Source organism: Musca domestica, unplaced genomic scaffold, assembly GCF_030504385.1.
Source record: "Musca domestica strain aabys unplaced genomic scaffold, Musca_domestica.polishedcontigs.V.1.1 37, whole genome shotgun sequence".
Taxonomy (NCBI): domain Eukaryota; kingdom Metazoa; phylum Arthropoda; class Insecta; order Diptera; family Muscidae; genus Musca; species Musca domestica.
This window is the reverse complement of record NW_026712321.1, coordinates 5,123,925-5,268,103: the sequence shown is the minus strand read 5'-3', so window position 1 is coordinate 5,268,103 and position 144,179 is coordinate 5,123,925. Positions and strand designations below refer to the sequence as shown.

Sequence of the window (144,179 nt, the reverse complement as noted above, 5' to 3'; positions counted from 1 at the left end):
ATTGGCCAACTGATTCGGAACCTCCCCAATAAAGGGTCAACCGTTTGAATAATCATAAACCAAGGTTGGTGGTATATATCTGTCGAAAAAATCGATATAAAACCCATATAAAAATCCATGTTTTTGTGGACCCCCCAAAAATTCCCTTAAAAAACCACATTTAAAGTTTTGTAAGGATCCACCAAAAATTCCTTTAAAAATCCAGGACCACTAACTGTACGGATCCATTAAAGAATGCTGAAGAATGATCCACATGTGGATTAATTCAAAAATTCAGAGTTTGATCCCGGTTTGATCCATCCAAAAATTCCTATAAAAAAAAACCCCATTTAAGGCAACATAAGGGGTTTCATCAAAATCCAGACTTTTAAAATTTCAAGGATCTACGTTAGTGCTCCAGAGTAAATCCTTAAAAAATTCCATTGAAACTATTTTTATTTAGACTTTTCACTTTTCGGCAATATTTTTTTTATTGTGAAAATATACATTTCTCCCTTTGATGCAACGACAACAACAAAGAAATACCCTTTTCATGGCACTCCGTTTACTCTCTCTGGCTCTCTCTCTCTCGCTCTTGCTCTCTCTATCAGTATTCTTTAAAGTTGTTTATAGTCTATTCACTGAAAGCGTTCCACAATGTGGCCCAGAGAATAGTTCATGATATTTAACAAAATTTATACATTTATACATAAACATTTTTAATGTTTATTATAAATATGTAAATATGTGTATGTGCATCTGTATGTCTCCCCAGCTATTTGTTTATGTGAGTACATATTCTCTTCATACTCTATGTATTTTTTTAAAGATTCTACTTCTTGTTATTTTGTTTTTTATTATAGAAATGTATGTGTTTTTTTTTTTTTTTTGTACAACAATGGCATGGTTTTGTTCTGTTTTCTTGTTGTTAGTGTTGTTGTTGCTGCTGTAGTTGTTCTTTGTGGATGCATCACAGATGATAATAATTTTCTTTAAATGCAACACTTTGTGGACTTTTGATGTTTGATTCCTTTTTTTTTTTTGTCTTTAGTTGGAATATCCGTCTGCTGAGGCAAGGAAAGGGCTGGTCGGGGTCTAGCGCTGACAGTGGGCATCTTTGTGCTGGCAAATCAACAATGGGCATATGGCTGATGTTTAGAGTTTTCCTGGTCTTTATGAGTACCCACTGAAAGGAGCGAGAGAGACGGGAAGGGAGAGAGAGTGAGAGAATCGACTGTCAGACAACTTCATAGTGGTTCCCTTTTGTAAAGTGTGTTGATTACATTATTCCACAATAACATCTAAGATGATGATGATGAGTAACCATTGGGAGAGAGAGAGAGAGAGAGACGGGAAGGGAGAGAGAGTGAGAAAATCTACTGACAGACAACTTCATAGTGGTTCCCTTTTGTAATATGTGTTGATTACATTATTCCACAATAACATCTAAGAAGATGATGATGACGACGATGCATTTGAGAACTTAATTGCTCGGAACGTCATTAGCGTCACGGAAAATGTGCTTATTATAAATATTTTATTCTAATATGAAGATACATAAACACCAAGGATTGATTGAAATATGCATGTGTGAGTAGATTTCAGTTATGTTTGTAAACAATAAGATTTATTTATGTGAGAAAGAAAAAAAGAGAGGGAGAGATATGGTTATCTATACCTTTGTGCAACAAAACAAGTAAAATAGTATCAGTCGGTTTTTCCGACATATGTATACCGCCAGCTTTGACAAATGATATTTCAAACTGTTGACCCTTTATGGGGGAGGTTCCGAAGCAGTTGGCCAATATTGATCAATTCGCATCTGATCTAAGACCGATAAAAATATTACAACGTGCCAGATTTGGACTATATCGACTACTTCCTAAATTCTATATGAGATATGTGCAAATTTTTGGAAAATGTGGAAAAATGCTTGAGGTAACAAATATAGCGGACGGAAATATTCCATTTTCATACTTCATCTAATACAGATAAAAATATTGGTATGGGCAAGATTACAAAAAAATCGAACATTTATATCCGAATTTATGAGTTCGCATAAATTCCATATTCATCGCAGGTTTCTGGTTGAGAGAAATTTTTGGATAGAGCAAATTGTAAAGAATCGCCGAATTATTTCGCAAGTTATGACAGATAAAAGTATTGAAAATTGTGACACTTTGTGGGTGAGGTAACTGAAGGGGTTCGCAGATTTATATCATTTTCACAACAGATCTTGCGTTAGCAAAAATATTTGAATGTGTGAAATTTGAAGAGAGTTGGATGCTTATTTCGCTTTTGTTGAGCGTTTTGTTTTTCTAAATCTTGAACCCTATGTGGGGGAGGTACCAGAAGAAATGGTCCGATCTCTACCATCTTTATAACAGATTCTGTGTTGATGAATGTATTGAGATGTACCAAGTCTGAATGGAATCAGGTGTTAATTCAGCGTTTTATGAGCTTCATGGATATTCGAAATTTTGATCCTTTGTGGGGGAGGTACCAGAAGGAGTGGACCGATATATCCCAACTTCACACCAGACCTTGGGTTAGTAAAAATATTGTGAAGTGTGTAATTTGGAGAGAACCTGATGTTTATTTCGGATTTTATGATCGTTTTTGTTTTTCAAAATTTTTAACCATTTGTGGGGGTGGTACCAGAAGGAGTGGTCCGATCTCTACCATCTTTATAACAGATCTTGTGTTGATGAAAATATTGAGATATGCCGTGTCTGAATGGAATCGGATGTTAATATTGTGTTTTATGAGCTTCATGGATATTCGAAATTTTGATCCTTTATGGGGGAGGTACCAGAAATAGTGGACCGATATATCCCATATTCACACCAGACCTTGGGTTAGTAAAAATATTGTGAAGTGTGTAATTTGGAGAGAACCTGATGCTTATTTCGGATTTTATGATCGTTTTTGTTTTTCAAAATTTTAACCATTTGTGGGGGAGGTACCAGAAGGAGTGGTCCGATCTGTACCATCTTTATAACAGATCTTGTGTTGATAGAAATATTGAGATATGCCGTGTCTGAATGGAATCGGATGTTAATTTTGTGTTTTATGAGCTTCATGGTTATTCGAAATTTTGACCCTTTGTGGGGGAGGTACCAGAAGGAGTGGACCGATATATCTCATCTTCACAGAACATTTTGCGTTAGTAGAAAGAATCTGATGTGAGAAATTTGAAGGGAACCGGACGCTTATTTCGGATTTTATGGTCGTTTTTGTTATTCTAAATGTTGAACCTTTGTGGGGGAGGTACCAGAAGAAGTGGTCCGATCTCTACCATCTTTATAACAGATCTTGTGTTGATGAAAATATTGAAATGTGCCGTGTCTGAATGGAATCGGATGTTAATTTCGCGTTTTTTGAACTTCATGGAAATTCGAAATTTTGACCCTTTGTGTGGGAGGTACCAGAAGGAGTAGACCGATATAACCCATCTTTACAGAACATTTTGCGTTAGTAGAAAGAATCTGATGTGAGAAATTTGAAGGGAACCGGATGCTTATTTCGGATTTTATGGTCGTTTTTGTTATTCTAAATGTTGAACCTTTGTGGGGGAGGTACCAGAAGAAATGGTCCGATCTCTACCATCTTTATAACAGATTCTGTGTTGATGAAAGTATTGAGATGTACCAAGTCTGAATGGAATCAGGTGTTAATTCAGCGTTTTATGAGCTTCATGGTTATTCGAAATTTTGACCCTTTGTGGGGGAGGTACCAGAAGGAGTGGACCCTTATGTCCCATCTTCACAGAACATTTTGCGTTAGTAGAAATAATCTGATGTGAGAAATTTGAAGGGAATCTGGTGCTTATTTCGGATTTTATGATCGTTTTTGTTTTTCAAAATTTTAACCATTTGTGGGGGAGGTACCAGAAGGAGTGGTCCGATCTCTACCATCTTTATAACAGATCTTGTGTTGATAGAAATATTGAGATATGCCGTGTCTGAATGGAATCGGATGTTAATTTTGTGTTTTATCAGCTTCATGGTTATTCAAAATGTGGACCCTTTGTGGGGGAGGTACCACAAAGAGTGGACCGATATATCCCATCTTCACACCAGACCTTGGGTTAGTAAAAATATTGTGATTTGTGTATTTTGAAGACAATCGGAGACTTACATCACATTTTATAAATGTTAAAATTATTCAAAATTTTGACCCTTTGTGGGGAAGGTACTTGATAGAGTGGATCGATATTGCCCATTTTCGCACCTGACCTAGCACTGATGGTAATATTAGGATATGCAAATTTGGAGCAAAATCGTATTATCCTTTCCATTTCTGTGCAGTGAATTATTTTCTTTGAAAATTTTGACATTTTATGGGGGAGGTACCAGAAGGAATGGTCCGATCTCTATCATCTTTATAAGAGATCTTGTGATGATGGAAATATTGAGATGAGAATAATTTAAAGACAATCGGACACTTACATTACATTTTATGAGAGTTATAATTACTTAAAATATTTAGGAGGTACCAGAAGGAGTGGCCCGATATTGCCCATCACCGAACTCGATGTTAGTTTGACATTAATATTACGATGTACCAAGTTTGGATCAAATCGGAAAATCACTTCGAGAGTTATCGTGCGCACCAGCCAGACAGACGGAAGGACCGACATCGTTAATTCGACTCCAAATGTCCTGAAACGGAGTTGGTCCAAAGAGACCTAGGGTCTGAAACCGTTATTAATGAGGCTGTTTCGGCCGTATCAAATGTTATATACCCTCTCTGGTCATATTTCTGAGGGTAAAAAAAGAAAAATCCAGCACAAAATAAAGGGAAAAGTTTCGATAGGCATTTCTGGCCATTTCCGTGGTCCAGATAATTTATGGAAAAGTCTACTAAATTTTTCCCCGCATTCTAACTTTTCCCTTTCCCATCCATGGAAATTGAAAGGCATTTTGTCCCATATTTTCTCTTTCGATACTCGGATGTGATTGGATTTGATTTTTGTCTGTAAATCTACACTCAAAGAAAATTGCCCGTTCAATCGGAGCATCCATTCAATCACAGCTTTTTAAACTCTTATATTATTTACAGTTTAGCTGGCAATTAAACAAAATCATCAACAAACAATCATAATTGGCTCAATTAAATTAATTCATTTGCAGCTGAGTCCATCCATTGACCTCCATTCATCAATCCAACCATTCAAGCCATGTGATTTTCTTTGAGCGAATTGGAAAAAAAAACAATCTATGACGACTGCAGATGAAAAATGCCATTAAAGTAGAGCAGGGCAGCGGGCAGCAGCGGGTAAAATGCAATATCTTTTGTATCAAACATGCACAAACATGCATAGCAGGCAAACAAAAACAAAATTTAAATTAACCCAACCAATGACCTGGAAAGATACATAGCAGCCATAGCTTCAATGGGGGGTGGGGGTTTGGAGGAAAGAGAATGAGGGACTGGGGATTCACCTGCCACATGAGTCAGTGGCTTTCAATGGCCACCTTTGACCCCCTAACCTGCCAAAACGAGGCAAAGTCCGCCTGTTCTCTAGCAAAGCATCCTCCTCCTCATCATCAGACTTTCCAAAGCATTTTGTGGGCTAAAAGGCCGTACAAGGTTACATTACCTTTTGTTCAATGCGATTTTCTTTCTCCCTCTCTGCTTTGCTTTTCAATTTTAATTGGAAATGGTGTAGAATGAATGATTCCTCAAGCAGGCAGGTAGCCAGCCAGTCAGTCACTGGCAACATAATTGAGTAGCTGCTGACCGACCAGAAGCTTCACAGCCGAGTTACGGTTCACTGCATATCTCTCTCTCTACTCCTGTCCTCCTGTCCTCCTTCCACCTTTATCTTGCCACATTTTTATTCATGATTATGGCCATGTTTGCCATTTGATTAGCAGCAGCAGCAGCCAACCATTTAAATAAAGTTTTATTTTAACAGCTTTTTTTTAACTGAGCCGATTGTTTGTTTGTTAGCTTTTTAACAGCAACAACAACAACAACACCAACAACAAACTTCTGCCATTGATATTGTTTGACCAACAAAAACCCTATGTGGAGCAGCAGATATTTTTAGACTTTTGCAATTCTTTTCCATTTTTCTTTTTTTTTTTGAAACAAATGAAAAGCAAGAAAAACGAGAGCATAAAAAGGAAATGAAGGAAAAGCCTACTGTTGTTGTTGTTGTTGGTTTAATAAACTTTAATTATCATCCATTTCACTTCATATTTGTCCCAGAAGCTACCTGGCCACTTGGCTACCACTGGCCCACACCATTTGGCAAACAATGTTGCCAGAGATACACACACACGCACGCTAACGCACAGATACTGGTATCTGAAAAATGGCTAAATGACAATTTAATCAGGTGGGCTGTGAGGCTACTACAAAGAAGATATCAACACAGCAGGGAAAAATGGACGATGGAAGAGTAGTAGCTCTTCTATAGTCCATAGAAGAGCTAGAGCTCTTCTATAGTCGCTAGAAGAGCTAGAGCTCTTCTATAATCGCCAGAAGAGCTAGAGCTCTTCTATAGTCGCTAGAAGAGATAGAGCTCTTCTATAGTCGCTAGAAGAGCTAGAGCTCTTCTATAGTCGCTAGAAGAGCTAGAGCTCTTCTATAGTCGCTAGAAGAGCTAGAGCTCTTCTATAGTCGCTAGAAGAGCTAGAGCTCTTCCAAAGTCCATAGAAGAGCCATAGCTCTTCTAAAGTCCATAGAAGAGCTGGAGCTCTTCTATAGTCCATATAAGAGCTGGAGCTCTTCTATAGTCAATATAAAAGCTGGAGCTCTTTTATAGTCCATATAAGAACTGGAGCTCTTTTATAGTCCTTATATGGAGCTATAAGAGCTGGAGCTCTTCTGTAGTTCCTAGAAGAGCTAGAGCTCTTCTATAGTCCAAAGAAGAGCTGGAGCTCTTCTATAGTCCAAAGAAGAGCTGGAGCTCTTCTATAGTCCAAAGAAGAGCTGGAGCTCTTCCATAGTCCAAAGAAGAGCTGGAGCTCTTCTATAGTCCGCTGTATCCTTCAAAGAGATCGAACGCACTGTCGGTACGCACGTTAAATAAAGCAATTTTCTCTGCAAATCATTTAATCCAATTAATCAAAAAGCAAACAATTTCCAAGTCTTTTTTTACCTATTGGTTTTTTTAGTGAATTATTTAGTAAAGTAATAATAAAAATGTCGGTAACCGAGGAACAAATTAAAAATATTTGTGGACAATGTTTGTTGGAAATCAAAAGCAATTTTTTTGTTCGATGTTATTACTGTAATGGGCAATATCATTTTTCTCCTTGCTGTTCACTCTCTGAGAGCTCATATAAAAGCATGAGCCATACGAAAAGAGTAGGATGGAGATGTCAAAAGTGTACATCAAAATCTCCCAACATTGGATATTTGGTTTTACCAAGTGAAAATGAGCACCATCAACATAACTCTGGCAGTCAACAAAGCAAACAGCAAAGAACCGAGAGTGATGAAGCTAACTGTAGCAAGAGATTTAAAAACAATAATACACCAACATCCTCCTTAAATAAAAACTACGAAAGCTTATCACAAAACAGAGACATAGAAGAGTTTAAAATCGGTTTCGTTAAGCTAGAAAATTGCATAAAACAACTCACGGAGAGTATTACAACAATGAGTACGAAATTGGATGAAACGAGAGAAGATATGAACAAGAATGTATCAACACTAACAACACAAATACTCGACTTGTATGAGAGAGATAGAGAGAGAAGCGAACAAATTCAGAAATTAAATGAGAAAGATCAAGAAAGATGTGCACAAATTCAGATACTCAACCAGAGAATAGAAAAGTTAGAACAAAAAGCGATAAACAAAAACATTGAAATAAGCAACGTTAAAAACATGAATATCGAGGTCAGTGAACTGGTAGCCAAAATTGTTGAGAAAACGGGAGTGCAAATTTGCAACTCCGATATTGAGAGAACTGTGAAGATAGATAAAAAGAACAAAATAATTATAGAGTTCTCATCGATAAGTAAAAAACGAGAGGTAATGAAAAAAATAAACAGGCACCGACTGCAAGTATGCCAAGGAGTTGATGAAGGTGGAATTGAAAATACTATATTTCTAAATGATGAGTTAACTCCACACAACAGGCGCTTGCTTTGGATGACCAAAACTAGAGCAAAGGAGTGTAAATGGAAATTTGTTTGGGTTCGAAACGGATGTATTTATGCTCGAAAGAATGAAAATTCTCGATTTATTTTGATAATTATTTTGATTATTTTGATTTGGAAAGTATAAGCGAAACAATGTAAGTTTTTCACAGTTTACCCCACAAATTTTTGCACAACGAAAAGAAAGAGCCTATCAAAGAGAAAGCACCAAATTAAATGCTGATAAAACTAGAATATTAAAAGACTGAATTAATAAAAAACACAATAAATATACAAATTTAAATTTGTTTCTTTAATTTCGTAAAATATTTGGATTTTATATTAAAAAAAAAACAATGAATTTTATAAAAGATACAATCTGCAATTTCAATGAAATAAATGCTAAATATATAAATTTCTCTGTGTCTATGATACATATGAATATAAGATCTCTCAGAAAAAATTTCTTGACTTTTTTAGCCAACATTTCCAAAATAATAAACAAATTACATCTGATAGTTCTTTGTGAAACAAACATAACAGATGATGAGAATTCGTTCTATAATATAGATGGATTTAATTCCATATTTTTAAACAGAGCTGTTAAAGGAGGAGGAATTGCTGTGTATATTAAAGACACTATGCAATTTAAAAATTTGAACACAAACATGTCATCGTCTGAAATTGGAAGGATAAACATTACGGATAACAAAGATTCAAGTTTCACAGTATTGGCGATATATAGACCTCCAAACAAAAGCACAACTTTATTCTTGCTCGAACTTGAACAAATTCTAATAAATATTGGTAACAAAGAAAAACTAATATTAATAGGCGATATTAATATCGATATCCTTAAAAAAAATTCAATAACGTCAAAATATCTTGGCATTCTGTCAACAAATGGATTGAAATGTATGATATCTAACCCAACAAGAGAAGACGAAACGCGAACTACAAAAACATGCATAGATCACATCACAATCAGATGGAACAAAAATCTAAAGGAGGCTTACTCCGCAATTGTAACGACAGAAATATCAGATCACCATGCGTTATTTGCCAGTGTAGATGAAACAAATAAGAATGAAAAGCAAGACATTCAAAACAACAATAAATATAAAATCAATACCTACAATGTTAATAGGCAAATAAGAAATATTAATTGGGAAGAAATTATAATCATATCTAATAATGCAAATGATCTTTTTAATAATATATACAGAACGTTTAACAAGATATATGAAAATTCAACAATAGAACACTCAAAAAAGAAAAACCGCAATGGTCTCCCATGGATGAATGAATACATACTTAATTCTTGTGCTATTAGAGACAAGTTGTACAAAAAGTGGGCTAAAAATAAACTCAACAAAACCAACGAAATTGTTTATAAAAATTTTAATAACAAACTAAATAAACTTATAAGTAAAGCCAAAAACGATCATATATATCATCAGTTTATTAGAAATAAACACAATATGCGTGGAACATGGCAGGTTATAAATAATGTTATTGGAAAGAAAACAACAAATATAGATGATCATATCAAGCTTAGCTTTAACATGAAAAATATTAAAGAAATATCCGATAATTTTGCGTCAAACTTTAGCCAAAATGTATTAAATATAGTTCATCAGTGCAATATAATAACATTGAATATACGTACGGAAAGAGTCATACAAAACTCAATGTTCATGGAAAATGCTACACTGAGGGAAAAATCCCGTTGCGAAATCAAGCACGTATGTTGTCATTTTCGCAACGACCCGTTGTTATATTTTTCAACAACGGCTGTTGGTGAATTGTGCACGAACGTGCTCAAATTGACACCGAGACGTGGTCAACTTTCGGTACCAACAACAGCCGTGCTTAATTTGTCCATTTGTAATATTGGTAATTGCAGCCGATTACACACGAGTAAAAAATGACAACGGTGGTGCATGATTCACACACGGTCGTTGTCAATATGACACCGGTCGTGTATGAATTATGCACCACCACCTGCATAATGATGCACCACCGTTGTTACTTTGTACACCGACGTGCATGAATCGTACACGATCGTTGCCATTTTAGCAACTACCGTGTATGAATCATGCACCACCGTTGTCATTTTTTTTACTCGTGTGCAATCGGCTGCATATTTACCATTTTTTCCGTGTTATTGAAAGAGAAAGGACGCATTGTGCAAAAAATTTATTGAAAATGAATAATAATTCGCAAGATCCTCAAAATATCATTGGTGAGTTGTTAGAAATCGATGGCAATATTGTTGTGGTTCGCGATACAAACCATTGCAGCAGTCAAGATGCGGAAAACAATGAGGACGATTATATGTTAAGGGAGTTCTTAAAAGGAATAAATATGGAGTCGCTTTTTAAACAATTAAAAGGTAAGTAAATAAAAATGAATTTTTCAGTTAATCAGTGTAATTAACAAAGAATTTTCTTTTTTGTTCTTTTAGCATCACATGTAACATTTCGCAGTTTGCAGTACTTGAAAAAAGAAGATTTAAAGGAAGCAGTGCCACCATTGGGACTGCGAGTTGAATTCAGAGAAAAGCTCTTTGCTTGGAAAAAACGAAAGGTACGTATTATTTGTTTTACAGTGTTGAACTCAGTATTAATATTGTCATAACAATAGCTCGGGATTGATGACGAAACTATGTCAGTTCCATCTAAAATAGGTGAATGGTGGAAACGCAACGAGACACCTGCAAGTACTCCTGGTACTCCCGACACTACAGGTTCGAACTGCTCAAAAGCCAAAGGAATTTTGTCAGAGGTAAGGTAAGAGTAATATTTGTGTAAGCATAGTTAATGTAGTTTTTTTATTTAATATAGGATCTAACGGAATTGTTAACACATACCTCGAAGGGGAAACTAGCGCTTGAATGTAGTAGCGTTAATAAGAAATTAAGTGACGAGCAAAGAGATGATATAATTAATATAATTATTGAAGATATTTTAACCAACAATGTTACTCTTTACACTCAAGACTATATGCGCATATTGGATGAAATTTGTTCCGTTTTTCCTCTTGAAAACGAAATGAGGGTAAGATTAACAATATAAACAACGTATCTGATTATGTAGTTTCTTAACTTATAATATGTCTTTATTTTTAGGATTATTATTACATTTCAAGAAAAGGAAAGAACAACGCAAGCGGAAAACTTTATGCCAAGTATAGAAACAAGAAGTCCAAAAGAATAAAGCTTTTGATTTCCGAGCCTAGCACAAGCAAAGCAGCAACTCACACATCTCCTAATTTTTGTAACAAAGATGTTCCCGAAATTGATGAATCAGTTGAAAATTCATTGAAAGCTTCCTTACTAAGAGAATGTAATGATTGGGGATCGATCTGCGAAAAATGGAAAAGATCTTTTAACATACGGCAAAGAGATATAAAAAATTTAAGTAGCCATACATTTCTCCTTGAATGGACGAAGTTGTCCGATGCAAGAGCTTCAGAATTGGTAAGTAGCCATGAGCTATTTATTTGTATATGGATACTAATGTTTCGTTTTAGGTCAACATTGATTTCGATATTATGTATCCACAGAAAGGCAATCTTCTACTTTCTAAATGGGACCAATTTAAGAAAAAAATTTACAATTATTATGGGAAAAATATTCATAACGAACATTGCAAACAACTCTTCGCAAATGTTTTGACGGCAAGCAGCATAGGTAAATTTTAATTCCTGATTTATCATAAACATTAAAAGTAATATTTATTTTATATTTCGGTTGCAGATGCTCAAGATTATATATACGCAATACCAAAATTGCAAAGTGTCTGATGACATTTTTTTTAAGGGAACTAGGTATAAAAAAAACTATTATTTAGCAACAAATAATGCCGCAATTGAACTTTTCAAAATTAAACATTTAATAATTGAAAATGAAAATGTTTACATTTTATGTAACCAAGTAAAAGTTAAAAACTTTGATTACCATTTACAATCGTATGAAGTTGGTTCTCTGAATGAGGATACAATTTTTTTAATACCAATTTTAGATTTTATTACTTACCCATTTCACTTATATCCTATGAATAATGGAAAAGTTTATTTCAGATTTAAGTTAATTTAATTTGTTTCTATACATTGAATATATGTAATTCGAATTGTTTTGTTAAATCAAATATGTATTTATATTGAATTTATGTAATTGGTTTCGTTCAATAAAATACTTTTCAAAAAATGTCGTTTCTTCTACTAAGGGTATAAAATGGAAAAGGAACGGATATCAAAAAATGACCACCATTGATTTCAATCTGACAACGGGCGTTGACAATCCGACAACGGAGCGTTGACAATCTGACAACGAAGCGTTGACGATCTGACAACGAAGCGTTGACAATCTGACAACGGGGCGTGCTCGAAATGACCACGTATGTGCTCATTTCATGCACATCTGTTGTTGAAATCGTTGCCAAAATCTCGGTGTCAAAATGACAACAGCGTGCTCATTTTGACACCAAACGTGGTTGATACACTATCATACACGGATGTGGTCATTTCATACACGGATGTTGTCATTTTTTCTCTGGGTGTACGGAGTTTGAGATTAATGGAATATTAAAAACGCTAAATACGAATAAATCTGCGGGCATTGATAATATTAGACCCATTGACATTAAAAATAATGCTTCTCTTCTCACCCCCATAATAACAAATTTAATAAACCAAAGCATATCTGAAGCGTCGATACCCCAGATACTCAAACAATCACTTATCAGACCCATATACAAAGGAGGAAGTAAGGCAGATTACGCAAACTATAGACCGATATCAATCCTTCCTATATTAGAAAAAGTTCTGGAAGAGGTTATAGTGCGAAGACTGAACAGCTTCTTAACCAAATATAAAATAATAAATAGAAACCAATATGGCTTCCAAAAAAACAAGAATATCAATCAACTCCTAGGCCACTTTTCAAACCATATAAATAAAAACTTAAGTCAACAAAAACAATGCATCGCTCTTTTCATAGATTTCAGTAAAGCCTTCGACACTTTGTCGCATGAAAAAATAGTAAATGTGCTAGAAAAAACTGGAATAAGAGGCAGATGTTTGAAATGGTTTCAAGACTATCTCACATACAGGTCGTTTAGAGTCAGAATTGATAACACAAACAGCTATGAACTTCCAACACAATACGGTGTTCCACAGGGATCAAAATTGGGTCCAATATTATATTTAATATATTCCAATGAAATGACGCTCAATCTACACAACAGTTCTTCGTACACATACGCTGATGATACTGCAATAATTGTATCACATTCGGATATAAATGAGGCAACGTCAACAATGCAGCAGGAATTTAATATAATAACGAAATGGTGCCACGATTACGGCTTGATTATAAACCCAAATAAAACTAAGATTCTGCATATCAGACCTAAAAGTTCTCCCAAACACAATATTCGGATCATATTTCATGATAATGAATGCATACACGGAAACACATTAACGAGAAATCAAGAAAAATGTACCATGAATTTAGAAATCGTTGAAAATTATAAGTACTTGGGAATTTATTTGGATCAACACTTTAAATGGAAAGATCACATCGAAAAACTACAGAAAAAGTTAAGAAAATCAGCGTTTGCGCTTTATCATCTAGGCAACTATGCACCCTTCTTTATATTGAAGCAAGCATACTATTCCCTAGTAGAATCGCATTTACGACATGGCATTACAGCATGGGGAAATGCCAGATGCTGTAGAATGTTACAAGAAACACAGAACCGAATTGTTAAATATCTACATAAAAAATCATACCATTCGTACAATAACGGAAATGTAACAGTGTCAACCAACAACATAAGCCAGATATACAAAAACCTAGAAATCCTTAATATAAAACAAATATTTTCAATTGCAATTGTAGGTGAATTCGCTGACGACCGAAACCTAGCTGAGAAAATTAACCACGAACAAAGTACCCGGAGAAGACTTGAAGGACGTTACAAAATACCGAAATTTAAAAACGAATATGGAAAGCTCGCTCTAGATGTCGCTCTACCAAGCACCCTTAATGAACTTCCAAAGGAGATTCCAGAAATTAAAGATAAAATATGTAGAATAAAAAACATTAAAAAATATTATTTGCAAACGTAATGTAGTACTAAAAAATGAAGTCTATAGCAATGGATAATATTAAATCTGTATATATATATATTTATAAATACTATTTACAGACAAGCCGTTTACAGGCTTCGTAAAATAATGTAATTATGATATATTAATGAAAAAAATAAAGAAAGTACTATAAAAAAAAAAAAAAAAAAAAAAAAAGAAGAGCTTGAGCTCTTCTATAGACCCTAGAAGAGCTAGAGCTCTTCTATAGACCCTAGAAGAGCTAGAGCTCTTCTATAGACCCTAGAAGAGCTGGAGCTCTTCTATAGTCCATAGAAGAGCTGGAGCTCTTCTATAGTCCATAGAAGAGCTGGAGCTCTTCTATAGTCCATAGAAGAGCTAGAGCTCATCTATAGTCCCTAGAAGAGCTAGAGCTCATCTATAGTCGCTAGGACAGCCTGAGCTCATCTATAGTCCCTAGAAGAGCCAGAGATCTTCTATAGTCCCTAGAGGAGCTGGATCTCTTCTATAGTCCCTAAAAGAGCTAGAGCTCTTCTATAGTCCCTAAAAGAGCTAGAGCTCTTCTATAGTCCCTAGAGGAGCTAGAGCTCTTTTATAGCCCCTTAGAAGAGCTGGAGCTCTTCTATAGTCCCTTAGAAGAGCTGAAGCTCTTCTATAGTCCCTAGAGGAGCTGAAGCTCTTCTATAGTCCCTAGAAGAGCTGAAGCTCTTCTATAGTCCCTAGAAGAGCTGAAGCTCTTCTATAGTCCCTAGAAGAGCTGAAGCTCTTCTATAGTCCCTAGAAGAGCTGAAGCTCTTCTATAGTCCCTAGAAGAGCTGGAGCTCTTCTATAGTCCCTAGAAGAGTTGGAGCTCTTCTATAGTCCCTAGAAGAGTTGGAGCTCTTCTATAGTCCCTAGAAGAGCTGGAGCTCTTCTATAGTCCCAAGAAGAGTTGGAGCTCTTCTATAGTCCCTAGAAGAGCTGGAGCTCTTCTATAGTCCCTAGAAGAGCTGGAGCTCTTCTATAGTCCCTAGAAGAGCTGGAGCTCTTCTATAGTCCCTAGAAGAGCTAGAGCTCTTCTATAGTCCCTAGAAGAGCTAGAGCTCTTCTATAGTCCCTAGAAGAGCTAGAGCTCTTCTATAGTCCCTAGAAGAGCTGGAGCTCTTCTATGGTCCCTAGAAGAGCTAGAGCTCTTCTATAGTCCCTAGAAGAGCTAGAGCTCTTCTATAGTCCATTGATGAGCTGGAGCTCTTCTATAGTCCATTGATGAGCTGGAGCTCTTCTATAGTCCATTGATGAGCTGGAGCTCTTCTATAGTCCATTGATGAGCTGGAGCTCTTCTATAATCCATTGATGAGCTGGAGCTCTTCTATAGTCCATTGATGAGCTGGAGCTCTTCTATAGTCCCTAGAAGAGCTAGAGCTCTTCTATAGTCCCTAGAAGAGCTAGAGCTCTTCTATACGGCCTAGAAGAGCTAGAGCTCTTCTATACGGCCTAGAAGAGCTAGAGCTCTTCTATACGGCCTAGAAGAGCTAGAGCTCTTCTATACGGCCTAGAAGGGCTAGAGCTCTTCTATAGTCCCTAGAAGAGCTAGAGCTCTTCTATAGTCCCTAGAAGAGCTAGAGCTCTTCTATAGTCCCTAGAAGAGCTAGAGCTCTTCTATAGTCCATAAATGAGCTGGAGCTCTTCTCTAGTCCATTGATGAGCTGGAGCTCTTCTATAGTCCCTAGAAGAGCTCGAGCTCATCTATAGTCCCTAGAAGAGCTCGAGCTCATCTATAGTCCCTAGAAGAGCCAGAGATCTTCTATAGTCCCTAGAGGAGCTGGAGCTCTTCTATAGTCCCTAGAAGAGCTAGAGCTCTTCTATAGTCCCTAGAAGAGCTAGAGCTCTTCTATAGTCCCTAGAAGAGCTAGAGCTCTTCTATAGTCCCTAGAAGAGCTAGAGCTCTTCTATAGTCCCTAGAAGAGCTAGAGCTCTTCTATAGTCCCTAGAAGAGCTAGAGCTCTTCTATAGTCCCTAGAAGAGCTAGAGCTCTTCTATAGTCCCTAGAAGAGATAGAGCTCTTCTGTAGTCCCTAGAAGAGCTAGAGCTCTTCTATAGTCCCTAGAAGAGCTAGAGCTCTTCTATAGTCCCTAGAAGAGCTTGAGCTCTTCTATAGTCCCTAGAAGAGCTAGAGCTCTTCTATAGTCCCTAGAAGAGCTAGAGCTCTTCTATAGTCCCTAGAAGAGCTAGAGCTCTTCTATAGTCCCTAGAAGAGCTAGAGCTCTTCTATAGTCCCTAGAAGAGCTAGAGCTCTTCTATAGTCCCTAGAAGAGCTAGAGCTCTTCTATAGTCCATAGATGAGCTAGAGCTTTTCTATAGTCCCTAGAAGAGCTTTCCATTACGTTAAACGTTTTTGCATTAATCTGAGTGCGTTCCCTGTCGTCTAAATCCATTCATGCATTCATTTATCTATCCATCCACTCTCCCAGCTATTCATGCACTCACTCACACATCCATAACTGTTATTGTCCATAATATCCATTTAAAAAAAGAGTAGTCATTTAATAAAGTGCACTTTCCCTTTTTTGTTGCTATCTATCTCTACATCATCATCTATCCAGAGCACTTTCTCTCGGCAAAAGCTCCCCTTCCACCCGCCAAAACGTAAAACAAATAAAATGGGGCAAATGGGTGACTGGCCAGGACTTCAGTCTTTGAAAGTAGTCACCAACCAACCAACGATCCACTTCGACACTTCAAACTCTGCTCCCCTCCAATAATTTAATATTTATGAATTTGATGGTGTCACACAAAGGCAAGTCTTTTTTTGCGTGTATGTGTGTGTGTGTGGTGCTGTTTGTTGTTATTGTTGTGTTGGTTGTCTGCCTGAGAGGCTGGCTGACCAACTTTTTCTCCCCAAGTTTGTGAATTACACACAGTTTATTTTTCATAAATAGTAAAGTGCTGAACTACTTAGCCGGCAGTTAAGTGAAGAGGAAGGGATATTGACAGGATTAAAGGATTAAATTGGGGACATTAGGCTGATTTCAGAAAACAAAGAAAGTCAAAATGGATGTCATGAAACGGTTGAAAAGCGTTTGAGGAAATGAAACTTTCAAAGTAGCTTGGGGATGGATATCTAGGCCCCTTCGGTGGGTATAGATTCTTCTCCAAGTTTCTGGGAGGATTACTTTCTATGGAATACGTCCTAAAAATTTCAGAAGAAGAAAATCAAGTTCAAAAATAGAACATCCGACATTTGAATCTTTAGGCTCTGGGCATAACATTTCCAGCCTTTTATGGTAGAGTCCTTAACGCATAAGGAAGCAATCTTCTAACAAGGAAGCCAAAAAAAAAACTGAAAAAACAATCAGCAAACTTCGAGAATCGAATGCTCAATGTATGGGGGAGGATTCTCAAGGTATTGATTTCTCAGCTATTGTGAAGATACAAATAAATATATTAAAAAAAAAAAAAAAACATCGAACTTTTGGATCATTCGGATTTGGGAATAGCATTTCCAGACTTTTGGGTATATTCCTTAGGATAGGGAACTTGGTAGAAATTCTCAGTATTTGAAAATGGATTATCTGTGACCCTTTGTGGGAGACGTACCAGAAGGAATGGTCCTATATCTGCCACCTTTATAACAGATCTTGTGTTGAAGGAGATATTAGGATATATGATGTGAATTGAATCGGATGTTAATTTCGCGTTTTATGAGCTTCATGTGTATTCAAAATTTTGACCTCTTGTGCGGAAGGTACCAGAAGGAGTGGACCAATATTTCCCATTTTCACAGCAAATCTTTTGTTAGTGAAAATAATGGAATGACTGAAGTATGAAGAGAACCGGATGCTTATTTCGGATTTTATAATAGTTTTGGTTATTCAAAACTTTGACCCTTTGTGGGGGAGGTACCAGAAAAAAGTCCGATCCTTCCCATCTTTATAAGAGATCTTGTGCTGACGGAAATATTGAAATATACCAAGTCTGAATTGAATCGGATGTTAATTTCGCGTTTTATGATCTTCATGGGTGTTCAAAATTTTGACCCTTTGTGGGGGAGATACCAGAAGGAGTGGGCCGGTATATTCCATCTTCACACCAGACACTGGGTTAATGAAAATATTGTGATGTGTTTAATTTGAAGGCAATCGGACCCTTACATCACATTTTATAAGAGTTATATTTAGTAAAAATGTTGACCCTTTGTGGGGAAGATACTGGATGGAGTAGACCGATATTGTCCATTTTCGTACCTGACCTAGCACAGATGCAAATATTAGGATTTGCAAAGTTGGAGCAAAATAGGATTGTGCTTTCTCTTTCTGTGCAGTAAATTATTTTCTTTGAAAATTTGGACCTTTTGTGGGGGGAGGTACCAGAAGGAGTGGATTGATATTGCCCATCTCCGATCTCGATCTAAGTTTGACAATAATACTACGATGTACCAAGTGTGGATCAAATCGGATACTCCTTTCGAGAGTTATCGTGCGCACCAGTCAGACAGACGGACGGACATCGCTAGATCGACTCAAAATGTCCTGAAACGGATTTGGTCCAAAGAGACCCTAGGTCTAAAACCATTATTTCGATGGGCCACGTTTTGGTCCTATCAAATTATATTACCCTCTCTAGCCATATGACTGAGGGTATAAAAATTGATAGCACCTTGGAGAATTTGTTGATGTCTTTGGGAGAGGATTTTCAAGAATTGATTTATTTTCCCTTCCGGGAATAAATGTCCTTCATTTTGGGGAACAACCATTTGCAACTTAGGTAAGGGACATGGTGTTCTCATTCCTTGAAGATGGATGGATTTTTCAGACTTTGCAGATGGACTCTCAGGCAATAAATTCCTCATCAACTGAAATTGAAATTATAACCCAAAACCTGTGAAGATACAAAGATTTTTAAAAAATCTTAAGGTTGAATATTTAGTGTCTGAGAATACATTTCCATCAAGTTATAAATTTCAGATTTTAAAAAAAAGTATCCCAAGACTTTAATGTTAGTCAAAACTCTCCAAAATTGACATCCCTCATCTTAGGATACTCAATTGCCATGGATGCATAGAATTCCTCATCTCATCAGGATATATTCCTTGTTCAATGAGCTAAAAAAATTTCCATGCTCTAAAGAGAGATTCCTTATGAGAATAGAGTGCTCATCCAAATAGAATCGATTCCAAATCCATTCGAATATAATCTCCATCATCTGATGATGTAAGCCCCATTCGAAAAAAACTAATTTTGCAATTAGAATGGTTTCCTTATACCTAGTGGGAAAATTCTTCGCCCTACTAGTATAGGTACCGCATCCTCTAAGGATGAACTGTTAAAGATAATCGATTGATTTGGAAGCATCTTATCAGAATATATTACTCGTTCAAGATTTGAAACGCCATGCACTACAGGGAGAATCCTCATGAGAATAAAGTGCTCATCAAAATAGAACTGTTGCCAAATCCTTTTTGGATAAATTATTTGCCCAATATGGATATAATCTCCTTCCACTGACGACGTGATCCCAATTCGAATAAAGTAATCATCCAATAGTAGTCTTCATCTCATGAGGAGGGATTCTTCTCGTAACGAATAAAGTCTCCCCATCATCTAGGGTCAAAACTTCTCATCCTCTAAGAATAAATCCTATTAGGATAAAATCTCCATTCCCTGACGATAAAGCAATCATCAAATTGCTATAGGTCATCCTCCCATAAGCAGAAATTTTTCGCTTTACGAATATAGTCTCCCCATCCTTTATGGTCAGAACTTCTCATCCTTTAAGGATACATGTCCCATAAGGCTCTAATACTTTTTCTACAAAAGTTATTTGATTAAATATTTAACAATTAAATTATCAATTTCCAAACTCACCTTTGCTGCCTTTTAATATACTATTGAGATTATGTTGACTATTTGAGCTGGTATTCCCAAATCCATTAACCATCATTGGCTGGCTGGGATAGTTGTGGGAATGATGATGTTGGAGCGGCTGCTGCTGTTGCTGCTGATATTGATTATTGTTATTGTTGTTCATTGAAGATGAAGATTGACTATGGATGTTGGCGCCAGTACCACCTGCTCCTCCCCCTCCCACTCCTCCACCACCACCGTTATTGGTAACATCCTCCCGGGAAGCATGTAATTGCTGTTGCTGCTGCTGCTGTTTCTTGGCAAAAGCGGAAGTAAGACCAGAAGGACCACTTAGAAGACTATTCGCCGATGATGGTGAGGAGGAAGAGGTATGGCCACCATCCGTTTTGCCAACAGCAACCGGAGATGAGGAGGATGACGTAGTTGTTGGTGTTGTTGCCGTTGAGGCAAGATGTTGGTAGGGGCCTGCAGGAGGCTTATGGTTGGGATGGGGTAGTGCCGGTGGTGGAGGCTGATTTGAATTACCGTTGTTGTAATTTGAATTGTTGGTCAGGTGGTTGTTGTTGTTGTTCTGGCCACCAGCACCACCACCATTGGTCACTGTGGCATTTTCTAAATTTGAATTTCCGTTAAATGTGGCCAAACCCGTTGCAGCAGCCGTAGCATGGTATGGCTGCTGCTGCTGCTGCTGCTGAGAATTGCCCACGGCAGGAGGCGGTTGATAATAGTTATTATGTTGTAGTTGTTGTTGCTGCTGCTGCTGCTGATGGTGGTGCTGTGGATGTTTTTGTACGGTTGTATAGAAATCTTCTGGATTTTTGGGAAGAAGATTCGTCACTGCCGGGGAGCCAGACACAGATGATGCTGATGATGACGACAGAGGCGGCAGTGACGATGTCGTTGTTGCTGTCGGCGTGTTTGGATTCATGCTGTTGCCTGTGGAATAATTACATGTTCCAGATATTGCATTCATGTTGGCGTTGTTGCTGTTGTTGTTTTGTTGCAGTATAATTGTTGTTGTAATATGTTGGAATGTCTAGCTGCTGCTGTTGCTGACCCTTTAACAGACCGTGTTGCAATTTCGCAACTGACAATTATGATGATGATGATGATGACTTTCCGTTGTCAATGTTGTTGTCTTGCTGATATCACAGTTGTTGTTGTGCCTGCTGTTGCTGCTGCTGCTGCATTTACCGTTGCTGGACTGAATGGCAGAATTTCTTACAGCCAATCGTAAAGACATTTTCGCCAAGCTGCAATCCACCAGATGTCATTATGGCAATGACAATGTATTATTACAAGCCAACAGGGAAAAGAGGGAGGGAGAGAGAACGAGAGAGACCATACATATCTCCAGATATTTCTTGGAATTCTTGGAATGTTTTGTTTATTCTTTCCTCAGAACAAGGCAAACAAGTGGAACGGGGTTTATGGCAGTCACTTTTTCTGGCAAATTTGAAATTGTTGTTGTCTTATTTTTTTTTTTTTTTTTAGAAAATATTTCAAATATTTATTCTTTACATTTCCGTTGTAGCATCACAGGAGAATATAAAAATCTGGAAAAAAATACAAGAAAAAAATATTTTATTATTAAAAACGAAAACAAAACAAAAAATTTAAAAAATTGAAAATGACAAAATAATTTAATTTTTAAAGAAAAGTCAAAAGTCGGACGGCTATGTGGCAGCCTACAACATACTATGTATATTTAGTAGAGCTCATACCACCAATCAACATTTGGCTTTAGAGCAGCTATAATTTGGTTTCAGAGGGAACTAATAAATGGGAGGCAGATATGAATATGGGAGCTATAGCTATATCTGAACCGATTTTCACCAAATTGATTTACTTGCTTCTATACTGCATTCGGTCGGATATACTAAAATTCAGGTCATTTGGAGTGATATTGGCCATTTGGTGCACAATTACCCCAAAATCGGGTGAAGATAAGTATATATGGGAGGTATATCCAAATCTGAACCGATCTTGATAAAATTCGGCAGGGGTATTTCAGGGCTATATTTGATATCTAGTGCCAGATATCATTCTTGTGGAGTACATATTACGCTTGTGAGGTACTTTAAACCCCATATCGGAAGAAACATATATATGGGAGCTATAGCTATATCTGAACCGATTTCCACCAAAATTGATATACTTGCTTCTATACTGCATTCGGTCGGATGTGCCAAAATTCAAGTCATTTGGCCTATTATTAGCCATTTGGTGCACAATTCGCCCGAAATCGGTTGAAGATATATATGGGAGATATATCCAAATCTGAACCGATCTTGATAAGATTTGGCAGAAGTATTTCTGGGCTGCATCTGATATCTGTGTACCAAATATCATTCTTGTGGAGTGCATATTATGCTTGTGAGGTACTTAAAACCCCAAATCGGATGAAACATATATATGGGAGCTATGGCCATATCTGAACCGATTTCCCCGAAATTTGATATACTTGCTTCTATACTACATTCGGTCAGATATGCCAAAACTCAGATCATTTGGCCTGTTATTAGCCACTTGGTGCACAATTTGCCCGAAATCGTTTGAATATATATATGGGAGCTATATCCAAATCTGAACCGATCTTGATAAAATTTGGCGGAGGTATTTCAAGGCTATTTCTGATATCTGTGTTCCAAATATCATTCTTGTGGAGTACATATTACGCTTGTGAGGTACTTTAAACCCCAAATCGGATGAAACATATATATGGGAGCTATAGCTATATCTGAACCGATTTTTACCAAATTTGATGTACTTGCTTCTAGACTGGATTCGGTCGGATGTGCCAAAATTCAGGTCATTTGGACTGATATTGACCATTTGGTGCACAATTTGACCGAAATCGGTTGAATATATATATGGGAGCTATATCCAAATCTGAACCGATTCTCAACAATTTTTGTAGGGTTTGTCCTTGGGGCAAACAAATATTGTCTGGAAAATTTCATCTTAATCGGATAATAAAGGCGAACTGCATTTTGTTCAGAAGAATACATGGACAGACATGACATGGACAGACGGACTGACATGCATAAATCGACTCAGAAAGTGATTCTATGAAGATCCTCTCGTCTATCTATCTCGTTTCCTTCTCCATGTTACAAACAAATGCACGGAGACATAATACCCTTACCGCTATGTGGTGTATGATATAAAAACATAAAAAAATTTGTCCCCAGAATTTATTCAACAGGTCTTCCAAATAATGGACCCTTTTTGTGGGGGAGGTTCCAGATTTCTACCATCTTCACACCAGATCTTGTGTTGATAGAAATATTGGGTTGTTTTAAATTTGAAACGAATCGGAAGATCATCTCGCATTTTATTGGCGTTTTTGTTATTCAAAATTTTAACCACTTTGTGGGGGAGGTATCAGAAGGAGTGGACTGATTTCTACCATCTTTACACCACCAGATCTTGTGTTGATAGAAATATTTCAATTTGCGCAATTTGAAAATAATCGGATGTTTAATTCGAATTTTGCAAGCGTTTGGGTCTTTCAAAATTTTGTCCTCTTTGTGGGGGAGGTACCAGAAATAGTGGGTTGATTTCTACCATCTTTACACCAGATCTTGTGTTGATAGAAATATGACAATTTGACAAATTTGAAAAGGATCAGACGTTTAGATGGAATTTTACGAGCGTTTTGGTTACTAAAAAAATGTGACCCCCTTGTGGGGGAGGTACCAGAAATAGTGGGTTGATTTCTACCATCTTAACACCAGATCTTGTGTTCATAGAAATATTACAATATGTCAAGTTTGATAAGAATCGGATGCTAATTTCGCATTTTCTGAGCGTTCTGGTTTTTCAGAATTCTGAACCCTTTAAGGGGAGGGTATCAGAAGGAGTGGACCGATATCTACCATCTTCACATCAGATCTTGTCTTTGAAGAAATATTTCAATTTGCGCAATTTGAAAATGATCGGATGTTTAATTCACATTTTATTGGCGTTTTTGTTATTCAAAATTTTGTCCTCTTTGTGGGGGAGGTACCAGAAGGAGTGGACCGATATCTACCATCTTCACATCAGATCTTGTGTTGAAAGAAATATGACAATTTGACAAATTTAAAAAGGATCGGATGTTTCGTTGAAATTTTACAAGCGTTTTGGTTACTAAAAAATTTGACCCCCTTGTGGGGGAGGTACCAGAAATAGTGGGTTGATTTCTACCATCTTCACACCAGATCTTGTGTTCATAGAAATATTACAATATGACATGTTTGATAAGAATCGGATGCTAATTTCGCATTTTGTGAGCGTTTTGGTTTTTCAGAATTCTGAACCCTTTAAGGGGCGGGTACCAGAAGGAGTGGACCGATATCTACCATCTTCACATCAGATCTTGTGTTGATAGAAATATTTCAATTTGCGCAATTTGAAAATGATCGGATGTTTAATTCGCATTTTATTGGCGTTTTTGTTATTCAAAATTTTGTCCTCTTTGTGGGGGAGGTACCAGAAGGAGTGGACCGATATCTACCATCTTCACATCAGATCTTGTGTTGAAAGAAATATGACAATTTGACAAATTTAAAAAGGATCGGATGTTTCGTTGAAATTTTACAAGCGTTTTGGTTACTAAAAAATTTGACCCCCTTGTGGGGGAGGTACCAGAAATAGTGGGTTGATTTCTACCATCTTCACACCAGATCTTGTGTTCATAGAAATATTACAATATGTCATGTTTGATAAGAATCGGATGCTAATTTCGCATTTTGTGAGCGTTTTGGTTTTTCAGAATTCTGAACCCTTTGTGGGGGAGGGTACCAGAAGGAGTGCACCGATATCTACCATCTTCACATCAGATCTTGTGTTGATAGAAATATTTCAATTTGCGCAATTTGAAAATGATCGGATGTTTAATTCGCATTTTATTGGCGTTTTGGTTATTAAAAATTTTGTCCTCTTTGTGGGGGAGGTACCAGAAAGAGTGGTTCCCCATATCTCAACTTCACACCATATCTTGTGTTGATAGAAATGTTGATATGTTTGATGTTTGAAAAGGATCGGAAGCTTATTTCGCATTTTATTTGCCTTTTGGTTATTCAAAATTGTGACCCCTTTGTGGGGGAGGTACCAGAAATGGTGGGGCAATATCTACCATATTCATATCAAATTTTGTGTTGATGGAAACATTACAAATTGCGCAACTTGAAAATGATCGGATGTTTAATTCGCATTTTATTAGCGTTTTGGTTATTCAAAATGTTGTCATCTTTGTGGGGGAGGTACCAGAAAGTGGGGTTCCCCATATCTCAACTTCACGCCATATCTTGTGTTGATAGAAATATTGATATGTTTGAAGTTTGAAAAGGATCGGAAGCTTATTTCGCATTTTATTTGCCTTTTGGTTATTCAAAATTTTGACCCCTTTGTGGGGGAGGTACCAGAAATGGTGGGGCAATATCTACCCTATTCATATCAAATTTTGTGTTGATGGAAACATTACAAATTGCGCAACTTGAAAATGATCGGATGTTTAATTCGCATTTTATTAGCGTTTGGGTCTTTCAAAATTTTGACCCCTTTGTGGGGGAGGCGTCAGAAGGAGTTGTTCCCTATATCCCAACTTCACACCATATTTTGAGTTGATCAAAATATTGGGATGTTTGAAATTTGAAGAGAATCGGATGCTTATAACCCATTTTATGAACGTTTTTGGTTTTCAAAATTTTGACCCCTTTGTAGGGGAGGTACCAGAAATGGTGGGACAATATCTACCATCTTCACATCAAATCTTGTGTTGATGGAAACATTACAAATTGCGCAACTTAAAAATGATCGGATGTTTAATTCGCATTTTATTGTCGTTTTGGTTATTCAAAATTTTTTGAAATTTGGGCAAATTTCTACCATCTCCACACCAGACCTTGTGTTAGTAGAAATATTCCCATGTGTGAAGTTTGAAGAGAATCGCAAGCTTGTTTCACATTTTATTGGCTATTTGGTTATTCAAAATTTTGACCCGTTTGAGGAAGTACAAGAAAGAATGGTTCGCTATATTCGATTTTTCGAAGAGAACAGCGTCTTCCTCTAAAAAAAATTCTCCACATAACTCTCCTTCCATAATCAGAAGACAAAAAAGTATGGTTATCTCCTCCAGATGTGGTTGCCCAAATGATTTTGCATGGAAATGCTCAGAAATTCGCTCTGTCGGTATTTAGGTTGGCATTTCAGACGTTTTTTTTTTTTTTTTTTGCATTTCATTCATAAAACGTAAAACCCCCTCCGTGCAGCATCATCACCACCATCTCCACACATTTGTCGTTTTTACGAGCCATGGAAAAAAATGTAGAAAAAGGCGTAACTCGGTGTCTCTATTTGCCGCCATAGCTGCCAAGAAGGCCTCATTTCCTTCCATAAACAAATTGCAAACTTTCATAAATGCCCATATTTTTGTATAGACAACACACACACACACAAATTCTTGCACTCGAACACACAATGTGCCACGCCAGTGCCGCCACAGCCACCATCATTTCATACTCATCATCATCAGCTGCAGCAACGCCATCAGCTCTTGAGCTCTTTGGGCTCTCGGGCATAAATAAATAAAACATGTGTTTCACTTTCTGTTCGATGACCTGTCTTTTGTGATTTTAGTTGTCGCTGTTGTTGTTGTTGCTGTTTTGGTACAATGGATTCCCTCTTTGGTGGTGTAGACCCACACACATTTAATCCTTGGAATTTGTCTTTTTTCAAAATGCCACCTTTTTAGTCGGCCTTAGTTTATTTTATGCTAAGTGATCAGACATGTGTTAAATGTGCCACGCCACACCACGTGCCACATGTGTCTCGGTGTTATGCTGTTGTTGTTGTTTTCGTCTTTGTCATTTATATTTAATTATTTGTATTTTAAATAATGGCCTCCCTTTATCATCATCTTGAAGTGGCAATGTTGTTGTTTTTTTAATGACTTGGGGAGAAAATCTGTCTGCTTTTTTTGTTGAAAATGAAAACGGAAAAATTTTACACATGTAAGGGATGAAGGGATTTGATAATAAGTGATAGAGGATTCCAGGGTACCAATTTGATATAAAAACAAGTAAAATAGTATCAGTCGGTTTTGCCGACAGATGTATACCCCCAGCCTTGAGTTATGCCCGTGAAGATAAATTTTAAAATATTAATGCAAAGACACAAGTCACTTGTATTTTGTGTTGGTGCGCAAGGGGTTAATTGAAAAATATTTTTTTTAATATCAATGATTTTTACAATTTTTTTTTGGATAAATCAACGTATTTTTAAATTAATTTAAATTAAATTAATTAATTAAATTAATTTAACAGGAAAATGACACAATTTCCCGACGAGGACGAATAACCAGAGTGGTGTTGGCGGTTGGGAAACTGCATGGAAAATGCTGAATTGCACAAAAAGTCCTTGAGGCGGGTCTTAAATGAAAGGTCTCGAGGAGTACTTTCTGGCTATATATGCCTTATATTCCCAACTGATTTCAGATAATCGAATTTTTTCGATTTTCTAACCTAGCATACAGTTTCCCTACCGCCAACACCACTCTGGTTATTCGTCCTCGTCGGGAAATTGTGTCATTTTCGTTGATTTATCCAAAAAAAAATGGTAAAAATCATTAATATTTAAAAAAAATATTTTTCAATTAACCCCTTGCGCACCAACACAAAATACAAGTGACTTATGTCTTTGCATTTATATTTTAAAATTTATCTTCACGGGCATCCTTGAGTTATGATTATTCAATCTCTTGACTCTTTTTGGGGGGGGGTTCCGAAGGAGTTGGCCAATTCGTATCTGACCCAATGACCGATATAAATAATACAACGTGCCAGATTTGGACTAAATCGACTACTTCCTACACTTTACATGAGATATGTGCAAATTTTTGGAAAAATTGGTGAGGTAACAGGTATAGCGGACCGAAGTATTCCATTTTCATACTTCATCTAATAAAGATAAAAATATAAATCGAACATTTATATCCAATTTTATTCGAAATCGTAAATTTCGATCAATTACATATTCATATCAGATTTTCTGGTTAAGAGACATATTTAGTTACGACAAATAATAGAAGTGAAAATTGTGACCCTTTGTGGGTTAGGTACCACAAGGGGTTCGCAGATATATATCATCTCCACAACGGATTTTGCGTTTGCAAAAATATTTGGATGTGTAAAATTTGAAGAGATTTGGATGCTTATTTCGCATTCTTTGAGCGTTTTGTTTTTCAAAATCTTGAATCCTATATGGGGGAGGTACCAGAAGAAATGGTGCGATCTCTGCCATCTTTATAGCATATCCTGTGATGATAGAAATATTGAGATTCACCAAGTCTGAATGGAATCGGATGTTAATTTCCCGTTTTTTTTGGCTTGATGGATATTCAAAATTTTGACCATTTGTGGGGGAGGTACCAGAAGGAGTGGATTGATAAAAAAAATGTGATGCGTGTACTTTGAAGAGAACCGAATGATTACTTCGGTTTTAATGATCTTTTTGTTACTTGAAACGTCGACTCTTTATGGGGGAGGTACCACAAGGAATGGTCCGATCTCTACCATCTTTATAACATATCTTGTGATGATAGAAATATTGAGATTCACCAAGTCTGAATGGAATCAGATGTTAATTTCCCGTTTTATTGGCTTGATGGATATTTAAAATTTTGACCATTTGTGGGGGAGGTACCAGAAGGAGTGGACCGATATATTCCATCTTCACACCAGACTTTAAGTAAATAAAAATATTGTGATGTGTGAAATATGAAGAGAACAGGAGGCTTTTTCGGTTTTTAGTGTTGTTTTTGTTATTCAAAACATTGACACTTTTCTGGGGGAGGTGCCAGAAGGTTTGGTCCGATCTCTACCATTTTTATAACAGATCTTGTGTTGATGAAAATATTGAGATGTGCCAAGTCTGAATGGAATCGGATGTTGATTTCGTGTTTTATGAGCTTCATGAATATTAAAAAAATTTTGAACCTTTGTGGGGGAGGTACCAGCAGGAGTGGACCGATATATTCCATCTTCACACTAGACCTTGGGTTAATAAAAATATTATGATGTGTGTAAATTGAAGATAGCCGAACTGTTACATCACATTTTATAAGAGTTATAATTATTCAAAATGTTGATCCTTTATGGGGGAGGTACTGGATGGAGTGGGCCGATATTCTCCATTTTCGCACCTGAGCTAGCACTGATGCAAATATTAGGATTTGCAATGTTGGTGCAAAATCGAATTATCCTTTTTATCTTTTTCTGCCGTAAATTATTTTCTTTGAAAATGTTGATATTTTGTGGGGGAGGTACCAGAAGTAGTGGACCGCGATATTGCCCATCTCCGAACTCGATCTAAGTTTGACAATAATATTACGATGTACCAAGTTTAGATCACATCGGATACTCCCTTCGAGAGTTATCGTGCGCAGCAGCCAGCCAGACAGACTAACAGACGACATCGCTAGATCGACTCCAAATGTCCTGAAACGGATTTGATCCAAAAAGACCTAGGGTCTCAAAAGCGTTACTTCGATGAGGTACGTTTTGGCCGTATCAAATATTTATTTAAATATCTTCTGTAGCCATATGGCTGAGGGAATAAAAAAGCTAAGCAGTCATCTCTTGAATTCCCTGCCCCTTGAAGACTTAAATCTCTGGATCTAAGACAGTTTGATCCTCCGGTTATAATTAAAATGGGTTGAGTATTCGTGTCTTGAGTTTCCCACATTTATAGTTTGGGCTCATAAATTGCTTTCTTGAATTTCCAACATCTGGAAGACTTAAACCAGCGCCTTTGAGACAGGGTCTCCGAAGGCCAATTGAGACTTTGTACTTTAAACTGGAAAAAATTTAAAATTAATCATTTTTTCCCAAGGCTTTAAAGAAATGCAACGTGATTGCCTTTTCATAAACACCCAGTTCATTGAAGCTTTGATTTTAACCTCCTTTTTGGTGTCCTAGTCTCTAAAAACTATTTAAATTCTGACTAAATTCCAGATTAAAGAAGATTATGTTGCCAATCTGAAAGTATATAAAATTAGTCCAACTTTAAAGAAAATAATCCCCAAATTTATAGCTACACATTACGAGAGGACCTTTGTCGCTCAGACAATAAAGAACGTTGACAATTATATACTCAGGATATAAAAAAATGTAACAATTATTCTTCTCGTTTCTTGAATACGCCGGGGATGCTTTTGATTTTGAACATCTTTTTCAAAATTTATATCCTTTGGAGACTGTTTGAATTCTCAATCTCAATCTTGAAGGAAACAAGAGTCTGATAAGGATTTTTTCGAGCCTCTGAAGATAAAATTCTCAACCTGGAATGATATGAGAATTACTAGAGTTTGATAAAAAAAATACTCTCCAAAATTAGGAACTTTATTCCTCAGGCTAAAAAGAAGATAGCTCTGAATTGAATTGCCATGAATACCCAGCCCATAAATGCATTGATTTTGAATTCTCTTCTGCAAACTGTTTTAATTCTAATTTTCAATCTTCAAGGAAACAAGTCCAAGCCAGGATTATTACCTTCGGAGACCTGATATCCCATATTTTTGAGATAAATTCTCCTCCTAAAAGTAAATAATTATTATTCGAAAATTAAGAGAAAGACAACTAAAATCTATACCCACACCATTAAGGAACGATTTCATGCTTATTAGGTCAGAATGCTGTTGTCAGGATCTCTTAAGGCCGTCCCGTTCAGTTACTGAGGTGGATGGGAAGTCAAGAAAATTTCTATTGAGACAAAAAATCCTTAACCTTAACGGCTAATTAAAATCCCTTTAATTTTATTTGAATTATCCTGGCATGACTCCAAACATTCTTCAAATAAGTCTGCCGGTGAACCTGCATCGTGACTTAGTTGTACACCTAATTTCTGGCTAGTTTGTCTGAGGTCGCAGCAGTTTTTGTTGCAACACATCACAAAAAATTTGGTCTGTTTTGACCAAATTTTTTGTGATGTGTTCCAACACAGAAACACATGGACACTCATTGCAAACAAAAAAAAATTCACATGATTGTGGTCGGTCGGTCGCCATGGAGGAATTCTTTGTTTTGTTGTTTGTGGTTTCTTTGGTGGTGTTGTTGTTGTTGTTTTCGAAAATACTTCTGTTACTTTTGGGAGATTTCCCTGTGACTCGTGCTATGCGGAATGGTTGGTTGGATGAATGACTCGGTTGGTCGTATGGTTAGTTGGTTTAATGGACTTCATGACTCAACCCCGAATAAAAAAAAAAAATACCAGCAGAATACTACCATCAGCAACAAAGCACAACAAAAACTCACTTCTAAAGAGGAAACACAATAACAGATCATGGATGGATGATATGGTTGATGGTCGTGGTGGTTGGATGACTGGCTGGCTGACTGGTTGGTTGGTTGGTTGGTTGGCTGCTTAATTCCAGTCTGTTGTGAGAACTTTTGTTGTAACTTGTCTTGATGTTGTTGCAGGTTTTGTTAAAGTTAGTGGTTCTTCAATTGCAACATTCACATTTCGTATTCGTAACATATTCTGGCCAACAGGTGTTTTCTGTGGTGGTGGTGGTGGTGTTGGGTATTGGAACTTTTGATGTTGGTCTGAAAAGTGAGAGGGGTGGCAGTGTGATTAATCAGAATCTTGATGACTCAAAATTGGCCATTGGCTTTGTTCAGGGCTATTGTAATTTTCAAATGAAAGAAAGGAAATTCCAATAAAAAGTTGTTTCTTTTTTTGTTTTCTTTAGAAAAAAAAAAATCAATCTCCGTGGGCCAAGGAAATTGAGAATTTGGAGAACAAATCTTATATTTTTTTAGGGAAATAATATAAAATTGCAGACTTTATAGACTCTGAATTCAGCTTTCAAGTCCTGGAACAGAGATGCACCCAGAATGCCCATTTCGAGTCATGGATTTTATGGAGGTGCAAATCCGATTTGGCATTTTCATAACTTTTTAGATTCTCAAGGGTCATCAATTCCGATTTGACATATCCATGACTTAAACTATAGATTCTACCAAGAATGGCAGGACAGCAAGCCACCTGTTTTCTCACCTCTGAAGTGCGGAAGCCCTGAAGATCTTAAATCAGAACATTAATACCGCTTCTTTTAATACCCTACAAGGGTTTAACGTCTTTGTGCCTTTGTTTGTAACATGGAGAAGGAAGCGAGATAGAACCATAGTTGATTTTCATGATCTTCACAGAATCACTATCGAAGTCGATTTATGCATATCAGTCCGCTGTCCATCCATCTGTCCATGTATTCTTGTGAACAAAATGCAGGTCACATATATTATCCAATTGAAATGAAATTTTCCAGACAATATTTGTTAGGTCCTAGGAGGAACCCCAATTGAAATTGGTGAGATTTGGTTCAAATTTAGATATAGTTCCCACATATATCTTTCACCGATTTCGGGTTAATTGTGCACCAAATAACCAATATAAATCCAAATGACCTGAATTTTGGTACATCCGACCGAATTAAGTCTTGAAGCAAATACAATAAATTTGGTGAAAATCGGTTCAGATATAGCTATAACTCCCATATATATGTTTCATCCGATTTGGGGGGTTTAAATCCCTCACATTCGTAATATTCATTCGGCAACAATGATATTTGGTACAAGGTATCTTATAGAGCTCGGAAATACATTTGCCAAATTTTATCGGGATCGGCGAAGATTTGGATATAGCTCCCATATATATACTTAATCCGATTTCAGGTTTATTGTGCAAATGGAGTGAATTTCGGGACGTACATTTCTATTTTGAGGAACTCGGCTCCGATATATATTTTTTTAATATAATTCTTCTCGAAGTATCAAGTACTCTATAGCAATGTTATTTGGTACAGAAGATTAAAATGTCTCCGTCAAATTTAGTAAAAATCGATTCAGAATTGGATATGTCTCTCATATAATAGTTCCCTCAGAAACCAAACTTTAACTGCTCTAAAGCCAACTATTGATAGGTAGTATGATCTATTTCAAATAAATTCTTTTGTTACGGTAGCTCTACTAAATATGCATAGTGGTAAAGGGTATAATATAGTCGCACCCCGCCCGATTTTTGACTTTTTCTTACTGGATATACTTTAAACAGAAGTTTAGAAATCCCTCATTGTTATAATATGTTGCCAAAGAAACTTCAAAGCCCAAAAAACCCTTGATCGGAAAGAACCGTGAAAGAGCTGTAGGCGCTTTGTTGCCCATGTAACATTTTCAAAGCTCTCAGGATTGTAGGAAATTATGTGTCCTTATGATATTACGTATGCCAAGGTTATAATCCTTGTCCGAAGGGAATTAGCATTGTTCCAAATCGTATAGCATATCGACATGGCAAGTTGTCAAGTCTTTGACTTCAATGATTGTCAGACTTCTTGGCCTCTCACAAAAACCTCTTGCCCTTTCTTTCATTTTGGATTCCTCTGACAATACTCTCAAGCATATTTTTACTCTACAACCATTCATTCATTCTTCATCTGTGTTGTTGTTTATCACCTCAACGCCCGTCCTGAATTCTTTCCTTTACTTGTATTTTCTTTCACATTTTTTTGCAACAACAAAATTATTGCGCGAAAGTTTTCAATACCGGTTTTGCTTTTTAAGCCATAACATTTTTTCATTTCCAATATAAAAAGGCCATTCATCAGCCAAAGAGAAAATTTGCAGTTTCGCTATTAAACGCTATTTTTTGTGTCATACCTACAAGTACATAAAAACATTACTTTTTTTAAAATTTGAAAATTTTTACAACTTACAATAATAACAGCGCCAGCGTAAAGTAACAATTACACCTGTGTAATTGGAAAGATATCCACACACACACACACACAGTCATCATGGCATCTCACACAATGTAAGTAAAAAGTTTGTCATTAATTACTTTCATATATCGCACCTTTTGTGCCGGCTGGATAGTTGGCTGGTGCTGGTGCTGGTGCCTGTCATTTACTGCTCCAATGCCAATTAACAGCTTTTATTGAAACTATTTTGTTTGAAAGGGGGCGGGGATGGAGAAAGGGAGCATTTGTTGTTGTGTTAGCATTTTTAACGCTTATTAGCAACTCCACCACCAACAACGTACAACGAAAGACCGGCCATAATCAACAGAAGCTGTTGTGATGACAACCAGTTATCATATTGGTAAGTTAGGTATGTGTGTGTGTGTGTTTGTAAGTGGCTGGCAAAAGATTGATCCATAAAACTTGAACACTTTCCATTTTCACTGGCACCCAAAAGCAGAAAATACCAACAACAATCCAATTGCACAAAAACGTCACAACATTGTTTCTTTCTTCTTCGGTTTTCGCAAAGCGGAGAAACATTCAAAACACCACACCAACACACATATACACAGTTACGCATGAAATTTCGTTTTAGTTTTGCCAAGAAACAAAAAAACAACAACAATGTTTAAATTAAAAGACGGACATAAGACGACGAAAAAAAAACACGTTAATAGAGGCAAAAGTTAACAGGTAAATACAGCAAAAACAACAACACCAAATAACAGCAATCAACAGTCAACCAACCAGCAAAACCACACTTGTGCCAAACAAACACAAACACGCAGAGCACCCCGACGGCGACGGCAGCAGAGGCAGTGACAACTGTTGCATCTGTGGAGACGTTACAATCGACGACGGCGTCACATAAAGAGCACACAGCGACATTGGTCTACACACCGGGAAGATCAAGTGTTTTTTGGTTAAACGGTAAACGAGTGAATAGAAGAACAATAATAATAATTCAACCAACCAGCAAAACCACACTTGTGCCAAAACACACACACACACACAGCAAGGCGACGGCAGCAGAGACAGCCACTGCGCCGTTGATGTTGATAGTAACGGCGTCGTTACCTATAGAATACACAGCGGCGTCAATATGGTAGACAGCAAAAAGATCATGTTTCCTTCAGGTTGGAAGGGTTTTGCAAGGTAAACAGAACCACGATGATAAGAAACACCAGTCATCGATCAAGCAAAACCGTGTTTGTGCCAAAAAAATACAACACGACAGCTGACTTTGTCTTTAGCGGCAACGTCGATGTTACGGCGGCGTTACTTAAAGATCACACAACGGCAGTGTGGTACACATGATAAAACCAATTATTTTTTGTATATTTAGGGCGTTTACACGGTCAACAGGTGAAAACAATAACAACAAAAATGAGAATAATAACAGACAGCAAAGCGCCATTCAATAAAGCCGAACTTGTGCCAAAAAAACACACACCACAGAGGTAGTGGCAGCCTCGGAGGAGTCGATGTTAGTAGTAAAGTGTGGTACACACAATAAGATTGTACCTTTTTTTTTAAAGGTTTGCACAGTAAACACCAAACAAAATACAATGGAGCAGCGAGAGTTCTCTGCCTCGACGACGACGTCGTTTTTCAAATAGCGACACACAATAAGATCAAATGTTTTGAGGTAAAGGTTTACACGTTAGCTTTTATAGTGGTGTACTATCGTTGTTTTTTTTTGTTATTAATATAATTCATTGATGATAATTAACATAAATAAAACATGATGATGATGATGCTAAAAAGTGATGAATTGTAAATGACTGAGTGACTGGGGCATACTACCACATTCCAATGGGGGGAAGGTAGCTGTGTACCGGCCATTAATGACGGTTTAATGTTTAGCAGACAATCACCTACCAATAACAACAATAATGCTGGAGAATCTCACAATTTGCACCAAGACATTCCCCATCCGTACACATAAATATTTAACAAGAAAAGGTTTTTGTTTGTTTTTTTTTTTCTCTTGTTGTTGTTAAAATAGCACACACGGCCAGAGCACGAAGCCGATCGGCTCGCAGTCGGCGTGCAGCCGCCGCCGACTTTTTTTAAGTGATCTGAGCCGCCGCTGATGTATGCGGCTCTCATCGGCTCAAATTTTTAGCCGACTGAGTCGGCTAAGCCGTTGAAAAATATAAATTTATACAGCAAATTTGTATAAATATGTCTTTTAATCTTATCGATAAATTAACATATTATAATGCTCATTATTGGACGATAATTTACATTGTGCACTCGTCTTCGAGAGGCAAAAACGTGTAGGCTATTTATATTAATTATACCCTACACCACATAGTGGTAAGGGTATTATGACTTTGTAGATTTGTTTTTTTATCACAAAACCTTTGGCAACCTTTTGTAACTTACGAATTTTGATGGAGTGGCAACCATATTGTTTGCCAAAGATTCGTTGTGTTTTTGCTTGTTCAAAGAAAAGAATGCAAAATGTGCCAAAGGAATATTAAAAATTATTTTTCCGCTAACCGAAAGGGTCAAACAGTTTTGACTAAATCAGAATCCGATTCTGACGAATCTGTTGATACTGAAATCAATATTTCTCCATATGCAGATGTATCTCAATATGAAGATCTTTTTAAAAAGAAAAATGAATTTAAAAATTTGGCAAAGGTTGTTGTAAATGAAGGTGGTATATCAATGTGTTGGAAATATTTTGGTGATCTCTATTTTAAAAAGAGGCATATACTTCAAAAATATAAATTTTGCAAATTGTGTTTGGATGAAAAGACCAATTTAAAAAGGTAAGAATTTCTAATTTTTTCCATTCGCATGTGTGTAAATGTTTATGATTTTAGTTTTGGAAAATCAACATCAACCACAAATTATATGAACCATCTACGAGCTGTACATAACTTGGACGTGAAATCTTTAAATAACCTGAAAAGTTCAACAATGACACAAAATGCATTGAAATCCTCAACAAGTTGTAACAACAAACAACAAAATGCTCGCCGGGTCGCCGAAATGTGCTGTTGGGATTTGCAACCGTTTAAAATTGTTGAAAGGCCAGGATTTAAGAAATTGGTATCTTTCTTAAACCCAAAGGCTATATTCCCCACAGATAGGACAATAGCTACGACGGCTTTAAACGATGTTTATAACATATATTTGGACCACGTAAAAACAAGCCTTAAAGAGTCGCCCAAAAATGTTACACTTGTATTGGATATGTGGTCAGATAAACATAAGCACTTGTCTTACATAAACATAAAAGTTCATTTCTGCCAAAAATTTTCAAATGCAAATTGTAACGCTCAAGACAGAGATCTTTCCACGACCTCACACTGGACTAGCAGTTGTAGAAAAAATTGAAGAAGCTTTATGTGAATTTAATCTGTTGGAAAAAAACATATGTGCTGTTACTGATGGTGGAAGCAACATCGTTTCAGCTTTAAAAATTAAAAATATACCAAGATATGGTTGTATGGCTCATGTTTTACACAGATTTTTGATGGAAGATATACTAAACAACAAGTCATTTGAAAATATTAATAACATAATATCAAAATTAAAAAAAATTTATAGCAGCTTAATGTATAGCTATGAAGAAATATCAAATATTCAAAATATGGAGGAACAAAACGATTTAGAAAAAATATTTACAGAGGTTGAAATAATTTTGGAGAGTTTGGATAGTTGCGAACAATTTCCACATGGAGATGACTATTTTACTGAACAATATGAAGCAACTTTAAACGTCAAGCACCACACCTCTTTGAAAAATTCCGTTGCAACACGTTGGAACTCTCTGCTTGCAATGATTCAAAGCTATACGAATAATATATCCACTATAAATGTAGCATTAGTTAAAGCTAAAAAGGAACTGTTAGTGATTGGGACAATGGAAAAGCAAATTATAACGGAATTTGGCACGTTTTTAAAAATTTTTGAGGACGCCACAAAACACCTTCAAGGCCAAGATTATCCGACGATATCTTCGTGTATTTATTTTCAGGAATCCATTATGTCCTCAATGAAGAATGAAGAAGAAAAAGCGTCTTTTGAACTAACAATCAATTTATGCAATTTCGCTGTGCAAAACTTCACGAAGCGATTCAAAGTATATAGAATGTATGTTGTAGCTGCGCTTATGGACCCATGCCAAAAAAACTGGCCTGTTTTAGATAAATATATACTACAGATACCCAAACAATCGCCAAACTCCTTGGAACTTGTGCATGATGTTCTGTCTCCAATTTCCAAGGAGAACTTGATTATGGAAGAAATTGAAAAATTAAAGGAAATCGATGACACATTATTAAATGAGCCATCAACGAGCACTGAACCAAATGCAAAAAAACAGGTATTATGTTTTAATAAATGTAAAGGTAAACTTAACTGACGTATATTTTACTTGCAGAAAATATCAGCTAGTCGTCAAAGAATGTTGGAATTTATGGGACCATCGCCTTCTAATGTACAAAATAACGTAGAGTTAGAAATAAGAAAATATTTGGAAATGAAAGTCGAGGCGGTCGAGCCTCTAGATTGGTGGCGACAGAACAAACAAGTACGTTAAAGATTCACATCTTAAACTTGTTTTAAGCAGGTTACGTTTTGACCATTTACTTTTTATAGATCTTTCCAAATGTTGCTACTGTAGCAAATATGTGCTTTGGAATTCCAGCCACATCAGCATCTTCAGAGCAAGCATTTTCATATGCCGGGAATTGTGTAAATGCTAAGAGAAGCAACCTGCATCCGGCAACAGTAAAGAAACAATTGTTTGTTCACGATAACAAGGCGGTCGTCGAACCATTTTTATCAAATTAAAGTATTTTTATTATAATTTTTAATGTGCTATAAGCAACAAATGTGCATATAAATTTATATTTTCATTTTTATTTTAAATTAAATGAATTGACAGTTGTTAAAACAACCGAAATTATTTGTTCACGTTAAAGTCGTCGGCTGTAGCCGACTTTTAGCCGCCGCCGGCCGTATATTGCTTTAGCCGCCGCCGCCGATTTTCTTTCGGCTGCAGTCGACTTTTAGCCGCCGCCGACTTTTTTATGCTTAGCCGCCGCCGCCGAGAATTTCACATCGGCTTCGCCCTCTGCACACGGCACTACACGACAAACACACAAACCATCAACAACGAACGAACGAACGAACGTCAAGAAGCAAAACACGTTAGACAAGATCACCACGACGACGACGACGACGTTAACGGCTAGCGCGCTCAACAAGTCGCAAAAAATAAGCCAAAGGTAACAAATATTTTTCTTTTCAAATAGCTTAGGTATTTTTTAATTTCCACTTTTTTCTTGTTTAATCAAGAAATATTTGTTTTATAAATTACCATCTTTTTGTTTACATTTATTTATTTTTTTTTTTTTTCAACAATATTCTTCTTCTTTCTTTATTATTTTATTAATTTGAAATTCTTTTTCACAGTGAATTGTTTGGTTTTCTTTCTTTTGTTAACAGCAACAATTAACACACGACGTTGACGTTGATTATCCGCACAAGCCGACCGTTTCTCTTAAATGTTCGTTTCAAACTAATCATTTTGTTGTTATGTTTTTCGTTGCGAGACTGGGTTGTTGGATGTGAGTGCGTTGTGTTGAGAGGTTGGCATCGAACCAAATGTTATTGAATGCTGTGTTCGATGGGGTTGGCATGAATAACAGTGTTGCTACATTTTGAGATTTAAGCGATTTTTTAATGTATTTTTTTACATTTCAGTGTTGATAATTAAGTAATCTAAAAAGGAGCAGTTTTTTTTTGGAATTGTTATGACGTTTTGTGGGAACAACTGACAGAATGGCGATGGGGGCTGGTTAAACTTGTTTATACCCTACACCACATAGTGGTAAGGGTATTATGTCTTTGTACATTTGTTTGTAACATGGAAAAGGAAGCGAGATAGGCCTATAGTTCCTTTTAAGGATCTTTATAGAATCACTTTCTGAGTCGATTTATGTATGTCAGTCCGTCTGTCCATGTATTCTTGGGAACAAAATGCAGGTCGCATTTATTATCCAATTGAGATGAAATTTTCCAAGCAATATTTGTTTGGCCTAAGGACGAACTCTATTGAAATTTGTGATAATCGGATCAGGATATAGCTCCCATATATATCTTCAAACGATGTCGAGTTAATTGTGCACCAAATGACCTGAATTTTGGAACATCCCACCGAATTCAGTCTAGAAGCAGGTACATCAAATGTAATGAAAATAGGTTCAGATATAGCTATGGCTCCCATATATATGTTTCATCCGATTTGGTGTTTAAGCCCCCACATTCGCAATATGTAACCCACAAGAATGATGTTTGGTATCAGATACAGAACTGAAATACCTCTGCCAAGTTTTGTCAAGATCGGTTCAGATTTGGATATAGCTCCCATATATATCTTCAGACGATTTCTGGTGAATTGTGCACCAAGTGACTAATATCAGTCCAAATGACCTGAATTTTGGAACATCCCACCGAATTCAGTCTAGAAGCAGGTACATCAAATGTAATGAAAATAGATTCAGATATAGCTATAGCTCCCATATATATGTTTTATCCGATTTGGTGTTTAAGTCCCCCACATTCGTAATATGCAACCCACAAGAATGATGTTTGGTATCAGATATCAGATACAGCCCAGAAATATATCTGCCAAATTTTAATCAAGATCGGTTCAGATTTGGATATAGCTCCCATATATATCTTCAGACGATTTTTGGTGAATTGTGCACCAAGTGATTAATATCAGTCCAAATGAGCTGAATTTTGGCACATCCCACCGAATTCAGTCTAGAAGCAGGTACATCAAATGTAATGAAAATAGGTTCAGATATAGCTATGGCTCCCATATATATGTTTCATCTGATTTGGTGTTTAAGTCCCCCACATTCGTAATATGCACCCCACAAGAATGATGTTTGGCATCAGATACAGCCCTGAAATACCTCTGCCAAGTTTTATCAAGATCGGTGCAGATTTGGATATAGCTCCCATATATATCTTTAACCTATTTCGTGTTAATTGTGCTCCAAATGGCCAATATAAGTCTAAATGACCTAAATTTTGGCATATACGATCGAATTCAGTCTAGAATCAAGTACATTTCATTTAGTAAAAATCGGTTCAGATATCGCATATATATGTTTCATCCGATTTGGTGTTTGAATCCCTCACATTCGTAATATGCATTTGACAACAATGATCTTTGGTACCAGATATCTCTTAAAGTTCGGAAATACCTTTGCCATATGTTATCGAGAACGGCTAAGATTTGGATATTATATCCTTAATCCGATTTCAGGTTTATTGTGCAAATAATGGCTAATATCAGCCCAAATGGAATGAATTTCGGGACGTACGTTTCCATTTTGTGGAACTCGGCTCCGATATATATATATTTTTATTTTAATATAAAAAAGTGATATCATGCGCACTATAGCAATGTTATTTGATACAGAAGATTAAAATGTCTCCGTAAAATTTACCCAATGATTTTCGGCTTATTTGAGTTTTTTTTCCAAATTTCAACAAATCAGATGTAATTTGAAATTTCTCTTCTTTGTGGATAGTTAAGCACCACGCATAACATATTGAATATAGTCCCCTATTTGATAACATTTATTATAAAGCAGTACATTTCGATTTTCGTAATTTTGGGGGTTTCTGACATTTCGTCAAAAACATTACCATAAAAAACACCAAATTGGTAACATTTACTACCATGAAAACCAGCCAAATTGGCAACACTTGTTTATTCGTATTTGACGTCTAGAGAATACCATTCAAAGTACGAAAAAAAAAATAACAACACAACACGTCTGCAAACAAAAACAATGCTGCTGTCCATCAATGCAGACCTTCTTGTTTGCTAAATTGTTTTTAAAAATATGTGGAAAATAAAGAATTATTTTGCATCAACACTTACCGACGAGCACTGATGAAAACATAAGAATAGAACAATTTTTTATTTAATAAACAAATTGCAAACGTGCAAATTAAAACGAAATTCTTTTATTTTATCCTTTTTATTACAATTTACAAATATATCAATATAATTATATGATATTTTACAGCATTATTTGCGCATATTTTTATTTGATTTTTTTCTTACTCCACAATTTATTTCTACCTGTTTGTGGTGTTGCTTCTTGTTGTTGTTGTTGTGGAGTTTCAACTTGTTTGCTTCCATGCACTTCACTTGACAATTATAACTTCACTTTTAAATGGCATTATTTTTCACATTGCCATTGGAATTTCTTACAAATCTACACACAAATATATTAAGGCACTTATTTTGTATTTAAATTTTTGTTTATTTTGTTAATTACTAGCTAAAATTGTTAGATTTTCAAACGCACAAAATCAAGAGGCAACCAAATAAACCGAGCTACTAATCACTGAGAAATGATATCATAGCTAATCACTGAAATTTGATAACAACTTGTTTCGCATGCTATAATTACTGGTGGCACCTTCACACCATGTAAATTTCATTATAAGATTTGGGAAATGCTAAAAATGTTTTTAATAAAGAGATATTTTTATGGATGTTAACGAAAATAATAATAATTTTTGAATATTATGGTTGTAATATTTCAGAAAATTTTGACAGATATATACTAAAAAATTTAAAAATTAATTTACACTGTGATCCATGGCTCAATAGGAAAGGTTGCACAACTTCAAAGAACCTAGAAAAATGCAACTCTGTGCTGGAGTCTTAAAGTGTCAAACCGACTTGTAAATAAACAACATTTGGCTTTGTTTATTTCTATTTTTTTTTTACAAAATTCTTATTTTAGGGAAAACTCGCGAGAAAAGAATGGAATTTCGGGGTAATTCCACAAGATTGAATCTGAAATAGTAGGACAATACAGAACAATTTGTTACCCATTTACATCGAAAATTTGTATTTATTTTGCAACCAAATTTGAAATAATGTCAAATTATTGTTATACACAAAATGTGTATATTTTTTGACAGAATAAGGGCACCAAAAAAAAAAAATAGTATTTGGGGATAGCTTTGTTCTACATTCTGTAATTATGCCATGGTATTGGGCACGAATTGACAAAAATGTGTGAGTAATACAGGTCCGCGCAATACGCTGCACTTCCTTAATTGCCCAGCCAAACCTACCCCCAATCACTCTACAAAGTCTGTGGTTACGGCCCGTGATATAAGGCGAATTTTTGAACCTGGAGTTGGAACCAAATTAGCAGAATTTCAAAAAAAAAAATCTAAAGGCGAGAAAGTTTAATGTATTCTTACCTTAAGACTATTTAGCGATGACCGTCTGTCTGTCTGTTGTAATCACTCTATCCTTCGAACGAATTGAGGTAGAAGACTAAAATTTAGCATACATGCATATTGTTAATGTTAAGTTCGTAAATGGGCCATGTCGGTCCACGTTTTCGTATAGCCCTCATATTACAGTACCACCCGATATTCGGAATTTTCATGATTTTATCGACATTATTCACCGGAATTGTTTCAAATTTCGTATTTGAAGTTCGTAATGGGAACTACAGCCTATTACGAAAAATATCGTATGCAGGTCCACGTTTTCATATATTCGCCATGTAACGGTTTTCATTTAAGTGCTAGTTTTCTATTTTTTTTTTTTTTTTTGGAAAAATGTCAAGTTCCTTCCAAATGGTGGAGGTTATTAAAAGATCCGCCCCACCGAACTTAGCTGTTATTTTACTTGTTCCCTTTAATTTCTGTATTGCGGTGCGACTACCATAATTGCTGCAAGATTTCTACCATTTTTGCAGTGAATTCTTATAAATGTTTCCTTTTTACAAGTGGCCTTGTTTCAAACTTTTCAATACCAACTTTTGACGGATATCCATATGCGCAAGCCCTATTGAGAAAATGGTCGATTTTGTGAACACTAATGCTTTAATTGTAAAAAAGTGACGAAGGATTATATATTTAATAATTTTTAATTAAGTACTATATTCCAATTTAATTTAATCATTCTATTTTGTTATTTCCAATTCAATTATTTTATTTCAACTTAGTTTTTCTTAAATTTAATTCCCAATTTCATTACTATTTCTGTCTCCATTGACTTCACTTTTGACGCGCCATGACGCCTGAATTGTGCTCGAACGCTTAACGGCACAATTGACGGTAACCCGTTTGCCTATCATCCCCTCTTTATTGTTGTTGTCTCACAAACGACCGACCAATCACAGCACGATACGTACTTTATAACATCGGTCATCGAATGTTGGAGAAACGAAGTCCAATTCGTATTGGGCCACGCAATTATTTTCATTTCATTATTTTCAATTGAAGAATACATGTCGCGAATATAGCTAGCAAAGAAAAGTGCGGAAACAAGGCAACAACAACAACACACAGTGACTTACAAAACAAGACATGAAGAAAATAAAAAAACAAATTGTATTTCCCAACAATACGCAGCAATTGAAGTAACCACCAACCTCTGATGGATACAAAAGGCCATCTGAGAAGTAACCCATTAGATGTTTCCAAACAATCAACATAATAACAACACGTCAGATCAGATAACAAAAGAAAAAAATAGTTGAAAGACAAAATACGGAAGTCTTTCTTTAAATCAACAACAGATTTTATTTTGGATTTACAAATCAACTCAACACAGCAACAACGTCACGTTAAATTATGATTTTTTAAAGTGAATTCGAGAAGGAAATTGAACCAGAACATAGGGGAAAAAGCTTTGAAGTAATTAATCATGGCAGCACCTACAGTTTTTATAACAGTTCCAAAATATGTGGCTATAACGCCAGCCAATGCACCCAACGGAGCCACCATTGTGGCTCCCATGGTTACAACAACAACCACAACCAATACTACTACTACTACTACATTACTACCTAAAATTAAACCTGCTCCCCCACAAAACCCAACAGCTGTGCAAATTTCCACAACGGCTTCATCGGACAATGATTGCAGTGATTCGAATAGTAGCAGCACCACTTGTCCTCCACGAGGAAAAAAGAGGCGTTTGGATCACTTGACATGGGAGGAGAAAATTCAGCGGAAGTGAGTATTGTTAATAGAAAAATTAATCTAGAGCAGAAGATAAGGCAATGGTTGGTCGTTTAATTAGAAAAAAAGCTTTGCTTGCTTTTTTTAAATGAAAGTGCCGAATTAGTCATCGTTTTACAGAACTAGAGCTTTTTAAGATTTTTTTTTAGAATATTTTTTGTAATAATGGATTTTCCTTAGTGGGGTTTCCTTACCCTCTCATGGATGAGGTGTTTTCCAATATAAAAAGGCTTGTCTTCTCTAAGAAGACAATCAATTTTCTCAACATACCTTGGAAAATGTTACACCTTCATGGCTAAGACTTTTACCTCGCCTTACTAGGCTCTTTCAATGTCGTAGGAGATTTACAAATTATAAAATCTTGGACACAGGTTCCAAAATTTTGGAAGCTTTCTTACGTCTTTTTGTAGATTTTTAACCAGTTTTTGGTTTTTTTTTTCAGAAAACTAAAAAATCGCGTTGCGGCCCAAACATCACGCGATCGCAAAAAGGCCCGCATGGAGGAGATGGAATGTGAAATCAAAGAACTAACGGCACGTACCCAAATTCTCGTCAACAAATGTGAAAGTCTACAGGTCATCAATGATTCCCTGTTGGAGAAGAATCAAAAACTTGACATGGAAGTAGAGACGCTCAGACAACAATTGCAGGAGCTACAAAACAAACAACAACAGCAACAACACAGTACCGCCGCCAGCGCAACCCTGGTTAGCCGCTGTGCCGGCTGTGAGTCCTTATTAAACGGATCAGCAGTATCCAAAAATACTGACCCTCTGCAGCAGGGCTCAAACCCCAAGGACTTTCAGTCGACACAGCTGTTAAACAGCAGCAGCAGTGTGTTGCAACTGCAACAACAGCTGAAAAAGAGCACAACAGTCTCGTCCCTGTGGCGTGTCATAGCTCTCTGCCTTCTCTACAAGATATGCTCCTACCCGACATCGAAATCGGCGAAGGAACGCTCGATGATGCAGAATTTGATGCCGGCAAGCTGGAAGAACTTGCCGAAAGCCTCCTTGCCGATATCACAGCAGACCTGGAGGCTAGCAATCGAGAGGGCGATGCGTCTGTTGCCGAAATTGCAGGCGGAACAGAGCGATTGTCTGGATCAGTGGTGGGGACCACAACAGAGTGCCTGGAATCCGGCCAACATACAAGCCAAAATGGCAGTGGCCTAACAACAGCAACAACAACATCCACATACATGCCCTCTCTGCAAACACCGGAATTGACCCTAGAAAATAAATTAGAAAAGGAAATTTGTCAATCAACCAGCGACGTCTCTTCTATTACTACAACCACATTAACAGCCCCAGATGCTATGGCCAGTACAGCCGCCCCCACTACCCTAACACCTGACACTGTGTATGGTACATATGATGCCAAGACCAATTCCATAACCGTGGTCATGGATGATGTGGCCGTGCCCGTAAATGAGGTTGTGGAAGAAATCTATTGGGATGGTGGCCGAACCCATGGCTCAACGGCTTCCAATGCTGCTGATGATGAGGATGATGTTGATATGATTTATAACTCATCAACATCCTCACCATCTGGCGGCATTGCCTCACCCTCTCAGGTTTTCCTCAATGTCACCACCTGTAGTGATGATGATGATGATGAGGAGGAAAACCCCGACAATGACGATTTCAATTTTGATCCCATTGCCAAATTTTTGTGTCCCAAGAGACCTTTGGTCTCCCCGCTGGCCAAATCACCGGCCCCATCATTTCATTCGGCCACCTCAGATCACGGTTATGAATCTATTTTGGGCTCACCGCCCTCCTCTTCCCACTATGAGCCCTTGTCCGAAGATTTGGCCACAGAATTCAATGATTGGCCTCCGGGTTTCAATGAATTGTTTCCAAGTTTGATTTAAAAGCTCTCTCCATGGCTCACACCCACACACATATGTAACATACACAGTTTTAAGTTGTTAGCGGTAAGGAAAAAAAAAATAAAATTGGCTTTAATTATTTATTGTTACAAACAATTGATATTGCTTAAGAATTCCCCACACATTTTTTATAGAATTATTTTTTTTTTTTTATTATTTAAGCTAAGCTGCAGTTTAGTTTTCTAAGGCTGTTAATGTTAGTGTAATAGATTAGCTAGCTAGCTAGTTAGTATAAGCTCTTAATGATATTATTGTTATATAAGTCATTTGTATACTAATTATGTTATTGATAAGTTTTCTAATTTCTAATTTATTTTCTAAGAAAAAAAAAACTAAATATTTTAGTGTTCTAAGGTCGTCTTTTGCCAGAGAAGTTTATAGGGATTCACATTTTACTGTTTTGACTGCAAATTCTTAAAATTTGTAACATTAACAGCAAAACGTGACCATATAAAATTCTTTGGCAAAGGATTTCCATAAAAGAATCTTCACTGTATAATATAGAGGTCAATACCCTTATATGTGTTTGTAAAAAAAAAGATATTTGAAAAAAAATATATAATTAAAAGGATTTTATGTGTTTTTTCATTAAAGAAAAAGTTCAAAAAGTTAAAGATCAAAGACTCTCATAAAAGACCAGAAGGTCTTTCCATAGAAGAACAGAACAAGACCTTTTGGTATTTAATGACAAAACCTTCCTTCTATGAGAAGAAGACCTTCTGGTCTTCTTCTATGAGATGAAGACATTTTTGTCTTCTCTGAGATGAAGACATTTTTGTCTTCTCTGAGAAGAAGACCTTCTAGTCTTCAATAAGAAGAAGATCTTCTGGTCTTCTATGAGAAGACCTCCTGGTCTTCTATGAGTGGACCTGCTGGTCTTCTACGAGAAGATCTTCTGGCCTTTTATGAGAAGAAGACCTTCTGGTCTGCTATGGAAAGAAGACCTTCGGGTCTTCTATGAGAAGAAGACCTTCGGGTTTTCTTTGAGAAGACCTTCTGGTCTTCCATGAGAAGAAGACCTTCTGTCATGCCTCTATGAGAAGAAGACCTTCTGGCCTTCTATGAGGAGGAGACCTTCTGGTCCTCTACGGAAAGAAGAACTTTTGGTCCTTTACGGAAAGAAGACCTTCTGGTCTTCTAGGGGAAGAACTTCTGGTTTTCTATGAGAAGAAGACCTTCTGGTCTTCTATGAGAAGAAGACCTTCTGGTCATCTATGAGATGACATTCTCGTCTTCTATGGGAAGAATTCCTTCTGGTCTTCTGTGAGAAGACCCTCTGGTCTTCTATGAGAAGACCTTTTTGGTCTACTATGGGGAGACCTTCTGCTCTTCTATGAGAAGAAGACTTTCCGACCTTCTGTGAGAAGACTTTCTGACCTTCTGTGAGAAGAGCTTCTGGCCTTCTATGAGAAGACCTTTTGGTCTTCTGTGAGAAGACCTTTTGGACTTCTATGAAGAGACCTTCTGATCTTCTTCTGTGGGAAGTCCTCCTGATCTTCTGTGAGAAGATCTTCGGGTCTTCTATGAGAAGACCTTCCACTCTTCTTCTCATTGAAGACCAGAGACTCTCTTCAGATCATTTTCAATGATCTTCTGTGGGAAGACCTTCTGGTGTTCTGTGAGAAAAAGACCTTCTGGTCTTCTTCTATGAGAAGAAGAACTTCTGGTCTTCTTCTATGAGAAGACCTTCTTCTGCTCTTCTATGAGAAAAGACCTTCTTTTGGTCTTCTATTAGAAGATTTTTCAGTCTTCTATGAGAAGACCTGTTGGTCTTCTTCTGTGAGAAGACGTCTTAGTCTTCTATGAGAAGACCTTCAACTCTTCTTCTCATTGAATACCAGAGATTCTCTTCTCGTCATTTTCAATGGCCTCCTTTCCAACCACCAGCTTGTCACCCCTAAAAAGAATATGATGCAACCTTCCGCTACTCTTGTCTAACTTTTACGCGCTTCATTGAAAATTACATCAGCCAATATAGTTTTGATTTAAAAATACCAATGACTGAACGACATGAACGCGCAACTGACGTGGCCTTTTTGGTGGATGTGTAAACGTTTCCGTCGAGCAAATCATTTTTTGGTAGTGGCAATGACGCCAAAGGTGGCCTAGAAAAGATATTTTATCAAAGGTAGATTCTAGTGTATTTTCGGTGCCTCATTAAAAAGTAGGTTTCCAAAATTTTAGGTTGGGGCATCGCTATTAGTTTAATTAAAATTCTACAGCTTTTGTGCAATGGATCTCGTGATTTTTCATTTAATTATTTTCTTGGGTTGTTGTTGTTGTTGTAGCAGCACATTGCCTTGCAAATCCGGCTCAAGCAACAGGTTTAAAAATTCTGGCTCAAGCTACGTAATTAAAGAGGTGCAGCGTATTGTGCGGGCCTGTATCACACGCCGGGCAGACGTCAAGCACATCTTCTTCAATTCGTGCCCAATGCGAATCCCATGCTGAACCTAATTTCGCCAAAACTACCCTGGTTTTCCTACGCAGCTGGCGTTCTTCAGCTGCAATGGAGGGGGCGGGGGTGGTCTCCGAGGATGGCATTTATTCTATAACTGCAAATAGCCTCAGCAACTGCGTCGGTATGAATGCCACTCTGACCTGCCTGATAGGCTTCTTGATATAGAGGTTCTCTTTTATAGCGTTGGACCTCCCTCTCTAGATTGCGTATGTCCTTCCACTTGCTTTGGTAGGAAGGAGTGTAGTGAAGTACTTCTTTACCCGCTGCTTGCAAATGAAGTCATTTGTTTCCCTGTTTAGAAACCCTGTCAATGCGAATTTCAGTCAAAAAAAAAACACCTTCAAAGTTAGCATCTAGAGTCTTTCTCTTTTATTTGTCCTTAATAGAAAAAAAGTAGAATTACACATATTTATGTATGTAGTTATGTATATATCATCGAATCACTAAACTAATAAATAAATTTATGAATAAATTATTTACAAAATCCAAGACGAGACACATAAAACTAAAAGCTATGAAAAAATTTTAAACTAGAGAAAAAAATTTGAGAGTTTGGCAGACCAGAAAAATACACTTAAAAAACTAGTGAATTTGTTGTACCATGGTTAATATGGCTAATTGAGCAAGAAAATTGTTTTAAAAATATTTTTTTTTTTTCAAACTCTTATTTGCAATTTTGTTGCCTAAGAGCCTAAACTTATCTAAATAGTTATAGTAAATTGATTTAAAATAAAATTTGTTTTTAATATAATTACGTTAAAGTCAATTGATAAAAAAAAAAAAATAATTGCCTGCAACAGCCTAACAAATATTTATGTTTTGTTGTTATAATGGTGTTGTTGGCTAAGTATTGTGAGAACATGTTTTTTTGTTTAAAATATATTTTATATATGTGTATATACAAGATGGTGTTTTTGTAAGTTATTTTTATGTAGAAAATATAAGAATTTGACTACACTAAATATTGAATGTTAGGGTTTTTATTGGATTTTTTTTCATGGGGGGAGGTAACAAACTAGGCCCAAAAATTTTAGAAAATATTCAAATAATTTGCAAACTGTTTGAAAATAGAACAGTGTTGGCTTGTTTGTCCGGGATACCATAGTATTTTGTTGTTGCAAAATGGTCAGGCTTAATAACTTTATTGTTGTTTTTATAAAAACAACAAAACCAAAAAAGACAAAATAAAACAAGGGAACTGACGAAGATTGGTGGCTCTTTCCGAAACCTAGGTATTCCCTGCCTTACCCCCCTGGTAAGGTATTAAGGTAGGTATTCCGCTATTTGAAAATATTTAAATTTTTGAAATAATTTTACAAAATTATAAATAATTTAAGAAAAAATAAAACTGAAAAGCCTAAGAGGCTTTTAAAAATTTAATTTTTTTAGAAAATACAAAAATAATTTAAACAAAAATATTTTTAATGATTTCCAAAATGTTTTTTAATTATTATTTTAATTAAAAATTAACTTTTTAATAAAAATTATTAAAAAAAGATAACTTTTTAATTTAAAATGATTAAAAAATTAACTTTTTAATTAAAAATTATTAAAAAATTAACTTTTTAATTAAAAATTATTAAAATTAATTTTTTAATTAAAAATGATTTAAAAAAATTAACTTTTTAATTAAAAATGATTAAAAAAATTATCGTTTTTAATTAAAAATTATTAAAAAAAATAAATTTTTAATTAAAAATTATTTTTAATACTTGTCAATAATGCGTATTTTAAAATTTTTTAAATTATTTTAAAATTAAAAAAAAATAATTTTAATTTTTTTAATTCTAATTTTTGGGGCTTTTCTTTTTTTTAAATTAATTCTAAATTTTCTAAAAATTATTTTTAGTTTTTTTTTGTATATATATAATTTCAAATAAGTCCTATATGGTGTAACAAACTAGGCCCAAACATTTATATAATATTCAAATATTTTGCAAACAGTTTGAAAATATTTAAAATTTTGAAATAATTTCAAAAAAAAAAAATTAAATAATTTTTTAAAACTAAAATAAATTTTTAGCATTTTTTAAATTTTTTTAAAAAGTAAAAACTCTTTAAGATAGTTTGTAAAAATTCAGAAAAAATTTAAATAATTTTTAATTTCTAAAATAATTTTTAATTATTTTAGTACATTAAAAAAATATTTTTTAATTAAAAATTATTTATAAATTTGTTTTTTTTTTATCAATAATTCAAATTTTTAAAATTATTTTAAAATTTAAAAAAATATATTTTTAATTTTTTTCATCATTTTTAATTGTTTTTTAATTATTTTTAATTTTTGGGAATTTTCTTAATTTTTTTTATTTTTCAAAAATTTCTTCTAAATTTTCTAAATATTACTTTTTTTTAAATAAGATCCCTCATTTTTTACTACCCCTCCCCAACATAGCCATCACATAACATCCAAAACTTAATGTAGTATTAAAAAAAGTACTTTCCAAAAAAAGTTCTTATTAAAAATAACAAATCTTGGTCAAATATCGGTTTTCAAAAAAAAAAAATATTCATGGATTTAGCAACATGCCTCCCTATATAAACTAAAAATTTGTCCACAATTATGTTCTTCATGGAAGAAGATTTTCATGCATCCTTGTCGCTTTAAAATATTTTAGGTATTAAATAATTCCGAGCTATGCTACGATAACGTACCCATGACGAGTGGTAACGTGACGAATTGCGGGCATTGACACGGAAACAGCGATGCACCAAGATTGCGACAATCAATAATAAACTGACCAGCGGTGGCCAAACAAAATTCATGGCCAGCGGAAGGGCCAGGGCGATCAAACACAAAATATCACCCAAGTAGTTGGGTTGACGCAAACGACCCCACAGTGAGCCGAGCAACAAACGTCTGCCCTGGAAGGTGTGTATGGTTTCGACATTCTGGAAATGTGGATGATTAGGCTGCACGCGATATTTGTATTTAATGGCATTGCTAAAACGTTTCAATGCCAAGCCGAGAAGTAACAAGGCAATGGGTATATAAATGGCGAAATCACATTTCAAGGGTGTACGATTTTCCGAAAAATACTTAGCCACTGAGGTCACAAGCATTGGGGTGGCGGCATAACGCAAGAGCAAAAGACAACCAAATCCTTCACCCTGCAACTCGAACGACGAGGCCAAATGATGTTCAAACACAATCGAATCCAAAACATACAGCAACAGCAAACCACTACACAACAGGGAGGTTGTGTCAAATTTGGTATTTTTCAAAAAATATGAAATCATCTCAACGCCTCCTTCCACCTCCTTGGGCAACCAGGGAGTTTGAATATTCTTGTACAGCAACGATACCACATACAGGTAAGAGCTCACCAAGGAAATGCGATAGAAAACCAATTTGAAATCAACCAAACCCAACCATTTGGGATTTAGCTGTTTGCCCAAAGCATAGTCAATCAAGAAATTTCCCGATTTAGCATAAATATTGCACTGGGAATCCTGTTGTTTTAACAAATCCGAACGGTAATATGCCCATAGCGCCAATACGTATGCATTCAACAGACTATAGATGCTAAAACGTTGGAAATTCTTGATAATAAAATCAGCCACAGGATAGCCAAAATACACGGCAATGGCATAGGCCACGCTCAGGACAGCAGTGATGGGCAAGAGATTAAATTTATATTCCAATGCACCGGGTAAACGCACACCTCGGCCAAAGAGCACGGCCGATAATATGAATATACCAAAACAAAAGGCCAAAAACACACCCACAGCTTCAATGTGGAATATTTTTGCCAACCAACTATTGGTATCCAATATGGCATTATAATCTGGTATTTTAAATTCACATTTACGATCGCTGCAGGTCCATTGTAAGTAGTACACCACAAGGGGAGTCAGCAGCATGAGCAAGCTTGCACCAAACCACCCACCAAATTCACTGGGTATTGGCAATTTACGACAAAATGAGCCAGATTTTCGTGCAGCAGCATTGTTGGCACTAAAACTCTTGAAATTGTCCTCTTCTTCATAGCCATAGCCAGCAGCAGCAGAACCTTCATCCTCCTCATGGATAACATCTTCGTGTTCATTTGTTTCTGCATCTGAAAATTCTGCAGCCTTTGAATAGCGTCCACCACCTTCACCATCGTAAACGGAACGTGATACAGAGCGACTGAAACGACTTTCGGCATCTGTACGCTGGCTGGGTGTGTATGAGCCTTCACGTCGTTCCTCGCCATCATCGCCGCCACCGCCGCCGCCTAAAGAGAAGGTCTTCGATACGGAACGTCTCAGATAATCGGTTAATTTTGCTATATCCGATGATTGTTCACCGCTGGATGTTCGTATCTCAACAGTTTGTATTGTTGTTGAACTTTGATAGGTACTTTGTACCGATGATGTTGTTGTAGTTGTTGCACGATTCGGAGCCTTTGTTGCGGTATTTGTGGTAAGTGTTGCAGGCAAATTGGTGTGTGACAGGTTTGCCTGGAAGAGAAGTTATAGATAATTAGTATTGGATATAAGACAATAGAAATGAAATATTGAGAAGATTGGGAAAAAGAGCTTCCGGAAGGTTCCTGAACATTTTGTAATCTAGAAAGAACTTCAGAATAATCTATAGAAGATAATTAGAAGATCTTTGAGTGTACATAAAAGCTAAAGAGGGTCTTCTTTTTTTGTCGGAAAGAGCTTTAGAAAATGGTTTATCCTACAGAAGAACTTCGGAAGATAAGGCAAATTGGTGTGAGGTAGATTTGCCTGGAAGTGAATATTGCAAAAGCTTCAGAAGGTCGTCTAACGAAAAAACTTCAGAATAATCTATAGAAAATATGAATATCTTCCTTAAGGAGATATTTTTTCGGGAAGATCTTTAGAAAATTGTTTTCCATTTGAAGAACTTCATACCTTATTGGGTATAAAATATTGAAAATTACATCTTCAGGAGTGCTTTGGAACGTATCCTATCTTATAGAACTTTGGGAAGTGTTATATCCTTCAGAAGGTATTCCCCTATATATCGAAGAGTTTAAAAGTGCTTCCGAAAATCTTCTAATCAATGAAGAGCTCCAGAACACACTGAGATTTTTTATCCTATAGAAGAATTTCTACACTATAAAACATATCTGCTTTGGAAGAGAGCTTCTATCGTATATCCTATAGATTTTATGAAGAAGTCTTTCGGAAGCTTATCTATAAAAAATAATTACAAAAATCATTAATAATTCTTCTACGAAAAGATCTTCAAAATAAAATTTCTATGACATCCCATTAAATCTCGGATTCATATCTCTATTCCCAGTGTAAAACGTGATAACGAGCATCAATATTTTTGTTGTTATGGTTATCTCTTTATGCTGCCACAATGTAAACAAACAGATAAACGAAATATATTAAATAGGTACATAACAACACAACAACAACCAAAGATACGTCGCTTTACACATGTTTCTTCAATCATCCAGAACAATTATTATTATTGTTGTTGTATTTGTAAAGAAGCTTATCACTGTCAAGTGTTACAACAAGAATGCGGTCATATACAGCCAGCAACACAATAACAGCACTACGATAAATAATTCGCACATAAACTTGTTTCCCCCACCTCTACTTGCATCCGACCACAACACAAGATGCCAAAAGAAATGCTAACTTGTTTCTACACATAAATTAGATTGAACTTTACATTAGAAAATTACTATCTTGTCTAGGAACTCACCTCCTTTTCCTTGTTGGCTGTCCTTTCTGTTCGTGGCTCAACGGTAACGGGTATAACAGTTACTGTGGGTATCGTTGAACGCGGTCTAGATGAACGGGCCGGTGAGATGCGTGCGCTACGTCTGGATGGTGATGTACGGGTTACACGTGATGGTGATGTTCGGGTTACTCTTCTGTTGGCCGTAATATCTGTCAATGTTTCGACACTGGCAGCCGCCTTACGGCGACCCCCCACTGTGGCGGTGGCTGTTGTTGCTGGCGCAGCTGCTGCTGGGGCTGCTCGGGATCTTGTAGATGTTGCAGCAGCAGTCTCTGGGACCTTAGGTCCTCGTCCTCGTGTTAAACGTCGCGACTCCATTTTTGTTAATTTTGCATGTAATTCTCCTTAAAATTCTTAAATTTCAGATTTTTTTCGCTTTTTCTCTCCTTATCTATAAATAAATGGAAATTATTTTTAGTTTTTTTTTGTGTTATGTGAAAAAACTTGTCGGCAAAATAGCTCTGGCTGCTGCCTTATATTTATGATTTTTTTCCCGCCCAACACAGTAGACTGCAGAGGGCGAAGCCGATGTGAAATTCTCGGCGGCGGCGGCTAAGCATAAAAAAGTCGGCGGCGGCTAAAAGTCGACTGCAGCCGAAAGAAAATCGGCGGCGGCGGCTAAAGCAATATACGGCCGGCGGCGGCTAAAAGTCGGCTACAGCCGACGACTTTAACGTGAACAAATAATTTCGGTTGTTTTAACAACTGTCAATTCATTTAATTTAAAATAAAAATGAAAATATAAATTTATATGCACATTTGTTGCTTATAGCACATTAAAAATTATAATAAAAATACTTTAATTTGATAAAAATGGTTCGACGACCGCCTTGTTATCGTGAACAAACAATTGTTTCTTTACTGTTGCCGGATGCAGGTTGCTTCTCTTAGCATTTACACAATTCCCGGCATATGAAAATGCTTGCTCTGAAGATGCTGATGTGGCTGGAATTCCAAAGCACATATTTGCTACAGTAGCAACATTTGGAAAGATCTATAAAAAGTAAATGGTCAAAACGTAACCTGCTTAAAACAAGTTTAAGATGTGAATCTTTAACGTACTTGTTTGTTCTGTCGCCACCAATCTAGAGGCTCGACCGCCTCGACTTTCATTTCCAAATATTTTCTTATTTCTAACTCTACGTTATTTTGTACATTAGAAGGCGATGGTCCCATAAATTCCAACATTCTTTGACGACTAGCTGATATTTTCTGCAAGTAAAATATACGTCAGTTAAGTTTACCTTTACATTTATTAAAACATAATACCTGTTTTTTTGCATTTGGTTCAGTGCTCGTTGATGGCTCATTTAATAATGTGTCATCGATTTCCTTTAATTTTTCAATTTCTTCCATAATCAAGTTCTCCTTGGAAATTGGAGACAGAACATCATGCACAAGTTCCAAGGAGTTTGGCGATTGTTTGGGTATCTGTAGTATATATTTATCTAAAACAGGCCAGTTTTTTTGGCATGGGTCCATAAGCGCAGCTACAACATACATTCTATATACTTTGAATCGCTTCGTGAAGTTTTGCACAGCGAAATTGCATAAATTGATTGTTAGTTCAAAAGACGCTTTTTCTTCTTCATTCTTCATTGAGGACATAATGGATTCCTGAAAATAAATACACGAAGATATCGTCGGATAATCTTGGCCTTGAAGGTGTTTTGTGGCGTCCTCAAAAATTTTTAAAAACGTGCCAAATTCCGTTATAATTTGCTTTTCCATTGTCCCAATCACTAACAGTTCCTTTTTAGCTTTAACTAATGCTACATTTATAGTGGATATATTATTCGTATAGCTTTGAATCATTGCAAGCAGAGAGTTCCAACGTGTTGCAACGGAATTTTTCAAAGAGGTGTGGTGCTTGACGTTTAAAGTTGCTTCATATTGTTCAGTAAAATAGTCATCTCCATGTGGAAATTGTTCGCAACTATCCAAACTCTCCAAAATTATTTCAACCTCTGTAAATATTTTTTCTAAATCGTTTTGTTCCTCCATATTTTGAATATTTGATATTTCTTCATAGCTATACATTAAGCTGCTATAAATTTTTTTTAATTTTGATATTATGTTATTAATATTTTCAAATGACTTGTTGTTTAGTATATCTTCCATCAAAAATCTGTGTAAAACATGAGCCATACAACCATATCTTGGTATATTTTTAATTTTTAAAGCTGAAACGATGTTGCTTCCACCATCAGTAACAGCACATATGTTTTTTTCCAACAGATTAAATTCACATAAAGCTTCTTCAATTTTTTCTACAACTGCTAGTCCAGTGTGAGGTCGTGGAAAGATCTCTGTCTTGAGCGTTACAATTTGCATTTGAAAATTTTTGGCAGAAATGAACTTTTATGTTTATGTAAGACAAGTGCTTATGTTTATCTGACCACATATCCAATACAAGTGTAACATTTTTGGGCGACTCTTTAAGGCTTGTTTTTACGTGGTCCAAATATATGTTATAAACATCGTTTAAAGCCGTCGTAGCTATTGTCCTATCTGTGGGGAATATAGCCTTTGGGTTTAAGAAAGATACCAATTTCTTAAATCCTGGCCTTTCAACAATTTTAAACGGTTGCAAATCCCAACAGCACATTTCGGCGACCCGGCGAGCATTTTGTTGTTTGTTGTTACAACTTGTTGAGGATTTCAATGCATTTTGTGTCATTGTTGAACTTTTCAGGTTATTTAAAGATTTCACGTCCAAGTTATGTACAGCTCGTAGATGGTTCATATAATTTGTGGTTGATGTTGATTTTCCAAAACTAAAATCATAAACATTTACACACATGCGAATGGAAAAAATTAGAAATTCTTACCTTTTTAAATTGGTCTTTTCATCCAAACACAATTTGCAAAATTTATATTTTTGAAGTATATGCCTCTTTTTAAAATAGAGATCACCAAAATATTTCCAACACATTGATATACCACCTTCATTTACAACAACCTTTGCCAAATTTTTAAATTCATTTTTCTTTTTAAAAAGATCTTCATATTGAGATACATCTGCATATGGAGAAATATTGATTTCAGTATCAACAGATTCGTCAGAATCGGATTCTGATTTAGTCAAAACTGTTTGACCCTTTCGGTTAGCGGAAAAATAATTTTTAATATTCCTTTGGCACATTTTGCATTCTTTTCTTTGAACAAGCAAAAACACAACGAATCTTTGGCAAACAATATGGTTGCCACTCCATCAAAATTCGTAAGTTACAAAAGGTTGCCAAAGGTTTTGTGATAAAAAAACAAATCTACAAAGTCATAATACCCTTACCACTATGTGGTGTAGGGTATAATTAATATAAATAGCCTACACGTTTTTGCCTCTCGAAGACGAGTGCACAATGTAAATTATCGTCCAATAATGAGCATTATAATATGTTAATTTATCGATAAGATTAAAAGACATATTTATACAAATTTGCTGTATAAATTTATATTTTTCAACGGCTTAGCCGACTCAGTCGGCTAAAAATTTGAGCCGATGAGAGCCGCATACATCAGCGGCGGCTCAGATCACTTAAAAAAAGTCGGCGGCGGCTGCACGCCGACTGCGAGCCGATCGGCTTCGTGCTCTGGTAGACTGTACCATCCTCTTCTCACACCACTTTACAACAAAAACGGTGAAATTTCTCTTTTCATCTCATTATTTACACTCACTTTCAATTTCTTTTATTCTGTTTCATATGCACACACGCACTTTTATTAGTTTACTTATATTTTCATAAATATTTATATATTTATTTGTTATTTTTGTCAAGCCACTAATTTACACCGACAAATTAAGTTTGTTCTCTTGAAAGTGACGCCTGCATTTGTCAAGGCTGATGCGAAATTACAAGCGGCGATAGGAATTTATCGTTAACGATAACTGTACAGATGCGTTTGACACGCGTGACTTTTGTTGCATGATAATATGCAAGGGAATGAAGGGATATGGCAACACATTGAATTGCATTATGAGGAGGTATTTTTCATGAACCGCCAATAATATGTTGGTTGTTTTTTGTTGCACGATTTATTTAATAATATGATTTGACATTTTAAATATCCCTGTGACAGTTTGAGACTCAATAAGTTACAATTTGGAACGTAAAGGAACAGTTATACTTGTATTCTTGTGTTTACAAGATAAAAGATGTATTTATCTGTCAAAATGAGAATCTCTGTATTAAAAAGAGAGAAATGAAAAATTCTCTATGAAAAAAAATGACCGAAAAATTCGAAAAATAAATAAAACATGTCAAAAATTAATTGCAAACATGTCAGTCAATAAGAAGCTGGCAATCATACGAGAATAGTGTTCCTTTTTGTGTTTTTATTATTTTGGCAGCATGTTTTACTATTTTTCATTGCTACAAAAATAAAGCAAAAATACGCTCTTAGAGTTGTCGGTGGCTGGAAAAAAAAAAAACTAAAAAACTTTTTTCGTGGCTTCAATAGCATTACCTTCCAAGTCAGAAAAGTCATGTATTTTTAAGCCGCAACATAGATAAGTGTTCATCACTGGTGTAAAGGTATAAACTTAATGCGCGGATTGAATCGTTAACAAGTTTAATATTTCCGATAAAACAAAAACCACCGGGGGAACGTTTAGTATCGACAAGTCCGCCCACTTGTGGCGGCATTTTAAAATATAAAATGGTTCAAAGCTTTGGTTCTGCTATAATCTATTTTATTACTCTTAACAATATTGGGAGGTACTGTCATATGGGGACTACGTGAAAACGTGGACCTACATGGTGCATATACGAACTTAGCCTTCTATCTCATTTCGTTCGAAAAACAGTGTGGGACATCGCTAAATCGACTTAGAACTTTACGCCGATCAAGAATATATATATATACTTTGTTAAGTCTAATATGAGTATTTCGAAGAGTTACAAACGGAATGACAAAGTTAATATACTCTCCAAAGTATTGTGGAGGGTATTGGTGAATGCTGGTGAATTATGCCAACTGTCAGTAGTGATTTTATGTGTGAACGTTCTTTACTCTATTTGCTAATACGAACCATGGTATAACAGCTTCGTAAAATAACAGCTTCGTAAAACTACAGAAATACAGCCCTGATGCTATGCCCGCTTCCTGTCAGAATTATTCAAAATTATAGGCAACAAGTTGTTTTCATTTATTTGGTATTTTTTGTTTCTTCCAATCATTGATTTTGAAAATATTTTGTTTTGATTCGGGCACACTTCAAAAACAATTGTAATCAGCTGGGAGCTCTACCTTACCCTTTTATTGTACCATGGTATTGACGATTTTTTGAGTTGATTTTTATTTTGCTAAAGTTAAAAGTCGATCTATAGATCCCTAGATTAAATTAATGATTTGATATGTCAAAAAGCCGTAGGAAGGCTTAAAAGTCAAATATATGTCAAATGATATACTTATTTCATTTCTTTTTCCACTTCTACCCAGTTTAGTTTGCTTGGCGCTAATTCATCGCCCAATAAGAATCGGTCTTTAGAACCCTTGCACAATTGATACACTTGTGGTGAAAAAAGGCGAGTGGTGTGTAAAGTAAATACCCAATGACAGCTGCATTGGTGAAAAAATCGGTCTTTAACTTTTTTTATGTAAAAAAATTATAGAAATAATATAATTGCCGAGAAAGTGTGCAAAGAATGTAAGTAGAAAAAGAACAAATAAAAACAAAAATATTAAATTAAAATACCCCCACACACATTTGACGTAACACGTTTAGTTTGTGGGTATTCTCGAAAAAAATTGAAGCAAAATTTCCTTGTTCTATATAAAAATTTCTGCGTTTGTTCTTTTCTTTATTTTTGGCACCAACCAATACGACAACGACGGGGGCCACTCAACTATCCATTTGTGGTTTGGATTAATATACATCAACGCCACTGCATTACCTTAACAAAACTTCTTCTTTTGTGCGTATAATTATGTGTGTATTGGTATTTAACAAATCATCCTGTTTAGAAACGAACAAAAGCAGCAACAACAAGAAGAAGACGAAGGAGACATAGAACAAAGTGAAAAAAGAAGCAAGAGGCAAAGGGCCGCCAACGTACGGATTTTGTTTTATAACCAAAGAATTGCACACACAAACACACACACGCAGATATTTGTACAAACCAACAACAAACGAAACCTAGCTCGAAATAACAAAACACACAAAGGAACAATGGTAACTCCCCAATCACCTACTCGCATGTTCAACGGACTGGACGATGACATCTATAGCGAATATGCCCACGAAATCACCGATAAAATGCGTGTACCCAAACGCATAAAGGCCACCGGTGAATACTCTGACGAGGATCGTTTATTATCCAATCAAAACGGTATGATCAATTCCTGGAATTATCATGATAAAATCGATATGAATGTACCGGATCGTATTGTTGTGCTCGGACACAATCAGCACTTGGAGACAAGATCAGCCCCGCGTGAAATACAATTGGAAAATGAGATATTACCCAAAAACACGTCCGAATTTGTACGTGTCCAAACGCCACCGCGTACCATAACCCTAAACGAACATCACTTTCCATCGGCGTCCGAGGAGAGTTCACCAAAAAAGCTCCTAATGAACGGTGACGATTTGGATGATGATTTCGATGACGACGTTGAACGTCCACCGCCGTATGTGAGGGCAAATGGTATGTCACATGCGGTTGTGGGTTTTCATCCGAACGATTCTAATTCGGTGGAATCTGATTCTCAGGTGAGGTGGATGGAATTGTTAATTGTTTGGTATTGTTTTATGTGAGTTACATGTGACCCTATACGCTCACTCTAATCGCCTGTATTAGTTAGGAAGACAAAAAAATGATAAGCAAAAAATACTTTAGGGGCAGAAGTTATTAACTAATGTTTTATTAGTGTTTTCTTTTTTTTTTTCTTTAGATAAGAGCATTGATTTGGAAATTGTTGATATGGACTTATTTAACAGTCTATTTGTAATGTAGAGGGCAGGGGGAGGTTTCTTTGATCAAGTAGACTATTTTGAGAGGCCTTATTTTAACTCTTTTAAAGGGATGCATAAAAGAACTCTGAAGCAAGGCAAGAGGCCTTATTTGAACTCTTTTAAGGATATTCATAAAAGAACTCTGAAGCAAGGCAATTCTATGGTCGAAATAGTCATCGAAGAGCCTCTATAGTATACAGAATGGACGTCCAACCCTATGGCGATTTAGCCATGTCTGTTTGTCCATCTGTTTAAAGTATGATAGAGCTTGCCCTATTAAAGATAGCTTTTTTGAAATTTTGATCAGACATTGTTATGTTTCCTAAGACGTTTAGTACAGATAATGGAAGCTATCGGTCGATGATTGGGTATAACCCACATTAAACGGTGCTTTTGGATTTTCGGCATTTTGCGCGGCTGGTGGCTGCATTAACTCCTTTCAAAAAAATATGCCCCGTAGGTCCACTTTGTGGTATAGCCCCCTTTAAAAGGTTCCCTCCTGCTTTTCTAAATGTTAGAGGTTTCAACCTCAATTTCCAACAACTGACTGATCAATGGGTCATTTAACCCCTCGCAAAAAATCTTAAATATTGGTCCACTTTTAGGCGTAGCCCCCACATAAATGTACCTCCAGATTTTTCAGTATTTTGGATGGTCTATGCCTCAATATCTAATCAAATAAGCCATAATTCGGTATTTCGAGTTCCCAGTGGGTAAGTTAAGCTCTCGCAAAAAATATTCAACAGAGGTACAATTTTTCGGTAAAGCTCCCAAAAAATATGCCCCGTAGGTCCACTTTGTGGTATAGCCCCCTTTAAAAGGTTCCCTCCTGCTTTTCTGAATGTTAGAGGTTTCGACCTCAATTTCCAGCAACTGATTGTTCAATGGGTCATTTAACCCCTCGCAAAAAAATCTTAAATATTGGTCCACTTTTATGCGTAGCTCCCACATAAATGTACCTCCAGATTTTTCAGTATTTTGGAGGTCTATGCCTCAATATCTAATCAAATAAGCCATAATTCGGTATTTCGAGTTCCCAGTGGGTAATTTAAGCTTTCGCAAAAAATTTTCAACAGAGGTCCAATTTTTCGGTAAATGGCCTTACCATTTAGAATGGCCTCACCATTTTTGGTATGTTTTGAGGTCTTCGATCATAAGTCGATTTGGTCATAAGTCAAGTTTCCACATGAATCGGAAATCCCTGATACGGTCTTCTATATTGGAGACCTCTCATAAAGAGACTTCTGGGACGATCATTGGTGTGATATCCATGAGGTTGGGGTCTCATAGCCCACTTTGCACCTTTTTGAAATTTTTTGTAGACCCTCAGCCTGGCCATATGCAGAGGGTATATATCATCTGATACGGCCAAAACGTGCTCATCTATTTGGAGTCTATCTAACGATGTCCGTCCGTCCATCTCGATGGGAGTATCCGATTTGATTCAAACTTGGTACATCGTAATATTAGCATTAAACTCAGAACGAGTTCGGAGATGGACAATATCGGTCCACTCCTTCTGCACAATTTACTGCACAGAAAGAGAGAGGATACCCTGATTTTGCTCCAAACTTTGCATATCCTAATATTTGAATCAGTGCTAAGTCAGGTGTGAAAATGGACAATATCGGTCCACTCCATCAAGTACCTTCCCCACAAAGGGTCAAAATTTGGAATAAATATGACTCTTATAAAATGTGATCGTAATATTATCATCAAACTTAGATCGAGTTCGGAGAGGGACAATATCGGTCCACTCCTTCTAGTACCTCCCCCACAAAATGTCAACAAAGAAAATAATTTACTGCACAGAAAGAGAAAGGATAATCCAATTTTGCTTAAACTTTGCGAATTCTAATATTTGCATCAGTGCTAGGTCAGGTGTGAAAATGGATAATATCGGTCCACTCCATCAAGTACCTTCCCCACGAAAGGTCAAAATTTGAAATAATTACAACTCTTGTAAAATGTGATGTAAGTGTCCGATTGCTTCAAATTACACACATCACAATATTTTTATTAATCCAAGGTCTGGTGTGAAGATGAAATATATCGATGCACTCCTTCTGGTACCTCCCCCCACAAAGTGTCAACATTTTGATTATTCATGAAGCTCATAAAACATGAAAATAACATTCGATTCCATCCGAGTCCAAATCTGTCTCTTTGTAATATTTATATCAGTCTTAGATCAGATACGAATTGCCCAGCTCCTTCAGAATCTCCCCCATAAAGGCTCAACAGTTTGTATAATCATAACTCAGGGCTGGGGGTATACATCTCTCGGCAAACCGGACTGATTCAATTTGACTTGTTCAAAATTTCATTTTTTTTCCTTTTCAAAATAAAAAAAAAACAACTTTTGATAGACATTTTTGATAGCTTGCCAAAAGAAAATTTCTATTGCATTTCCCCCTGGCATTTTGCAAAAAGCAAAGGACAGAAAAAAACACATATTTTCTAAACAACTTGCAAGGCGTGCATTCAAAATACACACACACGCATCTATATATATTTCTTGTGAATAATTTCAAAAATAAAAAAAAAAATATGGTGCCCAAACAAATTATGGTATCTATTCCAAAATTTTTGCATCTCTCTGAATGTTTTTTTTTTCTATTTTTTTCTAATTTTCTATTTTTTTTCTTTCTTGTCTTTAACAGCTGACAACAGGTGGCGCCAGCAAACGTTCCCAGACTGTTCTCTACAATCCCAATGACACTTCCATGATTAGCCATCGCGAGGGCACACCCATTGGTGATCTAACACCCCACGAAGAGATATTGTATTTGCGACGTCAATTGGCCAAACTAAATCGCCGGGTATTGAATATTGAAATCAGCAACGAACAACGTTTACAGCGGGAGAAAATTGTCTATTGTCTTGGACTGGCATATTTTGTACTTAAGGCCATTATGTGGATAAATCGTAATTAAGTGAAGCGAAACGGCAGAGAGGGAGGAAGGAAGGAAGGAAAGAATCAAAGAAGATAATGTCAAGAAGGTTAAGGTGTAATTGAAGGGCAAGAAACGAAGAAGAAACACTAAAACTAAAAGTAAAACATAAACACTCAACAAAAAAAAAAAAAAAAAAAACGCAGGGTGCTCTGGTCAAGGCACCTCCCAAATTCAACTGCATAATGGCGTTAAGAAGGACGAACGACATTGGTATGACATGATGATATGATGAAAGCTCCAATATGGTCAGTTTATATGCAAGGTGCCGGTGCCTGTGAGACTTTATAAAATATATAATCTCTTATACTACAAAAACAAACAAACAAATATAAAACTAGTTGCTGCACCCCTCCCCCCCACATTTTGGATGAAAGAAAACAGAAAAAATACATTTATTACATTGTGTGATCGTCACATTTATACGGATTCAATGGGCATGTTGTTATAATTATTAAAAAACAAAAAGATAAACTATTTTAAAAATTACATTTATTTTTGTTTGCATTTTTTTTTTCCAATTGTTTGTAGAAATGAGTGAGACACAAGGATATCATTTTTTTTTTTTTTTTGGAATGTTATAAGCAAATTTTGTTTAATTCAATAATGTTTATATAATATAGTTCTTATTACTCTGTTTTAAACAAGAAAGGCTACCTAGTATTAGTTCACCAAGAAAAAAAAAACAAAAAGAATAAAATGTGTGAAACACCATCCAAACCAATCCAAATCGAATTGTAACTTATTTTTTTTTTTTTTGATTTCCTCAGTTTTCCTTAATTTGTACCAAAATAAATCCCCTTCCCCATTCTGCTTTTGGTAATTTATATATATTTCTTATCTATACTTACTTTCCTGCCATCCCACAAGAATCTAATTTGAATTTTCGTTTTTCGTCTGTGTTTTTTAAGCAAAACCAATTTTTTTAAATCCAATATTAAATAGAACATACAAATAAAACAAAATAAGTTTTTAAATAGTGTTTAGTTTAAATAAAAAAAAAACATAAACAAGTTATTATGAAATTTATTATTATTATTAATATTATATTTACTACCTAAGAAACTTTGTAAATTAATTTAACAAAACAAAAACTAAAAAGAAAATAATTTAAAAATAAATTATTTTGTCCAAAATCAACCAGACAAAATGGTACAATTACAAAACAAACAAACAAACAAACATCCACAAAATAGAACCACCATTAAAATATAAAAAAAGAAATGACTTTTAATTTGGCAAGCGGAGGAGGGCGGGCCTAAGGACCTAGGACGGACTTACATTGGATAGGTAATCTTTATAGATTTTAGTATGGAACAAGTTAAATAGTATCAGTCGGTTTTGCCAACAGATGTATACCCCCCCCCCCCAGCCTTGAGTTATGATTATTCAAACTGTTGACCCTTTATGGGGGAGATTCTGAAGGAGTTGACCAATTTGTAACTGAACTAAGACTGATATAAATATTACAACATGACAAATTTAGACTATATCGACTACTACCTGTACACTTTATATGAGATATGTGCAATTTTTTTGAATTTTTAAATTTTTAAAAAAATTTTTTTATAAAAATAAATCAAAATTAAATTTTTAGATTTTTGTTGTTGCAAAATCGTCAGGCAAAATCCCAGATTTTTAAATAATTTTTTTATAAAAATAAATCAAAATTAAATTTTTAGATTTTAAAAAAATTTTTTTTTAAAAAAAATCTCGATTTTTTTTTTTAAATGTGGAAAAACAGCGTACCGAAGTATCCCGTTTTCATACTTCATCTAATAAAGATAAAAATATTGGTGTGGGCAAAATTTGAAGGAAATCGAATATATCCAATTTTATGCGAAATCATATATTCCGATAAATTGCATATTCATATCAGATTTCTGGCTAAGAGACCAACCTTTAGATGTAGATGCAGGTTGTAAAGAATCGCCAACATGTTTCACAAGTTATGAAAGAAATACAGAGTGAGATGAAAAAAACTGCAACCAAATTCAGACTGCTGTCATTTCTAAGTCCCTCATCCGACAGCTGTTAAAATTATTCCAGTGACAGCTTATTATATTGTGTACAAGCGTACAAAAGCATTTTGATGTGAATTTTCCAGAATAAAAAAGGTCACTCGTGATGGAATTCAAGCGTGATAGTGTGATTTCTTTATATTTGGCTGGAAAACCACAAGTGGCTATCTTTAGAGAACTCCAAGCATTTAAATGTGAATAAATCTTTTGTGTGTCCTACCATCGCTCGTTACCGTGCGATACTGGTAGCATAGCCCGACATCAAGGAAATGGACGGAAGAAAACAGCGACATCAGCAGAAATGGTTCGAAGAGTAAAGAAGCGACTTGATCGAAACCCGCGTCACAGTCGAGCCGAAAAATGGCTCGTGAGCTAAACCTATCGCAATATTCCATTCGGCAAATATTGTAAAATGAGCTAGGGGTAAAGCCATTGAAATTCCCAAAAAGTGCAAGAACTTACACTGCAACAGAAAGAAAAGTGGACTTAAAAGAGCTAAAGAGTTGCTTCGCTTGGCCGAAAGTGGTGAAATGCCGAATTTGATGTTCTCCGATGAGAAAACTTTCATTGTCCAGCAGTTTGTAAACAAACAAAATAATCGTGTTTACTTGCAAAAGGGGGCAGGTGAAAATGTGCACCTTCGGTTGGCCACCAGAACTCAAGCGCCGGCCATGGTGATGGTGTGGGCCAACATGACAGCCGATGACATCAGAATAAATACCAAATATTATCACCAAAAAAAATTCTGAAGGCTATATTAAAGCCTTGGGCACGCAAATATTTTGGCCGCAAACCTTGGACATTGCAACAGGACTCAGCACCATCGCAGTCAGCACGCACCATGAGGTTCCTTGCTTCATTTCCAGCGCACAATGACCGCCTCAAAATCTCCGGATACCAATCCGTTGGACTATTGTGTCTGGAGTATTTTGGAAAGCAAGATTGACACTAAAAAATAGCCAAGTGTCGATCACCTCAAGCAAGCGCTTTGCCAGGAATTGTGACGGTTCCACGTGACGTTAGCAAAACTGTTTGTATGTGTGCAATTTGAAGAGAGTTGGATGCTTATTTCTCGTTTTGTTTTTCAAAAATGTAAACCCCTTGTGGGGGAGGTACCAGAAGGTACAGATATTTCCCATCTTCACAGCAGATCTTGTATTAGTAAAAATAATGGCATGTGTGAAATTTGAAGAGACCCGTATGCTTTCTTCTAATTTTATGATCGTTTTGGTTATTCCAAATGTTGACCCTTTGTGTGGGAGGTACCATAAGAAATGGCCTGATCTCTACTACCTTTATAACATATCTTGTGCTAATAGAAATATTGAGATGTGCCAAGTCTTGAGTGGTATCGTATGTTAATATAGGGTTTTATGAGCTTCACGGATATATGCAAAATGTTCATCCTTTGTGGGGGAGGTTCCAGAAGGAGTGGACCCATATATTTCATCTTCACACCAGACCTTGGGTTAGTAAAAATAATGGCATGTGTGAAATTTGAAGAGAACCAGATTTTATAATCGTTTTGGTTATTCAAAATGTTGACACTTTGTGTGGGAGGTACCAGAAGATATGATCCGATCTGTACCATCTTTATAACAGATGTTGTGCTGATAAAAATATTGAGCTATGTCAAGTCTGAATGGAATCGGAGGTTCATATGGATACTCAAAATGTTCACCCTTTGTGGGGGAGGTACTAGAAGGAGTAGACCGATATTGTCCATCTCCGAACTCGATCTAAGTTTGACAATAATATTACGATGTACCACGATGTTTGGGTCAACTCGGATACTGCCTTCGATACTTATCGTGCGCACCAGCCAGACAAACAGGGATATCGCTAGATTGACTCCAAATGTCCTGAAACGGACTTGGTCCAAAGAGACCTAGGGTCTAAAACCGTTATTACGATGACGCACGTTTTGGACGCATCAAATGATATATAGCTTCTGTAGCCATATGGCTGAGGGTGTAAAAAATATTTTCAAAAAAGTGCAAAGTGAGTTATGAGACCCCACAAAAGATGGTCCCCGAACAGAAGTCTCTTTATTAGAGGTCTCCAATATAGAAGACCGTTTCAGAGATTTCCGGGTCATGTGAAAACTTGAATTACTATGACCAAATCGACTACCCCCTACCTTATGGATATCACACAAAAGAACGTCGTCGAAAAGAAGCCTCTTTATTAGAGGTCTATAATATAGAGAAACGGTGTCATAGATTTCCGGGTCATGTGAAAACTTGACTTATGACCTAATCGATTACCCTCAAAGGCACTATAATTTAAAGGTTCCGTTATAAAGGGGGCCTATATCTGTTTTTCAAAGTTGTATAAAAACCGGATTGTCCTTTCTATTTCTGTGCAGTAAAATACATTTTATTTTTTGGAAATTTCGATATTTTATAATGTATGTGAGGAAACTATATTTATCTAAAATATAAGGATTCCAAGGAATCTTAAAAGTGTGGAAGAATGGGAACCCTGTCCTCTTTTATTTTGGTTACTTTGTGATGTCCATTTTTTAGCCCTACCTTTCATAGTCTGCTGGATTTCCCCCTATAATTACTTCTTGTTTTTTTCTTTACCAAAAACCCCATCACCCTTCAAAGGAAACATCCATATTTTGTTATTTTTTCAAATTTTTTGTATTTTTATTTAATTTATAAATTTTTTCTTTTTCCTTTTTCTTTTAAGTAGTTATTTTTTTATTAATTATTATTATTAATACATTACATTTTAAATGACTAAATGAATTTTGTCAATTTTCAATTTGTAGTGTGTGTGGTGTGAAAAGTTGTGGGTGTTTGTGTTTACTGTTGTTGTTTTGTTTATGCATTGAGGGGGGTGGGGGTCTAGGAGATAAAGACAATTTATAAAAATATATATGAATAAAAAAAGAGATTACAAACTTTCGCAGAAAGAAGTAGTCGTCGAATGGTAAAATATAAAAAAAATGTTGAAGACCAACCAAAACAGTGTAGGCAAAACATTAATTAAATGAATTTACTGCAGGTAATCTTCTGGGCCTATTTTCAATGGCGCAGATATTGAATAAAAAAATTAAAGAAAATACATTTTTGTTTTGGGAGATACTTCTCCTCGTGCTTTTCTTTTTCAAGGGAGAAAAAAGAATTCTAATAAAATTATACAAAATCTTTCGAGTATTATTTTTTTGTATGGAAATAATTACATGTGTTGTATGTATGTATATTTCGGTGTTGTTGTGTTTTTCATTTTTTTGTTTTGTTTTTAAATAAATGCACAGGTTTTTTGTTTTGTTTTAACAACAAGAGTTTTACAACTTTCTTTGTTTTTCGTTTAATTCTTTTTATTATTTTCTTTTTTCTTTAGTTTTTTTCCTATACAAAAAACGTTTTTTTTATTTAATAAATTTTATTTAAAAAACAAAGCAGCAGTCTTGTGTTTATATTTCTATGTAACTTGCGCGTCCTTTTCCCTTTTTTCATTCCCGTTTTTAGGTAATTCAATGAAATCAAATGCCATTATTTTCCATAAAAAAAAAATAGGAGTAAAATAAAAAAAGTAGTAAAAAAATATTTCAGATTTTTTGGGGGGTATATATTTTGTTTTTCTTTTAAAATTAAAATTAATTTCTTAGATCATCTCCAGCAACAACATTTGGCTTTTCACAGACAACAAAACACATTTCGTTTTTGTGTTTTGGCATTCTTCTTTCAAAGCCAAAATAAAACAATTTACATTAAAAACATTTCAAACATTCATATTTTTTTTTAGTTTGCTGCTGGTGCTTGTTGTTGGATTTTGTAATTAATTGGTAGTTTTCTAAGAGTAAATTTCTTAAAATTAATTTGTAATTAAAAAAAGAAAATAGAGATTTTGTTACATGGTTTTGTTGGGTGGTTGATGTTATTGTTAAGGAGGTTGTTGAGCCAATTTTCATTTAGTTTTTGTTTTTCTTTAATTTAAAAAAAAGGAAATTTGTCATTTTGTTTTTTGCATCTTTTTACAATTAACAACAACAAAACTCTTAGTAAATTTTTCCATTTTTAATACATTTGTTTTTTTTTTTGTTTTGTTATAAATACAAATAAAATTTAGGCTGCTGCTGTTGGTGGTGGAGTTTAAGAGAGTCTGTCATCCATTTGTAGTTTACTTAAAATGTAAATATAATTTACTTTTTTCTTGAAATGACTTTGTTACGGCTGCTGCTGCTTCTGTTGTTGTTTTGTTTTTTTCTTTGTTTGTGTGTATGTGTGTATTTTTACTTAATAGAAAAAGTTAAATTACAAAATTTATTCGCTTTCATCCTCCTCCTCAGATTCAGCCTTCTTGCTTCGTTTCGCTGGAGCCTTGGAGGCTTTGCCGCGTTTCTTGCCAGCACCATTCGCCGCTGTTGAGCCACCATTTGCCTCAAATTCACGCATTGCAACTTCGTATTCCTCTTTGGCCTTGACGGCTTTGGCTTCCCATTCCTGTGAAAAAGAAAAGTAAAGGAAACTGTGTTTTAGTAAAAATATTCTCAGAACTGTTCTTGTTTTTTATTTATTTATTTTTTTTTTTCAAATATTTCCAAATACTTACAGATTTGTCCTTCATTGAGCGCCAGATTTCACCACCCTTTTTGGCAATTTCGGTTACTTTAATGCCGGGATTTTCACGTTTGATTTGTTCACGGGCAGAGTTTAACCACAAGAAGTAGGCTGAGAGGGGACGTTTTGGCTTATCAGTCATGTTGGTAATGGTTGTTGTTTTTTACACACACAAAAAGAGAAAGAAAGTCTTGTTGGTTTTCTGTAAATAAAAGCAAAAAAATTAAACAAACATTAGTATTTTTTAAAAAAATTATATGAATTTTATCATCTAAACAGCTGATATAAAAGCAAAAAGATCATTGACTGTGCACAAGTTCATTATCTTTCTCTCTCTCGCTCTCTGCATAAGAAAACCGCAATAATAAAGATCTTTTATAAACAACTAGCTGAACCCGGTGCGCTTCGCTACCCCTTTTGATTTTATATGCATTCAAAATTTTATTTACGAATATATGTTGGATAAAGAAAACAAATTTAAAAATTAAAAAAAAAATATTGCACTAATTTAATGCGTTAATAAACAAAATCACTACAAAAGCAGTAACATGACATGCATACATTTGTCCTTTGGATTTATTTGTCCTTTGGATTTATTTATTTCATAGCAAATACCAAGCGTGCAGGAAACTGCATTTTTTTTAAGTAGAGTGGCATTTCTATTGCAGTTAGTGAATTCGAGATAGCAACATACTTCGCCGTAATAAGCGTATTTCAAATAAATTGTTGTGTTGTTTTTTAGTGTTAGCCTAAGGCGTTTTGGGTCAATGGTTCTTATTAAAATCATATCCCAATCTGATCCGATTTAAATATAATTTTAAAAAAAATTACTTTTACACCAAACTCCGCCACACCTTTCATATTTCATTGAAATTGGTGCGTCAAATATGTGAAATCGGCCGAGAATATATATATGGGAGCTATATCCAAACCTAACTAATTTCCAATTAATTTATCACATTTATTATTATAACCAAATTCCGCCACACATTCTGAATTTCATTGGAATCGGTCATATATATCGTGTTTGGTGCATAATATGTATGAAATCGGCCGAAATATATATGTTAGCTATATTCAAACCTCAACTGATTTCAATATAATTTGGCAATTTTTGCTGGTGCCAGATTTTGTCTCTCTCGCTTTGGGTGCATCAAATATGTGAAATCGGCTGAGTATATATATGGGAGCTATAATCACATCTGAGCGTATTTGAATATAATTTTTCAAATTTATTTTTGTATTTTGTTGGAATCGGAAATACGTATCGTGTTTTGTGCATCAAATATGTGAAATCGGCGGAAAAATATATATATGGGAGCTATATTCAAATCTGAACCGATTTTAATATAATTTGACTAATTTATTTTCTAATCAAAATCCCGTTACATATTCCAAATTTCTTTGGAATCGAACATACATATCTTGTATGGTGCATAAAATACATGAAATCGGTCGAAAATATATATGAGAGCTATATCCAAATCTGAATCGATTTTAATATAATTTGACAAATGTATATTTGTTTTAATTTCCGCTAAACATTCCAAATTTCATTGAAATTAGAGATTCATAGCGTGTTTGATGCATCAAATACATGAAATCGGTCGAAAATATATATGGGAGCTATATCCAAATCTGAACCGATTTCAATTTAATTTGACAAATTTATTTTGGCTCCCAATTCCGTTACTTATTTTAAATTTCATTACAATTGGAAATACATGTCGTGTTTGGTCCACCAAATACATGAAATCGGCCGAAAATGTATATGGGAGCTATATCCAAATCTGAACCGATTTCAATATAATTTGGAAAATCAATTTTTTAGATAAAATCTATCACACGTTTCAAATTTCATTGAAATTGGGGATACATAGCGTGTTTGGTGCATCAAATGCTTGAAATCGGCCGAAAATATATATGGGAGCTATATCCAAATCTGAACCGATTTCAATATAATTTGGCAAACTTATTTTTGTTCCAAATTCCGTTACGTATTCCAAATTTGGAGACTGTATCTTCAACCAATCAATAGATATGTGCATATAAAATCTAAATTTTTGGGAAGTACCTCCGGTTCTGATGCTATATCTCCAGTTCCAAGTGAAAATTCAAAAATGTATATAGCCTATGTTACTTTCAGGTGATGTTGCAGTATATATGGAAATTTTCAGGAAAATCTATTCAGCGGTTTTCGAGTCCATAAATTACAAACAAACAAACAAACAAACAAACATACAAACATTTTCCTCTTTTATAGATATAGATAACTTCTATAAACGATGCTTTGACATTGCCTCAGTTTCCAATATATTATTTATTTTCAATTTGTTGGCCGTTTACAATATTTTACTGTGTAATAATATCTAAAGATTTCATTAGCTTAAGTACTGTCCTCCCTTGGTATAACAAGGAAATGAGTATGTATACTCATGCCAAAAAGAAAATAAGAATAACAAAATATTTTTAATTTTTAAATATTCGAATCCTCCCTTTTCATTTTGATATAATTAAACAAGAAAATTAATTTTCTTTATTTAATTTTTTTTAAATCATGTAGGAACGCTTTTTGATAGTGAAGAAATAATACGATAAAAAAGAAACGAAAAATTGGCATCACTAACATAGACATTTGTTATTCAGAAAAAAAAAAAAAACAGAAAATGTACACTAAAAGAAAAATTCGTTTTCAAAACAGAATGAAAAATTATAAAAAACCTCTTTCTACATTAATTTAATGAAAAAAGAAAAAACTAAATAAAAAACGAAATATTTTGCATTCAAAGAAGCCACTGAATGCTACAAGAAAAAAAAAACGCAAGTTGGCAGCACTGTTGGTTGGGTCACAAGTAATCGAATGACATTTGTCATTATAATTCACCCAAAAGGATATAATCAACATTGTGTGGGGAGTTTTGCCTAAATTATTGCAATTGAATATAAAAAAAATATTAAAATATTAATATTTTTAAGTTATTTATTAATAAAACACAAAAAACCCTAACCTAATGCTTAAGTGTTTATTTAGATTACTCAGAGCATACGTTACAAAGAGAGCACAACAGGCGTACAGTAGGTAATGCAAAACTTGTCAAAAAGCAACGAGAAAGAAAGGCGGCAATCATTTTCGTTGAATAAATTAAATAAAAAAATTTCAGCAAATTAAAGATGTTTTAATGGAAATATAAAACTATAACAATATATTAATTTTACTGGCTTCTATTATGCAAGGAAATAAAACGCAGTAAAAAAAAGAGCCGCCAAAATTCAATTGGTTGTCGATAAGTGTTGTGCGTGTCTATACCTGGGCCTTGCGCTCACTTGGCTGGGCTTGGGTTATTAAAAAATGTATGGCATGTTATAATAAAAAATGTATGCATTTTATTAACATTCTTCGTCCCTTTTGTAGATTTTATTAAATAAAAACAAAAATCATGTTAATAAAATCTAAAATACGCAGTTTGTTTTGTTATTTTCTTCGGAGTGAATTTTCATGAAAGTGTTCTCAGAGTAAACAGAAATCTCTGAGAACGGTGCTTGACAAACGCCAAGAAAATCAGCAAACCAAGCCATTATTTTATTATTTCCAGCAAAATGTTCATTTTAATAAAAAAAACAACATTTATTTAAATAAATGTGAGTCTAATTCCTTTTTTATTATGCAAAATCACCGGAAAAGTAGTGTTAAAACAAATAATTTGTATGTATGTCTAACACCTACTCGTGAGGCCAAAAAATTCGCGCTTTTTTCTTCTTTAGAAGCTGTCAAGCTTGCTTTTGCTGCTTGGCTCCACACACCACACAATTAATGAGATTTAACGGAAATTATTTAAAAAACATATTTTTATGAACTTTTTTTGGTATACCAACAAAAGGAGATAACGAAAAAGAAATAAATAAATTGTGAAACTGTACCCCGAGCACACCACACAACACTTTTCTGTATTAATAATATTATTAATAATTCAAAAAGTTAAATAAAATTGTTTGTAGTAGACAAGCTTGTGTTTTCTTTGTCAAAAAAAAAAATTCAAATTGAAAGACACTCACGTTTTGTTTCACAATTTGTACAATAATTTACAAAATCTTTGTACTGCTGTTTTAAACAATTATATTATTTAAAAAATTGTTTAATTTTTATATTACAATTTTCTTGTATGCACACACTTTTTGTTTTACACAATTTTGCTAAGCAATAAATGTTGTCGCTTTGTAGAACTGTTTCCTTGAGATCCTTAACTTCAACTGTACTGTAGAGTAAATTGTTCAACGTTTAGGTGCGAGTCATGCAAACTGAACAACTTCAGTAGAGTGGATGGATAGATGGTTGGCTGGCTGGCCTGGTTGGTTGATTTTCTGTTCGTAGTACACACACAATGTGTGATTTTGCTGCTCTGTGTATTATATTGGTTGGTTGGTTGGCTGGCTGGCTCATGTTGCCCATATACATACAGGGGCCAGGCAGGCAGGCAGTCAGCCAGCCAGCCACTAAATACAACAGCAGCAACCAAACCAAGCCGAAAAAAACATACAATGGTGGTTAAAGCAAAGCAAAGTAATGGATAATGGATGGATGGTTGACGAAAGAAGAAGAAACCCCATATACACACGCTTTGGTTGCTACAGTATATAGAGTAGCGAGTAGAGGAGTTAAGCATACACAGCGGCAGTCAGTCAGAGCAGTACAGGCAGGCAGGCAGATAGACATTCAGAGGTTAGCCCATGATGTTTGTGTGAACCAAAAGCAAGCAATCGTTGTCGTTTTACTTATAAGCATGAAAGAAATAAAAACAACAAGGCTGCCAGCCAGCGAGCCATTCTCCATTCAACGACGAGTTTCACATCAGCTTTTTTTGTTTGATAAAAAAAAAAACGAAATAATGTGTGCTGTGTGTATTTCTTAAGCAGTAATTTTAGTTCGCATGCTATGAAATTTGCTGTTCGTTCGTCGTCGTCACCACCAACCATAAAAAAAAAACGAACGAACGTCAACGGTCTCTGTTAACGTGGACAGCTCAGCTGGCGGATACATAAACGTCGTTGCCTACTGTACTACATTGAAGCAAAACACACACACAGCCCAAATGGGAATATGCTTTGCTTTTTCTGAAGCGGGGCCTGCTGCTGCTGGCTGACAAATGTTTTCGTTTGTTTCCTCTTAATTTCTTTAAGCACGTACACCATTTTTGTTATCACATAAAACTCTTAGTAACCCATGTAGGTACACATACCAAACCAAACGAACGAACGGTAATAAGAGAGTTCTCACAATTTCTCCCCAAATTGATGTTTTCTCTTATGAAAATCCGTTTTATTTATGGGAGAGTGGGTCATGTTTTGTTGAGACTGTAACTTGACAAAATATTAAGAGTAAATAAGATAATGAAGGAGTGTGGATCATACACATTGGAGAAAGAAAGTGTCAAATCAAGGGAAAATAGCGCAATTTCTTTTGACAACTTTCGTTTTGATTAACATTAAATAACAATTTGTGTGATAGAAAATTAGATAAATTGAGTATTAAAAAAAGTATGTATGAAGTTTTATTAGAAGTCTCCCATGGTAAAAATTTAGTTACGGATTTTACCTATTGCAAAATAAACAATCATACAATTAACACAATAAAAAACGCCTAATTCTATTTTCTGTAGGGGAAAAGATAAGATTGATCTCGGATCAACAATATCGATTTGGAACGTTCATATAACTCTAAAATCGTTTGCATATTATGCATGCAAATGCATTTTTGTCTGATGAACGGATCTTATCATATGAAACGGAAATGTTTGAAAAGAAAATCCTACTCCCGCTCATAATGAAAAAGGCTAGCAATTTCTTGTAACTAAATTCTATTAGTGTTCCTTAAACAATTTAACTATAAATATAAATCATCAAAATATGAAAAGACAAGATATAGTGTGGCAGGAGGTCATGGATCAATAGGGATACAAATGTATTTTAAATGAGGAAACCGAAAATCTTTTGCGTATTATGCAAAAGTATTTTGGAGTTTTTGTTTCATATAATTGACTACACCTGAAACGACGGAGTCTCCATGAGAAAAATTGTCAAATGCGTAAAAAGGCGCAAAAATTGCAACGAATTTGTATTAAATGAAAAGAAGTATTCATTTAAACAATTTAACAAAAATATAACTCATTTTAGATAAATGCAATATTAGACAAAATACAAAAAAATGGATTTTTATTTGCATTTAAAAAATTAACATGTTAGAAAGAACGGCTTTCAGTAATATTTTCTGGAGAGTACAAGACGGACAAGCTTACGAATACAGCTTTGGAGTTAATTTGTTAGAAATTCAAACGCCCAGCTTTCATAAGCAAATCTTATGACAAATTATTGGCATTCTTTGTGCATGGGTTATAACAAACATCTAATAATTCCAATTTGATTGACAACACTGATTGAAACTTCAAGTCAGAGCAAAAAAGTGCTGACTCTCTCAGTGGAATGACAATGTATCAAATAGAGAAAAAAGGCGCAATCATCAAAGGCATTTATAATTGGATTATTAATCACAATTATAGAAGAATTAACATTTTTCAAAAGATAAAATACAGCTGAAAAAAATCTCTACAAAATATTTTAGATATGGACAAGTAAAAAATATAAAGATTCATATATTATTATAGATCCGTGCTGTAATATTTTCTGTAAGAAAGTGAATAGTGGAGAGTATGATTTTGGCTGAAGGCGAAGTTGTCTTAGAAAGATGGTGAAAGGAAGAATTTGGCTTTAAGTTCCACACAATGCAAAAAAGTATAATTTGATTATTGGTGGGTGTTTGTCGCTTCCATTTAATCTGTATTTTACAAATAGGTATTTATGAAACAAGAGTTTTCCATAAAATGACGCCTCAGAGAGGGGAGAGAGAAAAAGAAACTGTCAAATCACAAAAAGCACAATCTTTACTTACTAATTCTTGTCGTTACTGGTTAATGAATCTAAATAAAATTCCATGGTAAAATTCATAAAACAATATTTAAAAAAGACTATACAATAACTATAATCATTCCAGTACAGTTGGGCAAAATGTCACAATTGTTGATTTTTGAAAAACATTTTGTCACAAATTGTAAACAAAAGTGCCATAGCCGCAGAAGAAAGCCGCCCGTTCGCCACACATCAAAATATGTTTTGTGATCCCGAAAAAATATGGTTTGGAATGATTTTTTTTAATAGATATTTTGAAGGAAGGATGGGGAAAGTCTATATCATCGGTTACATTCCCTTACCAGTAGGGTCAGAGTAATACAAAAACTATAAGTTTCCCAACTTGACTAGGTACGCAAAAAATTATATTTTTGTCACTACATTATTAATTCACAGTTTTTATGTATTTGCAGATAAAAAAAAAAAAACAAATCAGTATGTCAAGTAGAAACCTTTAATCCACAACTGCAATAGCATAGATTTTGGAATTTTAGTTTGACATTAATGACTAGATATATCAGAATTTAAATCATGTTAATAGGTGCGGAAATTATATTTTATAAAACTACCAGCCGAACTTGTAACTCCCCACCATTTAGGAGGAATTTGCAAATTTTTAAATAATTCCTTTGAGAAATGCCTCTAAAATATCGGGTATGGTACAGTTGTATGAGGGCTACACGACAGACGTGTATCCAATTGCGTACCAAATAAGGACCTATTGCAAACTCGAAATACCAATTGAAACAATTTCATTGAAAAATGTAGCTAAATATCGCAACTTACCGATTGTCGGAAGGTACCATTATATACGACGATATACGTATATATACTACCTCAAATTTACGAAAACTTGGAGCAGTTCTATGCAAGGAATATTTCCAACATTCTGGGAACATAAACTGTCACTTTACAGCAAATTCGTGATAAAATTGTGATTAAAACAGCCAAAACTTCTTAAATTTGCCAGTGGCCAGTTATGTGAAGCCTATACCCAAAACGTGGATCCACATGGCCCATTTTCAATGGCGGAGGGTATAAAAAATGAGTGTAGCGAATATTGTGTAATTATTAACTATTTTTTTCTTAGCAGATACTGAGCAGCAAATTTAAGCTTTCAGGACCAATAATTTAAAAAGTCTACCAATGGGACACAACACACGTATGTTTTTTACGCCTAGATCTTTGTCTAGATGTGTGGATGTAGGTTTATCATTCCAAATTAACGATCTGTTCACAAACCCATTGCAACTTCTTGATATTTTTGAACATACAGTCCGTTCCCTCGGGGCAAAACTAAACAATTTTTGGGTCAAGAACCTTATCGGACCCCAATATAGAAATTTGGTGGAAAAATGTCAACTGTTTGGGACAAGTAGCAGACTTATCAAAACGTTGATCTCCTTGAGATCCTCAACATCTACAGTATACTATAGCGCGGGGATCGGCATCGAGCTGTTCGTGAGAAAATGCATGATAAACAAATAACACAGATATAAAATCCAACATTCACCCTGTATGATTTTACAGGAAAGAAGCAAACCGTCGCAGCACAACCAACCAGAAAACCCTTGGAAATTAGCAGATGCTGGCTTGTATTGTGTAGAGGTCTTTTTACGAGTATGTGAGGATTTAGCTTGGTTTGCTTGTGCCTTTTTTACTCCTTAGTGGTATGTGTATGCTAGGTAGCCTCGCCGCCAGCCTGTCAGGCAACACACAGCTAGCTAAGTAGCAATTTTTGTACAAATTTTATGTGCATCAACACCAGCAATGTAAGGAAGAAAACCGACCACATCGACTGCTGTTTGTTTGAAATTGTATATATTGTTGCAGAGAAGGCAAACCAACCTTCAAGAGCCATTCAATGCCGCCATTAACACAGGCAGTTAGTTATACAAGCAAGCCAGCCAGCCAGCAGACACAGCCAACACACTAGGTAGACATGTACGAAAGAGCGCGCCATAATGCGCCGCTGTAGTATAGAGTAGAGAAAAACTCCACACTGCGATATGAGGAGGTTGTTATTTGCTTGAGTTTCTGTTTTCACACAAAAGGTACAGCACCAACCAAGCAAAGTCGCCGTCATGTGCAAGAAGGAACGAAATACCATCATGACAAGCAAAGCAGCACCAACCAAACAAACGAAATTGACATAAACGACGATGATACGAGAAAGAGAATTATTTTTATAGAAAGAGCCAAATGTCCGTTATTAAAGTAAGCAGTGATGCCAACTTTCATGAATTGACTAACGTTAATCAACATTTTTTAATAATTATTAAAACCTTTTTTGTTTATCTGGTCAATTTAGAATATTTCTTGGATATGATGCCAAAATTCAAATGCAACAGTTAATTATAGAATGGTTAGCAGGATATTTTTTTCAAAATCAATCATAAATTCTTTCCTCTTTTTCTTTTTAATTTGCCGTTTCATAGATTTTCTAATCACTTTAAAAAGAATCTATGGCAGATGTACCACCAAAATAATTTCTAATGGTCCCTTAAAATAATACCATTTTATAGCTCTGTTAGTCTTTAAAAAATCCTTAAATATTAAAAAAAAATTCAGCGTTCGGAATAACAACTCAACTTTTTCAGAATTGCTAGTCATTAAAAGCTATATTTTTATAACCTTCACCATAGTATGGAGGGTGTAATATAACATATCGAAATATAAATTTGATAACACCTCGAAATATACATTTGAGACCACTCCGCGAATAATATGTCGTTTTAGCGATTTCCGTCCGTCTGTGGAAATCACTCTAGCTTCCAAACGAAATTAAGTAGGTAGGTTGATAAAATTTTACTCAAATGTATATTTTGTCTGCAGGACTTTTGGTATTGAAAATGGACCATATACGTTTTGGTATTAGCCCCCATATAATGGTACCTCCTTATATCGGTATTTTAATGATTTTAGCGACATTATTAACCGGAATTGTTTCAAATTTGGTATTTGAAGTTCGTAATGGATACTACAGCCTATAACAGAAAAAAATCTTTTCGTACTTAGCTGCTTTTTAACTTGTTATATTTTATATATAAAAAAATACTTTGCCGGAATATGCTTTCACGTCCTTTTTGAAAAGTGTCGAATAAATATAACACCATAAAAATCTTCTATTTTTCATTTTTAAATCTTGGGAAATTGCTTAAAATATATACTTTTTAAAGTAAATTTAATTTAAATGATCGAAGAGGAAGTTTCAATTTTCCTTTGAAAAATCGCCTGCTTTACAACCGAGATTTAAACTACACGTATTACAATGTATCGTAATTTATATGACGTATAACAAAGGATTTAATAATCTAAATAACGCGTTTTATACAAACAGGCTCTGTACTTTGTGGATCTAGTAGGTAGGATTTTTTATATAAAGATAAGCCATAAATGTATACAAACTTTAAAGTTTAATTTTAATTTCTCAGCAATTTTATAAAACAACCTTAAGTCAATGTGTATTTTTTTATTTCAATTATTGATGTTTCAGGATATTCGCTGAAATAATGAATGAAAGCAAAAAATTTCGGAAATTGCTTCAAATTTTTGAATAAGTTTAGATTTGTTCGAATTGGTCACCTTTGGAACGGATTGTGGCCTTCACCTCTAGCAAGCGCTTCGCCGGGAATGGGCCAAAATACCGCAGAGCAACATTCGGAAATAGCATCAAATATTAGACTAAGTTTAGATTTATTCGAATTGGTCAAAAATTCATCTCCATCGTTTTATAATTAATTTATTTTCTTCCCCATTTTCCTGTCATCGCTATCCTGATATATTATGAAATTTCCATTCCAAAATTTGGTTTTGAAATCCATATATTTGTAATTTATAAAGGTATACCTACAAAACCCACGGAATTTCCATTAAATTACATTGGCAACACTGATATTCTTAACCACAAGGAAATAAGAATCATTATAAAGAGAATCAATAATGTACCGTATGTCATACTCTCTCATCCAAGTCAGAGAATTCCAGTGTTATTTATTAAAATTTTTTATGCAAAAACAGAATATTATATTAAAAATTACGAGCCACAAAGTTTTTTAATCGAAAATGGAAAAAAGAAACCAATAGAGATATTAAGATTCCAATACGTTGCTAAATATTTTGCCAAACGTCTTGGTTGTATCATTTCATCATCAAGGAAGTAAAACAAGCACCACGTAAATTACAAAAATGTCAAGAGAATCAAAGAGATAGTTACATACTATCTTCCCCCCTTAACTGAGTGAACGCACTCAACAACAATTTCTCATTGCAGCACCTGCTGACTGACATATGAGAGCACAGCCGTTATTTGTGGAATAGAAACAAAGGAGATGACTATTGTAAAACAGCAGAAATATTTTTAAAGAAAATTATATTAGAGGAGAAAAGGACGCTAGAAAAGTTGGCAAATAAAACAAGAATTTGAAAAAAAAAAACATTGTATAATTTATGAAACAAACACAATCTAGTGGCACAATTAGGAATACAACAAAGCACAATTAGGAATACAACAAAGCAGTTTAAACAAATTATTGCAGCAGCAATAGACACACAAATATTTCCCGCCAAACAGCGATATGCATTATTTGAGGCCTTTGAAAAACAACTTCAAATTTTCCATGATTTCCATTTAATATTGCTGGAGTTTCCCCATCCAGTATTGCATTCTTTCTTTGTTTTGCACAATTTTGCTGTCGTTTGTTTGGAAAGTACAGCTGATGTTGGATAATATTTCAAATAGAAGTTTTCCTTCAGAGAAGGGTTGTTAAAAGAATTTATGGAACACAACAAAATGAATAAATGTTGTTTGAAGGAGAGGACAGAACAAAAATAATTCGATTGTTTGTTAGCATTACAAAGAGGATGACGATTATTTTTTAAGTCTGCTTTTGAGCCATATTTGGCGGTGGCTGTTCTTGGAGTTCAATGTCACCGGTATCATTCACACACACGATTTCAAGGGAATTTGAATTGAATCTACCGTTAAATTATGAAATGCAACAAACTTTACAAATATATGGATTTCAAAACCAAATTTTGGAATGGAAATTTCATAATATATCAGGATAGTGATGACAGGAAAATAGGGAAGCAAATAAATTAATTGTAAAACATTGGGCAAAATACTCGCAACGATGCTTTGGCAAAATTTCGATGGAGATGAATTTGTGTTATGCATCAATCAAACTTCCGGGACATTTTGAGTTCTTTTTATCGAAATGTTCACTTTAATCATATTGAGAAATGTGTGGAATGCATTGAACATGCGACCTCTGTCAAGGCTCTTTGAGAAAAACAGTTTCTTTTGAATGACCTCCAAATGAGTAGAGGATTTGTTTTTGCCAGCTTTTTACGTATAGAAGAGGAGCTTCAAGGCGTTCTTTTTTTACAGAGAAAACTGGGAAAGATGTCATAACAGATTATCTTTACAGCCATAAGTTATACAGGGTGAGATGAAAAAGGAAAACTGCAACATCAGGAGAAATGATCCGAAATGAAAAGAAGCGATTTGATCGAAACCCGCGTCGCAGTGGCCAAATAATGGCTCGTGAGCTGAACATATAGCAATATTCCATTCGTCAAATATTGAAAAATGAGCTCAGGGTAAAGCTATTGAAATTCCAAAAAGTGCAAGAACTTACACCGCAACAGAAAGAAAAGTTGACTCCAAAGAGGTAAAGAATTGCTTCGCTTGGCCGAAAGTGGTGAACTGCCGAATTTGGGTTTCGCCGTTGAGAAAACATTCATTATCCAGCAGTTTGTAAACAAACAAAATGATCGTTTTAACTTGCCAAAGAGGTCAACTGAAAATGTGCACCTTTCGTTTGGCCACCAGAACTCAAGCGCCGGCCATGGTGATGGTGTGGCGGACCGCCATAACAGCCGATGGTGGCTCTTCACTCGTATTAGTCGACCGAGGCATCAGAATAAATGCCGAATATTATCGCGAAAATATTCTGGAGGGTTATTAAAGCCTTGGGCGCGCAAACATTTTGACAGCAGACCTTGGACATTCTAACAGGACTCAGAACCATCGCACTTAGCACGCGCCACCAAAGAATGGTTACAAAATGAGGTTCCTCGCTTCATTTCCAGCGCACAATGGCCACCAACATCTCCGGATACTAATCCGTTGGACTATTGTGTCTGGAGTATTTTGGAAAGCAAGGTTGGCACTAAAAAATGCCAAAGTGTCGATCACCTCTAGCAAGCGCTTCGCCGGGAATGGGCCAAAATACCGCAGAGCAACATTCGGAAAAAGCATCAAATATTAGAATAAGTTTAGATTTGTTTGAATTGGTCAACTATGGCCTTCGAAAGGCCAATGGTCTGACGGTTTCGTTCCAAAGGTGACCAATTCGAACAAATCTAAACTTATTCAAAAATTTGAAGCAATTTCCGAAATTTTTTGCTTTCATGCAATAAAATTAAAAAAAAAATGGAAAAATTATGGCGTTTGACTTTGTTGCAGTTTTTTTTACCTCCCCTGTATTTCGCTGTATAATTAACAAATGAAGATCCGCGAGAGGTAGGTGTCCTCTGTGAGAGATGACTTTTCCTTCTGGCGTTTTTTTTTCTATATAGAAAAGAATCTCAAAAGCTCGGTGGTCAATTCTGAACTTTTCTAGGAGAAGATGTCCTCTTTAAACCCGAGAATAATATAGAAAATGTCTTAGAAAAACGTAAGAAGGGGGAAGAAATGAAATGTATCTATATCTCACCAAAAAGGCGTTTATTTCCCAGTTATATTTGAGTTCCACCCTTTGCATAAGGCAAAATATAATAAAGAAAATCTCTTTTCGAATTAAAATTTGTTTAAATATTTATTTATTTTTTCTCATTTGCATTAAAAATAGGGGTTTTTTTTCACGTTTTGTACATAAGGAGATGCGCGCTATTATAAACCATGGTAGTTCTTCATTTTTGGGCAATTAAAAGCTTTTTGGAAATCGCGATCGAGCCCGAAGAAGACAATCAATCAAGGTTTAAAATCTTTTGCATTTTCACCAATACAGTTGAGTTTTATGCAGCTGGCGGCAGTGGCTGGTGGGGGGCGGGAGGATTATCTTCTAATATATATCTTTTTTTTTTTTTGTAACAAATAACTTCCACTCTTGATGGGGTGGCATTATATATTTTTTGTTTTTTTTTTCTTCTATAGTTTGGGACTTAAAAATTATTAGAATTTAACTTAGAAATTTAATCACTTTCATCATCATCATCCTCATCTTCGGATTCGGCTTTTTTGCTCTTTTTCGCTGGCTTTTTGCCGGCTTTGCCGCGCTTCTTGGCCGAACCACCACCATTCGCCGTACTGCCACCATTTGCTTCAAAATCTTTGACAGCTTCCTCGTAGTTTTCTTTGGCCTGGGCTGCCTTAGCTTCCCATTCCTGTTTTGGAAAAAAAAAGACAATGAAGACAAGTTAACATCGTTGTTTTGGGGACCAATCTTGAAGAGGCAACTTACCGATTTGTCTTTCATGGCACGCCATAATTCACCACCCTTTTTGGCAATTTCAGTTACTTTAATGCCGGGATTTTCTTTTTTGATTTGTTCACGGGCCGAGCTCAACCAGAGCATGTAGGCGGATAGAGGACGCTTTGGTTTCTCGCTCATTTTGTTTTGTGTGTGTTTGGAAAGTTGTTGTTATGGGGGGGAAAAGTGGTAGTGATGGGAGGAAGGTGTGTTGTTTTATGTTTTGGATACCCAAGTGATATTTGGCTTTGAAATTAGCTGGAAAAAGAATGGAAGAAAGGATGATGATGGTTAGAGGATGGATGTGGATGATTGGTTATGATATTGATGATGAATGATAATGTTTATGGTTTTGGGGATAGATTTTACAATTTCGGGAATGTGTGGCAAGTGTAGAGGCTGGCTTTCCAATATTCACAAGGCAATTTTAATTTTCAACTCACTTTTTCAAAGTTGTTTTGTATTTTGTTCCACACAAACTTTCAAACAATTCCAAAGCAGCAGCAGTAGTCAGTCAGTCAAGCACTGATTTTTTTTTTTGTTAACAATTCCAAATTTGTTTAAATTTTGCTAGGCAAAATATTTAATTTTTCAAATTTTCTATTAGAACTGTCTCCTTGAGATCCTCAACTTCAACTGTGTGATAGAGTAATTGGCCGAGGGTTTAGCTGTGACATTGCCCAAGCAGAAAATCCATGTAGTAGGTATAGAAGGAAGAAAGAACTGGGTGTACAACAAACAACACAGTGACAAATGTATGCAAACAATTAGTTGCCTCATGTAGCATATAAAGGAAGGAGGTCTAGGTAAAAGAAACTCCAGGCATATTCCACCACTCACTGCGTAGTGGTGGTGGTGCAAAAGGAATATAGCATACAATGTATATTGTCAGGCATTTCACAGGAAACAAGCAAACCATCGCACAGCACAGCCAACGAAAAAACCCTTGAAAAACAGCAGATGCTGGCTTGTGTTATAAAGGCATCATAGGTATGGTATGTAAGGAGGATTTGGCTGGGTTTTGCTTGTGCCTTTATTACGCGGTATACGAGGTGGGATCAAAAAATGGTCGTAATTTCCAAATTTCTGTTTTGTTGATACGCATGTCTGTAACATCGTATGATGGCTGTTTTCTTTTATTCACCAAGCCTCGTATGTAGTACTATGCTAGCCAACATATAGCTAAGTAGCAATTTTGTGTGCCAGCAATGCAAGGAAAGAGACCGCCGACCACATCGACTGCTGTTTGTTTGAAATATTATATATTGTTGTGGAGAAGAACCCAACCAACCTTCAAGAGCCATTTAATGCCGCCATTAACACAGGCAGTTAGTTATACAAGCAAGCCAGCCAGCCAGCAGACACAGCCAACACACTAGGTAGACATATACGAAATACGAAAGAGCGCGCCATAATGCGCCGCTGTAGTATAGAGTAGAGAAAAACTCCACACTGCGATATGAGGAGGTTGTTATTTGCTTGAGTTTCTGTTTTCACACAAAAGGTACAGCACCAACCAAGCAAAGTCGCCGTCATGTAAAAGAAGGAACGAAATACCATGGCAAGCAAAACCAACGAATTTGACATAACAACAGCGGTGCTCAAGAAGAAATATCTCTTTTCAGTCAAATTTCTCTTTGCTTATTTAAATCAAGAACAAAACAGTGTTAAGTCATTATTTATACAAATATTTTTTATCCATTTGCTTTATAAATTATTTTGGCAAACATTCGTGTTTAAGAACAATTAAATAGAACCGTAAAATATAAAGAAAAACAGAATTTTAATTTTCTCTTAAATTATCTCTTTTTTCTCTTCATGTTCTAGAACACGGTTTTGAGCACCGCTGCATAACAACGAACTAGACTAGAAAAGAGAGTTAATTTTTATACAAAGAGCGCCAAGAGGCCGTTATCAGAAGGGAACAGTGATGCCAACTTTCATGAATTGACTAACGTTAATCAGCATTTTATAATTATTAGAATCTTTTATTTGGTTAATTTAATTCAACAAGGAATTTTCGAATTTATAATCAATCAATCAATGGAGAACTAAATCACGCCAATTATGATTATAGTTATAATTTAAAGTCCAAAGGGAGTAATATATGATAGGAATATATCCTCCTCTGAATTGATTTCTACTAAATTTGCAGGTGCATTTGTAACATTTGGTGCACAATTAACTTGAATTCAGATAAAGGTATATATGCTACCTATATTCAAATCTGAACCGATCTGTATTTGATATATTTCCCCGAATATCGTTGTTACGGAGTGTATATTACGGCTGTGGAGAACAAATATAACAAATCGAATGAACAACATATATGGGAGCTATAGCTATATCTGAACCGATTTTCTTAGAATTTTACACATATGTTTCTAGGTTCAATTTGGTCGTAAGTGCCATATTCCATCACATTTGGGCAAATATTACACGTTTGATGCACAATAAAAGGCAAATCGGAAGAAGATATATATGCTAGCTATATTCAAATCTGAACCGATCTCGATAAAATTTGGCAAAAGTATTTCTGAGCTGTATTTGATATATACGGCTGCAGAGGACAAATATAACAAATCGAATAAACAATATATATGGGAGCTATTGCTATATATCTAAACCGATTTCGATCAAATTTTGTATACTTATTTTCAGGCCTAATTTGGTCGTATGTGTAAACTTCCATTCTATTTGGGCAAATATTACACGTTTGATGCACAATAAAAGGCAAATCGGAAGAAGATATATATGGGAGGTGGTATACATATATTTTTACAGATTATCTCCAATTTCCATAGGGTTCGTAATTGGGTGAAACAAATGTCTTGTGCAAAATTTCATTTGGATCGGGCACTAAATGCGGCCTGTACTTTGTTTACAAAAATACATGGACGGCCATGCATAAATCAACTCAGGAAGTGATTCTATTAAGATCATCAAAAGGAACTATGGGTCTATCTTGTTTCCTTTTGCCTATCAAACAAACTCACAAGGACATAATACCTTGTGGTATAAAGAACAATGACGAAAAAAGTATCAAGAATTTCACAAAATTGAATGCTTTTCCACTGTAAAGTTAGTTTTTAAAATAGTTACGGTTGAAGGTATAACAAATAACATATGTTGTCTTTAGATTTTCTAGTAGTCATTTGAAAAAAAAATTTTGGAGGCAACCAAAATATCTGGTAATCCTTAAAATATCCTTAGATATTTAAAATATCATTTTAAGTTATGGGTTAAAGAAAAATTACCATTTTTAGAATAGAATTGCAAGTTATTAGATTTTTTGGCCACTTTATACTTCACACTATATCGATGCTATAAAAATTTGATATAAAAATATGATGAAGAAACATTAGGAAAAAATCCATTTCATTTATGTTTTACACATCATCTCGATTTACTTGGCCGATTTATAAGGGTATACCTACAAAACTCACGGAATATCCATTAAAAGACATTGACAACACTGATACTCTAATAAAACCAAACTAAGAGAATCAACAATTGCACCATGTCGTACTCTCTCTAACTGAAGTTAGTAATAGAAGTCAAGTATTTATTATTATTTGTAATGAAAAACAGAAGAATAACTTGCAAAAAAATATAATCCAAAAAAAAAAAAAAAAAAAATTATGAACTACAAAATAATACAAATATTGTTATTTAGAAGAAAATGGCTGCAATTTCATTGAAAAGAAGCAAAATAATAATAATAATCTCTTTCTCTTAAATGTCAAAGTCCTCTCCCTTGTTATACTTGTCATGACCAATGCAATTGGTAATAATAACAATAAAACACAATTGAAGGGGACAATTAAAAATTATATAGTACCAATAGGAGGGTAAATGAAAAAGAAACAAATGATTACTAAAAATGTAAATTTTAAATTCCTTAAAACTACAAAATAACATTTAGCCAAAGGTATATTTTTTCATCAAGGAAAGGAGCAAGCGCCTTAGAGAAATTTCAAGAGAATCAACAAAACATGTTTGGTTATTTTTAAGAGATAGTTACACATTATCTCCGCTTAACTGTGCTCTTGTTCAACAACTTCTCATTGCATTGGCCCCTGGCATATGAGTAAAGCCGTTATTTGTGCAACAGAAAATAGGCACGACATTTTCAAAGGAAAGAAAATCTGATTTATTAGAAAGAAAGAAAGAAGAAAACGACATTGGAGAAACATTAGGAAAGATGGAAAGAATTTGAAAAACAAAGTAAAATCTAAACAAAAACAAACAACTTCATGTCGCCATAAATCATGTGTGCTCTACAATTAGAAATGCAACAAAGCCGTGTTTACATGACACTGCTTGCTGCAGCAAAATCAAAAAATTTCCCGCCAAAATGATATAAATTTCTTACGAAGGTCCGGGAATTCTTTTCGGTGTGGAAAACATTAGCACAGCATATGCCGAGGTACCGAAGTTTTCATTGTGATTTCCATTTAATATTACCGGAGTTTCCTACCTAGAGCATTGGATCTTTTGTTTGTTTTGCGCAATTTTGCGTTCGTTTGTTTGGAAAGAAGGTACAGCTGATATGTTGGATGTTTTGAAATGAAAATGAAAATGGATTTCCCTTTAGAGAAGGGTTGTTGAATGAATTTGTGGATCACAACAAAATGAATAAATGTTGTTTGAAAGAGAGTACGGAGAAAACAAAGAAACAATTTGATTGCGTGGAAGCGTTACAAAAGGGACGTTATTTTTTCTGGCAATAGTTGGCGGCGGCTGTTGGTACCATGGAATGAAATTCAATGTCAAAGTAAGATGGAGAAAAAAAAAAAAAACAATCCTTAGATTATGAAATACAAACGGAGTATACCACGAAATGCAATTGAAATTAGGATGGATAAATTGAGAAGGAGAAAAAAGAAAATAACCGTTAAATTATGAAATGCAGCAAACAGGGGTTTACTACAGAATAAAACTTAAAAAAAAGAATACAATTTTTCCAAATATCAGGATGGCGAACTGATACATAATTTTAAATGGGAGAAGAAGAGGACTTACCTGGGTTAAATTTGTCTAGCAAAAAAGTTGATATCATTTTATAGCACACAACACATTTTTCACTTCATTATTTGAATAAACTCAACTTTAATATATTTTTTATGAAAATATGGAAAATTTTTTTCCAAAAAGGCATTATATGTGGGGATTGGAGTGTGCTGTGAAAAGTGTAATAATGAGAGGTGTGGGATATGTGTGGATGAGGAACTGATGAAAAATATGCGGATGAGGGGCTGATTAAAATGTAGTGTTGTAAGGCTGAGAGGAAGGAATGAGCATGAGTTCGACTTCTGTCGATAGAAAAGCTTCACAAGAGGTCTTCCATACATAGAAGCAGGCTTTTCATCCACTAAAGAGGACTTCAAGAGGAATTCTTTCCATCATAACACAACCCAAAAATTTGCTTAAAAAAACATACACGAGGTTTTCTTTCCATTGCAAAAATTCAATCCTTTTTAATAATCTATAGAAGGCCGGTCATTAAAGTCTTCTATCTATAGACCTTTAAGATCTTTTCTGTCCCTATGAGACCTTTAAGAGGTCTTCGATCTATGTAAGACCTTTAAGAGGTTTTCGATCTTAAAGCGAGCTTTCGTTTCGTAAAAGTTTTAAAGAAAGAAGACGACTTTGTTCCAAATTGTCTTTTTCCTTCGTTGTCGCTTAAGAGGTCTTCTACGTTAAAGAACCTTGTGTAAGTTTCTTTCTAAAGAAAATTCAACAACTTTTCATGATTCGATGGGCGTCCTATATGAGATTTGTAAATGGTTTCTATGTGTAGAAGTACATCTGGAGGCACCTGGAAGTTGTCGTTAGGAGGCACCTTTGAATGGCATCGTATGCACAACAAAGGAGACTATTCAATGGACCTTCAATGAGTCTCCTACGCACAGGAGCCTTTGAAACTGATTATATATGTGGAAGATCAATAAAAAATTTAAAAAAAAATTAAAAAAAAAAATAATGTTGGATTCAAACTTCTTATATCCACCACCATTCGGAAAGAATTTTTCAAAAAAAAAAAAAAAAAAAAAAAAAAAAAAAAAATTACGAACTTCAAATACCAAATTTGAAACATTTCCGGTGAATAATGTCGCTAAAATCATCAAAATACCGAATATCGGGAGGAACTGTTATGTAAGGGCTATACGAAGACGTGGACCAGCATGGACAATTTTCTGTTATAGACTGTAGCATCCATTAAGAACCTCAAATACAAAATTGAAAACATTTCCGGTAAAGGGAGGTAGCATTATATGGGGGCTATACCAAAACGTGGACCTAAATCAACCATTTTCAATACCAAAAGTCCTGCAGAGATAATCAACATTTGAGTAGAATTTTATCAACCTACTTCATTTTGTTCGGAAGCTAGAGTGATTTCCACAGACGGACGGACATCGCTAAATCGACATAGAATTTTATGATGATCAAGAATATATTTTCCTTTTGGGGTCTTAAATGTATATTTAGAGGTGTTACAAACGGAATGACAAACTCCATACTATGGTGGAGGGTATAAAAACAAAAAAAAAAAAAAAAAGTGTCTTCTATTCAGAAAACTTTGAAACCCAGACGTTTTCTTGTATGAAACCCTTGGAGGACGTCCCGCTCATTTTTGGCAAATATAAAAAAGTTGAAAAGTGCCACTTTCATATGGCTTTTGTGGGTACCTTCAATAAGCTCAAACAATAAGAGATTCTTCAAAAATCTTCTAAATCTTCTCCAAGAGACCTTCTTCGGAAGGAATTCTCGATACATTTTCTCGGTGGTAAGTCTGGGATATAAATACGAATGATTTTGAATGACTTTTTATTCAATTAATTACCTATCCAAAATCCTTAGCCAATCTCTTAAATATGAATTTTTTGCACTCTCTTTTTCAAAGCTAAATATAAACGTCAAGGTATCATTTTTGTATGCCATGGCGCGGCTTGCTCTGAAAAAAGAGATAAATTTTTAATGTTCGCTTACAACAATGTAAGCCTTACATTTTTCACATTTTACTGTGCCCTGTGCTGTACGATAGCCCCGAAGGCACATAGCAAAGCAAGCAAACCAACAATTAAGAGGCATTCAATGCCGCCATTAACCCGAGCCACAGCCAGCCAACACTTGGTAGACAGACATACAACAATTAAAAGAGCACGCTGGCTGACTGGCATATAATGCGCCGGCAGTAGTATAGAGAGAGAACAGAAAAACGGAATATGAGGAGTTTATTTGTTTGAGTTTCTATTTCACACAAAGTACAGCACCAGCAGACAGACAGGGCAGCCACAGTCATCACTACTCGTCATTAGGAGGAAGGAGCTACAACAAAAGTGCCATGGCAAGCATAAAATTGTACCAGCCAAACGAAATTGGCATGACAAAACGAAAATAACAATAACGGAAGAGAGTTATCTTTTGTCAAAAAGAGCAATGATTTCCCCGTAGTAAAAGGAAACAAGTGATGCCAACTTAGAGTTTACTTGAGGAAATCAACGTGTTTTAACATACCTAACCCCCCTTAGTCACAATTTTAAAGTCTTGTTAGAATCTCCAAGCTCTATCTTCAGCAAAAATATGAAGAGAACTGGATGCTTATTTCGCGTTTTATGGGCGTTTTTCTTTTCAAAAATGTTAATCCTTTGAGGGGGAGGTACCGGAAGGAGTGGACCGATATATCCCATCTTTACGGCAGATATTATATTAGTAGATATAATGGTACGTGTGAAATATAAATAGAACCGGATGCTGATTTTGGATTTTATGATCGTTTTGGTTATTCAAAATTTTGACTCTTTGTGTGGGTGGTAGCAGAAGAAATGGTCCGATCTTTACCATATTTATAACAAATCTTGTTTTATTGGAAATATTGAGATGTGCCAAATCTGAATGGAATCGGATGTTAATTTCTGAGCTTCGTTTATATTCAAAATTTTGACCCTTTGTGTGGGGGGGGGGGGGGGTACCAGAAGAGGTGGGCCGATATATTTCATATTCACAGAAGACCTTGGGATAACAAGAATATTGTGATGTGTGTAATGTGAAGACAATCGGACACTTACATCACATTTTATAAGTGTTATTCAACATTTTGGCCCTTTGTGGGGGAGGTTCTCAAAGGAGTGGACCGACATTGTCCATTTTCGCACCTGGCCTAGCACTAACGCAAATATTGGGATTTCCAAATTTGGAGCAAAATCGTCGGATTATTTCTTAAATAATTTTCTTAAAAAATGTTGACATTTTGAGGGGAAGTACTCGGAGTGGACCAATATTTCCATCTCCGAACTCGATCTAAGCTTGATAATATTACGATGTACCAGTCAGCCTGGCAGACGGACATCGCTAGATCGATTCCAAATGTCCTGAAACGTACTTGCTCCGTTATTTCGATGAGGCACGTTTTTGGCCGTATCAAATAATATATACCTCTACCTATATAGCCATATGGCTGAGGGTATAATAATCAAGGGTTAATATATTTTTAGTGCGTTTTTTTTTAAACATGACATTGGCCACACTGTTTCTTTGACAAATACAGACACTGGTTGTTTATGAATCAAGTTTTTCGAGGAAGAAGTACTGAATGAAATGAATGAAAATATTCATTTTTTTTTTTTCCATTTCCATTTCTTTGTGGAAAAACAAACTCATGAGGAAAGAAAAACAAACAAAAAAATCTCAAGACATATATTTTTCCCCATTAATCGAATTGTATTCTTTTGAAGAGAATTTTAAGAGATTTCCTCCCACAACGGCGCATACTCTCCCATTTTTAAATTGCATTTGTCAAAGAAGCAAATCATGCAAATCCGGGCAAACCACAGCAAAACTCTGCATTGTTAAGGAAATGATGTAGTTCAAATTGGCAGAAACCAAAACTGGAGACACGGCAAGTGGCAAAAGAATTCTAAAAGCGAAGCAAAATCGAAACAAGACACAACATATAAAGCAGACACACTTCCATTCTATTAAAGCAAGATTTTTCCCGCCAAAAATTTTCAATAAGGCCTGTGAATCTTTGCTCTGGGTTTGGAATACATGGGTAATTGATGTTTTTCGTTAAAAGTCTTTTACTGTTTGGAATTTTCTACCTATTTTTGCGGGGCTTATTTAGTTTATTTTGCACATTTTCTTGCGTTTTGTTGGGAGTGCAGCAGCAGTAGTAGGTAGTAGTACCTACTACTTTATAATGAAAATTTCCCTTATAAGCTTGCTTGATAGGATAGTGCATGGATTTACATGTGTAAAGGGTTGTTTACAAGAATTTGTGGATCACAACAAGACAGATAAATGTTACGTGAAAAGAAGAATGTAACAAAAACACAATATAGTGGCAGTTATTCGAATGAAGAATCTAAAAAAACGGGCAAAATAGACGCTAAGTTTTGGTTGGAAAGTCTTAAAGTAGATCTAGATTCATGCAATATCTTTTATAACGGGTCAGTTAATACTCATATTTTATAAATTCAATATATTTTTGAAAATTTTGTTGCGTATTGTTTTTCCAATTCCATGTCCTCTGGACTCCACTGTGATGTGCTAAGTATTTTTGTTTAAATTCGATTGGCTAATCGCCCAAGTAAATATTGAAATTTTAAATAGAAACGAAAGAAAGTAGAATCAAAGGTATTGAAGATCTAACGGTGTAATTAAGGATTTAAAATTCGATACCCCTAATGATTTTCTATTTCACTTTCACTCAAGAAGCTGGTATATACATCAAAATATTTTGTTGCAATTTTACGAAAAAAATTAAATATATTTAAAAAATAGTACGAAAAAAAAATTGAAGTGTATTGAAAAAATCCCCAAAATGCAGTATTTTCATTTGTGTATTGACGACAATTAAAAACTCCCAACCCTGTGTTTTTTATTTTACATTGGAGCACGCACACACACACCAACACTCACTCAAACGGTATTCACTGTGCATCGGTCGCTCTCTTTACAAAACATCACTCTTTTGTTTAAAAAAAAGCAAGATATGCTCTTAAAAAGCAATAAGAACAGACAACAAATCAACCAAGGGGAACAAAAATGGCGCCAAAAATTCTAAAAGGAAACCCTATTCAAGAGAAACCATGCCAAGCAATATGCTCTTTGAAACGATTTAATTGGGAGAGACATAAGACCGTTGAAAGTAGCAAACTGCTTTTTAGCTAATTGGGAAACATGAACAAAAAGCCGGCCTTTTCTTTTCCACATAAATTTCTAGTTCAAATAAATAAAAAAGGAAGTTTAATCAACAATTTTTCTTTGTATATTACAAGAAAAAATCACGTATGTATTGCAAAAAATGTATATTTCTTTATTAATAAACCGGTTAGGTTAAAACGACGAAAATCAATATGGCTGGCTGGCTGATACTTCAGCCAGTCACAATGCGAACAATAAATAATGGGGGTAAATGACATTTCGTGCAAAAAAAAAGAAAAAACGAAAGATTAGGCCACGGAATTATTTATTAAAATAACGAATATTTCTTCCAAATACTAATAATTCTTGTTGTCTAATTTCCCATTTAATTCCCAATTGGAACAGTCGTCGCTGTTTTGCGGCGTCTTGTCTTTCTAATTTCAATTTCTTGTGCTATACGCGAAGGAACGCGTGCATAAAACACCGAGACAACCGCCGATCGACCTCCAATGATTTGCATTTTTCTTACCTGATTTTAACACAGCAACGTTGCCTGAATTATTTCAAAAGTCAAAATACTTTGTCCTTTACACACTTTTAAATCCTTTCTACACAAAAAACACAATTAGTTTCTTTATTGCGAAACCGAAAAAACACCAAACAAATCGAATCACCTTCAAAGTATTCTGCAGACTCTGACTGTACCTCTATGAAATATTTGCACCAAGCCAAGCAGCTACACTTGTTGTATGTTGCCACCTGTTCGAAAAAGTGTGCAAACGATAATCGATAATTATCTGGCAATGATGGGAGTAATCGTCGCAGCAGGGTTGTATTTATTTTTGATGTTTAATGGTTTGGGGGGTGGAAAGTCAAGTGTGCCCGACTTCTGCCAATTTTATGTATGTATTCATTGTTTTGAAAAATTAAAAAAACAAAATATTCTTAAAATTAATGACTGGAAGACACATAAATAGCGGGCTGCGCATTAGAATTTTTTCTGGAAATGCTTTTGTACGCTTGTAAACAATGTAACGAGCTGTCACGGGAATAATTTTAACAGCTGTCGGATGAAGGCCTTACAAATGACACCAGTCTGAAGTTGGTTGGATTTTTTTTTAACTCACCCTGTAGATTATTATCTATCGCTGTCCCAGAATACCAATCACTACTGAAGCACATAAGTAATACATCGAATCTTAGATGAGGTATTATGGCACTATGTTTTTCCATTTCTTAAACGTAATATTGGGTTATTTTTATTTATATTGTGAAAATGGAGCACAGATTTTTAATTTAAAATTATTGAAACGTCTTTCGTTTTTTTTAATAGATTTTTTTATTTTTTTATAGATTATTCAAATGTATAAAAATTGTAGAAAAATGCATACATAACAACCTCCGATTGGTGTCGTAAAAGAAAACTTATAAAAATCTACTTATTTTTGAAAAAAAAAAACATTCGGCCCTATTACGGGTCTCGAGGCAACAATAATCATATAAGGGTTGCTGTTTTTTGTCGATGGCGAAAAATTATTGCTATTATCATTGTCGATACAACAGTCGACGTGAAGTCGATTTTTGAGAATATCTGTCGCCGTAAAAAATTGTGACGGCATTGTATTTTTAGTCGACGTTGATATAGTAATACGGGAAACTTAAGTGTAATAGACGTTATAGTTCATTAAAATGGGCAAGTGGACAATGCTGATGACGAGACTGACTGCAGCATAAACTTTTGGAACAACACAATCAAGAGTCGGGCAATGAAAATATATTTGTTCGCCGCCTTAGCGCTCGCCGCTGCACTACCAATACATTCTCCTCTTCATCCTCACTTGAACTTAAGATATGCAACGCATTTATAACATTTATTTTTTTTTTGACAATTTTTTTTTTTATTTTTCCGATGAAACGAAATTAGAATTCAAAATACAAACAAATTTTTAACTTTTTCGTCAATAACAAGGGAGTGTTGCCAACGTTTTTTTTAATTGTTGCCAACTTTTATTTTAAACTGTCGATGTCGCTTCTATGCCTTACCGTAATACCATTTTTGAATCGAAGCGACGACGGGGGCGATTTGCACATAAAGTCGACGACGACTATAGTAACGACCATCGTAATTGGGCCGAATACAAACAAATTTTTAACTTTTTCGTCAATAACAAGGGAGTGTTTCCAACGTTTTTTTTTTAATTGTTGCCAACTTTTATTTTAAACTGTCGATTTCGCTTCTATGCCTTACCGTAATACCATTTTTGAATCGAAGCGATGGCGGGAGCGATATGCACATTAAGTCGACGACGACTATAGAAACGACAACCGTAATTGGGCCGATTTTGAAATATTCTTCTACCATGCAGCGGCGCTGTTATACATACATTTCCCAACCCAATTGTCCATAAAAAATGATAACAAACATATCCGCATGCCACAAAATTCTTCTATCAAGGCGAAAATAAATATTCCAAGCATGAATTTTGACATTTCATCTGATAAAATAACAGCTGTTTTTAGATTAATTCGCTCGTAGGAACAGAATACTCCCAAATAAAATAAAAGATTCAATTATTTTTCAGTATGACAAGCGTTATACACATACGTTGTATTTGTTTTATTAAATTCTCAATTAATTATTACTAATTAATATTAACTAAGAAATATTTTTATAAAATATTTTGTATTTTTAATACATAATCTAAGAGAAATCATATATTCGATGATATTACCTAAAAATAAATAGCATAAACAGGGAGGGTGGTTTGGATTCGTGTTCTATGAAAACGTAAAATGAAAAACATTGTCTTTATAAAATCATGGTACAATAAAGAGGTAGAACAGCTTCGTAAAAGTAAAGAAATACACCCCTGAGGCTATGCCCACTTTCTGTCAGAATTATTGAAAAGTAGATGCAACAGGTGGCTCTCATTTATTTAATATTTTTCATTATTTTGAAAATTGATTAAAAAACGCGAAAGATGAATGAAATGCTTGGTTTTTTCTTCAAAAATATTATCTAAATTTATCAATTTTCCAATTCCATGGCAAAAATGGTTATTACCTTTAAAGTGTACCCTGCAATGTACTTTTACTCCAATCATTGATATTAAACATATTTTGTTTTTGCTTTTCAAAAATATAAATTCATACAAAAAATTGGCAGAAGTCGGGCACACTTAGAAAAAAATTTGAATCAGCGGGTGGCTCTACCTTACCTCTTTATTGTACCATGTATAAAATGATTCCTTTGGGCTTTTCTTTGCATTGATTAAAATTTTTTCATTTAACATTTCCATAATAACTTTACAAGAACTTGGTAAAGGCAATAAAATTAACATTGAGGCGTGTGTTTTTTTTACAAAAATACCGAGGCAGCTGGAAGGCAAGATAGCCTAAGCTCTGTGCTGCTATGGACCAAATAATATATTTTTTAAAATATGGACTTGTCGTTGACAACTTAACCACTTGGTGGTGTTAAAAAAAAGATGGAAACATAATTAAAATTAAGCGAGAGCATGTTGGAATAACGATGAATAAATATATAACATGGAATGGTGTAAATCACCTAATAAAAAATCGTAACAAATCAGTCGGAGTTTTTTTTTTTTTTGAGGGAGATGGATACATTTTTCAATTTGTAACTGCAATCAGTTATGACAGGACTTGTACCAATATGTTATTATTACGATTATCGACAAAAATCAGTAACTTTCAAATAATTAAAATTTAAAAAATTATTTGAAATTGGTCTTAGCGATTTGTATAATAGCATCGCTGACACACTGACAAAATTTCGTTAATTGCCTGAAAAATGAAAAGCAATTGAAAAATTACTGCTATCGACAGGGAACAGACGTAGACGAGCAACATATTTACACATAATCGAAAAAAAAAACACTCACAACCATACCATTTTTAATTGGCATTCTTGGCCAACACTTGTAAGGCTTGTTTGGCAGCAGCTTTCTTCGCCAGAATGCCATTGCTGCCAAAACCATTTGTCGTCACCGTACGATCCAAACAGTTGAAAATACACTTCACCAATACCGTATCATTGTCAATTATGGGTTTCGAATACACCGGATTGGCGTGTTTTATTTCACCCAATTGGCGGACGGGATCAATGGGTATTTCGCGGGAGAATTCATTCAGTTCATTTTCGAAGAGATTAAAAATCACTTTCCATGTTCTCTCCAGATCGCGACAATCCAAATAGATGGCACCAATTAAGGCCTCCACAATATCACCCAATGTCTTGGGTACATCGATTTTAACCGACATATAATATGAGGGTGATGATTTAGATGGCGTCGTCGCATCATCACTAATTGCGGGGAAAGCCTTTGGCCCATCATCATCAAACACATCCATTGCATCAGGATCATTATCGTCGTCGTCGTCGTCATCATTCGCATATGGATCTAGTTCATTTGAAGTTTCTTCCATGAGTATGCGCACCTGATCGGTGACTCGATGATCTTGGGTCTCTTGAAATTCGGCAAACGTTTTAATAGCTTCGCCCAATTGACCATTCTCGTACAGCAGGAACAAATGGAATTTATAACGTACACAGATACAGGCCAGTGTTATGTTGTTGACCAAAGCGGAGCGCAGATCTGTCATTTTGCCCGGATCCATATTCTCGAAACGTTCAAATATGTAACAGGTCATCAACATATCGAGTATGGCATCACCAATAAATTCCAATTCCTGATAGCAGCCTAAAGGAAATAAATAAAAAAAATTAACAATATTTTTTTTTTAGTAAAAACTTTTACATTCTTGCAGTTCGGAATCCGATTATACATAGACATTAACTAAAAACAAGTAAAATAGTATCAGTCCGTTGTGCCGACAGATGTATACCCTCGGCCAATGTTCGATTATTCAAATATATTTTGACTTCTGTTTTGAATATTCGAAATGTTGACCCTCTATGGGGAGAAGGTTTCGAAGAAGTGTACCAATACTTTCCATATTATATCGGACCTAAATAAATATGATATAAATATTGCGATGTGCCAACGTTTGGACTATATTGGTTACTTTCTTCACTTTATATGAGATATTTGATAATTTTTAGAATCAAAATTTTGACCCTTTGTGGGTCAGGTTACCGGAAGGAGTGGGAGAGGATATATCCCATCTTCACAGCAGATCTTGTGTTGGTTAGTGAGATAATGAAATTTGTGAAATGTGAAGAGAGACGGATGCTTATTTCGGATTTTATGATCGTTTTGATTATTCAAAACTTCGACCCTTTGTGGGGGCGGTACCTGAAGAAATGGTTCGATCTCTACCATCTTCATAGCAGGTCTTTTGTTGATGAAAATACGGAGATGTGCCAAGTCTGAATGGATTCGTATGTTCATTTCGTGTTTTAAGAGCTTCATGGATATTCAAAATTTTGACCCTTTGTGGGGAGGTACCACCAGAAGGAGAGGACCGATATGTTCCACCTTCACAAGAGATCTTGGGTTAATAAAAATATTGTGATGTGAGTAATTTGAAGAGAACCGATTGCTTATTTCGGATTTTATGATCGTTTTTGTTATTCAAAACTTTGACCCTTTGTGGGGGAGGTACCAGAAGGAATGGTCCGATCTCTACCATCTTTATAACAAATCTTGTGTTTATGAAACTATTGAGATGTGCTGAATCAGAAAGGAATCGGGTGTTAACTTCGTGTTTTATGAGCTTCATGGATATTCAAAATTTTGACCCTTTGTGGGGGAGGTACCAAAAGGAGTAGACCGATATGTCCCACCTTCACACCAGATCTTGGGTTAATAAAAATATTGTGATGTGTGTAATTTGAAGTGAACCTGATGCTTATTTCGGATTTTATGATCGTTTTTGTTATTCAAAACTTTAACCCTTTGTGGGGGAGGTACCAGAAGGAATTGTCCGATCTCTACCATCTTCATAACAGATCTTTGGTTGATGGAAATATGGAGATGTGCCAAGTCTGAATGGAATCGGATGTTAATTTCGTGTTTTATGAGCTGTATGAATATTCAAACATTTGACCCTTTGTGGGGGAGGTACCCGAAGGAGTGAACCAATATATTCCATCTTCACACCAGACCTTGAGTGGATGAAAATATTGTGATGTGTGTAATTTGAAGAGAGCTGGATGCATATTTCGGATTTTATGATCGTTTTGATTATTCAAAACTTTGACCCTTTGTGGGGGAGGTACCAGAAGGAATTGTCCGATCTCTACCATCTTTATAACAAATCTTGTGTTTATGAAACTATTGAGATGTGCCAAGTCTGAATGGATTCGTATGTTCATTTCGTGTTTTAAGAGCTTCATGGATATTCTAAATTTTGACCCTTTATGGGGAAGGTATCAGAAGGAGTGGACCGATATGTCCCACCTTCACAAAAGATCTTGGGTTAATAAAAATATTGTGATGTGAGTAATTTGAAGAGAACCGAATGCTTATTTCGGATTTTATGATCGTTTTGATTATTCAAAACTTCGACCCCTTTGTGGGGGAGGTATCAGAAGAAATGGTTCGATCTCTACCATCTTCATAACAGATCTTTTGTTGATGGAAATACGGAGATGTGCCAAGTCTGAATGGATTCGTATGTTCATTTTGTGTTTTACGAGCTTCATGGATATTCAAAATTTTGACCCTTTGTGGGGGAAGTACCAGAAGGAGTGGACCGATATGTCCCACCTTCACAAGAGATCTTGGGTTAATAAAAATATTGTGATGTGAGTAATTTGAAGAGAACCGAATGCTTATTTCGGATTTTATGATCGTTTTTGTTATTCAAAACTTTGACCCTTTGTGGGGGAGGTACCAGAAGGAATGGTCCGATCTCTACCATCTTTATAACAAATCTTGTGTTTATGAAACTATTGAGATGTGCTGAATCTGAAAGGAATCGGGTGTTAACTTCGTGTTTTATGAGCTTCATAGATATTCAAAATTTTGAAACTTTCTGGGGGAGGTACCACAAGAAGTCGACCGATATATTCCATCTTCACACCAGACCTTGAGTGAATGAAAATATTGTGATGTGTGTAATTTGAAGAGAGCTGGATGCATATTTCGGTTTTATGATCGTTTTGATTATTCAAAACTTTGACCCTATGTGGGGGAGGTACCAGAAGAAATGGTTCGATCTCTACCATCTTCATAACAGATCTTTGGTTGATGGAAATATGGAGATGTGCCAAGTCTGAATGGAATCGTATGTTAATTTCGTGTTTTATGAGCTGTATGAATATTCAAACATTTGACCCTTTATGAGGAAGGTATCGGAAGGAGTGGACCGATATACTCCATCTTCACACCAGACCTTGGGTGAATGAAAATATTGTGATGTGTGTAATTTGAAGAGAACCGGGTGCTTATTTCGGATTTTATGATCGTTTTGATTATTCAAAACTTTGACCCTTTGTGGGGGAGGTACCAGAAGGAATGGTCCGATCTCTACCATCTTTATAACAAATCTTGTGTTTATGAAACTATTGAGATGTGCTGAATCTGAAAGGAATCGGGTGTTAACTTCGTGTTTTATGAGCTTCATAGATATTCAAAATTTTGAAACTTTCTGGGGGAGGTACCACAAGAAGTCGACCGATATATTCCATCTTCACACCAGACCTTGAGTGAATGAAAATATTGTGATGTGTGTAATTTGAAGAGAACCGGATGCTTATTTCGCATTTTATGATCGTTTTTGTTATTCAAAACTTTGACCCTTCGTGGGTGAGAGGTATCGGAAGGAATGGTCCGATCTCTACCATCCTCATAACAGATCTTGTGCAAGATCTAAAACCGTTATTTCGATGAGGCACGTTTTGGCCATATCAATTGACATATACCCTCTCTCTATCCATATGGAGTTTAATACCGAAAATAAGGAGGTAGAGTTATATGGGGGCTATACCAAAAAGTGGACACATATAAACTATTTTTAGAGAGGCTTTAGTCCACTTGGAAAGAGTACGAAAAATAAATGATAACACAAATCCACATTTAACCTCTAATAATAATTACCTGTTATCCTATTCGTTGGATACGATGGATGTGTCAGGGCCTGCAACAAATAGGCACGATCCTTGAACTGATAACCCAAATTCTTTTCCAAATGTTCCACGTTCAACAAAAACGCATTCACCTCCGATCTCGAGACATTCGTACGCAACTGGGCGCTGTTCAATTTCAAATCCAATAGATTGTCCAGCGGCCTGCCCTGCTCCGATTTGCATATGCCAAAGTATTCCAACATACGAAACGAGCGATGTATGCCGTAATTTTTCACACAAACCCCCAGCAATGCTTCCAGAGTGTCGGCCACAACTTTGTCCCGCAACACATATTGATAGGCATACATGTTGATTTCATTATCCGGTGAAACATTGACATTGCCCGCCAATAGGCTTTGATTGCGGACACAGGCCTGGGCAAAACGTTCCAGTTTTTCGCCCGAACATTGGCCCGTCTTCATTTCCGTCTCGGTCAATTGCAGATTATAGAAATCTTTGGGTTCCAACATTGCCACCGCTGTTGCGGGGAATTTTGCCAACAAATCCAACAGATTTGAGGGTAAACTAGACAATGGGGCCAGCCAGGCGGAGTTTGGTTTGAACAGGGCGCTGCAAATGCGTTGACAAATATCCGTATCCATTAGACAATAGAGCAAATTACGATTGGAGACCATGCGACTTTTAATGACGGTCAGATAACCTTCGTTCCAGGTTGTATATTTATTGGTTAAATACAGCGAAGCGGAGAATTTGAGAAAGGCATCACCCAACAGCTCATAACGTTCCATATCGAAAACATCGTTAACACCGGCCGTGGTGAGGGCAGCCAAAAATTCATATTGTTCAGCTGATTTGAGCTGATTGTCGGCCACAAAATTCAATTTCAATATATTTATATTGGTCTTATCTTGGCGCGGAGTGTCCCGGATGGACAAACGTTGTTCGCCCAAAGAGTTGGAACCGCCACCACCACCACTATTAACTCTCATTGGAACATGGGCATCCAGTTGACATTTGGTCCATTTCTCTTCTTCTGTTAATTTCATGTTTTCCAATTTCTCTATAAAATCCGATATGAATTTATGATAGTAATCAATTTCAATTGGATAGGATTTGTCGAGACGTCGTTGCAGGTCGACTGGTTCCAAATGAGATTTCCAAGTGGTCGCGTCATCTAGATCCAGTGATTGAACTTGATAGTCTTTGGTTGGCTCCTTGGTTGGTAGGGAAGCTATGGATTTTTTGTACTGTCGAGAAGAAAAGCGAAAAGAAAAGAAAAAGACAAAAGCCATTCATATAAACAAAGTTCGCTGCAAGATCATAGGTATCATGGGATCATCCTACTTAAAGAGAGGGGACTAGAAGAGTCCCCAGAAAACCTAATAAAAGCTAAAAAAACAAGTTAAAAAGTATCAGTCGGTATTGCCGCCAGAGATATACCCTCAGCCTATGTTCGATTATCTAAATATATTTTGACTAGTGTTAAGGTTATTCAAACGTTTGACCCTCTATGGAGCAGATGCCGAAGGAATGGGCCAATATTGACCATTTCCTATCGGACCCAAAATATGATATAAATATTTCGACAGATGTGCCAAGTCTAAATGGAATCGCATGTTAATTTGGCGATTTGTGAGCTTCATGGGTACTCAAAATTTCAATACTTTGTGGGGGAGGTACTTGATGGAGTGGACCGATATTGTCTATTTTCACACCTGTCCTAGCACTGACGCAAATATTAGGATTCGCAAAGTCGGAGCAAATTCGGATTAGCCTTTCTTTTTCAGTGCAAAAATGTAGTTTTTTTTTTTGAAAATTTCGACCTTTTGTGGGGGAGGTTCCTTCTGGTACCGATATTGTTCATCATAACACAAGACATTGGGTTAATATAAATATTGGGATGTGTGAAATTTGAAGACAATCGGACTCTTACATAACTTTTTATGAGAGTTGTAATTATTCAAAATTTTGACCATTTGTGGGGGAGGTACTTGATGGAGTGGACCGATATTGCCCATTTTCACACCTGACCTAGCACTGACGCAAATATTAGGATTTGCAAAGTTGGAGCAAATTCGGATCATCCTTTCTCTTCCTGTGCAAAAAATATATTTTTTGAAAATTTCGACCTTTTGTGGGGGAGGTACCAGAAGGAGTGGACCGATATTGCCCATCTCCGAACTCGATCTAAGTTTGACAAAAATATTACGTTGTAGCCAATTTGAACCAAATCGGATACTCCCTTCGAGAGTTATCGTGCGCACCAGCCAGCCAGACAGACAGACGGACGGACAGACGGACATCGCTAGATCGACTCCAAATGTTCTGAAACGGATTTGGTCCAAAGAGACCTAGGGTCTAAAACCGTTATTTCGACTAGGCACGTTTTGGCCGTATCAAATGATATATACCCTCTGTAGCCATATGACTGAGGGTATAAAAAACAGTTTAATTGAAGCGCTTTTAAAAAAGACCTTCAAATCGTTTTTGTACGGATCAAAACCCCTCCCCTTTAAGGAAACCTCTAGGTCCTCTAGGTAGTAGACAGGTAAATTTTAATTGTATCTTTCGTTTGGCTCACATACCTCCTTTTCTCGCACCACATTATCATCATCGTCCAGAACTCGTTTCAGCGATACATCAATTATCAACGGCTGCGGCCGATAGTCGCCAAAGTAACGTTCCAAACCCAAATATTGATTGATGCGCCGACGCAAACGCTCAGCATGTAACATATGGACAAGGCGATGCAAAATGCTGGGCAACAGCAGGGCTTTCAACCACAAATTTCCGGGATATTGATAATTATGACACAATTCTGGCACTAGAATAATGCGATTGGTTTCCTTTCGTTTTTCACTGCTTTTATTGCTGGCATTATTGAAGAAATTTCGACGATGTGTTAATGGTTTCACCTCCAACAGGAATTGCCGCGGATTAGCTATATGGAGATTATAACGCGATTCATAGAATTTTGCATAGGATTTATAAGTTTCACCATCGAATGGACTCTCGGGTGTGAGGTCATCACGTATTTTTGTTACAATGAAATTTTCATGTTCCGCATCGCTGTACCATTTCGTAACAACCTTATCCAGATAATCCTGTGGACGGTAGAGAGCGGCATTGTTTCTTTCGGCCACTGTCCGTTTTGCCTGCAGTTGGGGGAAACGATTTACCAAGGACCAATCAATTGTTTGCTGTTCGTTTAGCGGCACTATCAAATAGGAATAATCCCTATTTCTATGATCCACCACAAGAAAATCTCTCCAAATATGCAGAATATCTTTGAATATCATTGTGTGGAAGTTTTGCAGTTGCTTCAGTTGCTGTTCACTTTGGACAACAACGGTTATGGGATTTTCCACGATTTTAATGCGTATTTTCCCCTGGGACATAAACAAGGGCATCTCCGCTAATTTGGGCAGCGGTTTGCTGGACAGGATAGCATAAGTGGTGGGCTGTCTAAAATACGTGTCAATATGTTCATTATAGCAATTCAATGGAAACTCGGTGGCATATTCTATGGCATAGGCATATGATGTGACACCCGGCGCCGGCATGGCATTAAAAAGTTCTTCGGGACATTTGCGTTGATAGATTCGCACCTGCTGCTTGCCAACTTCTTTGCGGCAAACTTTTGAGGGAGGAAGATGAAACATAGTTGAGAAAGAAGTTACTTTCTTTTTGTTTAAGGTTATCGCTTACCGCTATCATCAAACTTCTGCCAATGTTGGAAAAGATGGTTTGAAACTTTTTCAATACATTCCCTCTTGGTGATGGGCAAAAGGAAATCGTTCAGCTCACCATTTTCATAGAGTCGAACACAGGCCTTGAAAGCTGCCGAAATTTTTGCTTCTTTGGCAGTGTTCATATAATCGCTCTGAAATAAAGAATAAGTGTGTGTAAAAAACCAGATTTAAGAAAAACAAGTAACATAATATCAGTCGGATAGTCCAGAAGCAATGGTCCGATCTCTATCATATATATAACAGATCTTGTGTTGATGGAAATGTTGAGATGCGCCAAGTCTAAATGGAATCGGATGTTAATTTCGAGCTTCGTGGATACTCAAACTTTTGACCCTTTGTGGGGGAGATACCAGTAGGAGTGGGCTGATGTATTCCATCTTCACACTAGACCTAGGGTTAATGTAAATATTGTGATATGTGTAATTTAAAGAGATCTAGATGCTTATTTCGGATTTTATGATCGTTTTTGTTATTCAAAACGTTGACCCTTAGTTGGGGAGGTACCACAAGGAATGGTCCGATCTCTACAATTTTTATAACGGATCTTGTGCTGATTGAAATATTAAGATGTGCCAAGTCCGAATGGAATCGGATGTTAATTTTGTGTTATATGAGCTTTATGAATATTCAAAATTTTGACCCTTTATTTTATGGGGGAGGTACCAGTAGGAGTGGGCTGATATATCCCATCTTCACACTAGAACTAGGGTTAATGTAAATATTGTGATATGTGTAATTTAAAGAGATCTAGATGCTTATATCGGATTTTATGATCGCTTTTGTTATTCAAAACGTTGACCCTTAGTTGGGGAGATACCACAAGGAATGGTCCGATCTCTACCATCGTCATAACAGATCTTGTGCTGATGAAAATATTGAGATGTGCCAAGTCCGAATGGAATCGGATGGTTATTTTGTGTTTTATTGGCTTCATGAATATTCCACATTTTGACCCTTTGTGGGGAAGGTACCAGTAGGAGTGGGATGATATATCCCATCTTCACACTAGACCTAGGGTTAATATAAATATTGTGATGTGTGTAATTTGAAGAGAACCGGATGCTTATTTCGGTTTTTATAATCGTTTTGATTATTCAAAACATTGACCCTTTGTGGGGGAGGTACCAGAAGAAATGGTTCGATCTCTACCATCGACATAACAGATCTTTGGTTGATGGAAATATGGAGATGTGCCAAGTCTGAATGGAATCGGATGTTAATTTCGTGTTTTATGAGCTTTATGAATATTCAAAATTTTGACCCTTTGTGGGGGAGGTACCAGAAGGAGTGCGTCGATATATTCCATCTTCACAGCAGACCTTGGATTAAAAAGAAAATATTGTGATGTGTGTAATTTGAAGACAATCGGACTGCTACATTACATTTTATAAGGGTTATAATCATTCAAAATTTTGACCCTTTGGGGGGAAAGTACTGGATGGAATGGACCGATATTGTCCATTATCGCACCTGACCTAGAACTGATGCAAATATTAGGATTTGCAGCGTTTGAGCCAAATCGGATTATCCTTCCCCTTTCAGGGCAGTAAATTATTTTCCTTGAACATTTTGATATTTTGTGTGAGAGGTACCAGAAGGAGTGGACCGATATTGCCCATTTCCGAACTCGATCTAAGTTTGACAATAATATTACGATGTACCAAGTTTGAATCAAATTGGATACTCCCTTCGAGAGTTATCGTGCGCACCACCCAGACAGACGGACGGACATCGCTAGATCGACTGTAAATGTCCTGAAACGGATTTGGTTCAAAGAGTCTTAGGGTTTAAAATCGTTATTTTGCCGAGACACGTTTTGGCCGTATTAAATGATATAGCCCTATGGCTGAGGGTATAAAAACTTGACCGATGGACTGTTCTCGTAATTCCTAAAATTTGGTAGTTCCGTTGCATCGAGGAATATACCTATATATTTAGATTATTTTCTCAAGGAGCTCGGCTACCCACTAAGGAAACAAAATGTCAATTTTTTAGCCGTTTTGGTGGAAAATTTTGGGACAATTTCGACGAATCAGGAGTTATCGTTGAACGGGATCTACACCAAAATGTAAACCCATATATTCCAAACATCCGAGGTACCAAATTAATGGTTGTGTAGCATTGTAAAACAGTATTCTTTTAAAGACGGACTAACGGACATAGCCTCGATCGATGCCATTTTGAGTTCTTCCAACAAATATTTCGAGGCTTTGTAAATAAGATGGCAGGTATGGTAAAGGGTATACACAAAACAAAAAAACTCACACATATTATTTCTCGAACCGTAGACTGCAGAGGCAATGTCACAGATACAGCTATCTGACCTTTTTTATTTGGCAGCAATTTCGTATACCATGGCAGTACTTGACCAAAAGCATCCCACGGCAGACTTGCACAATAACGATTCAACAGAGCCAATGCTGAGGCTGCCAATAGCTTTGCACCACTGGGTATCACATAGGGCGGTATCAAATCCACAAACTGCTCGGCAATTTCCATTTCGCTCGGATCGTCACGCTCCAAGCAGCGTGTTATCAAAAATGTTTTAATCTCTTCATGAGTTTGACGATATTTGCGAATTTGTTCGACAAGTACCACTTTATTCGCTTCCGGGGTGAATATTGTGTAATATGAATTTTGACTGCGCGCCCGACCCTTTGTTTGTATATACGAGTTGAATGTCTTCAAGGGGTCGAATACAAACACATAGTTGCATGCCTGGACATCGATGCCTTCCTCCAGGACATCGGAACATATAATCATATTACATTCATGTTCGCGAAATTCTTTTATGGCCGACTTTTGCCACTTGGCATCCAATAAACTTTCAATGGAGGCCAGGATGTTCTGACGACCCACCATAAATTGGGGTTTCACAATGTCACGCAAATCTTTGCACTGTTCCACGTAACGTGCTACAACATGATATAGGCACTTGGCTGTGTAACGCCGATTGACAAACACCAAACAGGCAATGTCTTTGGCTTGTTTATTCTTGAATTTATCGCTGATGCAGCCCAAAAAAGATCGCAGTTTGGGTGTGGAATAATTTTGAATAACATGCAGAGTATTTATACAGCTATCGTTGCTGGTTGCAGCAGCCGTGTCATCTTCGTCCAGCATATCTTTGAGTTCCTTGACAATAATGTGACGTATACGTTCACAGTCATGCAGTATTCTTCGGTACATGTTCCGCAAGGCGATGGTTTCGGCTTGTTTCTTCTTCACTTCGAATTCTATAATGAGGGACATGATGGCTATGGAGGCGGGATATAGACCCAAATCATTCATTTGATAAATGAAATCATTGAGTAAATTTTTGGCAAAATTCTTTTTGTTGGGTTCACGTAACTTATTTAGGTTTTTTGACATCTTGAGGGTCACTGCGCCAATGCTCCAGCTGTCAATAAAAGTATTGCATTCCTCAACCAATTGCCTCACTTTATCCTCTGCCCTAAAGGTATGGCGATTAGATCCAAATGACACCATCTCTTCGAAGGGTTTGGTGGAGTAGCTTTAAGTGAATGTAGAGAAAAATAAAAATAAAAAAAAAACGCTACTTGTTCTGGTCTAGAATATAAACTTACACCATAACATTTTGCATTTCCTCGGCCGAGCGAACCGTAATTATATTCCCACGCATTGTTGATTCTAGTTTCTTCAATTCGCCTATAACATTGCCCAGCTTGTTGCCTTTGATTAGAACACCAGTCAAGCCAATTACGCGAGGACCCTCCGTTGGCTGTAGAGGAAAAACACTTAGAAATGTTTTCATTGGATGACCGCCGGTGGCATGATGGCATTCATCAATAATAACCACACTTAGATCGGAGACTTTAATCAAGTTTTGCGTTAAAATGTCAACGAAAATTTGGGCGGTACCAACGAAAACCTGAAGATAAAGAGAAACGATGGAGAGAAATGTTGTTGGTGAAAGTTTGTTTGTTTGTTTTGAATACTCCAAACTATTTACCTGATGATCTTCTATTTCGGTTTCCCATTTTTTACGCTGCCAATTGTCGACATCACGTTCTCCAATGTACAAGCCAACTTTTAGATTGGTAGTTTTTCGAATTTCTTCTGCCTGTTGTCGGGCCAATTCAACGGTGTTACACATAAAAATCGCACGTTTGCCACCATTTTTAATTGTGCTGGAATATAGTAATAGTAAGATATGAGAATATGGCGAACATAATATGTACACACTAGAACAGCAACAACAACAACTGAACTTTTCCATGTAATTTAAAAAGGGGAATCACTTATATCATCAAAAAATACCGAATATTGGGAGGTACAATTCTATGGGGGCTATACGAAGACGCTGACCTACACAGACAATTTTCTGTCATAGGCTGTAGTATCCAGTACGAACTTCAAATACCAAATTTGAAACAATTCCGGTGAATAACGTCGCTAAAATCATCACATAGCCGAAAATAGGGAGATACCATTAATGGGGGCTATACGAAGACGTGGACCTGCCCGGACAATTTTCTGTCATAGGCTGTAGTATACATTAGGAACTTCAAATATCAAATTTGAAACAATTCCGGTGAATAATGTAGATAAAATCATCAAAATATCGAATATCGGGAGGTACTGTTATATGGGTGCTATACGAAGACTTGGATCTGCACAGACAATTTTCTGCCATAGGCTCTGGTACCCATTACGAACTTCAAATACCAAATTTAAAACAATTCCGTTGAATAATGTCGCTAAAATCATCACAATACCAAAAATAGGGAGATACCATTAATGGGGGCTATACGAAGACGCTGACCTACACAGACAATTTTCTGTCTTAGATTGTAGTATTAATTACGAACTTCAAATACGGAATTTGAAACAATTCCGGTGAATAACGTCGATAAAATCATCAAAATATCGGATATCTGGAGGTACTGTTATATGGAGGCTATACGAGGACTTGGACCTGCACAGACCATTTTCTACCATAGACTGTAGTACCCATTACTAACTACAAATACCAAATTTGAAACAATTCCGTTGAATAATGTCGCTAAAATCATCAAAATACCGAATATCGGAAGGTACCGTATATGAGGGCTACACCAAAACGTGGACCTACATGGCTCATTTTCAATACCAAAAGTCCTGCAGACACACTATACATTAGAGTAAAATTTTACCAACCTTCTTCATTTCGTTTACACAGATGGACGGACATCGCTAAATCGACATAGAATTTTATGTGTACAAAATTTCCAGATTTCTAAGAATTAGAATAAATTTCTTTTCCATGGAAGAAGTAAAAAGAGTTGTACTGCTATTTACGGCATGTTCACTTCTTTTTTCATATAAAGATGCATTTTAAAACATTATACGGCGCCATCTGTAATGCATTTTATCTACTCTGCCTTTGCAAGGCACAGAAATTAAGTAAAGTCAGATCTTTTGCGATTGCTGGCTTGCCGACTTTCGACAACCGGTCTCTCAAAAGAAAACTGATTAAAATGCAAAAAAACTACACATTCACACAAATGCACTTACTTTTGCAATGTATGGGCGAATTTTTTCAAAGCTAATATCGCCACAAATGTCTTCCCAGCTCCAGTTGGTAGATAAATTATGCCATTTCTCTCCATAACATAATCCACCAAGTCCAATTGATATGGGCGAGGTTTGATCTGAAACAAAGAAAAAAAAAAACAACAACAAAATTGATAATTGCTCAACTTACATGTACAAATAAAACCAAACTTACAATATCCTTATCATCTTTAACAACATTCACCATTTTCAGGCATCAAATCTATAATCTTATTGTGGTTTAAAAATATCTTTAGTTTTAATCGCACTTCCTTTCATGTAGAGGAGTTCTCCAGGTATGATGAAATTTCATGAACAGCGTCTTATTTATATACTTTGCTTTGGTCTAGTGGACGCAGTGACGTGTTCGTTACAGAATGGTCGATGGCAGAGGGAGGCAGACGGGGCAGCCTACAAAACCGGGGAAGAACAAACTTTACAATGCAATTTCTGAGGAAGGTATCAATAAGCTGTTCTATCACGAATTCAAGAACCGCCGTTAAAAAGTAATTTTCTGGCAATGGACATAACAAAATGGGATCGATAGGTGTACTAAATGCTCTGTCCGGCCGAATGTTTTCTTCATATGTAGTGCCCAATTTTCCATGTGTAGAAGTTGTGATATATGGCTGCCATTTCAGTTGATCTTTCCCTCCATTCTTCTGAAGACCATTTTCGTTGTATGTTCGACATTACACACTTACTATTTAATTTCATAAATTACTTTTCGAAAACAACAAATAAATTAAAAATATTGATACCGCACTAGAATGTGCAGCAGCAGAAAATTATAGGGTTGTCGCTGTGTTGTTATTAAGTAAGGGATCTATAAATCGATATGTAACGAAACTCTATTGCCATAAATTAATCGGTGTGGCACTTGTCAAAAACATTATGGGGTGATTATTACAGACTAGTTACGCTCAAGACTCCTTTTGCAAAACATATTTTGCGATTAATTTCACTAAATTATAAAAAAAAAAATTAGATTTGTTCATATTTTTTTTTAAACTAAAATAAGAATGCCACTGTGAAAAATATCCAGTGACTATCAGTTTCATTTACAAAGAGTAATATTTTTTTATTTTATGTACTGCACTGTAAAAAAAATCAAATTTGAATAATTTCAACATTGACAATTAAACAATTTACAATTTATACAAAAAAAATTGAATGTTTGTAATTAGAAAATGTAATAATTGGTGAATTTTAAAAATGATAAATTTTCACAACGTCAGTAGTTGGCAAATTTTAAGATATGGACCTGGCATATTTGGGTAATACGAGCGTATAATACATATACAATGAGGAAGTTGAATATTTACGTACGCTATGTCGAGTTTTAGGTAACGTTGTTAATGGAATACAATTTAAACCCAAATTTTGGTATTCAGAAAATGTTATTCTGAAATTGGGTTCTTAAGGTTAGAACAAAGGAGTTTTAGGCCGACTTAGTTCTATTTTGGCCCTACGCTCGTATAGCTTATCGACATATGTAATTTTTAAATTTTTACTATTTTTCCCGTTTTAGTTTTTTTCCAGACCGAATTCCATATTTTTCCCTTTTAAGCTGCTATCACACTATAAGGGGTTTACATATGTGCTGTCACTCTTATTATCCATGTGTATTTCCGTGTGTATGTCAAAATTACCATTTTACATATGAATCAAAATTCTTGCTATCACACAATTGCACATGTTTTTTTATATTCTACAACACAAGATGGTCTCAGGGTATTATGTCTCTGTGCATTTGTTTGTAACAGGCAAAAGGAAAGTCGAATAGTTCCATCTGCATAGAATAACATTTATGCATGTCCGTACCTCCGTCCGTCTGCCCATGTATTTTTGTAAACAAAGTACAGGTCACATTTATTGTCCGATCCAGATGAAATTTTGCAAATGTCATTTGTCATCGATTGGCTTATTCGTAGATGAACAAAGGAGTTATAGGTTGACTTAGTTCGATGTTGGCCCTAAGCTTCTGTCTTCTTTTCCGAAGAACCCAGGCGATGACTTAAGCCAGTCAAAAAAGCATTTTATGTATTTTCACCTTAAGACTTTAATTATGAAAATAGGGCTCGCTGTGATCGAAAAGTATCATGGCAGAAGAATACAGGTAGACGCATGTCCACACATCTGTTAGGACAATGAACTTTCAAAATTATTCAAATTTGAAAAAAAAAAATTAAAAACGCATATTATAATAACCTCAAATTGATGTCGAATAAGAAAACATATAAAAAATTCTTACAAAAAAAGAAACATTTAAAATTTCTTAACTTATCAATGTTCTCAAGCGATGATCCATCTATCTGTATTCTTCTACCATGATTTGTACTTTACTCATGCATTTCACAACTAAAATGTGGTCCATGCATATGCACTACTTCTATGTATGGAAAAATACATATGTATACATTCTACATATGTAAAAAAACATATAATCTGATAGAGCCCTTACCGGTTTTGTGACTATTGAAAGAGTATATATATATTTTTTAAAAACGTTAATAAAAGCTTTAGACAGTAAAATTTCCCCCTTAAATTTTAGCCCCTCCCCCCACTTCATAAACAACAAATAAAAACATTAATTTCTTTTCATTTTTTTAGTTTTTGTTTATTTTTTTGTTAGACATAATTAAATGTTTGGATTTTTGTTGAAGTTTTTTGTTTGTTTTTGTGGATTTTTATGTTTTTTCTTTCTTTCATTAATATTCAATCTACAATTACATGTACATTTAAAGTTAAGTTTTTTTTGTTTAAAATATTTGTTTTTGTTTCTCTCTTCAAAATTTGTATGTATGCAGTTTTTGGTTTAAAATTGTAGCTTTCCAAAAGTTCCAATGGTCACTAGACATTAGATTACAAACCAGGTCACACACTGGTGCGCTAAGCAACAAGATCAACAAAAGAAAATGGTTGATTTGATGCTTTAGATCTTATAATTTGAGGTGTGGCCAGGTGGTTTTATCAAATATCTTGCCATTTAATTAACAAAAAAGTTAAATTCTTTTCTGTAATGAAAAACACATGTATTGATGTAATATACCCCAACACATACATACAATTGGGAAATCTAGTAAAACTTATAATTATTTTCATAAAATAATTACTTCAATTTACAAAACATGGTGTACATACACATAAAAACTAACCTTAAAAATAATTATGAAAGAATACTACTACAAAAAATTGCATAGAGAATTTGTTTAAAATATATATATAAAAAATAGAAAAGAAAACAGTATTAATCTTTTAATTTTCTATTCTTATTGCAATTTTGCATACATATATGTATGTACACATATATATATAAATCTAAATATATTGAAAAAATTTCCGTTTTTTTTGTAATATTATTTTTCTTTGTAAATATATGCCACTTTAAGCTTACATTTATAAAATGTTTAAAACTTATATTTGTAAGTTAAACATATATAATTTGTTTTTTGTTTTATTTAAAATGTATGTTTTGAAATTTGTATGCAGGTTATATTCCGTTGCCAATTAATTTACTCGCTTTCTTCTTCTTCCTCTTCTTCCGAGGTATCTTTCTTCTTGGCCTTCTTTACTGGAGCCTTGGCAGCCTTGCTCTTGCGTTTCTTGCCTGCGCCGGTATCAGTGCCACCATTGGCTTCGTATTCCTTAACGGCCTTGTTGTATTCTTCTTTCATTTTTAGCGCTTTTTGTTCCCATTCCTGAAAAATAAACAAATTAGGATAGGGCAAAAATTTGAACAGTGTTAAGGTGAGAATATATTAAACAATTTTTTTAAATGGCTTGACGTTTTTTACTGGTTTGACGCTTTTTTTGGCTGGCTTCTTCATAAAAGAACAAGCTAGCTTTAGTGTGACTTAGGTCGATTTTGGCCCATAAGTTATACTTGTTCACCCTTAACTCTTTTGTTCTTTTATGAAGAAGCCAGTAAAAAAAGTTCTTCATGTGCCTGGATATATTCATTCATATTATTCGAAATGTATTCGTGAACATTTTCTAGAATACAGGGTGAGATGAAAAAAAAACTGCAACAAAGTCAAAATGCCATAATTTTTACATTTTTTTTTAAATTTTAACAGCTGTCGGACGAATGGCTTAGAAATGACAGCAGTCTGAAGTTGATTGCAGTTTTTACATCTCACCTTAAAATACGGTGAGAATACATAAAACGCTTTTTGGACTGGCTTAAGTCTGACCTTAAACTGGCCTCTTGTTAGAGGAACAAAAGATGTTTTAGGTTGACTTAGTTCGATTTTGGTCTTACGCTTCTTTGTTCTTTTCCAATGACTTAAGCCAGTCAAATAAAGCGTTTTATGTATTCTCACCTTTATAATGACTTTACCCCCCCCCCCCCCATTTTATCTGCAAGTTTATACTTACACTCTTATCCTTAATAGCTCTCCACATTTCACCGCCCTTTTTGGCGATTTCTGTAACTTTGCTGCCGGGATTTTCCTTTTTGATTTGTTCACGATGTTCATTGAGCCACAGCATATAGCCGGACAAGGGGCGTTTTGGACGTTCACCAGCCATTTTTGTTGTTTTTTTCTGTTTAATTCAAGTACTAAACGAAAGGCTAAAAGTAAAAGAACAAAGTAAAACAAATTAGCTAAATTTATTGGAGTCAAAGGAAAATATAGTCAGTGAAAAGGTGAAAATACATAAAAAGCTTTTTTTAACTGGCTGAAGTCATCGGCTGACTTTTTCGTAGAGGAACAAAAAAGTTTTAGGTTGTCATAGATCGATTTTGGCCTACGCTCCTTTGTTCTATTTCGAAAAAGCCAGACGATGACTTAAGCTGGGAATACATGAAGCGCTTATCTGGCCCTTAAGCCTGTCAAAAAAGCGTTTTATGTATTCCCAACTTTAAAGCCGCTTAAAGGAAGAAGGCGCTTCATTGTGGGTTTTCAATTATTTATTTGAATATTTTTTTTTTGCTGGTATTAAAATTATGCCATTTATGAAAATGTTTATATAGTTGTATTTATTCACCCCACAACAAATATGCAATATTTAAATTTACACTTGTATGTGTGTGTGTATACCAAAAATAGGTGTATTTATATATCCTGCATAAATTCGTACTTAATTAGCTTTAATACATAATTATGCACGTAAATACATGTAAAACACAAGTGTCAATGACCTCCACATAACCGAAAACCAATATATGGTAATATTTTTAATTACGTATCGAATGAGCTATAATCTGGTCACATTTGAGTTTGATTACAATTTGTTTTCAATTTACAGGATTCTCGTTTTAATAAAAGTAGTTTGTTTTCCCATTTGTTTAAAGAAATCGAACATTGTAATTTTAGAAAATTTTATGTGTGGCCAGCCGATTTCAAGGACGTAAACGAAGAATTTTCGGTGATATTATTAAAAAAAACGATTTTTTTATTATTTTCTAAAAAGACTTGATTTCATGTGTGGCCAGGTAGCTATACAACAAACGAAATGCCCATTATTTAAGGTTCTATCAGACGAAATGTTTTTTTACATATATAATGTAAAATTTTCCATGTTTAGATTTTAACCAAAAGAAATAAAAACAAGTAAAAAAAAAGCAACTAAATTCGGCCGGGCCGAACTTATCATACCCACCACCATTTGGAAGCAAATTTTCAATAAAAAAACAAAAACGAAAAATACAATTTTTCCTTTATACAGGGGCTTCACGAAGACGTGGACCTGCATAGACAATTTTCTGTCTTAGGCTGTAGTATCCATTACGAACTTCAAATATCAAATTTGAAACAATTCCGATGAATAATTTCGCTAAAATCATTAAAATACCGAATATCGGTGGGTACTGTTATATGGGGGCTATACGAAGACGTGGACCTACACAGACAATTTTCTGTCGTAGGCTGTAGTATCCATTACGAACTTCAAATATCAAATTTGAAACAACTCCGATGAATAATGTCGCTAAAATCATCAAAATAACGAATATCGGGAGGTACCATTATATGGGGGATATACGAAGACGTGAACTTGCACAGACAATTTTCTGTCATAGGCTGTATTATCCATTACGAACTTCAAATACCCAATTTGAAAAAATTTCGATGAATAATGTCGCTTAAAACATCAAAATACCGAATATCGGGAGGCATATTTAAGTGAAGGGTATACGAAGACGTTAACCTGCACAGACAATTTTCTGTCTTAGGCTGTAGTATCCATTACGAACTTCAAATACCAAATTTGAAACAATTCCGGTGAATGATGTCGCTAAAATCATCAAAATTCCGAATATCGGGAGGTACCGTTATATGGGGGCTATACGAAGACGTGAACTTGCACAGACAATTTTCTGTCTTAGGCTGTAGTATTCGTTACGAACTTCAAATACCAAATATGAAACAATTTCGGTGAATAATATCGTTTAAAACATCAAAATACCGAATATGGGGAGGTAACGTTATATGGAGGCTATACGAAGACGTGGGCCTACGCAGACATTTTTCTGTCATAGGCTGTAGTATTCGTTACGAACTTCAAATACCAAATTTGAAACAATTTCGGTGAATAATTTCGCTAAAATCATCAAAATACCGAATATCGGGAGGTATATTTATGTGAAGGGTATACGAAGACGTTAACCTGCACAGACAATTTTCTGTCATAGACTTTAGTATCCATTAAGAACTTCAAATGCCAAATTTGAAACAATTCCGATGAATAATGTCGCTAAAATACTCAAAATACTGAATATCGGGGGTACTGTTATATGGGGGGCTATACGAAGATGAGGACCTGCATAGACAATTTTCTGTCATAGGCTGTAGTATCCATTACGAACTTCAAATACCAAATTTGAAACAATTCCGATGAATAATGTCGCTAAAATACTCAAAATACTGAATATCGGGGGTACTGTTATATGGGGGGCTATACGAAGATGAGGACCTGCATAGACAATTTTCTGTCTTAGGCTGTAGTATCCATTACGAATTTCAAATACCAAATTTGAAACAATTCCGGTGAATAATATCGCTTAAAACATCAAAATACCGAATATCGGGAGGTATATTTATGTGAAAGGTATACGAAGACGTGGACCTGCACAGACAATTTTCTGTCTTAGGCTGTAGTATGCATTACGAACTTCAAATATCAAATTTGAAACAATTCCGATGAATAATTTCGCTAAAATCATCAAAATACCAAATATCGGGAGGTACCATTATATGGGGGCTATACGAAGACGTTAACCTGCACAGACAATTTTCTGTCTTAAGCTGTAGTATCCATTACGAACTTCAAATGCCAAATTTGAAACAATTCCGGTGAATAATGTCGCTAAAATACTCAAAATACCGAATATCGGGAGGTATATTTATGTGAAGGGTATACGAAGACGTTAACCTGCACAGACAATTTTCTGTCATAGGCTGTAGTATCCATTACGAATTTCAAATACCAAATTTGAAACAATTCCGGTGAATAATGTCGCTAAAATGCTCAAAATACTGAATATCGGGATGTACCATTATATGAGGGCTATACGAAGACGTTAACCTGTACGGGCAATTTTCTGTCTTAGGCTGTAGTATCCACTACGAACTTCAAATACCAAATGTGAAACAATTGTGATGAATAATATCGCTTAAAACATCAAAATACCGAATATCGGGAGGTATATTTATGTGAAGGGTATACGAAGACGTTAACCTGCACGGGCAATTTTCTGTCTTAGGCTGTAGTATCCATTACGAACTTCAAATACCAAATTTGAAACAATTCAGGTGAATAATGTCGCTTAAATCATCAAAATACCGAATATCGGGAAGTACCGTTATATGGGGGCTATACAAAAACGTGGACCTATATGGCCCATTTTCAATACCAAAAGTCCTGCAGACATAAAATACATTTGAGTAAAATTTTATCAAATTACTTCATTTCGTTCGGAAGCTAGAGTGATTTCCACAGACGGATAGACGGACGGACATCGTTAGATCCTCTTAGAATTTTATGCTGATACATTGTGGGGTCTAAAATGTATATTTCGAAGTGTTACAAACGAAATGACAAACCTAATATACCCTCCATACTATGGCGGAGGGTATAAACATAAACAACAAACTTTCTCTAAAAGTGCGACAATTTCTACGAAAATGCCTGTGAAGGGGGCACATGGTGAAAGGGGGGGGGGGGGGTACATAAAAAACCCTATTCATTGAGAGCCTTTTCTTTATTATCGCAATACGGTGGCCCCTATCCCCCTAATTGTAAATAGAGAGAAATGAATAGTTTCTCTTCTTAAGAGAAATCATCGAAGAGATTTACATAATCAGCTATTCTCTTTCTCCCAACTGTACAGTAGAGGTCAAAACTTAGTTGAGAATCAAAAAAACAGCCAATAGGTATTTTCAATTTCTCACAGAAAACACTCAAAATGTGTGTGTGTGAGTATAACAGATTTACATGCGAGAATTGTTGTTAGTTTGTGTGTTTGCTTGTTGGAGGAGAGTGGGTGGTGTGCTGGTATTGCACACGTTCTGTGTGAGTGTGTAGAGGGCCTTGTGGGCTGCTTGTATTTGTGTACTTATCAAAATGTTGCTTCGCCACTGCTAATTTTTTTTTTTTTTTTGCATTAATTCTGCTGAGGATATATAAATATGTAGATGGCAACAAAACCAACAACCTTTATGGGTGTCTGTGTGACTGAGCTTGATGGGGCTCTGCGCTGCTGCTGCCAGCGCTGCTGCTGCTGCTGATGTATCAAGTACGTCGTGCAGCCAACAAACTTTATTTGTATTATTGCTGAGTGGCTGACTGGCTGGCATTTCGTTGGTTTTTGCTCGTTATATCCGACCGCTGCTGCTGCGTTAGTGTTTGTGTGTGTGTGGGGGAAAAAGTTTGAGCTTGTGCGCTGTAAGAGGGTTTGTGAATACATACTTTTATAGGAATTTGCGCAGTGGAAAATATATTATGAAGAACTTTCTATGAATAGACACACAATAATCAGGCAACGTCAATAATACGACGATGACAAAGGAAGACGAAAAACAACAAACAGCAGCCAAAAAGCAACGAGTAGACGATAAAAATTGCATAAGTTTTTTTAAAGCAGTTTTTTTTTTACTTTTTCGATTTAGGTTTTTTATGATTTAACAAAAAAAAAAGAAGCAAATAATAAAACAATTAAAATAATATAGATAGATATGTATACCAAAAGTATGCAATAATTTTTTTTGCGGAATACCTATACAAACACCTAAATATGCCAAAAGTGATTAAGTCTTCATTGCAAGACATTGAAAATTTGATTGGAATTTAGACGTTACTATTAGTTTTCTATATAAAAATAAATGGACCTGAAAGTTTTAGACCAAATCGATTGTTTACTCCATATAATTAAAATTTCCGCCGAATCTGGGTACAAATAATAAAGTAATGTTGGAATAATGCAGTATTTAATGGTATAAAATCGCCTTGAAGAAAATGCAATTATTCAGGCGCAGTTCGAATGCCAGTGGGAACATGGTATAAATACATTTATTATTAGCTCCGTTCCCGTATTTTCCGTGGTAAAAGTGGCAAAAAGTGTTAGCTGTCTCAAAAATTGTTGTAATGTGCTTCCACAGAAAAAAAAACACAATAGTTGAAAGAAGTTAGAAAATATTAGTCGGTTTTGGCGACAGATGTATACCCCCTCAGCCAATGTTCGATTATTATACCGCCCTACAACACATAGTGATGTATATGTTTATAACATGAAAAAGGAAGCGAGATAGACCCATAGTTACTTTTGACGATCTTTATAGAATCTCTTTCTGAGTCGATTTATGCATGGCAGTCCGTCCGACTGTCAGTCTGTCCATGTATTCTTGTGAACAAAATGCAGGTCGCATTTATTATTCGATTGAGATGAAATTTTCCAAACAATATTTGTTTGGCCCAAGGACGAACCCCACTGAAATTGGTGATAATCGGATGAGATTTGCATATAGCTCCCACATATATCTTCAACCGATTTCGGGTTAATTGTCCACCAAATGGTCAATATTAGTACAAATAACCTGAATTTTAGTACATCCCACCAAATTCAGTCTAGAAGCAAGTACATCAAATCTGGTGAATATCGGTTCAGATATAGTTATAGCTCCCATATATACGATTCATCCGATTTGGTGTTTAAGTCCCCCAAATTCGTCATATGCATTCAACAACAATGATATTTGGTATCAGATATCTTATAGAGCTCGGAAATACCTCTGCAAAATTTTATCAAGATCGTTTCAGATTTGGATATAGCTCCCTTATATATCTTCAACCGATTTCGGGTTAATTGTGCACCAAATGGTAAATATTAATACAAATGACCTGAATTTTGGTACATCCCACCAAATTCAGTCTAGAAGCAAGTACATCAAATTTGGTGAATATCGATTCAGATATAGCTATATCTCCCATATATAGGTTTCATCCGATTTGGTGTTTAAGTCCCCCAAATTCGTAATATGCATTCAACAACAAAGATATTTGGTACCAGATATTTTATAGAGCTCGGAAATACCTCTGCCAATTTTTTTCAAGATCGTTTCAGAATTGAATATAGCTCCCATATATATCTTCAACCGATTTCGGGTTAATTGTGCATCAAATGACCAATATAAGTCCGAAAGACCTGAATTTTGGTACATCCCACCAAATTCAGTCTAGAAGCAAGTACATCAAATTTGGAGAATATCGGTTCAGATATAGCTATATCTCCCCTATATATGTCTCATCCGATTTCGTGTTTAAGTCCCCCACATTCGTAATATGCACGCCACAAAAATGATATTTGGTACCAGATATCTTATAGAGCTCGGAAATACCTCTGTCAAATTTTATCAAGATCGGTTCAGATTTGTATATATGCTTAATCCGATTTCAGATTTATTGTGCAAGAATGGCTTATGTCAGCTCAAATGGAGTGAATTTTGGGACGTGCGTTTTCATTTTGTGGAATTCGGTTCCGATATACATTTTAACCTGCAAAAAGACTGCTACATATCTCAAGACCGATTTGGACTCTAAGCTATCCCCGAGATCCAGTGGTCTTTTGAGTTTGCTATTTTTGGGAAGAAAATACCTCTATAGGCCTTTCTAACACACAGAGAACAAAAATGGTTTATACTCTTTATCCCCTTCTTTCTGAAAAAAATTTACATACCAATATTTATTAATGTTTATATTTAAATATTTATATTTATATTTAATATTTTACAAAAAAATTCCCATAAGATTTTCAACCAAACCTTTCGCTAATCGGCGCTATGTTATTTACGTTTGGTAATAATATAATCTATGTATGATTAAATAGCCTAATTTAAAATAAATATATACCCCAAAAGATTTAATTAATTATTATTTCATTCATTGTTTTATGTAAGCATTTCTTATATCAAGAATAACAAAACAAGAGTTATCTATAATCGATATTCACAGCGCACACGAAGAGCCCATGTCTTAATCATGAAGTCTAAAGGCCACTTAACTACTACAATTCTATAATGAGAGAGAGTGTGAGAAGAGATGCAGACACTCTCTCTTGTCATGCACCGGTTTGTTTTTGGTTGATTTTCTCCTTTTTGTTGTGAAAAAATAAACGTTTAATATGCTTCTGAATTTTGTTGTGAAGTGTGAACGTTGTTTTGATAATATGCGATATCAAGTCCCACAAAAAGGAACCAAAAAAAAGCAGCACTAGCAAGCAAGCTAGTTCTTATTTGAATAGACTACGAACAATAACAAGACAGACAGCACTGACCGTGTTTTTTTGCTTTTATTTGGCGCTCATTTTTCTATTTTGTTTATCTAATTTGCCTATACAACTCGCCGTTCGTGTGTGAGAGGAGTAATGTTAGTATGAGTGTGAACTAGGTATTGTTTAAGTGTCGCCGACATTAATAAGCAGCACCACCGGCCCGATTGTTGTGTTCAATTTAATTATGGCGTAAATATCTATCAACTTGTTTTCACGCTATTCTAATATTCATCATTTGCTAAATACTACGCTAAGCAATAGCGCAGAAAAAAAGAAATAACAACAAATACCGGTAATTAATTGTTATGAGATCTAACGTAACGAATGAGAGACAATCAGGAATATGAAAGAAAGAAAATAAAGAGAAATTGCTAATGGAATTTGCATTGAGTAATGATCGTGTGATGGGTGTATGTGTGTGTGTTGGGGGGGAGGGTGAGAATTAGAGAACGAGAAGAACAGTAGAGTAGAGACATTGTGGTTATTAGAAAATGTTTGCATTGATTTTATTTACTTTATTACATTTTAAGGGAGCGGACAATGAATGGAACAGGCGGAATCAGAGAGATTGATTTATAAAGAAATAAATAGTAAAATTATGGCGCAATTATCTGTATTTTTCGGATGTAATTCGGATAAAAATATCAAAAAAAAAATCAAAGTGTTAAAAAATCTGGCTGTACACTTTACTTGACAAGAAATTGTTGTAAAGCCGCCTTAATTTGACGCCAAACATTTATAAAAGGTGACTTTTTTGAGGTTAGGATTTTCATGCATTAGTATTTGACAGATCACGTGGGATTTCAAAGAGAAAGATGCTCAGTATGCTTTGACATTTCATCATGAATAGACTTACTAACGAGCAACGCTTGCAAATCATTGAATTTTATTACCAAAATGTTGGCAGAAAATCCGTTTTTTTATCGACAAATTTTGTTCAGCGATGAGGCTCATTTCTGGTTGAATGGCTACGTAAATAAGCAAAATTGCCGCATTTGGAGTGAAGAGCAACCAGAAGCCGTTCAAGAACTGACCATGCATCCCGAAAAATGCACTGTTTGGTGTGGTTTGTACGCTGGTGGAATCATTGGACCGTATTTTTTCAAAGATGCTGTTGGACGCAACGTTACGGTGAATGGCGATCGCTATCGTTCGATGCTAACAAACTTTTTGTTGCCAAAAATGGAAGAACTGAACTTGGTTGACATGTGGTTTCAACAAGATGGCGCTACATGCCACACAGCCCGCGATTCTATGGCCATTTTGAGGGAAAACTTCGGAGAACAATTCATCTCAAGAAATGGACCGGTAAGTTGGCCACCAAGATCATGCGATTTGACGCCTTTAGACTATTTTTTGTGGGGCTACGTCAAGTCTAAAGTCTACAGAAATAAGCCAGCAACTATTCCAGCTTTGGAAGACAACATTTCCGAAGAAATTCGGGCTATTCCGGCCGAAATGCTCGAAAAAGTTGCCCAAAATTGGACTTTCCGAATGGACCACCTAAGACGCAGCCGCGGTCAACATTTAAATGAAATTATCTTCAAAAAGTAAATGTCATGGACCAATCTAACGTTTCAAATAAAGAACCGATGAGACTTTGCAAATTTTATGCGTTTTTTTTTTAAAAAAAAGTTATCAAGCTCTTAACAAATCACTCTTTATATGGAAGCTGAGGTGTAAAATATATAAAAGAATTTGGTTCTGACATAATAATACGACCGGTTTTGGTAAATCTAGATGATTGAAGTTGCAAACTTCAAATAAATTGTCATTAAGGAAATTCAACCCAGCAAAGCTCTAATGTAAACATGCTATGAGTCACCAGTCGTTACCATGGTAGAAGAATATAGGTAGACGCATTGACACAGCTGCTGGGACAATGAACTGTCAAACCAATTTTGGAATTGAAAATATTGAATGAAAAATTATTTAAATTTGTAAAAAATTGTTGAAAAACGCGAATTATAATAACCTACGAATGACATCGTAGAAGAAAACATATAAAAATCTACTTATATTTGAAAAAAACATTTAAATTTTTTTTGACATATCAATGCTCCTAAGCGTTCTACCATGAGTCGGCTCGTTAATGTCGAAAAATCAAAATAACTGGATGTTCGAGCTTATGGCATAATCAATAGGTTGTGTATTAACCGCAGCAGATCAACTAGACAAGTTGCCAAAACATTTATTGTGATTGGAAACACAGCACGAAAGATAAACAAAACATAAACAAATTTTGACATGTCGTCTGGTTGGGGTAACATTTGTTTGCGCCATGCACGGGCCGAAACACAATCACTACAATGTTGGGGTTTATTGATGTTTATTTTTACAAAAAAAAAAAAAAACAATCCCTAAAAATAACAGGCCTAAGACAGATCAACGTTTTGACAGATCTACGCTCGGTTTTAGTGTCATTTTCGGCTTGTTGTTGATTTTTGGGCTAATAGCTCGTTTAGATATAAACTTGTATCCAGATTAACCCACATTATCAGGATTTGTTACTTAATCCGGATTTTTTCAATAAGATTTACCACACAAAAAATTTATAACCTCCCATGGGTGTATCCACGGGAGAAGAACACAGGTAGATGCATCATCGCTTTAGAGCATTGACATTTTTAAATGTTTCCTAAAAAATAAGTAGATTTTTACACATTTACATGCCCTTCACAATAGCATAGAGGGTATATTAAGTTTTGACATTCCGTGTGTAACACCTCGAAATATATGTTTCAGACCCCACAAAGTATTTATATTCTTGATCAGCATAAAATTCTATGTCGATGTCCGTCCGTCTGTGGAAATCACTCTAGCTTCGGAACGAAATGAGTTAGGTTGATAAAATTTTACTCAAATGTATATTATGTCTGCAGGACTTTTGGTATTGAAAATAAGCCATTTAGGTCCACGTTTCGGTATAGCCCCCACATAACGGTACCTCCCAATATTCGGTATTTTGATGATTTTAGCGACATTTTTCACCCGAATTGTTTGAAATTTGGTATTTGAAGTTCGTAATGGATACTGCAGCCTGTGACAGAAAATTGTATGTGCAGGTCCACGTCTTCGTATAGCCCCCATTAACGGTTCCTCCTGATATTCTGTATTTTCATGATTTTAGCGACATTATTCACCGGAAATATTTCAAATTTGATATTTGAAGTTCGTAATGGATACTACAGCCTGTGACAGAAAATTGTATGTGCAGGTCCACGTCTTCGTATAGCCCCCATTAACGGTTCCTCCCGATATTCTGTGTTTTCATGATTCATGTTTTGTTTATTTGAATATTGTAATGGCTTATGACACGTCGTCCTATAGACCCTAATATAACGGCTACATTCGGTTTTTAAGATTTTAACAGAATTTTTGGAAATGGTCAAATACGTTCCAAATGGTGGAGGGTGTTCAAAGTTCGTCCCGGCCGAACTTACATCTTTTTTTTTTTTTTTGTTTTTCAAGCATAAGTACATTTTTTTTGTTTTCTTTCATTCTGAGGTTATTACAATTTTTACAAATTTGTTTAATTTTTCATTCAAAATTTCCAATTTCAAAATTGGTTTGACAGTTTATTGTCCCAGCGGCTGTGTCGATGCGACTACCTGTATTCTTCTACCATGTAATCTTCGTAACAGGTGATCAATATTAGGGTAGTTCACATTCGATGACTGCAAAATGTCACATAACAACCATTTTTCGCCAACTACTGCTACTTTATCATTTAATGGACATTTTTCTTTTCAAATTCATTTTTTTTTCTTTTTTTTTTCAAAATAAGCACAATTAACCTCAACACACCATACACCTTAAATGATGCAACATGTTTTTGCTTTGTTTTGCAATTGGTACATACATTGTATCAAACGTTGCCGCATGTTACGTTGAACTTACGCTTGTCGGCCGTCACCGTCACGCAGGCCATAATAGACTAAGAAAAGAATTTTAAGACTGGTTAACTTAACTTTTTGGCTACCACCCCACCACACTAAGTGCCTGCAAATTGGTATGTGTATGTGTGTGCATGATCCCAAAGAATGTGTGCATGCATGCATGCATCATCATCATCACCATCAACCTGATTCTAATTGCCGACGCATACGCATCAACATTGTCAGCTTTTATATGTCTGACGAAAATTTGGCAAGAATATATGCCTCTTAGTAGCTGTTGATCACAGCAGGAAAATATTTTTGGTTGTTATTGTCTGTTGTATTGAGAATATGAGGAAATGTGCAGTGCTTCTTTAACCATATGATTTCACACGACAACATACGGGAGAGTAACTAAGGTTATCTTTCTGTGTTGTCAATTGTGGAGGATTGTGAAAAACGCCAAAATGTTGATGCTTTCTAACAATTGAATACAGAGTTGAGGTAAATAGTGAGATAAATGTTAACAACATCTCATGGTCAAAATCCATCATAAATTTATTCAAAAAGTCAGAGATGGGAACTTTTTTTCTTTATTTGTTAAATTTTGCAAGGTAAATTACAGAAATTCAGAGCTGTACATTATTATGGCTGAACAAGAAAGGTTGCTCAACTTCAAAGAAATTAGAAAAATACAACTCTGTGCTCGAGTCATACGGGAGAGTAACTAAGTTTATCTTTCTGTGTTGTCAATTGTGGACGATTGTGAAAAACGCCAAAATGTTGATGCTTTCTAACAATTGAATACAGAGTTGAGGTAAATAGTGAGATAAATTTTAACAACTTCTCATGGTCAAAATCCATTATAAATTTATTCAAAAAGTCAGAGATGGGAACTTCTTTTCTATACTGTAAAATTTTCCAAGTAAATTACGGAAATTCAGAGCTGTACATTATCATAACTGAATAAGAAAGTTTGCTTAACTTCAAAGAAATTAGAAAAATACAACTCTGTGCTCGAGTCATACGGGAGAGTAACTAAGTTTATCTTTCTGTGTTGTCAATTGTGGACGATTGTGAAAAACGCCAAAATGTTGATGCTTTCTAACAATTGAATACAGAGTTGAGGTAAATAGTGAGATAAATTTTAACAACTTCTCATGGTCAAAATCCATTATAAATTTATTCAAAAAGTCAGAGATGGGAACTTCTTTTCTATACTGTAAAATTTTCCAAGTAAATTACGGAAATTCAGAGCTGTACATTATCATAACTGAATAAGAAAGTTTGCTTAACTTCAAAGAAATTAGAAAAATACAACTCTGTGCTCGAGTCATACGGGAGAGTAACTAAGGTTATCTTTCTGTGTTGTCAATTGTGGAAGATTGTGAAAAACGCCGAAATTTTGATGCTTTCTGACAATTGAATACAGAGTTGAGGTAAATAGTGAGATAAATGTTAACAACATCTCATGGTCAAAATCCATCATAAATTTATTCAAAAAGTCAGAGATGGAAACTTCTTTTCTATACTGTAAAATTTTCCAAGGTAAATTACAGAAATTGAGAGCTGTACATTATTATGGCTGAATAAGAAAGATTGCTCAACTTCAAAGAAATTAGAAAAATACAACTCTGTGCTCAAGTCTTATCGAGTCAAATAGACTTAAATATGCAACAGTCGGATTTGTCTATTTTTTATTTTTATACCCTACCCTGGCTAGAGAGGGAGGGTATATATCATTTGATACGGCAAAAACGTGCTCCAACGAAATAATGGTTTTATACCCTTGATTTCCTTGGACCAAATCCGTTTCAGGACATTTGGAGTCGATCTAGCGATGTTCGTCCGTCCGGCTGTCAGTCTGACTGGCTGGTGCTCACGATAACTCTCGAAGAGAGTATCCGATTTAATCCAAACTTGGTATATCGTAATATAATTGTCAAACTTAGATCAAGTTCAGAGATGGACAATATCGGTCCACTCCTTCTGGTACCTCCCCTACAAAATGTCAAAATTGTCAAAGAAAATAATTTATTGCACAGAAGGAGAAAGGATAATTTGATTTTGTTCCAACTTGGCAAATTCTAATATTTGCATCAGTTCTGGGTCAGGTACGAAAATGGACAATGTCGGTGTATTCCATCAAGCACCTCCCCCACAAAGGTTCAACATTTTGAATAATTAGAACTCTTGTAGAATGTGATGTAAGTGTCCGATTGTCTTCAAATTATACAAATCATAATAGTTTTATTAACACAATATCTGGCGTGAACATGGAATATATCGGTGCACTCCTTCTGGTACCTCCCACACAAAGTGCTCAAAATTAAGTATCCAAAAAGCTCATAAAACGCGAAGTTAACATCCGATTCCATTCAGACTTGGCCGATCTCAATATTCCCATCAACGCAAAATCTGATATAAAGATGGTACAGATCGGAGCATTTCTTCTGGTACCTCCCCCACAAAGGGTTGAATTTTTGAGTAAACAAAATTATCATAAAATCCGAAATAAGCTTCCGTTTCTCTTTAAACTTCACAAATCATAATATTTTTATGAACCCAAGGTCTAGTGTGAAGATGGGAAATCTCGGTCCATCCCTTCGGGTATTTTGAAAATTCATGAAGTTCATAAAACACGAAATTAACAACCGATTCCATTTAGACTTAGTAGATCTCAATATTTCCATCAACACAAGATATGTTATAAAATTGGTAGAGATCGGACCATTCCTTCTGGTACCTCTCCCACATAAGATTGAAAATTTTAAAAACAAAACGCTCAAAGAATGCGATATATGCATCCAACTCTCTTCAAATTTCACACATCCAAATTTTCTTGCGTTAGCAAAAATGTGATATACATCCGCCAACCCCTTCTGGTACCTCACCCACAAAGGGTAACAATTTCCAATGCTTATATCTGTCATAACTTGCGAAACAAGTGCTATATCTAAATATTTCTTTAACAAGATATCTGATATGAATATGTAATTTGTCGAAATTTATGATTTCGCACTAAATTGGATATAAATGTTCGATTTCCTTCAAATTTTGCACATACCAATATTTTTATCTGTATTACATGAAGTATGAAAATGGAATACTTCGGCCCGCTTTAGCTGTTACCTCAGGTATATTTCTTCATTTTCCAAAAATTTGCACATATCTCATATAATGTATAGGAAATGGTCGATATAGTCCAAATTCGACACGTTGTAATATTTATATCGGACTTAGGTCAGATACGAATTGGTCAATATTTGTCAACTGCTAAATTTGATAACGCACAAAAAATGAAAGAAATAAATATGTAATCTATTTTGTTAAGCAATTCTATCTATGAAATTGGGGGTGAAAATCAGTTATATAAAATACTAGTGGTAAGACAAAAAATAATTGCAACTTTTCCTTAAATCAATTAAATTAAGATTTCCTTAACTCACAGTCTACCAGAGTTTCTTGAAATGGTGACTTTTGTCTTTCCTCTCATTTGGCTGTCTTTCCTCTATTTTTTGCTCAAAAAAATTACGTTTTTCTTCTAGTGCTTATATTGGCAACACTTTTTTTGTTTGGCAATTAAAAAACGAACCTCAATCAAATTACCGTTAAATTGATTTGGCTTTTGCGACAAATTCTTCTCTATATCAGTTCATTCAATGACGCTTTTTGTCTCCCTCATTTCTTTGTGGGGGGATTTTTGACGAAGGGGAAAGGACTACGAGTGTTATTTACTCTTTTTAATAAACAAATAAAGTATTTAAAAAAGATGTTAAATTAAATTTTGTTGTTCTATGAAAAAAAAAAAAATGTCTATATCAGTTATATTAAGTGGCCTGCTCTTGCTCTCTCTTTCTCTGTGGCTGTCTCCCATTGTTGTTGTGAGTAACTGTGTTATCTCTTTGGCAAAAGGGGAAGACCAATTACAGAGTTGATTTTTGCTATTGATTTGCAAAGATTAAATGGTTTTCTGAAGAAATTTTATATCAAGTAATTTATTTATTAAATTTAATTGTTGATTTTATTAAATTCTTTAAATTTCTTTATTTGGATTAGTCACCCATCCAAATAAAAAAGGAAAATGTTATCATTCAAAAGCCGAAGTGCATCGTGTTTTTTTTTTGTTTGTTTTCTATGTCAAAAACCGAGTTCAAAAATTGTTGTTCGTTGAGGGCTCTCGTATGCCTGTGTGTATATAACACACATGCAAAAAGCAAACGTTGTTTAGCGCCATAATTTGAAAATTTGAAAAAAGCAAATCGTATTTTTTATGGCTTGTCAATAAATTATTTTTTAGGGGCATAATTGTTTTTAATGTTTTATTTTTTCTGTCTTTTTTTAATTTTGTAGAAATTGTCTAATTGGTTAAGAAAATGTAATAGCTATAAGGGAAGACTAAGTGGCGAAGGCCTAATTTTATTTTGTATTTTTTTTTTAATTTCATTTTTAAGTTTATTAATTTTGCAATATTTTTTTCTCTTCTTGGCAAACTTGACATCCAGCTATAAACATATTTATTTTTATTTAACTTGGGTGTGTTTTTTCCTTTTTTATTTTTTTTTTCTGTTTGTCAATTTTTTTATTTTTTTTTTAATTTTTTCAAATAATTTTATTTTAGTTAAAAAAAATATATTTTCTTCGTACTTACAGTTTTCTTGACGACCCTATAATTGGGGATGCTTTAGCAACAATATGTTTTGGATTTTCCTGGCTCTCTGTTGCTTGGCTTCTTTGGGAACAATTCTTCTTCTGGTGGTACCCCCGAAGAATATGAAATTGTTGGTCGTGGTTGTTTTCGTCGTCACACTAGTCACTACTAGTAGTAGAACAATTTTTGCAAATAACAAAATATTTTTGTGATACAACCAACGCGAACACACACACACACAGACGCACACCTTAGGATGAAATTGAAGAAGACTGTGCAAAACACACAACAGTCACAACAGATGCAAGAAGACCTGGGCCAGTGTATAGCTGCTAGTATAGAAGCAATAGTACTACTGGTTAACAAGAAGAAATTTCAACTGTATACTGACTGGCCTGGCTGGCTGGCTGGCGCTGAACGAAAATCAACTGAACTGAAGTGAACTGAACTCAACAACACAACGCAAGGCAAAGCAAAGCAAAGCAACGGCAGGGCACACGGCTACAGCTAGCTGTGAATACGTTGATACTACAATAAAATGCTCAGAGCTTCTCTACGCTACATGTACGTGTGTGTGTTTATTAACGAATAAACGGTAAGGCAAGAACAACAGAGGGACAGACGAGCAAGCAGGCACAGACAAGCCAACCAACCAGCCAGAGTATTCAAAGCAAAGCAGCCAGCCATCAACAAAATTTTTATATGAGTGAAAGAAACCAAAGAACATTTGTGTGAGGCTACCCCTCGCAACGCTGCCTGCCTGCCTGCCCGCGCCCTGGCTGGCCATCACAGCTACATGGTGGTGGCGGCGTTTGTATGCAGGCAAGCTATAACAAGCAGAGCTGTGCTGTGCCGTGCTTGTTCTTCCACACACAATATTGCTTGGGCAAATGATGGGAAAGGAGCAAGGCAAATGGTTGGCGGGGTTTGTTGGTCGCTTCATTCGTACATTCTACATTGAAATTTTGTGTTGTCGACGACAACGACGACGATGATGACGATGATGTTGTTGTCGTCAACATGATGATTGTAACAATGTTATTGTTGTTGTTGTTATTATTTTTGATAGAAAAGGCAGGGATTTGGCTTTTTGAGGGTTATGTTGCTCTCCAACTATGAGTAGCCATATCTAGGTGGGTTGACATGGGTTTTTTTAATACAATGCAAACTCTCGTCACAGTAGAGTTATTTTTTTTTCTCAGTGTGCTCTCCTCCTCTCATCGGCCAAATATCACCAAAAAAACCCCCCTCTCCAACAGTCAAGCAAACAACAACAATCAAATGAAATCAATGAAAAATTATTTCAATACGATAGCAGTAGCAAAACAGAAAATCCTCAACACACAGCAATACTACTAACTACTTCCCTACCCCTCTCTCTCTCTGAACGATATTGCCTTTGCATGAATAGTTGATTTGCTGTGGGTGACATATGTGTATGTAGGAGAGTGTGTCTGTGTTTTCGTATGGCAGAGACTATTGGGGCTACACGAAATGCACAGAGAGAAATAATACCGTAATTTAAATACATACAAGAGAAAAATATGAGATAAAGCTTGAAATTCTAAAGGTGAAAATACATAAAACCATAGTATGGATGGTATATTAAATTCCGTTTGTAACACCTCGAATTATTCATTTTAGACCCCACAAAGTACATATATATTCTTGATCAGCATAAAATTCTATGTCGATTTAGCGATGTCCGTCTAGCTTCCGAACGAAATGAAGTAGGTTGATAAAATTTTACTTAAATGTATATTATGTCTGCAGGACTTTTGGTATGGAAAATGGGCCATGTAGGTCCACGTCTTCGTATAGTACCCATATAATTGTACCTCCAGTTATTCGGTATTTTGGTGATTTAAGCGAGATTATTCACCGGAATTGTTTCAAATTCGGTATTTGAAGTTCGCAATGGATACTACAGCCTAAGGCAGAAAATTGTCTGTGCAGGTCCACGTTTTCGTATAGCCCCTATATAATGGTACCTCCCTATTTTTGGTATTTTAGCGATTTAAGCTAGACTATTCACCAGAATTGTTTCAAATTTGGTATTTGAAGTTCGTAATGGATACTACAGCCTATGACAGAAAATTGTCTGCGCAGGTCCACGTTTTCGTATAGCCACCAAATAATTGTACCTCCCTATTTTCGCTATTTTGATGATTTTAGCGACATTATTCACTGGAATTGTTTCAAATTTGGTACTTGGAGTTCTTAATGGATACTGGAGCCTGTGACAGAAAATTGTTTGTACAGGTACATGCCTTCGTATAGCTTCCATATAACGGCACCTCCCGATATTCGGTATTTTGATGATTGTAGCGAAATCATTCACCGGAATTGTTTCAAATTTCGTATTTGAAGTTCACAATGGATACTACAGCCTATGACAGAAAATTGTCTCTATAGGTCGACGTCTTCGTATATCCCCCATATAATGGTACCTCCCCATTTTCGGTATTTTGATGATTTTAGCGACATTATTTACCGGAATTGTTTCAAATTTGGTATTTGAAGTTCGTAATGGATACTACAGCCTAAGGCAGAAAATTGTGTGTGCAGGTCCACGTCTTCGTATAGCCCCCATATAATGGTACCTCCCGATATTTGGTATTCCGATGATTTTAGCAACAATATTCACCGGAATTGTTTCACATTTGGTATTTGGAGTTCCTAATGGATACTGGAGCCTGTGACAGAAAATTGTCTGTACAGGTACATGCCTTCGTATAGCTTCCATATAACGGTACCTCCCGATATTCGGTATTTTGATGATTTTAGCGACAATATTCACCGGAATTATTTCAAATTTGGTACTTGGAGTTCTTAATGGATACTGGAGCCTGTGTAAGAAAATTGTCTGTGCAGGTCCACGCCTTCGTATAGGCCCTATATAATGGTACCTCCCTATTTTCGCTATTTTGATGATTTTAGCGACATTATTCACCGGAATTGTTTCAAATTTGGTATTTGAAGTTCGTAATGGATACTACAGCCTATGACAGAAAATTGTTTGTACAGGTACATGCCTTCGTATAGCTTCCATATAACGGCACCTCCCGATATTCGGTATGTTGATGATTTTAGCGTCATTATTCACCGGAATTGTTTCAAATTTGGTATTTGAAGTTCGTAATGGATACTACAGCCTATGACAGAAAATTGTCTCTGTAGGTCGACGTCTTCGTATATCCCCCATATAATGGTACCTCCCGATATTCGGTATTTTGATGATTTTAGCGACAATATTCACCGGAATTATTTCAAATTTGGTACTTGGAGTTCTTAATGGATACTGGAGCCTGTGTAAGAAAATTGTCTGTGCAGGTCCACGCCTTCGTATAGGCCCTATATAATGGTACCTCCCTATTTTCGCTATTTTGATGATTTTAGCGACATTATTCACCGGAATTGTTTCAAATTTGGTATTTGAAGTTCGTAATGGATACTACAGCCTATGACAGAAAATTGTTTGTACAGGTACATGCCTTCGTATAGCCCCCATATAATGGTACCTCCCGATATTTGGTATTTCGATGATTTAAGCGACATTATTCACTGGAATTATTTCAAATTTAGTATTTGAAATTCGAAGTGAATACTACAGCCTAAGGCAGAAAATTGTCTGTGCAGGTCCACGTCTTCGTATAGCCCCCATTAACGGTTCCTCCCAATATTCGGTATTTCGATGATTTTAGCGACATTATTCACCGGAATTGTTTTAAATTTGGCATTTGAAGTTCGTAATGGATACTACAACCTATGACAGAAAATTGTCTCTGTAGGTCGACGTCTTCGTATATCCCCCATATAATGGTACCTCCCCATTTTCGGTATTTTGATGATTTTAGCGACTTTATTCACCGGAATTGTTTCAAATTTGGTACTTGGAGTTCTTAATGGATACTGGAGCCTGTGACAGAAAATTGTCTGTGCGGGTCTACGTTTTAGTATAGCCCCCATATAACGATACCTCCCGATATTCGGTATTTTGATGAATTCAGCGACATTATTCAACGGAAATGTTTCAAATTTCGTATTTGAAGTTCGCAATGGATACTACATCCTGCAAAAAAAAAATTGTCTGTGCAGGTCCACGTTTTGGGTTAGCCCCCATATAATGGTACCTCCCCATTTTCGGTATTTTGATGATTTTAGCGACATTATTCACCGGAATTGTTTCAAATTTGGTATACGAAGTTCGTAATGGATACTGGAGCCTATGACAGAAAATTGTTTGTGAAGGTCCACGTCTTCGTATAGTCGCCATATAACGACACCTCCCAATAATTCGGTATTTTGCTGATTTTAGCTACGTTAATTTTTTTTAACACATTTTTTTATGAAATTTGCCAAATTCAAAGTTCGAAAGTCCCGTCCAGCTTTTCTTACTAGTTTTCTTATCCATATTTTGAGATCTTTTCCAAAATAAAACCCCCCGTTTTTTTCGTTGAGTGTATTTTCACCGCAACGGCTTGTTGATGGCTGTACTAAAGTAGAAAAACATTTCTGTTCACAGCAAGTCAACAAAGTACTCACATTGAACGACGAACGAAACGAGGATATGCTGTGTGTATGCGACGACCGATGGATGTAAATGCAAGAGGGGAGCCAAACGAATTAAAGAGAGCAGTAAAGGGGGTCGGTCGGTCGATTGGTCGTCGTCATCATAGCCAACGAAAACACACGCACACACAAGTTCCCCAGTGTAGAGTATAGGCGGATAAAATACACACAACATAGTTTTCGCACAATATCATCAACGGCAAGCAAGCAACGACAACAACAACAACATCATGAGCCGTCGCATTGAAAACCGTCCGTATCTACTTTAGTTGTACGCAGTAAAAGGCAGTCAACGGCAGCAGCAAACAGTATATCTCGTCAAAGTACTCCCTATCTATCTCTTGGTGAATGGATGGTTTTGGGTTGTTCGGTTGGTGTACGGTGTGCTTTCTTGCTTCACTCGTACGTAGGTACGTACGTACGATGCAAACACTCTCCTCAACACATAAAATGCAAAATGTATGAGAAACTAAAGGAGGGCACACACACACACACACACTCAGCAACTACCCCACTCTTGACTCTCGTTGAACCAACGACCAAACAAACGAACAACAACGACCAGCCAGCAAGCCAGCCGGCCAAAGAACGAACGAATGAACCAAGCAAAGGCAGCAAAGGCATAGAGTACAGCACAGCCACAAAGAAAATTGAAAAGCAGTCGTTTGCCAAATAAAATGCTGGTTAAATATGCCCAGAAAATATTAAAATTTTTTTGAAAATTTTCTATAATTTTTATAAAATTTTTTAATGGAAAATCTCTTGAGAATCCCTCCTCTAATGAGAAAAGTGAGAAGAAAAAATTAACTCTCTTCCCAGAAATCTCATTGTCTTCATGGGTGAGCACAACTGTAACGGTTATGTATACAAAATCAACGGCCACTAGGACTGCTCAGTAAATGTCATACTACTGAGTACAGTAGAAAATGCGGGAGTAAGGGAGGAATTATGAAAAAAAAAAATAAAATTATTGTTTTTTTTTTCGAAAAAATCACAAAATTTTAATTTTTCGGGGAAAATAAAATAAATCAAACAAAAAAAAAATATTCCAAAAATCCTGGCAAAGGGGGAGCAATTTTTTAATTTTCGAACCTATCCCTATGTCGATGACCACGATTGTTTATTGCATGGTGTGGCGCATGTAATGTCAGCCATTGCTTATCGAACAAATGTTGAGTTTTCTATGAAAATGTGGTTGGCTACAGTCATGGTCACATGAATGGGGACAGGGTAAATCAATAAATTTTATTTTTGAAGATTTTTTCCATGGTAGACGCATCGACACAGCTACTGGGGCAATGAACTGTCAAACCAATTTTGGAATTAAAAATATCGAATGAAAAATTATTTAAATTTGTAAAAAATCTTGAAAAAAACACGAATTATAAAAACCTCCGAATGGCGTCGAATAAGAAAACATATAAAAATCGACTTATATTTGAAAAACATTTAAATTTTTTTTTGACATATCAATGCTCCCAAGCGTTGATGCATCTACCTGTATTCTTCTGACATGATTGTTTCAAACTTTTTCGAATATCAATTGAATGGAAAACACTTCTCAGTAATATTAGGGTTAAGGTGGGAATACATACAGGGCTTATCTGGCTGGCTTAAGTCATCGGCTGGCTTCTTCAGAAATGAACAAAGAAGCCTAGGCCCAAAATCGAACTAATTCAACCTAAAACTCCTTTTTTTCATCTACGAAGAAGCCAGCCGATGATTTAAGCCAGCCAAATATGAGCTTTATGTATTTCCACCCTTAGGGTACATAATAAGGCTTTTTGGACTGGCTTATGTCATCGGCTGGCTTCTTCGTAGATTAACAAAGTAGTTTTAGGTTGTCTTAGTTCGATTTTGTCCCTTCGAAGAAGCCAGCCTCATACTTAAGCTGGGAATACATAAAGCGCTTATTTGGCTGGCTTAAGCCATCGGCTGGCTTCTTCGGAAATGAACAAAGGAGACTAGAGCCAAAATCGAACTAGGTCAACCTTAAACTCCTTTGTTCATCTACGAAGAAGCCAGCCGATGACTTAAGAAAGCTTTATGTATTTCCAGCCTTAAGCTAGTCAGAAAAGCGTTTTATGTATTCTCACCTTTAGGATTATTAGTTCCCGCAGTTACAAATAAAGAGCATGACCTTGTCATACTTTAAATAAAAATTGCTGTCGTACCTTAAACATTTCCGTATGGCGAGTGGCACACTTTACAAAAATCATATATCTAATCTATTATTAAGAAACCATTAGAAGAGGCAAATATTGAGGTTTCGCCTTAAAGAAAAGTTCGTAAATGGGCCATATCGGTCCACGTTTCGTATAGCCCGCATAAAACGATACCTCTCGATATTCTGAATTTTGATGATTTTAGTGACATTATTCATTGGAATTGTTTCAAAATTAGGTATTTGAAGTTCGTAATGGATGCTACAGCCCACAACAGAAAATTCTCTGTGCCACGTCTTCGTATAGCCCCCATATAACGGTACCTCCTTATATTTGGTACTTTGATGATTTTAACGACATCTTTCACCCGAATTGTTTCAAATTTGGTATTTGAAGTTTGTAATGGGTATTACAGCCTATGTCTAAAAATTACGTATGCAGGTCGACGTCTTCGTATAGCTCCCATATAATGGTACCTCCCGATATTTGGTATTTTGATAATTTTAGCGACATTATTCATCGGAAATGTTTCAAATTTGGTATTTGAAGTTCGTAATGGATACTACAGCCTATGACAGAAAATGGTCGGTGCAGGTCCAGGTCGTCGTATAGCCCCCATATTACAGTACCTCCCTATATTCGGTATTTTGATGATTTTAACGACATTTTTCAGTGGAATTGTTCCAAATTTCGTATTCGAAGTTTGTAAGTTGTACTACAGCCTATGCCTAAAAATTACGTACGCAGGTTGACGTCTGCGTATAGTCCCCATATAGCGGTACCTCCCGATATTCGGTATTTTGATAATTTTAGCGACATTATTCATCGGAATTGTTTCAAATTTGGTATTTGAAGTTCGTAATGGATACTACAGCCTATGACAGAAAATTGTCGGTGCAGGTCCATGTCTTCGTATAGCCCCCCATATAACGGTACCTCCCCGATATTCGGTTTTTTGACGATTTAAGCGACTTTGTTTACCCGAATTGTTTCAAATTTCGTATCCGAACTCTGTTATGTGTACTACGGCCTATGACAAAAAATATTACTTACTCCATACACGTAGGTCCTCCATACACACCTCTAGGGTTTCTATATATATAGCTCTAGGTCTCTCTGGAAACAGGAATTCTATGATGGAAGACTGAGCGTCTTCTATACAGGAAACCCCCTTCAAAAGAATTTTAAATAAACAATAATTTGCCACTTGGTTCCATCAAAATTCATCACACTGCCTGCCAATCATGCTCTCGTGTCATTCATTGTATGTTAAAACAAATGTGTGCGTCCATTCATACAATGTTAGTACGACGAATCATTCATTCAGACATGTCTGCAAAATTGTGTGTCGATTACTCATTGCTAGTTCTTAACTTATCTTCGTTGGATGTGGAATATAAGATGTGTTTTAACCACAAAGCCCACATGGTAAAAGAATACAGGTAGATGCATCAATGCTTTGGAACATTGACATGTCAAAATTTTTGTTGTTGTTTTTTTCTCACAAATTAGTAGATTTTCTTATACTACACCAATCGTAGGTTGTTATAATAGGGCTTTTTTAAACAATTTTATCGAATTTTAATATTTTTTTATTTAAAATTTTCAATTCCAAAATTGGTTTGATAATAAATTCCAAAATTTCCAAAATTCATTGTTCCAGCAGCTATGTTGATTTGACTACCTACAGGATGAGATGAAAAAACTTCAACCAACTTCAGACTGCTGTCATTTCTAAGCCATTCGTCCGACAGCTGTTAACAGCTCATTATATTGTTTACAAGCGTACAAAAGCATTTTGGTGAGAATTTTCCGCGAAAAGAGTTATTCGTGATGAAATTCAAGCGTGATAGTGTGATTTCTTTATATTTGGCTGGAAAACCACAAGTGGCTATGGTTCGAGTACTCCAGCAATTAAATGTGAATCTTTTGTGTCTCGTACCATCGCTCGTTACCGTGCGATACTGGTAGCGTAGCCCAACGTCAAGGAAGTGAACGGAAGAAAACAGCAACATCAGCAGAAATGTTTCGAAAAGTAAAGATGCCGCGTCACAGTGGCCGAAAAATGGTTCGCGACCTGAACATATCGCAAAATTTCATCTGGCAAATATTGAAAAATGAGCTCGGAATAAAGCCATTGAAATTCCAAAAAGTGCAAGAACTTACACCGCAACGGAAAGAAAAGTGGACTCAAAAGAGCTAAAGAGTTGCTTCGCTTGGCCGACAGTAGTGAACTGCCGAATTTGTGATTCTCCGATGAATTTGTGATTCTCCGATGTCCAGCAGTTTGATCTGATGATCGAATGATCGTATTTACTTGCCAAAGAGGTCAGCTGAAAATGTGCACCTTCGGTTGGCCACCAGAACTCAAGCGTCGACCATGGTGATGGTCGTCATAACAGCCGATGGTCGATCTCCGCTCGTATTACTCGACAGTGGCATCGAAATAAATGCCGAATATTATCGCGAAAATATTCTGGAGCGTGTATTAAAGCCTTGGGCACGCAAACATTTTGGCCGCAGACCTTGGACATTTCAACAGGACTCAGCACCATCGCACTCAGCACGCTCCACCTAAGAATGGTTACAAAATGAGATTCCTCGCTTTATTTCCAGCGCACAATGGCCAGCAAAATCTCCGGATACCAATCCGTTGCACTATTGGGTCTGGGGTTATTTTGGAAAGCAAGGTTGGTCCAAAAAAAAAAAAAAATACCAAAGTGTCGATCACCTCAAGCAAGCGCTTCGCCGAGAATGGATCAAAATACCGCAGAGCAACATTCGGGCAGCGTGTAACGGTTTCATTGGCCGTTTGAAGGCCATAATTCGTGCCAAAGGTAACCAATTCGAACAAATCTAAACATATTCTAAAATTTGATGCTATTTCCGACATTTATTGCTTTCATTCATTTAAATTTAAAAAAAAAAGTTAAAAATATGGCGTTTGACTCCATGAGCGTATCTATATTTTTATACCCTACACCACAAGGTGATCAGGGTATTATGTATTTGTGCATTTGTTTGTAACAGGCAAAAGGAAACGAGATAGACCCATAGTTCCTTTTGATGATCTGCATAGAATCACATTCTGAGTCGATTTATGCACGTCCGTCCGTCCGTCCGTCCGTCTGTCCATGTATTTTTGTAAACAAAGTACAGGTCGCATTTATTGCCCGATCCAGATGAAATTTTGCAAAGATCTTTTGTTTGGCCCAAGGACGAACCCTATTGAAATTGGAGATAATCGGTTAAAATTTAGATATAGCTCCCATATATGTCTTCGTCCGATTTGCCTTTTATTGTGCACCAAACGTGTAATATCAGCCCGAATAGTATGAAATTTTGCACATACAACTAGGTTAGGCCTGAAAATGTGTATGCCAAATTTGATCGAAATCGGTTCAGATATAGCTATAGCTCCCATATATATTGTTCATCCGATTTGTTATTTTTGTCCACCGCCGCCGTAATATGCACTTTGCAACAACAATATTTGGGGAAACATATCAAAAACAGCTCAGAAATACATTTGCTAAATTTTATCGAGATTGGTTCAGATTTGGATATAGCTCCCATATATAACTTCGTCCGATTTACCTTGGATGGTGCACCAAACGTCTAATATTTGTCCAAATGGGATGGAATTGGGCACATACGACCGAATTTAGTCTAGAAGCTAGTATGTCAAATTTGGTGAAGATCGGTTAAGATATAGCTATAGCTCCCATATATACTGTTCATCCGATTTGTCATATTTGTTACCCACAGCCGTAATATGCACTC

General features: G+C 35.6%; 9 protein-coding genes across 16 annotated transcripts in view; 3 read left to right on the top strand and 6 right to left on the bottom strand.

Moving 5' to 3' along the window:
- Nucleotides 1-42,188, bottom strand: part of LOC101892294 (membrane-associated guanylate kinase, WW and PDZ domain-containing protein 1) — a 71,362-nt gene extending 29,174 nt beyond the window's left edge. For 2 of the 4 annotated variants that reach the window (XM_059126124.1, XM_059126127.1), the window contains exons 1-2: nt 35,700-35,837; nt 20,039-21,594 (exon numbers count right to left, since the gene is read on the bottom strand). In XM_059126124.1, coding sequence (XP_058982107.1) covers nt 20,039-21,011 — 973 coding nt within the window. In that variant the 5' untranslated portion in view covers nt 21,012-21,594; nt 35,700-35,837. Of the gene's footprint in view, nt 1-20,038; nt 21,595-35,699; nt 35,838-41,748 lie in introns of those variants that run through there. The other 2 variants (XM_059126125.1, XM_059126126.1) reach the window with 2 other exon arrangements.
- On the top strand, nt 9,801-11,769 carry LOC131804007 (uncharacterized). Its single transcript, XM_059126129.1, has 4 exons — nt 9,801-10,670; nt 10,728-10,868; nt 10,928-11,140; nt 11,212-11,769. Exons 2-4 carry the CDS (start codon nt 10,749-10,751, stop codon nt 11,758-11,760), a joined length of 882 nt encoding a protein of 293 aa, XP_058982112.1. The 5' UTR covers nt 9,801-10,670; nt 10,728-10,748; the 3' UTR covers nt 11,761-11,769.
- Nucleotides 42,189-44,041: 1,853 nt separating the features above from the next.
- On the top strand, nt 44,042-46,253 carry LOC101892805 (X-box-binding protein 1). Its single transcript, XM_011295713.3, has 2 exons — nt 44,042-44,864; nt 45,313-46,253. Exons 1-2 carry the CDS (start codon nt 44,554-44,556, stop codon nt 46,043-46,045), a joined length of 1,044 nt encoding a protein of 347 aa, XP_011294015.2. The 5' UTR covers nt 44,042-44,553; the 3' UTR covers nt 46,046-46,253.
- Nucleotides 46,254-51,571: 5,318 nt separating this feature from the next.
- LOC101894280 (lamin-B receptor) lies at nt 51,572-58,791 on the bottom strand. Of its 2 annotated transcripts, none has more exons than XM_005187085.4 (3): nt 58,620-58,791; nt 54,903-55,332; nt 51,572-53,671 (listed from the first exon to the last, which is right to left on the bottom strand). In XM_005187085.4, exons 2-3 carry the CDS (start codon nt 55,257-55,259, stop codon nt 51,830-51,832), a joined length of 2,199 nt encoding a protein of 732 aa, XP_005187142.1. In that variant the 5' UTR covers nt 55,260-55,332; nt 58,620-58,791; the 3' UTR covers nt 51,572-51,829. The 2 variants fall into 2 exon arrangements, with proteins under 2 accessions (XP_005187142.1, XP_011294016.1); XM_011295714.3 differs by having other exon boundaries at nt 51,572-53,614.
- Nucleotides 58,792-60,440: 1,649 nt separating this feature from the next.
- On the top strand, nt 60,441-65,583 carry LOC101892977 (transport and Golgi organization protein 11). 2 transcript variants are annotated; one of them, XM_005187076.4, is made up of 3 exons: nt 60,441-60,591; nt 60,909-61,656; nt 64,563-65,583. In XM_005187076.4, exons 2-3 carry the CDS (start codon nt 61,114-61,116, stop codon nt 64,833-64,835), a joined length of 816 nt encoding a protein of 271 aa, XP_005187133.1. In that variant the 5' UTR covers nt 60,441-60,591; nt 60,909-61,113; the 3' UTR covers nt 64,836-65,583. The 2 variants fall into 2 exon arrangements, with proteins under 2 accessions (XP_005187133.1, XP_058982207.1); XM_059126224.1 differs by lacking the exons at nt 60,441-60,591; nt 60,909-61,656 and adding an exon at nt 64,319-64,470.
- Nucleotides 65,584-70,434: 4,851 nt separating this feature from the next.
- Nucleotides 70,435-96,643, bottom strand: LOC105261419 (high mobility group protein D). 2 transcript variants are annotated; one of them, XM_011295716.3, is made up of 3 exons: nt 96,565-96,643; nt 71,441-71,650; nt 70,435-71,331 (listed from the first exon to the last, which is right to left on the bottom strand). In XM_011295716.3, exons 2-3 carry the CDS (start codon nt 71,588-71,590, stop codon nt 71,152-71,154), a joined length of 330 nt encoding a protein of 109 aa, XP_011294018.1. In that variant the 5' UTR covers nt 71,591-71,650; nt 96,565-96,643; the 3' UTR covers nt 70,435-71,151. The 2 variants fall into 2 exon arrangements, with proteins under 2 accessions (XP_011294018.1, XP_011294019.1); XM_011295717.3 differs by lacking the exon at nt 96,565-96,643 and adding an exon at nt 75,502-75,742.
- LOC101893155 (high mobility group protein D) lies at nt 85,211-96,706 on the bottom strand. Of its 2 annotated transcripts, none has more exons than XM_005187079.4 (3): nt 96,565-96,706; nt 85,875-86,141; nt 85,211-85,797 (listed from the first exon to the last, which is right to left on the bottom strand). In XM_005187079.4, exons 2-3 carry the CDS (start codon nt 86,022-86,024, stop codon nt 85,606-85,608), a joined length of 342 nt encoding a protein of 113 aa, XP_005187136.1. In that variant the 5' UTR covers nt 86,025-86,141; nt 96,565-96,706; the 3' UTR covers nt 85,211-85,605. The 2 variants fall into 2 exon arrangements, with proteins under 2 accessions (XP_005187136.1, XP_011294017.1); XM_011295715.3 differs by lacking the exon at nt 96,565-96,706 and adding an exon at nt 86,327-86,526.
- A 2,954-nt stretch (nt 96,707-99,660) lies between these two features.
- LOC101893656 (endoribonuclease Dcr-2) lies at nt 99,661-113,851 on the bottom strand. Its single transcript, XM_005187081.4, has 9 exons — nt 113,536-113,851; nt 113,322-113,458; nt 111,778-111,955; nt 111,392-111,696; nt 110,070-111,318; nt 107,761-107,935; nt 106,638-107,689; nt 104,063-105,299; nt 99,661-100,759 (listed from the first exon to the last, which is right to left on the bottom strand). Exons 1-9 carry the CDS (start codon nt 113,566-113,568, stop codon nt 99,954-99,956), a joined length of 5,172 nt encoding a protein of 1,723 aa, XP_005187138.1. The 5' UTR covers nt 113,569-113,851; the 3' UTR covers nt 99,661-99,953.
- A 2,301-nt stretch (nt 113,852-116,152) lies between these two features.
- On the bottom strand, nt 116,153-134,143 carry LOC101893937 (high mobility group protein Z). Its single transcript, XM_005187083.4, has 3 exons — nt 133,660-134,143; nt 117,741-117,936; nt 116,153-117,061 (listed from the first exon to the last, which is right to left on the bottom strand). The coding sequence occupies exons 2-3, from the start codon at nt 117,891-117,893 to the stop codon at nt 116,876-116,878; spliced, it is 339 nt and encodes a 112-aa protein (XP_005187140.1). The 5' UTR covers nt 117,894-117,936; nt 133,660-134,143; the 3' UTR covers nt 116,153-116,875.
- Between the last annotated feature and the right edge of the window lie 10,036 nt (nt 134,144-144,179).

Coding starts and splice junctions, on each gene's coding strand:
- LOC131804007 (XM_059126129.1), top strand. CDS start 10,749: ATGTCAGTTCCATCTAAAATAGGTGAATGGTGGAAACGCAACGAGACA. Junction 10,869..10,927: donor CCAAAGGAATTTTGTCAGAG/GTAAGGTAAGAG, acceptor TATTTAATATAG/GATCTAACGGAATTGTTAAC. Junction 11,141..11,211: donor CTCTTGAAAACGAAATGAGG/GTAAGATTAACA, acceptor CTTTATTTTTAG/GATTATTATTACATTTCAAG.
- LOC101892805 (XM_011295713.3), top strand. CDS start 44,554: ATGGCAGCACCTACAGTTTTTATAACAGTTCCAAAATATGTGGCTATA. Junction 44,865..45,312: donor GAGGAGAAAATTCAGCGGAA/GTGAGTATTGTT, acceptor TTTTTTTTTCAG/AAAACTAAAAAATCGCGTTG.
- LOC101893656 (XM_005187081.4), bottom strand. CDS start 113,568: ATGGTGAATGTTGTTAAAGATGATAAGGATATT. Junction 113,459..113,535: donor TTAAAGATGATAAGGATATT/GTAAGTTTGGTT, acceptor TCTTTGTTTCAG/ATCAAACCTCGCCCATATCA. Junction 105,300..106,637: donor ATGTGGTGCGAGAAAAGGAG/GTATGTGAGCCA, acceptor TCTTCTCGACAG/TACAAAAAATCCATAGCTTC.
- LOC101893155 (XM_005187079.4), bottom strand. CDS start 86,024: ATGAGCGAGAAACCAAAGCGTCCTCTATCCGCCTACATGCTCTGGTTG. Junction 85,798..85,874: donor GTGCCATGAAAGACAAATCG/GTAAGTTGCCTC, acceptor TTTCCAAAACAG/GAATGGGAAGCTAAGGCAGC.
- LOC101892977 (XM_005187076.4), top strand. CDS start 61,114: ATGGTAACTCCCCAATCACCTACTCGCATGTTCAACGGACTGGACGAT. Junction 61,657..64,562: donor CGGTGGAATCTGATTCTCAG/GTGAGGTGGATG, acceptor TGTCTTTAACAG/CTGACAACAGGTGGCGCCAG.
- LOC101893937 (XM_005187083.4), bottom strand. CDS start 117,893: ATGGCTGGTGAACGTCCAAAACGCCCCTTGTCCGGCTATATGCTGTGG. Junction 117,062..117,740: donor GAGCTATTAAGGATAAGAGT/GTAAGTATAAAC, acceptor TTTATTTTTCAG/GAATGGGAACAAAAAGCGCT.
- LOC101894280 (XM_005187085.4), bottom strand. CDS start 55,259: ATGGAGTCGCGACGTTTAACACGAGGACGAGGACCTAAGGTCCCAGAG. Junction 53,672..54,902: donor CAGCCAACAAGGAAAAGGAG/GTGAGTTCCTAG, acceptor CTTCTCTTCCAG/GCAAACCTGTCACACACCAA.
- LOC105261419 (XM_011295716.3), bottom strand. CDS start 71,590: ATGACTGATAAGCCAAAACGTCCCCTCTCAGCCTACTTCTTGTGGTTA. Junction 71,332..71,440: donor GCTCAATGAAGGACAAATCT/GTAAGTATTTGG, acceptor TCTTTTTCACAG/GAATGGGAAGCCAAAGCCGT.